The 144,179-nt window shown below is 39.0% G+C and overlaps 7 protein-coding genes across 10 annotated transcripts in view; 2 read left to right on the forward strand and 5 right to left on the reverse strand.

The window, feature by feature from the left end:
* Positions 1-14,224: 14,224 nt before the first annotated feature.
* On the forward strand, positions 14,225-25,453 carry LOC120428750 (peptidyl-alpha-hydroxyglycine alpha-amidating lyase 2). The gene is made up of 5 exons (XM_039593831.2): positions 14,225-14,457; positions 14,923-15,225; positions 23,549-23,721; positions 23,786-24,286; positions 24,350-25,453. The coding sequence occupies exons 2-5, from the start codon at positions 14,992-14,994 to the stop codon at positions 24,642-24,644; spliced, it is 1,203 nt and encodes a 400-aa protein (XP_039449765.1). The 5' UTR covers positions 14,225-14,457; positions 14,923-14,991; the 3' UTR covers positions 24,645-25,453.
* A 4,805-nt stretch (positions 25,454-30,258) lies between these two features.
* Positions 30,259-85,586, reverse strand: LOC120428758 (uncharacterized). Of its 2 annotated transcripts, XM_039593840.2 has the most exons (7): positions 85,313-85,586; positions 80,315-80,483; positions 46,041-47,429; positions 40,377-42,673; positions 32,130-33,245; positions 31,538-32,068; positions 30,259-31,481 (listed from the first exon to the last, which is right to left on the reverse strand). In XM_039593840.2, the coding sequence occupies exons 1-7, from the start codon at positions 85,346-85,348 to the stop codon at positions 31,095-31,097; spliced, it is 5,925 nt and encodes a 1,974-aa protein (XP_039449774.1). In that variant the 5' UTR covers positions 85,349-85,586; the 3' UTR covers positions 30,259-31,094. The 2 variants fall into 2 exon arrangements, with proteins under 2 accessions (XP_039449774.1, XP_039449775.1); XM_039593841.2 differs by lacking the exons at positions 80,315-80,483; positions 85,313-85,586 and adding an exon at positions 47,538-47,675.
* Positions 85,587-87,595: 2,009 nt separating this feature from the next.
* Positions 87,596-89,160, forward strand: LOC120428754 (ATPase ASNA1 homolog). The gene is made up of 2 exons (XM_039593836.2): positions 87,596-87,693; positions 87,757-89,160. Exon 2 carries the CDS (start codon positions 87,767-87,769, stop codon positions 88,811-88,813), a length of 1,047 nt encoding a protein of 348 aa, XP_039449770.1. The 5' UTR covers positions 87,596-87,693; positions 87,757-87,766; the 3' UTR covers positions 88,814-89,160.
* A 5,376-nt stretch (positions 89,161-94,536) lies between these two features.
* On the reverse strand, positions 94,537-99,604 carry LOC120428755 (2-amino-3-ketobutyrate coenzyme A ligase, mitochondrial). Its single transcript, XM_039593837.2, has 4 exons — positions 99,381-99,604; positions 95,744-95,970; positions 95,378-95,687; positions 94,537-95,303 (listed from the first exon to the last, which is right to left on the reverse strand). Exons 1-4 carry the CDS (start codon positions 99,424-99,426, stop codon positions 94,594-94,596), a joined length of 1,293 nt encoding a protein of 430 aa, XP_039449771.1. The 5' UTR covers positions 99,427-99,604; the 3' UTR covers positions 94,537-94,593.
* A 3,787-nt stretch (positions 99,605-103,391) lies between these two features.
* Positions 103,392-138,195, reverse strand: LOC120428747 (C-type lectin domain family 4 member F). 3 transcript variants are annotated; one of them, XM_039593828.2, is made up of 8 exons: positions 131,645-131,873; positions 117,570-118,099; positions 115,932-116,025; positions 115,624-115,792; positions 114,917-115,053; positions 105,651-105,848; positions 105,058-105,597; positions 103,392-104,995 (listed from the first exon to the last, which is right to left on the reverse strand). In XM_039593828.2, the coding sequence occupies exons 2-8, from the start codon at positions 117,671-117,673 to the stop codon at positions 104,777-104,779; spliced, it is 1,461 nt and encodes a 486-aa protein (XP_039449762.1). In that variant the 5' UTR covers positions 117,674-118,099; positions 131,645-131,873; the 3' UTR covers positions 103,392-104,776. The 3 variants fall into 3 exon arrangements, with proteins under 3 accessions (XP_039449762.1, XP_039449759.1, XP_039449763.1); XM_039593825.2 differs by having other exon boundaries at positions 115,624-115,795; positions 131,645-131,872; XM_039593829.2 differs by lacking the exons at positions 115,624-115,792; positions 115,932-116,025; positions 117,570-118,099; positions 131,645-131,873 and adding exons at positions 137,262-137,449; positions 137,527-138,195.
* Positions 138,196-139,881: 1,686 nt separating this feature from the next.
* Positions 139,882-144,179, reverse strand: part of LOC120428752 (nose resistant to fluoxetine protein 6-like) — a 31,199-nt gene continuing 26,901 nt past the window's right edge. The window contains exons 6-9 of the mRNA XM_039593833.2: positions 140,925-141,038; positions 140,379-140,859; positions 140,201-140,315; positions 139,882-140,139 (exon numbers count right to left, since the gene is read on the reverse strand). Of these exons, the coding sequence (XP_039449767.1) occupies positions 140,063-140,139; positions 140,201-140,315; positions 140,379-140,859; positions 140,925-141,038 (787 nt within the window). The 3' untranslated portion in view covers positions 139,882-140,062. The remainder of the gene's footprint in view (positions 140,140-140,200; positions 140,316-140,378; positions 140,860-140,924; positions 141,039-144,179) is intronic.
* LOC120428751 (polyserase-2-like) lies at positions 141,149-143,869 on the reverse strand. The gene is made up of 3 exons (XM_039593832.2): positions 143,704-143,869; positions 141,931-143,644; positions 141,149-141,872 (listed from the first exon to the last, which is right to left on the reverse strand). The coding sequence occupies exons 1-3, from the start codon at positions 143,759-143,761 to the stop codon at positions 141,191-141,193; spliced, it is 2,454 nt and encodes an 817-aa protein (XP_039449766.1). The 5' UTR covers positions 143,762-143,869; the 3' UTR covers positions 141,149-141,190.

Below are 144,179 nucleotides of genomic sequence, written 5' to 3' on the forward strand. Positions count from 1 at the left end.
TTTAGCAAATTAACATTTTCTTTAAGGTGTATAATTCTCTTTTCAAAATGTGAATTTTAAATCAAAAGTAAAAAATACTTTAATTGTAACGAAATCAAAATTTGTATACAAAATAAAAACAAAAACAATAAAAAAATAGTACTTTTTTTAACTTTCACGGGAATTATCCACCAAAATAATCAAATATCGTTAAAATTAAACAGGACTCAGATTTTTTTTTTTAAAGTTTTGAAAAGTTGATTTCAAAGCTTTCATTTTATTTTTAATAAAACAAATCATGATTCTGTCAATTCCTTTTGAAACTATACCTTTAAAATAAACTAGCAGTAAAATTGTTATTACAGCGAAAGCAAATATTACCTACTAAACTTAGTATGTTCCTAAAAACACTGGAAAATCTGAACAATTCTTCAAATGTTGCATATCAAGCTTTTCAATTGAAAACTAATAAAATTAATTTAAATAGTCTGTATAGATGAAATATTTATTTTGTTGTTATTTTGAAAACAAAAACAAACATGATTTGAGAAAATTGATAAATTTCTCGAACTTCACGCCGTTCACGAAATCGTCAAAGATCACTAACCCTATGTTAGTAATTGAACAAGGGTATTCACTCACTTAATCCTACAGTAGTTCATAAGATTATTTCATACAAACATAAAATTTCACGGGATTTCGCGGAAAAAGCCAAATTTCACGAATTTCACGCTGTCCGCGAAATCGTGAAATTTCACTAACCCTAGTTATAAGTTCACATAATTATTGTCAAAACTGTGTCATTTGATGAATTCTAACATCAACTAATTTCAAACATGATTGGACGCTGTAGCCTAAAACAATTAAATTATTAAATAAAAACATAAGTTTACCAAAACAGTGAAACATTTCACGGAAATATTTCATCGGCGTTCGAAGCACCGGGAAGACAAAGCTAAATATTTAATGTTCTGATTTCATTAAATTCTAGCAATTTTTATACAAAATATCGATTGTTTTTGATGTAAACAGCTTATTTGAAACCTAAAGAATGCCACTCACTTAAATTTCAGTCCAAATTTGTGCTATTCATAAGCAAAATCGAGTGTCCGGAATGTGAATCAAAAGTGTCCGGATTTCGAGTCCGGGATTCGAAGCACAACAAGTCATTTTAATTTTGCAATTCTTATGACAAATGGATCGGAAAGTAATTTTTCATGCATTCTTTTAAAATTGACTGTTTGAACTACATCTTGATGATATTTTTTATATTTCCAGCTTTTTACACGTTTTTTTGCCAGCTATAATAAAAACGATATGCTACTAAGTGTCCGGATTTCAGACACGTTATCATCTGCTTCCTTCTACACTGAATGACATACGAGTTAACCCGGAAATTTTTAAATTAAACTGAATCTGATTTTGAAAACATAAAAAAAATCAATATGATAAAAGAGATTTTCATTAATTTCAGTACTTTAACTAACCTGTAATGAAAATTGATCACTATTGACTTTCTACAACCCAACCCTGCCTCTTGACGGGCTTCGATCTAAAAAAAATATCAAATTCTAATGTTTATCCAATTTGGAACCATCGAAATGCATTGAAAAGTAAAACTTATGCATGTTTAGAAAATGTTTGGTTTCATGAATTGACTGGTTTCATTTAAATTTATCAGTGTTCCTGGGCAGACGGTAATAACAAAATTAATAATATTTCAATAACAAATCCTGTTCAAATAACAAAAAATGTTATTATTTTATCCTGAACTTCAACTTCAAGAGAGTTCGTTTCGCGGTGCCTGTCCGTCGGGACGCATTTTTTTTTTCGCGTTCCGTTTTCGTCGATCGTCGTCGGTGTGTATTTCGGGTGAGTTCGTGCGTGTGTGTGTGAAGGTGCGGCTAGCTCTGGTTGTCACGATGACAGCAGAGCTGAGCCAGTTCGTTTCGCGGTGCCTGTCCGTCGGGACGCATTTTTTTTCGCGTTCTGTTTTCGTCGATCGTCGTCGGTGTGTATTTCGGGTGAGTTCGTGCGTGTGTGTGTGTGTGAAGGTGCGGCTAGCTCTGGTTGTCACGATGACAGCAGAGCTGAGCCAGTTCGTTTCGCGGTGCCTGTCCGTCGGGACGCATTTTTTTCGCGTTCCGTTTTCGTCCATCGTCGTCGGTGTGTATTTCGGGTGAGTTCGTGCGTGTGTGTGTGTGTGTGTGAAGGTGCGGCTAGCTCTGGTTGTCACGATGACAGCAGAGCTGAGCCAGTTCGTTTCGCGGTGCCTGTCCGTCGGGACGCATTTTTTTTCGCGTTCCGTTTTCGTCGATCGTCGTCGGTGTGTATTTCGGGTGAGTTCGTGCGTGTGTGTGTGTGTGAAGGTGCGGCTAGCTCTGGTTGTCACGATGACAGCAGAGCTGAGCCAGTTCGTTTCGCGGTGCCTGTCCGTCGGGACGCATTTTTTTTTTCGCGTTCCGTTTTCGTCGATCGTCGTCGGTGTGTATTTCGGGTGAGTTCGTGCGTGTGTGTGTGTGTGAAGGTGCGGCTAGCTCTGGTTGTCACGATGACAGCAGAGCTGAGCCAGTTCGTTTCGCGGTGCCTGTCCGTCGGGACGCATTTTTTTTCGCGTTCCGTTTTCGTCCATCGTCGTCGGTGTGTATTTCGGGTGAGTTCGTGCGTGTGTGTGTGTGTGTGTGTGAAGGTGCGGCTAGCTCTGGTTGTCACGATGACAGCAGAGCTGAGCCAGTTCGTTTCGCGGTGCCTGTCCGTCGGGACGCATTTTTTTTTCGCGTTCCGTTTTCGTCGATCGTCGTCGGTGTGTATTTCGGGTGAGTTCGTGCGTGTGTGTGTGTGAAGGTGCGGCTAGCTCTGGTTGTCACGATGACAGCAGAGCTGAGCCAGTTCGTTTCGCGGTGCCTGTCCGTCGGGACGCATTTTTTTTTTTTCGCGTTCCGTTTTCGTCGATCGTCGTCGGTGTGTATTTCGGGTGAGTTCGTGCGTGTGTGTGTGAAGGTGCGGCTAGCTCTGGTTGTCACGATGACAGCAGAGCTGAGCCAGTTCGTTTCGCGGTGCCTGTCCGTCGGGACGCATTTTTTTTCGCGTTCCGTTTTCGTCCATCGTCGTCGGTGTGTATTTCGGGTGAGTTCGTGCGTGTGTGTGTGTGTGTGTGAAGGTGCGGCTAGCTCTGGTTGTCACGATGACAGCAGAGCTGAGCCAGTTCGTTTCGCGGTGCCTGTCCGTCGGGACGCATATTTTTTTTCGCGTTCCGTTTTCGTCCATCGTCGTCGGTGTGTATTTCGGGTGAGTTCGTGCGTGTGTGTGTGAAGGTGCGGCTAGCTCTGGTTGTCACGATGACAGCAGAGCTGAGCCAGTTCGTTTCGCGGTGCCTGTCCGTCGGGACGCATTTTTTTTCGCGTTCCGTTTTCGTCCATCGTCGTCGGTGTGTATTTCGGGTGAGTTCGTGCGTGTGTGTGTGTGTGTGTGAAGGTGCGGCTAGCTCTGGTTGTCACGATGACAGCAGAGCTGAGCCAGTTCGTTTCGCGGTGCCTGTCCGTCGGGACGCATTTTTTTCGCGTTCCGTTTTCGTCCATCGTCGTCGGTGTGTATTTCGGGTGAGTTCGTGCGTGTGTGTGTGTGTGTGTGTGAAGGTGCGGCTAGCTCTGGTTGTCACGATGACAGCAGAGCTGAGCCAGTTCGTTTCGCGGTGCCTGTCCGTCGGGACGCATTTTTTTCGCGTTCCGTTTTCGTCCATCGTCGTCGGTGTGTATTTCGGGTGAGTTCGTGCGTGTGTGTGTGTGTGTGTGAAGGTGCGGCTAGCTCTGGTTGTCACGATGACAGCAGAGCTGAGCCAGTTCGTTTCGCGGTGCCTGTCCGTCGGGACGCATTTTTTTTCGCGTTCCGTTTTCGTCGATCGTCGTCGGTGTGTATTTCGGGTGAGTTCGTGCGTGTGTGTGTGTGTGAAGGTGCGGCTAGCTCTGGTTGTCACGATGACAGCAGAGCTGAGCCAGTTCGTTTCGCGGTGCCTGTCCGTCGGGACGCATTTTTTTTTTCGCGTTCCGTTTTCGTCGATCGTCGTCGGTGTGTATTTCGGGTGAGTTCGTGCGTGTGTGTGTGTGTGAAGGTGCGGCTAGCTCTGGTTGTCACGATGACAGCAGAGCTGAGCCAGTTCGTTTCGCGGTGCCTGTCCGTCGGGACGCATTTTTTTCGCGTTCCGTTTTCGTCCATCGTCGTCGGTGTGTATTTCGGGTGAGTTCGTGCGTGTGTGTGTGTGTGTGTGTGAAGGTGCGGCTAGCTCTGGTTGTCACGATGACAGCAGAGCTGAGCCAGTTCGTTTCGCGGTGCCTGTCCGTCGGGACGCATTTTTTTTTCGCGTTCCGTTTTCGTCGATCGTCGTCGGTGTGTATTTCGGGTGAGTTCGTGCGTGTGTGTGTGAAGGTGCGGCTAGCTCTGGTTGTCACGATGACAGCAGAGCTGAGCCAGTTCGTTTCGCGGTGCCTGTCCGTCGGGACGCATTTTTTTTTTTTTTTCGCGTTCCGTTTTCGTCGATCGTCGTCGGTGTGTATTTCGGGTGAGTTCGTGCGTGTGTGTGTGAAGGTGCGGCTAGCTCTGGTTGTCACGATGACAGCAGAGCTGAGCCAGTTCGTTTCGCGGTGCCTGTCCGTCGGGACGCATTTTTTTTTTTCGCGTTCCGTTTTCGTCGATCGTCGTCGGTGTGTATTTCGGGTGAGTTCGTGCGTGTGTGTGTGTGTGAAGGTGCGGCTAGCTCTGGTTGTCACGATGACAGCAGAGCTGAGCCAGTTCGTTTCGCGGTGCCTGTCCGTCGGGACGCATTTTTTTTTTCGCGTTCCGTTTTCGTCGATCGTCGTCGGTGTGTATTTCGGGTGAGTTCGTGCGTGTGTGTGTGTGTGAAGGTGCGGCTAGCTCTGGTTGTCATGATGACAGCAGAGCTGAGCCAGTTCATTTCGAGGTGCCTGTCCGTCGGGACGCATTTTTTTCGCGTTCCGTTTTCGTCCATCGTCGTCGGTGTGTTTTTCTCGTTAGTCATGTATTTGATACACATAACAGTCGGATTTCTTTGTTCTATGATTTGCAATTGTTTCACGGGAAGATTCTTTTTAAATTGCGTCAGCAAAATATAAATTATCATTCAATTCGACCATTCGTTTCCCGCGAATCACGGCGACAAATATTGTTTCAACGCGATTGTTCAAGTCCTTCAGATAACATCATAACTCTTCAGTCATTAATTGGTCGCTCATCTTATAATAATTTAAAAGTATAAATAGTCTCAGGGCAACTCTACGTAAATATGTTACGCTGAGTTTAATATTTCACCTTTTAATCACACATAATTTTGATTCTATCTTTCCACAGCCGGCTGTCTAAGATTGAATCATTTATGTTAAACTCAACACCAAATAACCGGGAACGGTCTCATCCGCATCATCCGATTGTTTGCCTTGAGAATACATAATACATCACCCTATTCAACAAAATTCATTGATTATTGGGCCACATCATCATCCTCTATGATGAATCCTGGCCATTACCCTTCCCCACTAACAAAATCCCAAGTAGAAGTAGTTTTCCGGCACACGCGGGGGTGTGGATATCGTATAGAACCCACCCTTGGTAGCAGCCTGTGCTATCTAACATTCCCGTCCCATCCCCTCGAGATCTACAAACTGACATGGCGGGCGCCGTTGGTGGCCAACGACTGTTTCCTATTCGCACCGGCTCTAGTTTTGATGATCGTGATGTTTTATCTTTTCAGCGCATTCATGCATGCTGTTGATAAGGGAAACATCATTTGATCGTTGAAGCGTGTGACCAGTTGTGCTGATGGGATATTACGGTCTTGTTCAGCAACGGAGAAGGACAACCATGGGTGGTCTCTCATGCTCATGCTCATGCTCATGCTATCCTGAACTTCAACTTCAAGAAGAAAAAATTGTGGTGCTCACCTAAGGCGCCAACATCTTGGCGGATTGTAAAACTAAGACACACACATACACACGAGCGGCAGTCACGAACAGACTGCAGGAGTGAGAGGACGCGAGTGCAAAGGGCCGCAAGTAGCGCGCCCTGGAACCGGAATCGTGGCCAAGCAGAAGAGTCCCTGGAAACCCGAAGTAGGTTCCCACAAATGGCGACGAGGATGGGATCCTCGCATTGGTCCCGCAACCGGTAAGTCCTTTTCGTTTGTTCTCCACCGGTGCCAAGAACAGGGCGGAGAAGCAAGATAGCTTCAGCATCAGGTGGAGTGACTTAACGGACGAGGACGTGACGCAAAACGTGACGTCATCCGCAGACAAGAAGCCATGCACCGGAGAAAAAAAGTGGTGACATCGTTTTTGTTGTGGTGGTGGTTGCTAGTTTTGACAACTTTGCTTTAAAGGGGGTTCGGCCATTGAGGTCGAAACGATAAACTGCCATCACAGCGGTAAAAACTATGTCGAAACAAACCCCTCGTTCGACAAAATGTGTATTATGACGACAAACAAAAAAAACGGACGAAGGAAAAAGGTAAATCAAAAAATTATCGATGGCGATCAGCACCTGATTGGAAACGGGGTAACCCGCACCCCAAATCATCGAAGCCATGAGCCTTGAGCTCGGTATTGGGCTTCGAGCTCGGGTTGGAGCTACGAGCTCGGGATTGGGCTACGAGCCCGGGATTGAGCTTCGAGCTCGGGATTGAGCTTCGAGCTCGGGATTGGGCTACGAGCCCGGGATTGAGCTTCGAGCTCGGGATTGGGCTTCGAGCCCGGGATTGAGCTTCGAGCTCGGGAATGAGCTTCGAGCTCGGGATTGGGCTTCGAGCCCGGGATTGAGCTTCGAGCTCGGGATGGAGCTTCGAGCTCGGGATGGAGCTTCGAGCTCGTAAAACAAAACTCCGAGCTTCGAGCCTTTTAGGAGTCTGAGCTTCGAGCTCGTTAAAAAAAACAAAACTCCGAGCTTCGAACTTTTCATGAGTATGAGCTTCGAGCTCATTAAAAGAAAAACAAATCTTCGAGCTTCGAGCTCTTCAGGAGTCTGAGCTTAGAGCTCGTTAACAAAATAAAATTCCGAGCTTCGAGCTCTTCAGAGCTTGAAGCTCGTAAAAAAAAACAAAACTCCGAGCTTCGAGCTCTTTAGGAAATAGAGCTTCGAGCTCGTTAAAAAAAAACAAAACTACGAGCTTCGAGCTCTTCAATAGACTGTTCTTCAAGTTCGCTATAAAAAAAAAAAAGAAGAAATTCTGACCATCGAGCACAAACAGAACTCCGAGCTACAAGCTTCTCACGGGGCCGTTATAAAAAAAAAAAAAACGAAACAATCCTAAAAAAAAAAGCGAAACAATCCTGCCAAAGAGCAAAGACCTCATAAAAAAACTAAATAGAAAAGTTATCGACACAATAAATAAGAAAAATAGTCGAAGTTTCAGAACCTTAGAAACTAAATCAAATCAGATATCAATACAAATTAAAGGAGGATACTGCCAAGGGTAAAACCAGGTACAACCGACGGTACAACTATCTTACGTTCTTGTGCGTCACTCCATAAAACATATACCAAATACCATAGAGTAAATAACTAATGAACAAAAATACAGTAATAATATAGTAAATATATGTTTACCCAAAATACATCAACTAAGGAACCATTATTGCATCACATTTGAAAAGGACTATGTTATGTGATTATTTCTCTGACGCACGGTTCAATTCAGTTATGTCATTTAACATCGCTATTACTATTCATGTTCTGTAATTCCTAGCCAAGAGCTTTATGTTAGTTATTTAGTTTGTCGTTGTCCGCTTACAATAGGCCTTATTTAACATCTATTAGAGAAAACGAGATGTGGTGCTCACCTAAGGCGCCAACATCTTGGCGGATTGTAAAACTAAGACACACACATACACACGAGCGGCAGTCACGAACAGACTGCAGGAGTGAGAGGACGCGAGTGCAAAGGGCCGCAAGTAGCGCGCCCTGGAACCGGAATCGTGGCCAAGCAGAAGAGTCCCTGGAAACCCGAAGTAGGTTCCCACAAAAATAATAACAGTTTCTGATTAAATAACAAGATATGGTATGGAAGTGATATTAGACTGAAAATGTTTCAAAAACTCTCCTAATAACAAGATTTGTTATTCGTTTGGTATTCTGACTTAGAAATAAAATTACCACTTATCGCACAAATGGAATAGTTTTTAAGTGTCCATAACAAAATCTGTTATTTATTTTTTCTTCTGTTAAATATATTAAGTTCTTTGGTATAATTTTGTCCAATTTCGTCGGGGTCATTATTTTGGCTATGAAATGGGGTCCTTAAGCTAAAATTATTCGAAAAAGTAGAAAATTTGAAAGTTGTTTTTTTTAATCATTTGATACACCCACTAAGGGACTTTACTAAAATTGGCTAGAATGATGGAATAATTTTGACCAATTTAATCGTGGTCATTTATTTAACCATGGAATGGGGTCCTTAAACTTAAATTATTCTGATAAAATTAATTTTTGAAAGTTGTTTTTTTTTAAGTTTGATATATTCTCTAAGGGAATTGATTTATTTATTGAGAATTTTGAAATGTGAATAACACAAACTGTTATTATTATCACAGAGCGAGAAAGTTGGAGCTGACGTTGAAATTCGAGCTGGAGTGAGACCTCGGAGACGGCATCGGATTCAACTAATTTTCAGCAACTTTTTCTTGGAGTCGGAATCTGTGAAGTCGGGTATTTTTGGAGAGCTGAAGTCGGCGTTGACGTCATATCCTGCATTCAGAGTCGGAGTTGTCTCCAAAGTATGGATTCAAAGTCGCTTGAAGGAACCGGCTCTGCAGGCCTGACTACAGAAGAGTTATGGCAACTGCAAGTTTATTTGCAAATGACAAATAAACCAAAACAATTACATTTTTTGCTATGGAGACATACAAGTTCAATAACATTTTTTGTTATTATGCTGCTCCACCTCTCCGCACAAAATAACAAATCTTTTTATTCCTTCATGATTCCTTCTTTGTTATTGGTTTGTTATTGCAATAACAACATAATAACAGTTTAAGTTATTCTTGGAACAAATCTTTATTATTGATTATTGTTATTTTATCAACTAATCCGATCATCCCAATAACATATTTCGATCTTTTCACAATATCAAAAACTGACCTTCCCAAGTTATTTCCGTCTGCTCGGGTTTTAAAGAAAAACATAGTTTTATGTGATTATTATGCAGATTATTTTTTGCCAATTTGTTGAGACTTAACAGTTAATGGTTTAAGTATTTACTAAAAAAATGTATAAAATTCTTAACAAGCGAAAGACTTATTTGGAAATAATGAAAAATGAAAATAGCAGAAAAATCAAAAACTAAATATTGAAGCTGATAAACATTATAAAAATAACCTATTTTTAAAATGAGATAACATCAAACAAGAAAAGTGTACAGCAGTTCCTTAGGAAGGCTGACCTACGTTTGCCAATTTCATCGATTTTAGCAAAAACAAAGTTTTCGTTAAATAAAGGTGGCTCAAAATAACCTCCTGAACACAGAAAACGGTTAAATAACAACATATATTTGTTTTTTCAGACGAGAAAAAAGTAGTATTAGTTACAAAAAATCAAAATCTAAATTATTTGCTCTACAGCATTGCTTAGCGTTCTCGATTCCGAGATTCCTACTCGAAAATCGGTGTTCGATGGCTTGATTGTTGAGGCAATTGCAAACCTCTTTTTACACCTAAGCTTCCATCCACCCCGGGATTCGAACTGACGACCTTTGGATTGTTAGTCCAACTGCCTACCATCGAGACAGGACCCAGCGAGACGACTCCTACACCTGGACTGAGCTAACGACCTACCCTTTAGGTTATACCGGGGCCAACATTTACTTCCCTGTCGGGACATTCTGGAATCGAACCCAGGCCGACTAGGTGCGAGGCATCCAAGCTTACTCCTACACCACGGTTCCCTGAATTGTTAAATATACCCACTAAAGTAAACCTGCTTTACTTCTGAACTTTTACAAAATTAAGGCAGGATGCTTGATCAATATTTGCGATTAAATCAGCATGTTTTCATTCATCAACCGGTTTAACGGTGTGCAGCAAGGCGAAAACATTGCACTTAATTCCATCTTTCGCTTAACCCAAAATAAATTATCCCCCCACGAAGGTAAGTACAAGCTTAAATTAATATCACCCTGCTGGCTGCACTTTTAACCAGCAAAAGCCACCGCGGGCAGCACTGTCGCTCGGATCCAAAAAACCGGAAAATTAACTGGCTAATGATGTTTTGAGAGGTTTGTGTTTTTGGCAGTTTCATTTTGGACCCCGTTTTCCTGTGAGCTGCTATGTCTCTTGATTTCTCTTTTTGAATTCTGCCCAGACATGCGCAGATTGGGAAAGGATGATTTATAGGAGAGAGCTGAGACTGTTAACTCAAAGTGGAGCTTTTCTACCGCGTAGCAGGGCAGTGGCGTGCAAGAGAATTGTGCATTGTTAAAAAATCTGAAAATCAATGTATTGATTCATTGAATTGATATTAATTTGTAATTGACTATCATAACCAAACAATAATCAATTTGTTTTTAATTGATTCAAAGATTTCAAAATTTCAAGCACGGACACCCATGCATTTATCCTGATCTTTCACCGAATTGTACAGCTTTCTTTTCAAGAGACAGTATAATGTTTACGTTGTTCGTAGTGGAAAATGAATGGAAGCTCGTCATTTCATTTTTCAGGGGAGATAAGATCGTTTCAAATCATGCCATCAAACATGTAACTAAGCAGAATTCCTTAACACTTGTAGTACCAACGGGGTCAAAAAAAGTTGGAAATGCAATTTCACCGACTCTTTGAACACTTAGAAAAAAAGTTGGAAATGCCTTTTTCATTGTAACTTAGGGTGGACGCCTCTGTTTTGGATCTACCTTTTTGTAGGCGATTCTTGACATTCTTCCGGATTGAATGCAACAAGAATAATCCAAATCGGGTGAGTCTTCGCCTAGATACAGCCGGATGAAGTTGCATTTCCAACTTTTTTGACCCCGTTGGGGCTACTAGTGTTAAGTTGAGTCTATTTTTAATTTATCACTTTGTTCATAACTGAACCCAATTTTATAAACATGGCCTATGTAACAACTAAGTTAACAGAATTTGTATGTGTACCAACTATTTTTCAGTATACACCAAATTTGAGCATTTTTCAATTCTAAGTAAATGCACGAAGATAAGTTACCGTCAGTGGGGGTGACATGGAGTCCTTGGGGTGAGATTGGATTCAAGTGATTTTTGATGCTTTTTTCAAAACAAACAATGCGCCATGGGACTTTTTGAAAAATTAAACGAGAATTCTCATCAATCAAACTCTTCTGCTGCAAAAAAATCAGATAAAACGATCCTAGAGCTACACAATTTGAAATTAAATTTGAAATGACCTTAGAGTGATTCTAGTCAACTTTTAACAAAAAAATATAATTTGACGTTTGAAATACCGTTTTCACCATATCTGTATTAAAGAGCTTACGTCAAAAAAAAAATCATCGGATTGGCCGGAAAATTTCACAAAACGTACTAAAAAAAATGAAAAAAGTTGATTAACAGGATTTTGAAGAACATCTTTTTGAAAACAAACGCGCAAGGGAAAACATGTGAAAAATGGCCGTATCTTTAAAACTAAAGCAATAATCTATAATCTATATCGATTTTAATCATAAAAATCTCTTCCCCAGATCCAATATCTTCCCTACTGACGGTAAGAAATATTTCATCTTTGAACATGGTGATTTTCAATAATTTGCAGCCTGAAACTGATGAGCCTGATGAAATTTGGTGTCAAATAGACTTTTATGTAAAATTGGACGTCCGATTTGGTGGCGTACCCAAAATTCCGAAAAAAAACGTATTTTTCATCGAAAAAACACTCAACAGGTTTTAAAAACTCTACCCTTTTTCGTTTATCAACTGTAATTTTTTTTGGAATATATTTATTTGAGGGGAAATTTAATGTACTTTTCGAATCCACATTGTATAAAGTTGTAGAGCAAAAATTGTGATATGTAAACATAAGGGGTTTGTGATTTTTACGAAAAAAAAAAAAGTATTTAAAAAGTTGGTTGTCGTTGATCGTGGCCGTTCATGGTCACCCGTGACAGACACGGACGACGAAACAAAGAGAAACGCAAAAAATAGTTAGTAGTAGGGCGTAGAATTTTCCCGGGTTTTGAATTTCCCGGGAAACGGGAAAAATATTTTTCAAATCCCGGGAATTTCCGGGATCCCGGGATTTTTTTTAAACAATCATAAAATCTATGTTTTCATTAAATTTGTTATGTTTTTCAAGCTTACAATCATAGAATAAGCTTAATACTGTTAATTGGTGATAATCTTTACTTCAATCTGAAAAAGAACAGCAGTTTTTAGTAAGTTTAAAAAATATTGAAAATTGATGTTTTTTGTTCTCTGTTATGCTTTGGATTTTTAATGAATCATAATTTTTAATCCAATGCGATTCAGATTATTTCATATTAATAATCTTAAAATTCTTATTAATATATTTCATTTATATTTCTATATGAAATGACTACAAAAAATTTCTTTGAAGCTGTTAAAAAACAAAAAATGAAAACAAATAAAATGAAACCATCCAATGTAAAATTTTAGAATTTCTTGTTTTATATAAAACATATTTTACAAACTATCTTTAAGTCACTACCGCCAACTGGAGGAAATCGGGACTGCAGTCTGAATAGGTACAGGCTATTTTAGAGCAATAAGTTTTAAAATTGGTGTACTAATTGTTTTGATAATTAAAAAAATATCAGAACATTATACTGTCTTAATTCGTTACTATTGTCCTTATTTGCTCTAGATGCCGATGTCTGATAAAAAATAATGAAATATGTTTTTTTTTCAAGTTTAAAATCATCATCTAACATAAATATATAAAAAATAAATAAGATTTAATGAAAAATATTTAAAGCCCTAAGCATTTTGCGGATCCGTAAAATAAAATTTTAATTATTTTCCCTTTTAAGCCAAATTAATGTTTAATATGCCGAATACAAATTTGCTAATGCTTTAACATTGTTATCGATTACTAAGTATTCAACTGTTCATCTATTTCCACAACCAATCTGAGTTTCCAGGCCAAAAATGTTTTTTTTTTTCAATTTCGGGGATTTCCGGGACAAAATATCGAAAATCCCGGGATTCGGGAATTCCCGGTTTAGCGAAAATCCCAGGATTCTTGTCCCGGGAATTCCCGGAATGGACGCACTAGTTAGTAGGTAGTTTTCAAAACTTTTTTTCGTAAAATCGCGAAAACTCATGATGTTTATAAACAAACTCCTTACGTTTAAATATCATTTAATTGTGTATTTGTCTGCTCTACATTGCAGAAAATTATTACACTCTGAAAAATAGCCCTGCAAAGTTAGAAAAAAACACGAAATTTCAAAGTGAAAACTTTTGTTCTAAATGAAAAAATGACTCTTCTGGGTTAATGTCGATTTAAAAAGTACATTAAATTTCGTTTAAAAAGATATGTTCCAAACATTTTTACAGTTGAATAACGAAAAATCGTAGGGTTTTAAAAACTTTTTTAATGTTTATTTCGATGAAAAATTAGTTTTTTTTCGGAATTTTGAGAACGCTATCAAATTGGGTGTCCAATTTTACATAAAAGTCCCTTTGACACAAAATTTCTCTCTCATCACCGTTTCAGGCTGAAAATTATTGAAAAACATGTATTTGCAAATTGAAAAACAAATATGGAAGGGGTCGTACCGCTCTTCCGTCACGAGATATTAAAAAAACGGACCTTGGATTCGTGATCAGGGACAAAAGTTACCCCTTAGGACAAAGTATCACGCAAATCGAAGAGGGGTCGGGGCAACTTTTCCCGATTTCGTGTGAATTGGTATAGAATAACCCAAATAGGTAGTGAATCTTTAAAAAAATATAATAAAATTTACAGGTTTTTTTTACTTTTCATAGATATTGCTGTCATTCCCATAGTTTCTCACGTGAATAATTTCAATTTAAAAACGTAATAAATTGTTGTATTTTCCGATATTTATCTTTTATTTTTTTTATTATTTAAGTTTTTTTAAATATTCAAACTAATGAAAGTTTCCATCGTGACCAACTCTCCCTTACACATCCCATACCCTGTATTGCTGTATACAAACAATTCACTGTAGCAAAGCCGAGTAAAATCCCGTGTACTGGGGTAGCTTTAGTGGATCCCCCTTCGTTTGAAGCTGCCTCAGCAGCACTACAGTCGTCGTTTGCCAGTGGGAAAGGTCGGACGCTTTGTGCTGCCCTTTCGCCCATCCCCAACAGGAGTAAAAAGAAAGAGCGTGTGCGTGTGTGTGAGAGTGAAGGAAAACATGGAAAATTTGGTGGCTAAAGCTCTCGATTGATTCGGGGCGAGAACACACAACATTTTTCCCGTCGATTTTCGTTTTCCGTTTTACGTTTTTTCTTTGAGTTTTGACCTGTGGTAAGTTGAATTTAGTTTAGTCAAAAGAGATGTGAGTTTTCCTTATGTTCATGTAATGGTGGAAAATCTAAACTCGTGGCATGGCCAGCATTAAAGTGGAAATTCGATGCTTGAAACATATGTTTCTGGTGGCGACGCAGGCCAGCGAGAGGTGGTGTTTTGTCGTCGTCACCATAATTTATCGATTTATTTCACTTATGTTGCGGGAAGGCAGCTTATCGTGTACCAAATACCGCAATAGCTTGCATAATATTGGCAGCATGTTTGGGACGATAACCAGGCACCGTAATTGCGTCGTGTTACAACGAGTGACACATCCTCGTATACAAGTGGGAAACCACTCACCTGGCTAGGGTCATATATCACCTGGAATGAAAGGAAACTCGAAATGAGGAAAAGCCATTTCCCGACACTTTCTGCCCTTTGTAACAACCCCACTTTACCTCGCTTTACCTTCCTCAACAGCAAGTGTGCAGCACAGTGATAAGAAGGTTTCCGAGGGCCAGAGAGTGGAAGACCACACACATACGGAAGATGATGGCGGCAGCAGCAGCACAGAAGCAGGTTTCAATGGCGGCGGTGATCCTGATGGCGGCCCTGGTGGCCATGGTGACTGGGAGGGAAGTGCCCCAGGCGCTGCCCCAGTACGAGGCCATGGGTTCGCGATTCGCGGATAACCCGCTGCGGCTCATGAACCAGTACTACGAGCTGATGAAGGCCCGCCGTCTGGAGGATGCCATCAACGAGCTGGAGCAGGAGGAGTATCAGGTGAGGAAATGTTCACTATTGATCAAGAAATTTCATACTGATCTAATATTCTACAGTAAATACAATCACGTTTCATCTCTAAGAACTACTATTTCTTGCAACTATATATTACTTACTCATGGTGACTCAACCTCTCGAAAGATTGTTTATGTGTTGTTCTAAAAAGACTTGGTTTAAAAATAATGTATTTCTCAAACTTTAAAAAAAATCCTTGAAAAAAAACTTGTACAATCGATTGTAAACTATTGAGAATACAATTGAAAAATAATAATTTTTCATCACAAATGTAATGCCCTGAATACCTCTTACATCGAAGCTGATTTAAAAAAGTATTTTTTTAAATTTTGACAAATTAACACAAAAGCCCTGCTTGTATGATTGTTAAATCAAGTGAAAATTTGTGTTTATGAAAAATATTGCTGTTATGGAGCGATGAAGTCTTCGGAAGAGTTGATGCCAATGGAGAGGATGATCAATATCCCGACAAACTCGTCAGTCTTAACAACTTTGTCCAAGACACATAAATTTATATTAACTTACAAGGACCATGTATATTTTATGTAATGTTTAAGTATCCTACCCTCTTCATTTTTTTTTATAATCAGGGTCTAATAACTTATTTTCTGAAAATATAAAATTTTATTGAAAAAACGTTAACGAGTGCAAACTTCAAACAAATCATTGTATGACTTTTACAATTGCATTTTTATTTTTATTTTATGAAGGAGTGAAACATGAGAAAAATAAAAAAAGGCAACGGAAATTTAAAAAAAATTATACCGTAAACCGGAGTGACATTGATAGGCTTTCATTTTATTTTTGGAATATTTTTCAACTGGTAAGGTTTTTCTCAACATTATTATTTAAAAAAAAATTACTAGGGTAGGCCACACAAAGTCCACGCACTAATCTTGGAAAAAAGTTTTTTCAATAGTGTTTAAAAAAATGTTGTGTTAAAAACTCTTATTTTAATGAGTTTTGTTTTAATATCAAATTCAAGGTGTTCCAATTTTATTTTGACGGGAAATGTACCATCACGAAGGTTGCTGATATAATTTTAAAGAAAAGAAAATCAATATTTATATTTTATTAACTAGCTTTATAAGCTTTTTAACAAAATACATACACTCAACCCTCGGTGGTTGGTCACCTTTTCGTTTGACACTTTTTTAGTTTGTACCCCGTTGGTTGGTCAAAGTCAAACTAAAAAGTGACGAACTGTCACTTTTTACTCGGCACTCACGCACACTATTAAAACAAACGTTTGATAGTGTGTGTGAACTCCGTGTAAAAGGGGTGTCAAACTAAAACGTGACCCCGTTCGTTTGACAACAGTGGGTGTCAAACCATCGGGGTTTGAGTGTATAAATTTTAGGTAAAGTTGTTCAAAAGTCAGAATTTCGACTGAAATTCGTTTAAAATAGTCTTGTTTATAAGATTTTCGTATCTTTTTGCATTTTAAACTAAATTTGAAGAACGAATCAAAAGTTTTCTTAAATTTGAAGATTTTTTAAAATTATGTTTCAATAACACTTAAATTTATTATTTACAAACTTATTTTACCTAGTGGAAAATTGTCCTAAGAATGCATTCCGTTTTCCGATTCAAAATCATGTTCTTTGAGAAAATCGGTAACTGGCCGTTGTTGAACTGGACTGCTTTTTAACTGGGCGCTCGATAACTGGGCTGTAGTCCACTTAAAAAGCAGACAAACGTCAATAAACAAAAACAAACCAAAAAAAAAATAAAAAATAAAAAAATGAAATAGCAAGCCATAGATTCAACATTTGAATGCAAAAAGTGGTTTTAAATGCATTTTACACTAGTTCAGTTGATTTGCAATCATTAGTTTTCAAAAAATGTGAGATTTGACGAAAACAAAAATTTCAACAAAAAAAAACTTTTTGCGGTACTAAAGATCAAACATTTTAAAAAATTCCAAAGATTTTTAAATCAACCCAAACATGCTAAAAATAATTTTAAACGCAAGAGAATGCATTTTAAATTGATTTTAGCTGATTGCACTTTAATTTTCATTGAAATTTTTATGTTTTTAGAAAAAATATTTTTGTAGCCCCCTGATTTTTTGGGCCAACTTTGAAAAAACTTTATAAATAATGTATACCAGCCCAAGAAAATATAATGCATTAATGGTCCCCTCGGCATTTTCCGTTCAGCCCAGTTAGCGAGCAGCATTCGGTAACTGGGCTACGTTCTTAGCCCGGTTACCGAACAAGTACTGTAATGCTATTCATAAACATTTGCTTAATTCTCGCCTACTTTTTCAAAAGGTCCTATATACATAGGAAACCCATGGCGCATTGATTGTTTTGAAAAAGTAATCTAGAATTATAGTTAACTAACTTATTAAACTTTTCAAAATTATATGAAAACTTCTTTTAAAAGTAGTTTAAACACTTCTCTAGCACGGTCAGTATGATTCCATACCTTCCGTATGTATTTAATTTTTACTCTTCATTTTTGAGAAAAATCTCAAACCTTTGAAAGTCACCCTATTTTATGGTATTTTAGGCCACAAAATGCGGAACTTTTTGCCTTCAATTTTTTTAAAGCTGTGCTAGACTTGTTAATTTTTTCGATTGATTTATGGGATTTCGTCGCTCTTGTATGGGATCATCCATAAACCACGTGGATACTTTTTTGGAAATCTCAACCCCCCCCCCCCTTTTTCGTGGACAACTGTCCATACAAAAACAATCTTTTTTGTATGGAGCGTGGACAATTTTGATTCTGTGATTCTGAGGACCTCTAGTTCGCGAAACATATCCAAAAATTGTAAATATTCAAAAGCATGAGCATGAGCATGAGAGATCACCCATGGTTGCCCCTCCGTTGTTGAACAGAACCGTAATATCCTTTCAGAGCCAGATTTTCGCTAGGGGGCATGGCTTTGTTCTAGAGGTCGTATCGATGAGCTCCGATTTTGATGAAACTTTCAGCGATTTTGATGAAACTTTCAGCGTTTGTTGGTCTACACAAAAGATGAACTCATGCCAAATATGAGCCCTCTACGATGCGGGGAAGTGAGGTAAAATATCAATTTAAAATTTGGCAAAAATGTTTAAAAAAAATAGGCCGAATTTTTAAAATGCTCATAACTCAAGTTTGGCAATACGTAAACCTGCTCGCTTGGTTTCATTTGAAAGGTTTTTACATGCACTAAAACTTCGACTTTGAATGACATCTGTCGGATACTTACTAATTACTGAAAAGTCGTGATTTTTTTTAAAATTGTCGTATCTTTCTCAAAAACGTAGAAACCACCATACCCTATGTGGCGAAATTGAGGCATGGCTTGTACTCTAAGTCTACAATAAAAACTTTTTGGTACCTCCGATTATGGTAAAAAAATCAATAATTCTTTGAAAATCATTTTTTTTTAATTAAATTTTACAATTCCATCAAACCCAAAACAATGTTTCGATATGAAATTGTTCTTGTTGAGTCTCAATTTTATCACCGAATATGTTTTATACGCCGGAGATGTTAAATATGGCATAATTTGACATATCTTTCAGCTTTTATGCCAAACTTATTCCAATAACTGGACTCACAATCCAGAGGTCGCCGGTTCGAATCCCGCGGCGGGCGCTCAAAAATTCTTTTTCTAAATATGGGTATTCGGCGCCGTCGCTCCGTGCCATACTTTCATACACTTAGGAGCCCAGGGCGGCGAAGTCCTTGTAGATAAAAAGGAAGACACTAGTGGTTGGTACTAGCAATGGTGGCCGACAGCTATAAAGTCAACTTCGTTTTTTTTTTTTTTATTCCAATAACTGTATTGAAAAAATACAGAAAAATGTTTGTGAATGCAAGCTAAAACTATTTTAAAAACTTGTTACATTGAATTTAAAAACCCATTCACTTTTTGAAGATACTTTAATATAGGAGAAGGTGAGAAAATAAAAATGAGTAAAATTAAATTGAAAATGGATGTGAATGTCATTTCTCATTATGACCTCTAAGTCGCAAAGATGATCACAAAATGAAAGATGAATTAACAAATATCAAACTATCTAGACGTTTATATCCGATGCAGGATGAGATGTATAAACTTTCAGCAGACATTTTTGTTGAATCAACCATTAGCATTGACAAAATCAAGAGAAGCAGGTGACATCACAAGTTTTAATGAATCCAGTATTTTATATTATAGCAAAGTTTGGTGTATTAGTAATCGGGAAACTCAACGCTTTGACCCCAATATAAAGCAGTACATGTTGGAATTATTTAGTCTTGTGGAATTAATGGGCAAAATATTCACTGCTGCTGAAGTTTTCAAAGCAATGCGTTCGAAAAGAGATTATTGAGACATTTTTAAAAAGAATGATTGCAAATCAACTGAACGCGTGTACAATACATTTTCTAACCATTTTTTCACTGAAATTTTTAAATTTTGACTTGTAATTTCACTTTTTATATTTCTTTTAATTTTTTTGCCTCCCCTCGACCATAGCCAGAGTCAAATTGTTGGAATATCACGTCCAAAACGTTACAATTGATTGAAAGATAAAATTACGCCATTACATAAATTGTTCAGAATTCATGTCACCATTTTCAAAATATAAAAAAAAACTCTAAAATTTCAATGAAAACACAAGAACATTTAACTAAATACCTTGTTTCAAATACCTAAAACAATAAAATCAACAAAACTGATTGACAACTTTCATTTTCTGTTTTCTATTATTTTTAAATACCAAAAACTTCCAAAAAATTAACAGAAATTCAAAAAAAGATTCAAGTGGTAGATGAACTTTTTAGAATTATAAATTAAAATAACGTAATTTATTTAAAAAAAAAACAATTCTATACATTTAGCCCGTAAGCTCATTTGAGCATCAAAGTTGTCCCGGCATCCAAAAACTTTGAGCACACCCTAAAATAAAAGTTTTCTGATGAAAACTGATGTTTTGCGCAAAGTCTTGTATCAAAATATGCCATATTTAACATCTCCAGCGTATAAAACATATTCGGTGATAAAATTGAGACTCAACAAGAACAATTTAAAATCGAAACATTGTTTTGGGTTTGATGGAATTGTAAAATTTAATTAAAAAAATGATTTTCAAAGAATTATTGATTTTTTTACCATAATCGGAGGTACCAAAAAGTTTTTATTGTAGACTTAGAGTACAAGCCATGCCTCAATTTCGCCACATAGGGTATGGTGGTATCTACGTTTTTGAGAAAGATACGACAATTTAAAAAAAAATCACGACTTTTCAGTAATTAGTAAATATCTCTGGAAGTAAGTATCCGACAGATGTCATTCAAAGTCGAAGTTGTAGTGCATGTAAAAACCTTTCAAATAGAGCGTCCAATTTCCCGTCCCGGGAAAAAAATTCCCGGGAATTCCCGGGATTTCCCAAAAAAAAATATTTCCCGTTTCCCGGGAAATTTGTAAATTTCCTGGGAATTCCCGAAATTCAAGCGGAAGTAAACATTTTCTTAAATTTTTGGAACTATTTTTTGAAAATGATCTGAAAAAATAATAAATGAACAAACTCAATATGATTTTGTTAAATTAAATATATTGTTTGGTTTATATATAATTAATCAGATCATCAGAAATTATGATATCAGACTTATTTCTGATAATATTAATTGTTGAAGCAACTGGAAATAGATCTTGCTTAATGAGTCTTGAATTATAACAATTAGGTAAGCTTTTAACAGATTGATGTTATTTCATCAAAACAATATTAACTCCTTACCTCCAAATTAAAATTAAGATTTTTTTTACGTTTTTGTTAACCATGATCAAATGAGATGAAAATCGAATTTGTGCAAAAAGAATTAATTCAATTGGTTGAATACCTAGTACTAAAGAAATTACAATTTGAAGTAAAAGAATTATGGAGCACTGGTGCAACTACAGGTTTTAGAGGGTTAAATGTGAGAAAAGAAGACTTTTTGTGAAATGATGTTAATTTATCGTATAATTTCAATCATGTTCCCGGGCAGACGGTAATAACAAATTTCATGCCATTTCAATAACAAATACAGTTAAAATAACAAAAAGAGTTATGGAATATTCTTGCAAAATCCATTTTTGCATAAGAGTTTAATAACAGTTTATGTTATCATAACAAAATTTGTTATTAGTCTGATATTGTTTGGAAGCCAAAACAACTTGGGAATAACATTTATTGTTATGGAAGAATAACTCCAATTGTTATTGGGATGATCGGATTAGTTGTTAAAATAACAAAAAATAATAACAAAGATTTGTTCGAAGAATAACTTAAAATGTTATTAGTCTGTTATTACAATAACATTCCAATAACAAAAAATCATAACGTCGAATAACGAATCTTATTATAAAGAACAAAAAATGTTATTGGCCTAGTATTTTCAAATATCAAAAAATGTTATTCCCACGTTATTTCCGTTTGCTCGGGTTGCATAATAATACAAAAAAAATCATTGAAAAATTACTTTCTATTGTTTGTTTTCAAAAAATGCAAAAATAAATTCAAAGCTTGCTTCAAATATTTGAAAACATTGGGTTGTTTGGAGTAAAACCAACACTAAAAAGCTTTACCATTAGTTCAAGAGCTGAAACCAGTATTTGTCATGAAAAAAATAATTTCTGCATGTTTTTATTTCTCGTTTTATTAAACTGGTCACAGAGGCAAGTTTAAAATTTCTCATCAAAAAATACCAAAATACATTTTCTTGTAGTTGAATGATTTTTTACATGCAGTCAAGCTGTTAATTGATCTTCACACTTATTTATACCATTAATGTTTATGTTCTATACAATTTTGTTGCATAATTTTAATTTTAACCAAGATCATAACAATTTTCTATAAATTTTAAATTTCCCGGGAATTCCCGGGATTTCCCGGGAAATTGGCTGAAAATTTCCCGTTTCCCGGGAAATTTGTAACCCCGGGAAATTGGACGCTCTACTTTCAAATGAAACCAAGCGAGCAGGTTTACGTATTGCCAAACTTGAGTTATGAGCATTTAAAAAATTCGGCCTATTTTTTGAAAACATTTTTGCCAAATTTTAAATTGATATTTTACCTCACTTCCCCGCATCGTAGATGGCTCATATTTGGCATGAGTTCATCTTTTGTGTAGACCAACAAACGCTGAAAGTTTCATCAAAATCGGAGCTCATCGATACGACCTCTAGAACAAAGCCATGCCCCCTAGTGAAAATATGGCTCTTCAGCACTAAAGATCATAGGCTTCGACGATCTAGTGGTATTTCCCTTATCAACAGCATGTATGAATGCGCTGAAAAGATAAAACACCATGATTGCTAAAGCTAGATCAGTTGCGAGTAGGTAACAGTCATTGGCCACCAACGGCGCCCGCCATGTCAGTTTGTAGACCTCGATTTTAAGGGACGGGAATGTTAGTTAGCGCAGGTTGCTTACTAGGGCAGCTGATTTACTCTGTGCTTACACCCCACGAGCGCCAGGAACCTGAAAACTTGTTAGTAGGATAGGGTGTTTGGTCAGGATTCATCATAGAAGATGATGATGCGACCCAAAATCATAGTGTTTGTTGAATGATATTATGTATTATTCTCAAGGCAAGCAATCGGATGCTGCGGATGAGACATTTCCCGTTTATCTGTTGTTAAATTTCAAATAAAATGGTTTAGTCTTAGACAGCCGGCTGTGGAAAGATAGAACCAAAATCATTTGAAATGAAGAGTTGAACAGTGCAATTTTTAACTTGAGATGATTTTACGAGTTTTAAGTGATTGATGTTAAGTGAGGTACTGGTTAACGTTGCGAACGACGAGTTACAATGTTAAACGAGTTGAAAAGGTATGATAGGGTTTTGCTGTTGTTGCACATCGACAACGGACGCGAAAAATTTTGCGACCCGACGAAAAGGCATCGCAAATCGAACTGGCTAACTGTCATCGGGACAGCCCTATCCAAAAATTGTAAATATTCAAAAGTATGATTAAGGGATATTATTCTTTGAATAAAAAACAGCTATTTAAGTAGTATTTAAGTGTATTTAAATTGAACTAAAAGCGCCTCCGTCAAAGTAACTCTTTATATTATTTTACTGGAGACGCATGGTGTTTAAAGTTCGTTCGATGTACTGAATGTAAGATTTTTTGCTCCAAAATATTTTTTATTGACAATTTAATGCCTCTGTGCTCTCTTATGCTAGGTAGATAGGAAAACCAACAAACTTGCTAAAAGACCTCCCTGATTTTTTTTATAGAAAAATCATCATTATAAATGTTAAAATTCAGGATTTATGAGCACTATATTGTGTTAAAAAAATATTGCTCATAAATATGTAAACTTTTAAATTTTAGCCCGAACCGCTCAAACCCGTCGACACGTCGCACCTGGACAGCCCGCCGAAGCCCCGCGCCGTCGAGAACTGGCCCCACGAGAGTCACGAGTTTGGCCAGGTGACGGCCGTTTCGATCAACCGCGATGGCAACCCGGTCATATTCCATCGGGGCCACCGCACCTGGACCGCTGAGTGAGTCTGCTTTGCGGATTTCGTGAAATTAACATAAATTAATCGAAATTCTTGACATTTTCAGGAGCTTCAACGCGACCAACCACTATCAGCTGATTGCGGATGGACCTATTGAGGACAGTACCATCCTGACGCTGAGTGCGGCCACCGGGGCCGTAATCGACGAGAGTGGCGGCGGGATCTTCTACATGCCACATGGGATGACTATTGACCGAAATGGAAACATGTGGCTGACGGATGTGGCCCTGCACCAGGTGTTCAAGTTCATGCCGGGCCATGACTATCCGAGCATTACGGTGGGACGCCGGTTTGAGCCGGGTTCGACCCGGAACCATCTGTGCAAACCGACGGCCGTGGCGGTGGCCACCACCGGAGAGGTCTTCATCGCCGATGGGTACTGCAACAATCGGTTGTTGAAGCTGAACGCCGCTGGACGACTGATCAGGACCATTCCGCAGCCGCCGGAGTTTCTGTCGCTGCAGGTTCCTCATGGACTAACGCTGCTGGAGCATTTGGATTTGATTTGCGTGGCCGATCGCGAGAATATGCGAGTCGTTTGTCCCAAGTAAGATTTATTGCCTTTTTTTGTAAATCAAAAGATGTTCACAACTGTTTTCTCATCCACCAGGGCCGGTCTGAAAACGACCTTCGGCGAGGGCACCCAAGCGGCCACCATCCAGGAGCCCGACCTCGGACACGTGTACGATGTGGCATCCTACGGCGATCTGGTTTACGCGATCAACGGACCCACGGCCGACATGATCCCAGTTCGTGGCTTCACCATCGATCCCCGGTCGGAGACGATCATCGACCACTGGGGCAAGTTCCAGAACCCGCACTCGATCGCGTTCTGCCCGAACGGATCGGCCATGTACGTCACCGAAATTGGCCCGAACAAAATTTGGAAGTTCGAGCTGGTGTAAACTGGGTTAGAGAAAAAAAAGCACACAACCAAGAACCAAGTCAATCGAGGATTTATTCATGCTGCAGTTTAAGAACAATTCACAGAGAAAAAACAATGTAACCAGCCACAATGTTTATAGAAATAATTACAGTGCGTGGAAAATAGCAACAACAAAAATGTGTAAATCATCAAATATTCCAAGCAAACTTGTCTACTGCAAAAAAATAAAATGGTATGTAATATTCATCAAAAATAATATCCACTAAGAAGTAGAATCAAATATCCACTACAAAAAAGGGGAATGATGGCAGATGAAAAATGACCACAAAACCATCGTGGTCATCGATGAAGAACGAACAGAGAACTGTAGCTAAACAAAAAAAAACATAAATTTCCAGTCGTACTTTTATACGCTTTTTCCTTTTAAGTTTTCTGAAAACGTTTTGGGGGTCATCATTATATCTCAACAAATATATTATCAGTAAAAAGAAAATAAATAATATATATTCCGTTACTGTTTTCCGTTAGATTGCTCGGTTTATGAAACCGGCTAGTATTAAACTCACTCTTACATTCAGCGATTAATCTACACAGTAGTGTTGAACCAATTTGTATCAGTGTTAGACATGTTACTGCAAAATAAAACAAAACAAAAATGAAATGTATTTAGTCAATGTTGGCGTATCAACTCTTATATTATAAACCTGTACTGTGCACTTCTGCAAGAGAACAAAATACAAAAAAACAGAACAAACAAACAGATATCAAATGTCATTAAAAAAATGCTGCTATTATAGAGCAATGTATAATAAACATTTATACGTAGTATACAGAAAACTGGTTTCATTTGCAATAAATCACATTTCGTTGGATTTTGGACAACAATTTGTCTGCACATTTTCAATTCATGAAAAGAGAACATCGATTCAAAACCTTCTTCTAGGCTGGCACTCTGCAATGTGCCTAGTTCAGGTAGATTGCCACTCGCATTGAGAGTTGGCAAAGGTCCTCAGAACCAAGTGCAATCCGGGCCAACTTAAAAAAAACTATGTTCAGTAAAATTAAAAACATCTTAGCAAAATTATACTTAAAAAAATCATTTAAAAAAGAAACATCCATAGTTTCAATTCACACGCATTACAAAAAAAAACTATTTTAAGATTCATTTTGAAAAAATGCCTGACAAAATTGGTTATGCCTTGGTTTGCACTGTAAAAATATGGGTATGGCAATATGTTAAAAATAATTTCAGAAATAACTCAATATAAAAACCAAACATTTTGAATCATATCAATAACTTTTTTTATCACTAACCGCCTAAATTATATGACAGTTATAATTTTTGCAAACAAAGCAAAATTTCCAGATTTTTAAGCGAAGATCTTGGCGAAGATGGCGTACAAATGGTGCACGACCGAAATGTCAAAATCACGCAGTGGTACCAACATTACAAAAAAAGTGTGCCATTTCATGTAGCCACACTAACGCCATCTTTGCTTAAAAATCTGGATATCCAGGAATTGAATATTTCAAGCAAATTTTTATTTATTTTGTGGATATTTTATTTTAAAATAAAAATTAATATAGATTATTCAAGCTGAAAGTTTTTTTTTAGTAATAATTAAATGTTTTCAAAGAAATATTCGTTTTGAAAAGAATTCATACTTTACCTTTCATTTTTTTTTTAATTTTGAAGAGACAATTTCCATACAATGAATGAAGGTTCTACATCTACGAAATGGTAAGAATTGGATAACTTTTGCCCCCTCCACAGGTATAAAACTGAAACAGTTGCTTTTCTCTATACATTTTGACGATTTTTCCATACAAACTTCATGCGATTAGAGGGAGGGGTTCCCGTGGCCAGAATGAGCTCAAATTTGGAATTCAGCCTAGTGATGAGCTAATATTTAAATTCAGGGGATAGCCCCGAGGAAGCCCGGATTTGGAGCACCCCACTATACATAGAAAAGTGCTATGAAAACATTCTAAAATAAGTATCTCGATTTTCTGATCGATTCGATGTCTTCGGCTAAGTAGGTTTTTGATTAGATTAGAAACTAATAGTTACAATCTGAAAAAAAATATTTACACTTTTAAACCACTTTTATTACACAAACACCACCTTGACAAACTTTAACTTCACTTTTTTCAATTTTTTGATATTATTTAGTAGACAAAAAGTCAATTTTTTTAGCTATGACAGTATGACAGTCAAGTTCCGATTTTATGAAAAATTAGTGTTTTTTAAAGTATCGAAAATGCATAACAAAAATCAAAAAATCATTCATAGATGGACAATTGAAAGTACTTTTTCCAATATTTTGATAAAGTGTAGCCTTCCTCACTAGGGGAGAGGCAGGGTTGCCAGGTTGCCAGATAAATCCAGATTTTTTAAGTGTCAGCCAGAAGAAAGATTAACCCTTCTCTGTGCCAGATATTGTCAGATTGTGCCCGAATTTTTCACTTAATGTCCATTTTAAACATTTTTTTAATTCAAATTAACTTATTTAATTGAAAATCAATATTAAAGAATATGTTTTTTAGAAAGAAAATGTAAATTCAACATTTTTGAGGTCATAAAATCAGTTAAACCATCTAAATTCTAATTTATTTTTCAATCAATTCATATCCTCCCTCCCCCTTACCATTCAAAATTGTTAAATTTTCGTCTGCCAGATGTTTCCAGATTTTAATCGATATATATATACCTTGCCAGATTTTTTTAAATTTTGACCTGGTTACCCTGGGGAGAGGTTATAAAATCACTCAAAAATAAACTTTTTCATTTGACCTCCTAGACTCAGCTTTATTTCTACTTATCGTCTCAGAATCAAATTCTGCGCAAATGTCTTTCCGTGTGTGTGGGGATATTGGTAAAAAATAATAAATTCAAAACTGTGTTTTTCTACGATCTACCCATTTGAACCTTAATTTTCAATCGATTGATCAGATTTCCAATTTTAAACTTGGGTGAAATTTTCTATTTTTTTAGATTTTTTAAATTACGACTTACATTTGAAAAGGACTTAAATCATATTATTATCATCATAATAATTCGCAATTCGCAATTTTCAGTGTAAGAACGGGCCTTGACCGATCTTATGCACCAGGTTCCCGACGAACACGCACTGCCCTTACACCTACATCTCACCCTTGCTCTGAGTCAGTACGAGCAACACGCTAGAACACGCTTTGAGTGTTCGTGCCAGGCATGCACACCTTCTTTTCCGGTTACGCATTTTAACTCGGCCGGGGGTGGTACATTACGTAGGGTTTGATGTAAGTATAAGCACCTAACCATTTATAGTGTGCCTATCAACTTTCATTAAAGCAAAAACTGTTTTATTTTTAGTTTTAATTTAAAAACTAGTTGTTATTTTACTGTGTATTGTTTTCTCCTGAAATCTTTCCTAGTGTTGAGTCGTGTTTATATGTTGCTATTTCTTTTGTCGCGGTGTTTTGTTACAATTTTTGGTCCTAAGCATGTTATAAATGTTTACCAAAAGTACAGTAGTAATATTTGTGTTAATCCTTTAACCATTCCATAAATTGAGTAAGGGCTCAAACCTCACTTGTTTGAAAAAAAGGGTGAAGATTGAAAACAATAGACAGTAAAAGAGAATTTATTTTATAAAAATCAAGAATCAATAGTAAGAGAATGATGAGCGTATTTTAAAGAATAAAAATGAGAAGCTAGATGTAGGGGGAGGGGGGGCAGAATGGACCGCCTAAGGGAAATGCACCAAAAACCATAGAAAAACATAAAAATTTATGAATCCAGTGTAGTAGGCTTATGCTTTGGAATGTTTCCTTCAATGTTGTATACTTGGTTGATGAAAATTATTTACTTAAAACTATTTTTGAGCCACTTTAAAAAAAAAGTTTTTTCGACTAACTTTCCAGGGTGCGGGGCAGAATGGACCACCCTGCGGGGCAGAATGGGCCACCTTAGAAAACAAGCCATTTCTCCTAATACAACGTTGAAGGGTGATAAGAAATTACTTGAGGGACCTTTCCATTATAGTTTCCATAAAATTTGATCACTTTTATAAAAACAGTAACTTAAAAAAACAAAGATTTTTGAAAATAGTGTGAATATGTCGAAAAAAGACACTATTTTTACAACTAAGCGTCCAAACAACTAAAAAATCAACTTTTGTTGCATTAAACGTGATTTGTGAAGCTACCAGGAGTGAAATAATCCATTTAATCCAAATTTCATAACTTTTGATTGTTTTTATAAGGTAGGATAAGGGTGGTCCATTCTGCCCCCAAGTGGAATTTAATTTAACACATCCACCACCAAGCCTCTAAATGATTTCAAGGTTCCGTTGTTGTTTGTATACCTTGGTAGTAGCATCTAGTAACGTTATAAGCATTGAGCAAACTTTTTCAAACAATCCAACTTTTCAGAAAGCTTATTTAAGAACCTCAAAATAAACAACATTTGCGTGGTTTTTCAATAAATTTACATTTTTGCTCATAATTCGAAAAATACAATGAATTCAAACGTCGTTTTCGGTATGGTGATGCTATTTGACGTCCTTTATAAGACCCTTGTCTTACAGTTGGTCTAAATCCATTCTAAAGCCTAAATCCAAGGGTGGCCCGTTCTGCCCCCATGGTCCATTCTGCCCCCCCTGCCCCTATTAGATGTAAAATTAGACAATAGGTAATAAATAGAGATACAAAAAAAGCTTAGATTATAGTAATGATAATTTATAGGACAGATAAAGAATTATTTAAATAAATAAATTCGAAATAAAATCAAATTAGGCAAATGATAAATAGACTTGATATTACTAGTACATTAAGGAAAAGTATATTTTTAAGGAAAAAAAAAAACAAAGTTTGTTACAGCAGTATCAATTGGTAAAAAAGAGTGGAAAAGCTTTGAGAGATAAGAGAATCAAAAGTTAGTAAAATCAAAATCAAATGATGGATATTAAATAGAAGAATCAGTGAAGAATTGAGAATCAGTAGAGCAAAATAAAAATAGGAGATAGGTGGTAGCTGAGAATGAAGAGAAGAGAAACCCCGTTGTGCGATGATTCAGGTACATCCACAGCAGTTGACTCAACATACTGCGAATCAAAACAATACCGTCTACAATCACAAATTACTTCCATTTCCCACATTGTCGCGCCCCTTTCTTTTAGCCGTCTCGACTCTGACCCGCGGTGGTCAAAGGTTTACGATCCGTTTCCACAGGCCACCAGCTAGGTCATCATGAAAACCAAGCCAACGTGGAGGTAAGAAAATAGGACACTCGCAAGGAACCAGAGCTATACTGTTCTGATCAAGATAGTTCGGATGATCAAACAGAACTACGGATGTAGTTAGTTGCGCTCCTTCCAGGATGTTCCTTACGTGGACGTCAACCGAAGAGCACGCAACAAGGGCAGTGCCATTGCATGCTCTTAGGTATCAATCCTTGGCCTGCATTATCATCATACTACATAATAATAATAAATTGTGCAAATTTTGAGCGATTTCGGTTAAAGTTCAGGGTCGCTTCTGAGCGTTGAAGATTTAATTGGAAAAAATCACAAAACTTTATGAGGAAAAATATCGCTTCAGGGTTATTCATTGAATACTTTTCGGATTTAGAGTACAAAGAAGATCAGCGATTTTAACAGCAATATTTTGAATATTTGTTTTATTGAAAACATTTAATCACGAAGAGTCGAAATTTCGGTGGTCGTCACTTCAAGTTCAATTTGTTTTACCAACTAGACTTTTCTAAACTAGAGCTGCCCACTGTTTCTAGCTAATGTTTGATTTTTAGAATTCTTGCTTCCGTTACTAGCTACCAGCAATTACCTTAATCTTAAACCGAGTAAAAAAATGTCTGCTTCTTTTTTTTGCATCTTTATGGCATTCAGCGTACGCTGCCTTTTTTAAACAATTCCAATGAGATCATTTCGATTTGAGATGGATTAATTTTTTTGCTCGTGTTGTTAGTAAATTTCAAGTCTTTTGTTCGGCTACTAATTGTTATGTTTCATCAAAATCGAAACGGATCAGTGAAAAATAATTTCTTGTCTTGACAGGGAGGCACGTTTTTCTTTACAATTGGAATGTATATTTGTTAGTGTTTTTTTTTATTTTTGCTCATGTAATTCTGGTTTTGTGGAATGCATTTCTGTTTTTAAAAACTATAGAATAAAAATTACCCTATACGTCTACTAGCTATTGCCCCCGAAAAGGGTGTTACTCGTTCGGTGGTCGGACTCGGGACACGAGGAAAAGTTTGCCTTTTCCCGGTCCGATCCTGTCGAAATCTGTCGTTAGGAATGAAAGGCACTTATTGCAATTTTACTATACTATACAACAAGAAACGGCTTTGAGATTCGTTCGTTTGCTTAAAAATTCTTACGCGATGACTTAAAATCCACATTTGTTTCTGCTTGCTGGCAATTCCGTTTAAGCTATTTTATATTGCACACGCGCCGCGTTTCTAAATCTAAATTTTCCACTCTTTTAAAAATTTCACCACCCGATTGAGTTCGTTGAGCCACGCTTTGAGCTCGTTGTTCGTGTCGGCCGAGAGTAGGTAGTTCTTAGTGTTATCACATACTTGCTGATTTTGCTGCTGCTGCTGCTCTTTCTGCTGCTGATGAAGATCGTGGCTGTGGCCACTGTCGCTGCCGTTGTGGGCCTGATGGTGCTGCTGCTGCTGGTGGGCCGAATCCGAGTCCTTGTAGCTGCCGATGCCGCTGCTGCTGCAGCTGCCCGTGCCCTTGACGAACACGTCCAGCCGGAAGGTGCGCGGCCGGGAGCAGGTGGCGCGGTCGGCCGGGGTCACCTCGTCGTCCAGGCACTTGGCCAGGTCGATTTGGAGCGTTGGAAGCTGAAACGAAACGAATGTTAAATTTCAGGTTTTATTTGAAGAGTGCGCCAACTCACCTTCTCCTGGCACTCTTGCGGGTAGTTCCAAAACTCCATCACGAAACCGTTCACGCGGCACCAGCGCCGGTTCCAATCCGTGCGGCCGTTCCGGCCGTTTTCCCCCACCGTCAGGAAGCCGCTCATGTCCGAGTCGACAAAGACGATCTCGCTCTTGATGCTCATGCCGAGGCTTCCGAGCAGGTTCGAGCTGTACGCCATCGAGTCGAGCGGAAGGTATTTGAAGTCTTCGACGAGGTAGACTAGATTCTGGTCGTCCCGTCGGCGGACCATCTGCTGGAAGTTGTTGGACGCGGAGTAGTAGGGCGAGTGGCGGAACTGTTCCGCCAGCTGGTCGCTCGGCGAGGGGTGGCCCTTCGAGGGGAGCAGGCTGAACGAGGTCAGCGTGATGAAGCCTTGCGATTTGAAGCGGCTGAACTCGTTGTCGTAGTCGAAGTTCTTGGGCGAGCCGGACCGGTTGAGTGAGAGTAGCTTCGACGGACTGAGGAGCTTTGGAGGGCTCGGACAGGCGCCGAGGATGTTCTTATTTTCCTGAAATGGAGAAAAAATTGTTAGAACTTTGTTTGAGGATGATCTACAAAGACGAACTTACCTTTTTCAGGTGATACTTGCTCTCGAAGCTGTAGTTCTTGGCATTCTTCCTCAATCTCAGCACAAACACCTCCACCCGAATCTCGTAGTCGGCGTCCAGCTCCAGGAATTTGATCTCACAGTTCCGGAAGTACACGCGATCTTCGCTGCGTTCCTTCGCCAGCGTAGCCTTTACCTGGTTCTTGTACGAACACACCACCACGTAAAAGTAGTTGAACAGCATGTCGCGCACGGCGGCGTCCTTCAGCGGGAACTCAAAGTGGTTCAACGCTACTACACCAACCTTTTTCGAATCGCTCGGAACTTTCCCGTTTGCATTGTAATCGATCTTGCTGAGCTCGTTACGGGCGGCAGTTTCTTTCAGCGTCGAAAGTAGCAACAACCTTTCGGCTTCAATCAGCTCAGAAGAACATTCAAACTCCCGCGTGTTCCGGCAGATCCCCAACGCTTGCTTCAGCTGCTTCTTGGTGTCGCACTGCGTCTTAATCTGACCAATAAGTTCCGCCAGGTAAGCGTTGCTCAGCTCAACCAGCGATCCCTCGTTGCTCAGCGATTGGTAAATCTCCTCCGTCTCCGAATCCTCGGCGTACTTCCTCCCATAAGCACTCACGTCAAACCCCACCCGATCCTTTTCCTCCCCCTTCCTCGGAGTCCCCCCACCACTCTTCGTCTCAAAATAATTCTCAATCTTCCGCTGCTCGTTCTTGATAAAGTTCCGACTCTTCCGAAACGACGACCTCAACCGATCCTTAAAGCTCCGATAAATGCCACTCCCATTCACCCTGCCCTTCCCAGAGGAAGACGACGGCGACGACGCCGACGAACTCTCCACCGGCGAAACCCCAACCGAATACGCGTCCTCATCCCCATGCCCACTCATCAGCTCGGAAACGTCGTCCGTGTCGATGCTACCCCCACAAACCTCCCCATCACCATCAACCTCTTTTTCAAGCGTCATCGCGTCAACGGTGTCGATTCCGGTGGCGGTTGCGGTCACGTATGCGGCGCCGTCCGATTCCGTGTCGATGGTCCCAATCTCCGAGATGGTGATGTGCTCGTGCAGCGATACGATCAGCTCGTCCAGGCCGCGGTCTTCGTACTTCTGGAGGGATTCGGTCTAGAACGGGTTGTGAAAGCGAATGAGAAAGTGGTTATCGATGGGTTTTTGAAGTTATGGTATTTTGTGGGGGGGAGGTAGAGAGTTGGGGGTTTCACTACCTCTTAAAAGTATCTACCTTGGAGCAGATGACCGTTACAATAAAACAAAAAAGAATCTTGCAAAAGATAGGTAGATCTAGACAATATTACCCGATTTATTTCATGAAGGCAAAACTGTCCTATATGCTTAATCGTTTTTTACATCAACCCACCAACTCGAGGGGAAGCATGAACTTGGAGGTCCCCAGAAACACGTGCACTTTGAATTTTCCGAAAATATTTAGACTGGACCGGTTGGGTTTTCTCCAAAGGTTGTATGGAGAGTTAGTGCGGTTCGGTTCACCTAGGCGTCATCCATAAAGTATGTCACGCTAAAATCGGCCAAAATTAACCCCCCCCCCTCCCCCCTATGTCACACTTTGTCACGCTGGCTCCAACCCCCCTTCGAAAAGTACGTCACATTCTGTTGACTCCCCCCCTCCATATTGATTTTTTGAATAATTATTACATGATTTATAAATAGGATTATTTATAAATTCGGAGTTCAATCGAGAAAGTTTTTAATTTTTACAGGTTGTGTTTAGATTTTTATTTTTATTTTGTTGAATGTTGTAGTGATAGAAATCACCATCAACAGTTTTTTTTTGTTTGAAATTCTAATGATTTAAGCATATTAAATCTATCATCGAAAACTCTGTTTCTTAAAGCCTTGTGTCGTGTTTGATTTATGAGTAAATTTTATCAAAAAAAAACTTTTTTTTAGATATATTCTTTGACTGAATTTTCAGTATTCAGGAAATAGTCTAGCGTGACGTCACGGTCTCACGGACCCCCCCTCTCCCCCTTGTCACACTTTGTCACGCTTGCGACAACCCCCCCTCCCCCCCTAGAGCGTGACGTACTTTATGGATGACGCCCTACATATTGCATGCAATTTTTAGTTGTATGCAAGAGCGACGAACCGCCCTAATTCTCCAAACAAACTTTGGAAAAATACCCCGGCTCTGTCTAAATATTTCTGAAAAATTTAAAGTGCACGGGTTTTTGGGGACCTCCATGTTCATGCTTCCCCTCGAGTTGAGCTTGCCCGACATTTTTGTTGGTCAGTGTTATTTATTTATTCATCAAGGTGCAATTTAAAATAAATAATCCGTAATTTGTAAAATACAATACCATCCCGTTTTGGCAACACGAACATTTCAAACATGTCTGCTTGCCTATATTTTTTTTTATTATTGTGTGTTGTTTTAGATCAGGGGTGCCCAACCTTTCGGCCCTGCGGGCCAGATCTGATTTTTTTAAGCAGTGGCGGGCCGGAACTAATATTTGATAATAGTTGAAAAAGTAAACACATTTTTTTAAATTTTCTTATGATTGGGTTCTTTTAAGTAAATACATAAAAGAACTAGTGTTGCAAATATGATTCATATATCTTGAGATTAAGAATGAAAAACAAAGATAACATTCAAAAATGTTTATTTGACTTATTTTAATTATTGTTTGTTTGAAATTGTATAGATATTGTTTTGGACGATTGCAATTAAATACTTTGATATATTTTTTTTATAAAAAAAAAAACATTCAAATTTCAATGACCGTTGCAATTTTTTAAAGTTTTTGATACATTTTTTATATTTTCAAAATATTTGCAGCGATCTATTTTCAGTATGAATAATTTGATTTTTCAAGCTTTTTTTTTAAAAAAAAACTTTATCACTAATAAGTTGTTCTGGAAAAATACATTAGTTTTGCTTTCTTATTTATTTTAAAAAAGAAAATAGAAAAAAACTTCAATTCGAAGTAAACACAGTTAAAACTGAAAGAAGTTACATTTAATCTCTTTTTGTAAATTTTAAGACAACACTCCAAGTTTTTTCATAATTTTTTACGAAATGGATAATTTTGTTTTCCTGCTCAATTTTTCAGTTAAAAAATATCAATATAAAAACATGAATAATGTTCTTATGAAAACGAACGAAGTTGACGTTATAGCTGTCGGCCACCATTGCTAGTACCAACCACTAGTGTCTTCCTTTTTATCTACAAGGACTTCGCCGCCCTGGGCTCCTAAGTGTATGAAAGTATGGCACGGAGCGACGGCGCCGAATACCCATATTTACACAAAGAATTTTTAGAGCGCCCGCCGCGGGATTCGAACCGGCGACCTCTGGATTGTGAGTCCAGTGCGCGGTCCGATTGATCCACACGGGCGGGACAAAGTTATAATGTTCTTATAATATGTTAAAATTTGATCTCAAGCTTAGTTTTTTTTAATTCATACAATAATTTTATTTATTTAATACATCATGAACAGCTTTAAGGGCCGGTCATAGAACTATTTTGAAACGCCGTCGCGGGCCGGATGAAATGGATTCACGGGCCGTTTCCAGCCCACGGGCCGGACGTTGGGCAGGCCTGTTTTAGATCAACAATTTAAAAGAAAAATGAAGTTAGTCTCATCCATCAGCCAGTTTTTGACGAGAGGAAATGTGTCGAGAAGTCGTGTTGCCAAAAACGGGATGGCACTGTAATCACTAACCAATATTGGGTTATTTTGGTATTTTTTTTATAATTTTAATAATGATAATGATCATTTTGTAAATTTTAGAAATTGTAGTCATTTTGATTATTTGCGTCATTTTGGTTGTTATAGTCATTATGGTAATTTTAGTCATTCTGGTTATGTTGGTTATTTTAGTCATCTTGGTAATTTTGGAAATTATGCTCATTTTGGTCATTTTAATCATTATGATTAATTTAATCATTTTAATTATTTCGGTTAAAACCATTCATTGTGGTTAGTTTAAAACGACTAAAATAACCAAATTGACCAAAAAGACCCAAATAACAAAACTGATCGAAATGACCAAAATTACTAAAATAAACAAAATTACTATAATGAGCCAAATACAGGGTGACCACTCATATCCCATTTCTAAATTCCCGACTTTTTCAGAACCTCAAATATTAGGCAATTCTTACCTGAGCAATATTTTCGAACCAAAAACTGTTTATAAAAAAGTCATCAAACAAAATTTCTAAATAAATTAATCTAAAGAAACTTTAGCTGATTGCTAATGATAAGTGCAGTGCTTCTGGGGACGCGCAGTCCTGTTTTTTCGAGATAATTCGTCTCTTTTGTGTCGCTGTTTGTGTGCATGGGGTGATTGGTCATAATAATTGAATAATGCCTTCATAAGTGCAGTGCTTCTGGGGACGCGCAGTTTTGTTTTTTCGAGATAATTCGTCTCTTTTGTGTCGCTGTTTGTGTGCATGGGGTGATTGGTCATAATAATTGAATAATGCCTTCATAAGTGCAGTGCTTCTGGGGACGCGCAGTTTTGTTTTTTCGCGATAATTTTTGTCTCTTTTGTGTCGCTGTTTGTGTGCATGGGGTGATTGGTCATAATAATTGAATAATGCCTTCATAAGTGCAGTGCTTCTGGGGACGCGCAGTTTTGTTTTTTCGAGATAATTCGTCTCTTTTGTGTCGCTGTTTGTGTGCATGGGGTGATTGGTCATAATAATTGAATAATGCCTTCATAAGTGCAGTGCTTCTGGGGACGCGCAGTTTTGTTTTTTCGCGATAATTTTCGTCTCTTTTGTGTCGCTGTTTGTGTGCATGGGGTGATTGGTCATAATAATTGAATAATGCCTTCATAAGTGCAGTGCTTCTGGGGACGCGCAGTTTTGTTTTTTCGCGATAATTTTCGTCTCTTTTGTGTCGCTGTTTGTGTGCATGGGGTGATTGGTCATAATAATTGAATAATGCCTTCATAAGTGCAGTGCTTCTGGGGACGCGCAGTCCTGTTTTCTCGCGATAATTTTTGTCTCTTTTGTGTCGCTGTTTGTGTGCATGGGGTGATTGGTCATAATAATTGAATAATGCCTTCATAAGTGCAGTGCTTCTGGGGACGCGCAGTCCTGTTTTTTTCTCGATAATTTTCGTCTCTTTTGTGTCGCTGTTTCTGTGCAGTGCTTCTGGGGACGCGCAGTCCTGTTTTTTCGCGATAATTTTCGTCTCTTTTGTGTCGCTGTTTGTGTGCATGGGGTGATTGGTCATAATAATTGAATAATGCCTTCATAAGTGCAGTGCTTCTTGGGACGCACAGTCCGGTTTTTTCGCGATAATTTTCGTCGTAAATGATCGTAAAAAAATATTCCAACTTTCAGTTTTAGTATTAACTCATCAAACTATCGATTTTATGAAGAGTAAAGCGTCATTTATTTACTATTTTTGAAATTTGCTCGCGTTATCTAAATTGTAAAAACAGTAAAAATATACTGATAAGTCCAGCCCATAGCACTACTGCTCGGCTGGCACGCGTACGATAAAAATAAACCATTTTAAATAATCAATTATCTATCTTTCCGCAGCCGGCTGCCTAAGATTTAAAAAATTTCAACCGATAAACAAAATGCTCATGGTCACATCACTGCCACTCGTGAATCCTGACCTCATACCCATCTACTAACCCCCTCAAAACTCATGTGATACTTTGTCGGAGAAGCAGTCGATTGGGCGGTCTCTATCACTCAAGTATCGGACTAACATTCCCATCCACTTCCCCGTGACCCTACCACTGGTCGTGGCCGGCGCCGGTATTGATCAGCATGATAGGGGCCTTTGAGAAGTTGCGAAGCGAGGAAAGATAGCACCCACTCATCTTCCACGGCTCGTGGATGTAACTTCTGGAGGTCCTGGTCAATAACGGAGTAGCAACTGCGGGTGGGCACCTATGCTTATGCTTATGCTTAGAAACTTTAGCTGATTGCTAATTTCTGAAAAATTACCTCAGAAAAGGAAGCACTCATTATTTCGATTCAGACAGAAAACATAAACAATCAGTCTTCACAAAAAAGCTGATAGCTTAACAAAACAAATAATTTTTAATTTGGAAAATTGCCAAACACAAAGTTTATGTAACTCGGTTGTAACTTGAAATTAAAAAAAAAAATAATAAAAAGGGAAAGTTAAGTGTTAAAAATAACTAAATTTTGAATTTTGTTCCACATTTATTTATTTTTAAACAACGAACGTTTTAAACATAATTATTTTTTTATAATTTCAAAATAACTTGGAATTTGTTTTAAAACATGTTATACCAAGTCCCATTTTGAATTAAGTAAATTTGGATTTTTATTAAAACTGATTTAGCAAGTTGTCGTTATTTAAATGTTTTTTTCATTGAAAAATTCATTAAAAAATAAACAAAGATTTATTGATTTTTTTGCATTTTTTTTTAAATCATATATTTTACATTTTCCCGATAAATTAATAAATGAAAATTAAGCTTCATCTATAGTAATTGACCCATACTCAATTATTTTAATGAAATCAAGCAGCCTACAAGGCTAGAATGAATTTAACTTTAATTTTTTTTATTTTTCAAACAAATTTTCAAATAAACAGTATGACAAAATCAAACAGTCATAAATAGTCATAAATTAATGATTATCATTTGATTCATAAAAAAATATATGAAAATCTTTTTGAAATGGCTTCCGTCATAATCATACAATATTTTTGAGAACATACAAAATTATTCAATAGTTTGAAAATAATGTTCAAACAAGTATGGTTGAGTTTCGCGACATTTTAACAAAAAAATCTAAATTCCCGACTTTTTCCCGATTTCCCGACTTGAGTGGCCACCCTGCAAATAACAAAACTGACCAAAATGACTAAAATAAACAAAATTACCAAAATGACCATAATAGCCAAAATTACCAAACTGACTCAAATGACGAAAATTATCAAAATGACTGAAAAACGAGAATGACAAAAAAAAATCCAAAATAACTGAAATATTCATAGTTACCAGGATAACTAAAATTATCAAAATTACTAAAATAACCAAAATGATCAAAGTGAATAGAATAAGCAAAATTACCAGAATGACTCAAATAACCAAATTTAAATTTCAGTAATTTTGGTTAATCTGGTCATTTTAGTAATTTTGGTCAATTTAATCACTTTAGTAATTTTGATCATTTTTGACATTTTGGTAATTGTGGTGATTTGGGTTATTTTAGTCATTTTGATCATTTTGGTAATTTAAATATTTTTGATAATTTTTGGTATTTTTAATCATATTGGTAATTTTGGTCATTCTGGTCATTTTGGTAAATTTGATTATTGTGGTAATTTTGGCCATTGTGGTGTTCAGTTAGTCATTTTGGAATTCCTCAAAAATCCAAAAATAAATATTCAAACAGCAGTTTCATATGAAAGAAAAAAAATGAAATGCTTCGATTTGGCTTCGAATTTTCGTAATTGAAATACGCAACTTGGTACCCAAAAAAGTTTGGGTCATCGCAGAAATTTTCGAGTTATCGCAGCCTTAGTGAAAAAGTTGATATTTCCTGTTTTCGTCATTTTTCCGTTTCTCCGCGAGGGCCCGTGCAAAAACCCAGATTTTATTTTCAAAAAATCATACTTTGGAATCCTTTTAATGAACCTCGCCCATTTTTTGATATGTTACGTAAAATTTCCCAATGAATTCAATAAAAATATTTCAAAACGGCAATTTTTGGGACCACCCTAACACGGCACCCTAATGGCAAAATAAAAAATACGGGTCTAATTATTTCGGAACCCCTTCTCCAATTTTGAACCAAATCGAAGCACTTTTTTTTACTTTAACTTTCATTTGGAACTGCTGCCAAAAAAAGAAAAAGAACCAATAGAAGTTATCGAGAGTTTCATCGAAGTTTTCATCGGCGGTGTTATAAATTCTGTAAAATTCTTTATAGTTGACGCATCTTTTCATACTTTTCGGCAAAGTTGTTCCCTGGAACACGGACTATGAGCTCATGAGGTTTTTGTAAAATGCAAAAAATCCTTAAGGGGCTCAAAACTGACAAAAACCAAAATGCACCGATTTTACGGATTAAATCCCATTTAAAATTCAAAGTCAAAGCGCCAGGTTCTATCACAACCAATCAAGCTCATATTTGGGATCCGGGTTTAGTACACCTAGGAGATCATGCCCTGAAATGCCCGCAAAATTGACCCGTTTTGTTACATCCTAATACCCACCGATTATATTGTAATCCCAAATTTTGATTCTATCTTTCACAAACTCACCTCATCATCGGTATCGATGAACCCGAGTGGCGCCCTCCCGATGGCCTCCTCCACCAGACCCGTCTTCCTCAGCACATCCTCCACGTACGCCAGCGTCGCATCCTTCTTCGCCGCCGCCGTCAACTCCCGTCCACCAAAGTCGTCTTCGCCTTCTCCCGGCTGAATATCACTACTAAACTTCCGGTACCCTTCGTCCTCCTCCTCCTCCGTCTCCTCCACAATTCTACTCCGCCCAGCACCCTCCACCCGCGCAACGCACTTCTTTACGACGACCTCCTCCACCACCTCCGCCCTTCGCCGTGGCCTCCTCCGCTGTCCGGGATTCGCTGCGTCAGTATCTCGGTCGCCAGCGTCGTCCTGCAAAACCAAGATATCATCATTGTCACAGCGTTGCTCCGGCGAACCCGGCGAGGGACCATCGTTCGAACCACTGCCAGCCGCTACGTCAAACAGCGATCGTCGGGTGTTGTGGTGTCCTGGGGGCGACGTCGACGTCGACGGTGATGGTTCGGCGTTGATTTTTTTCAACGTGCTAACTTGGAGGAGATTGTCTTGTGAGTTGTTGAGCGATTTGGGCTTGATCTGTGTTTTGGCGGTTTTGTTAACGGTTGTGTAGAGGGCGTTGTTGTTGACCATGGTCCGTTCGGGAGATTCTCCGCTGATGAACTCGTTGATGAGGGTTTTGTTGTTCTTGGGAGAGATTTCCTGGTAGATTGGTTCCCGGTGCAGGTCGGCGCAGACTTCGACTTGCCGATGGTGGTCGAGAAATTCGCTGCTGGTGGACACGGCGCGTGGTCGTCGGCGTGGCGTCGAGCTGGTTGCTTTGACGTACCGTTCAGCGCAGAACCGGTTCACGGAGCGATCGTGGTCATCGGTTTCGACTGCTTGGCGAACGTTGTTCAGGAAGTCTCCCATTTGGGCGACATTATCCAGGTTGAGGTCGTCATACGATTGGAAATTCCCGTACTGCCGAGGAGAGGATGAAGTTCCTGGTTGAGAATGCTTGGGAGTTTCTTCCTGGGACGGCTTGAACAGCTTCTTCGGAGAAATCTTCAGGTTCTTTAGCGTCTTCAAGAACTTCATCTCGTGCGGTTTCTGCTGCTTAGCGCGATCATCGTCGGTTTCCGTGGTGCTGGAAAAGTTCAACACGGTCCGTGCCGGGAGTTGCGGCTTGCCACTTATCCTACCCGGAGCGGATTTCGTCAGAACCATGTTGTTCTTCACCATCTTCTCCTCCTTCGCCGGAGGCGTAAATCCCAAATGTTTGTGCACCTGCTTCTGGACGGAACTTTCCGCCGAGTTGAGATTCGTTCCCAGCTGGTACTTTTTAGGCGTCTCGTACAGATTCCGCTCCTTTGCGTTTTTCTGCAACAGCCCCGGCAGCAAAATCTTCTTCTTAGACGCCTCGAAAAACGACTTCGTCCTGCGAACTGCCGCCTTCCTGAACGAACTTTTCTCCTTCTCGTTGTTACACTTGCTGCACACCTTCGAGGACTGTTCCATCTCGTAGTCGTGGTCACTACGCCGGCCATCGCCTAAAAAATGAGCCGATCGCTCGTGGTCCAAAAAGTCTCCCACCGTCCTTCGCCGATCCACCTTCTTCTCACTACGCTCCGTCGTTCTTCGCACAACCTCCGCCGGTTGTGACCTTCGCTCCTGTTGCTTCCGCTGACCTCGCTCCGCCTCCAGAAACTGTTCCGTCCGCTTCGTCGTCAGTGCCGTCGGTGCCGACCTGCGCGGAGTACTCTTGATCCTCGAGTTTTCCACAAACCTTTCAAACTCCGAGTTGGAGAACCGCTTCCTCCTCGAACTCTCCATCGGAAAGTCAACGGTGTCAATGTCCAGCTTGTGACCCAACAATTCCTCCCGGTGGTGACAGCAGGAGGTCGTCGACGATTGTGGGGCCGCCCGCGAGTGGGACGTCTTGATCAGCCGACGCTGAGTTTCGTCCTCCGAGTAGTGCAGCATGTTGTAGATGTGCGGCGGAATTCCGTCCTCGTTCTTGCGCTCCTTCGCCACATCCCAACCGATTTCGTGAGATTTTTCCTGCTTCAGCTGCTCCTTCTTCTTCTTAGTCGTGTCAAACTTCCAGCCCATCAGATCCGGGTCCGAGTCCAGATCTTCCAGCTTGGGACAGCTGGGCCGTTCTGAGTCTGTTTTCGTGGTGCGAGACTTGGATGAAACGACCCGGTCAACCCAGCCGACCTTGGGGTGTTGCTTTTTAACGGTGGACGCAAACGTCCGCGGGGGCTTCTTAGGGCCGTTGGCGTAGTTTGACGTGGACGAGTCGGAATGACCTGTGGGAGAGAAGAGAAAGTATTTTATTTTAATGGTGATTGGATTCTTTCTAAGGACCTCTCCTTCTCTGAGCACGTGATTTGTGGATGGTCCCTAATAAAAAATAAAAAAGGCATATTTCCAAAAAAAAAAAGTTTTAATTCTACAATTTAAAAATAAGGGCGTGTTCATACATTTTGCTTTATTTTTTTTTAAATTTGTATGGAAATTTTGTTACGAAGGGGAAGGGGGTTCAAATTTTTGCGTTACGTAACAAAAAAACACTCCCTTACATATTTTGCGTTTGCAAAATAATGATTGCAAAACAACTGGGAGGTGTAAAATGCATTTTAAAATACTTTTTTAATTTTTTTTTTTTTTTTTGGGAGGGTGATCCAGCCGCGTCTTGTCGTACATTACAACTAGAATCAGATCTGCCAATGAATTAGTACACTTCGACCAAATAAACACTGACGCTGTATGGATCTGACTCTAGAATAAATGCACAGTTGTGTGTTATTCATAAGTCCAAAATGTTCAATTATTCATATAAGTCCAAATTTTCATTTGCGGATAACTACCTAACTTGAATTGAATACAAGATTTAAAGCAAGCTATCCGAAAGCTACTCTTATCTCAAATCCCCGACATTTTAATTAATAGCCAAAAAAACGTTTCTTGTAAAACCTGTCTGGCTTCTTTAAAAAAAAAAAAAAAACAAAAAAAAAATGAATAACAGTTTATATTTTACAAGTCGTTACGACCATTTGATTCCAATTCCAGTAGATCCTCGATTCGCAACAATGGTCGATACAATCATAATCCGACAACCGTTAGTTCAACAGATCAACGAATTTAGTCCGATAACATTTCACTATTGATTGATCGAGACTCTACGGAAATTTTGACAAATCATAATGGTTTTTATGCTACTTGAATCAAAATCACCGATTCTGATAGAATTACTAAATTCACTGTTACTAATTTTGTCCCTAAATAACTAAAGGCAAAGTATTAAAGGTTGATAATTATAGTTAAAATCCTAAATTCTACAAAAACTAAATTTTTAAAAACCCGCATCCTAACCTGAAACCCACATTAAGATAGGGAAAAATCACATATGTAGCGGTTCATTGTACAAATGTGATATTTTCACTATCGGAGAACCTCCTTGTCTCGATGACAGCTTACCGGTCATCGATTAAGCCCTGAGACTGCGCCAAAGTGGGTTCTCGCAGCATGAAGTGGTGTCCATGTGTAAAAATGGAAGCTTCAGCAATATACTGAACACTTCGATTTTAATTCCACATCGAATCAAATCATACTCTTTGCCAAACAAGCATCAAACCTATGACACTCATTATGACAAAGCCCAGGGAACCTTCAAAAAATATTTGCAGCGGGTAAAAAACTAAATTTGAAAAAAATCTAAAATAAAAAAGAGTTTTAAAAATTCAGCAATTTTAAAATTGCAAGAAATTAATCTGAAATTTAAAAATATAAGGTTCTGAAATTCAAAAATATTTAAGAAAAATCAAGGTAATTCAAAAATGGTTAAATTTCAACAGCAATTTGGAAATATTAAAACACAACTTAAAAACACAAAACAAGAAAATTAAAATCCAAAAATATGAAATTAAAAATATCAAAGCCACACTAAACAAAAAATGTTTATAAAACAAAAGTTCAAATGCTCAAAAATTCTACTTTTTCAGAAATTTTGAAATCTAAAAATTTTAAATTGCAAAAATTAAGTGTCTTGTCATTCGAAAGAGTTAAATTATGACAATAAATCTTCAATCTTATATCTATTAATAAAAAAAAAATTAGCATAAAAAAATATGTTCAAACTCAAACTTGATAAATAGTTTTTAAATAAGCAAAATCCTTATATTTTAATTTTAAAAATTAATTTGGAAAAACATGGTTACTGATAGAAGTTGTTGTTGTTTGGTTATTTTTCAATAAAATTTCCAGTTATATTTTAAGTGAGAACTAAAATCCCGAAAATTCAAAAACAAAACGAAAATTAGAAATTTCAAAAAATAAAAAAATTAAATAGAAATTACAGCTCAAATCAGGAATTGATGTCACGATTTCTTTTCGTTCAAATTTTTTGAGGAAATAGCCTAAGATGTTACAAAAAGACTTACGAAAAATGCAGGATGGTATGTCTCTTCTAAAAAAACACAAAAATCATTTACTATCATTGTTTTTTTCAAGTGGTCTAAACGTCAAAATTTTCAAAAAAAGATGGGAATCGATTTTTCAGAAAATTTTACATAAAAGTTTGACCTAAGTCCAATCCTTGTTAAGATACAGGGGTTTTAAAAATAAAAATGGTGAAAAAAATAGTTTTTTTTTGTGTTTTTTTGGCAATTTCTATATGACAGACTTGATTTGTCAGTCTCGAAAATATTTTCACTGGAAAGCGCGTCCAATTTCCTTTGTGTTTACATTTGACAGCTTTTCTATTTGACTCGATTGAATATTTACGTGAGCTTATTTACTATCCAGGTTTCTACCACACTGAAAAAACATTCATTTTCAGTTATGAGCAATGTAATTAGGCTTATATCTGTAACCTCATACATCAAATTGAAACGCTGTCAAAGGCAAACTTATGGAAAATTGGACGAGCTTTCCGGTAAAAATATTTTCGAGACTGAAAAACCAAGTCTGTCATATAGAAATTGCCAAAAACCACAAAAAAACCTATTTTTTCACCATTTTTATTTTTTAAACCGCTGTATCTTAACAAGCATTGGAAACAGGACAATGGTCAATATGGAGACTTATAGGTAAAATTGTCTGGAGAATCGATTCCCACTATCGTGACTGCACCTTAAAAATTAAAGCTTATAAATATAAAAATCTCATAGAAATGGCGTGTATTTTTCGTTCAGTGTACTTTTTTTCAGAAAGCTCGTCCAATTTTCTACAAGTTTGTCTATGACCACTTTTTGATACGATGATATAAAATACAAAAATATTTAAATAACTTGCGCCGTTCTCAAATGTCATGTTTGAGTACAATTGGCTCCATATACACAAACATGGCTTTAAAAGGCCTAGGATAACATGTCTACAAAGTTTCATTGAAATCGGAGAGGGTCGGTTCAAAAGTACCAGAAAAATTACTGATTGCTCTAAAATAAAAACTGAAGCAAAAAATAATAATTTTGAATTTTGAAAATTCAGAAGTTTTAAAATATTAAAACACAACTTGAAAACTACAGCGACACAACAAAAAAAACCCGAATCTAAGTGAGAGCAAAAATCTAATGAAAATTGTAGCAGTGTTAACACAGAGTGGTGTGGTTTTAATTTTTTTTAATTTAAAAATTAAAACAAAGCAAAAAAAAAAAAATAAAAAACCAAACTCACCTTCCGACCTGCACTGCACCTCCCTCCTCTCATCCTTTCCACCCGTTTGCCGCTCGATCTTCTTCAGCCGCCGCGCCATCAGCTTTCCCATCGGCCGGCCCGAATACCGCGGCTGTCCCTCCAGCTTCCCAAAGGACACGGTCGAGTCGAACGATTCCTCCCCCACGGACGAGGGCGGACTCTGCAGCGCCGAATCGCTCAGCACTTCCGTCGGTTGCTGCCTTCGCCTCTCAACTAGTGCCGCCGAGTTGCTTTTGCGCGTAATTCCGTACAACCGATCGAAGTGAATCGTCGAGTCGAGGATCTCGTTACAAAAGTTGTCGTCGATGATCTTCTGCCGGCTGAGGTGCGAGTTGTCGAGCTTCTTCTTTTCGCGTTTTTGCTGTTGAAGCTGTTGCTGCTGCTGTTTTTCGGCACGAACTTTGCGGTGCTGCTTGAGCTTGGCCTTGTTCACGATGACCTTGGAGGTGAGTTGCAAATCTGCGGTCAGCTCTTGGACGATGTTGATCATGTGGTCTTCGGAGTCGATGTCGGATTGCTGGTGGTGGTGCGGCTCGTGGATGAGGACTTCGTGTTGCTGATTGACGGCGTCAACGCAGTCAATGTCCTCGACGGAACTGTCGTCGTAGCAGGAGTTGGACGAGCTTGACGCTGGGCGTTCCTGGAGTTCGAGAAAGTCCTGACTCTGAGCCGTGTAAAACAGCTGACTCTCTTCGACGACTTGATCGTTCTCCTCCTCATCCAGACCACCCTCGTCCGAGGTAAACTCCGGAATCTGCGTCTGCACAGCCTTCTTCTCCGGCGTGGACGTCGCTGTTGACGCCGTCTTTGCCGGTTTATCACAATCGTCGCACTCAGTCTTGCTAATAATGTTGATCGTGATGGTGGCCCCGCCGGCCGTCACCACGTGACTTTCGCCCTTGCCCACAATCTCCGGCTCTTCACGACCCTCGACACTGGTCGCCCCATCCCGACTTCCCTCATCACTGAATACGGAACTGGTCCGAACACTTCCCCCCGTCGTTCCACTGTAGCTGCTAATGCTGGCCGTTTCAAAGTCACTGGTTTCGGTTTCGTCCACCCGCGCCGATCCGGACGGAATCTTGCCGCCGCCGCCCGACTCGTACTTGGCCACCATCATCATGACGCGGCTTGCGGGCGTTTCGTTGTTATTCTGATCGCGACGGTACTTTACGAGCTCCGCGAAGCCGTCCTGGGCCGTTTTCCCGTCCAGATGTTCCCTGAACTGCGCCGGAGTCAGCGTCGAATCTTCCTCCTCTTCCGTTGCGGACGACGGCCGCCAGTGGTACTGATGGTGGTCCTCGTCGTCGTCGTCGTCTTCGTAACAAGTGCCACTTCCACTCATGCTGCTGCCGTTTGCGTTACCATCTGCAATTGAAGAGAAGAGAAGGGGGTACAAATGAGAAACCATATGAGTTTTGTGTGGATTAATCGGCCCCGAAAATTAAGTGCCCCCCTCAATTGAAGCGGAATTACTGTAATTTTCCCGGGGCTCTTGAGCAGCGTGTGCCATCTCTCAACGAAAAAATAACACTCAAAATTTCAAAATCTGCTGCTGCGCAATTCGAAACCGCGAAACCGCAATTCCCGCACCAACGCCAGAAACGTGCCAATATTTTGCCGCAGCAGAGGCGGAATCTGCTACCCACCCGAGTTTGGCCAAGAGCTGAGTGAAGCTGGATAAGGAGAGACCGTAGAGAAAATGTGTTGGATATGGCCTGCGCGTTCAAGTCTAACAAATCGGGCATGGACGAGATTTGCCAGAGCGCGCAGAGCGGCCAGCCTTCGCAGTTTTTCCTACACGTTTTTCCATAATAAAAATAAGAATTGCACGCTGCGTGGAGCGGTGCAATGACGACGGCCGGCAGGTGTTGCCAGAAGTCTGGATTTTGTTAAATTATTTAATTATTATTTTTATGGTTTTCTGAGATGAACTTGTTGACACATGACGATTCTTCAGCACAAATATAAACCGATTTAGTCAAGGCATTGATGAGATATGACCGAGCCACGTAGCCCAGTGGTAACGCTTCCGCCTAGTGAGCGGTAGATCGAGGTTCAAATCCCGGCTCGGACCAACACAGCTGGTAATCTTTTCTGGATTCGATTGCTTTGTAAAGGGAATGTCACAAACTGGACCTTATCAAGACACCTTAGGAAGACAACCTTTGGAATGTTAACATCAACCTTAACTTGTTAACATTAAGTTGAATAATAAACTGTCACTGAATCCGCTTTGTAAATGCCGGCCCCGATTATCGTATCATACTCTTCAACCTTTTTTTATAATCTGTAACTTTAAAATTAGCAAATTTAAATTTTGAGCAGTTGAAAATGTATATTTTGATAAGGTAGATGTATCACTTTTGGGCCTTTTAAAATTAGCATACTTTTTATTTGATGTATTCTCTAAGGCTGCTATACAGAGCGGATTCGTTAATTCGAATTTCGATACTTCGAATGTCCGCTAATTCGAACGTATTCGAATTAAAAAGCACTCAACCGTCAAAACCAGTTGTCAATCTGATGTTTACGTTTCAACACCATTGTTCGACAATTTCCCAACACGTGCTTTCAAGCTTTTGATAGCTGTCAGTCGATCCAATTAGCGAATTTGGATTCACTCATTCGAATCAGCGAATCCACTCTGTACACAGCCATGTTTATTTTACATGATTATGTAGGTTTGCTCAAATTTGTACATTATTTATTATTTGATAAAATTACAATTCTTGTTCTTTGAGTGGGCTGAGAACATGGCCGCAGCCCTATTGAACAACTTCAAGTTACCGAACAAGTACTGTACCTTATATCGCTGTAACAACCCGAAAAACTGAAACATGGTTTGGATCAATGTTGAATATATTGCTCCGACCCTCAATGCACCCAAATTCGACCCACCTTCTGATTGGTTAAAACAGGGGTGCCCAACCTTCTGTTTCAAAAACAGATCTGTTTTTTCTGAAACAGTAGCGGGCCAGATTAGGATAAAAGTTGAAATGCAAAAACCGAAATTCACAACATTATTTTTATTAGATCATTTTGAAATAAACAAATAAAAAAACTAGTGTTGCAAATGAGATTTATATATCTGGATTATAAAAAAGAAAAACAAAGATAACTTTCAAAAATGTTTTTTTTATTTTGGTTTGTTTTGTTTAAAATTGTATTGCTATTGTTTTGTCGATTGAATTTTAATACAAATGGTCGTAGCTAGTTTTTCAAAGTGAGTCAATGAGGCACCTTAAAATTTAGTGAAACGAAATTTGGATTCCAATTTTCTTTAACAAAATACACTTTATGCGTTATTGTGCACTTTTATTCATACATCTTATTATAAAATGATTTGAAATACACACAAAATTTTGAATTTAAAAAGTTATTCTTCGAGTTTCTTCAAACTATTGAATTTTATTTATATTTTTTTTGAAATTGTTTGACTCATTTTGAGACATTTTTAAATTTTTCAAAAATATTTGCAGCGAACTTTGTTATCTGTATAATTAATTTGCTTTTTTATGATTTTTCCTAACAAAATTTATTACAAAAAAAGTTTTCCAAAAACTTCATCACTATTTGCGTACTCGTTTATTAAAACATCAATTTGAATAAAATGCATCAAAACAAAAAAACTAAAATTTGAAGTAAATACATTCAAAACTGAGAGAAATTCAATATTAGAATTATTCTGTACAACAATCCAAGTTTTTTGTATATTTCGTATATTTCACAATTTTACGAAATAACTCGATTCTGGAAACATCAAAATAGAAATGATAAAAAATAAATTCAAACATAAAGAATGTTTCAATTTCAAACAAAAACACTAGACTCTAAATTTATTTATCGAATATTTCATTATCAGCCTTAAAAAACAAAAGAACAGCCTTAAGGGCCAGTCATAGAAATATCGAAGCACGCTGTTTGACGTACAGTTCAACCCCAAAAAGTATGGTCGACAAACAGGCATCATTGTGATGCCCTTCCAACTACCAAATTGGACAAACTGTGCAAGAAGATTCAGCTGAATTAACCGAAATGTCAAGGTCTAATAAGCGTTTATCCTTACCACTTACCATTATGCAAATGTCTGATAGCCGAGCGGACTAAGGCACAGTTCTAGAGTATTTTTTGAAATAGTCCTATAAACATATTAAACACAATAGCATATAGGACCTTAAAAAACTCTAGAATTTTATAAAATAGGTTGTTAAAATATATAAAAAACAACTGATAATGTGGAGTAAGGAGCCAGTGCTCAACCTGCTAAACAAGAATTTCCCCTAAATAAACTTAATCCACCAAGTTTTACATCTCTTGACATTTTTTTGATAAGGTCCTATAAACAAATGTAAACATTGAGTGTATCCCTTTCACACCATACGTCAATGCCCATCGGAGTAAGCGGGATACACTCAATGTTTACATTTGTTTAAAGGACCTAATCAAAAAAAGTCTAGATCTTATACTTACAATCATCTCAAGGCTTTACTTGCTCAACTATGCAAGATTCATTCCTCCTCCTAATTGGAAAACAAGTCACCACCGTCGCCTAATCAAGCACAAATTAACCGCAATTTGAGGACCGGTTAGCCCGCATCAACTCGCTCCCTCCCCGCTCCGCCGATCCGATGTCAATCTGTTACAAACCAGCAGCCAACAGCATCCCAACATCTATCCATCGGCAGAGCAGCAACGTGATGCGATGATAACGTCAAAGCACAAAAACCACTCAAGTGCAGCCAGCCAGTTCAGTTCAGTTCAGCGGTATCATCTTCCAGAACCGGCTTCTCCGGCACGAAGCATCTCCAGATCTTCCAGTGTTGCAGAGTCAACAAAACCTGATACGATGAAAGAGCGAGCCGCAGCGCAAATAACCATCAATCAATAATACCTACAACAATACGCCCGAGTTACTTGTGCACAATTGTTCCACACTGAAAACATCAGAGATCTTCAGCAAGATCTTCAGAGATGGAGAATGAAAGGTTCCGGCTCCGGGGGTCTACCCCTTTCGGAAGGAGAGATGCAATTCAACCACAAAATTGGTCTCATTATCGCATTAGCGAAGCGCTTCTTTTGGCCAATAATACCCACCACCTGACTGACTGGCCGTCCGTCAGTCCAGCATTATGAGAAAACGGCCAGCGCAACTCGTGTTAGTTTCGCTTTCTTCGCAGGTATTCTGCAAAGTGCTGAAAGGAGCGATCTCTTCACCACTGTGATGAGGTGTTTATGTTCTGGAAGAATTGGTGAATGCACAATTGCGCAGCACGAAAAGAGGAATTGTTTGAAATTGCTTTATTTGTACAAGTGCGTGTTCAACAAGTGGAATATCTAACGCCATATGGCGCGCCGAACGCAACCCCCGCCTGGAGCGGTTCTTCAAGCAGTTCTCCGGAACTAGCACCGCAGACTCTCAAGTGCACCACTTCGATGGACCCCTCTCGGTCCCATTAGCCTCCTCAGACGTTGAAATTGCTGTTGAATATCAATGGATATTGCTACACATTGGTATTGCTTCAATCTCCGAAAAACCTCGGATGGCGCGGGATTCAATTAGAGAAGGAGGCAATCTGCTACGATCAATTAAAAATGGTGCTCTCGAAACGCCACAACCGCTGCTGGTGCTGAATTGAATTGATATACGAGGCAACGAATTGCAGCAGAGCACAGATTGCGTGGAGGATCTTGCTTGAATTATACGGAGGTTTGCAATCGCTGCGAGAGGAGAAGAAGTGTGGATGTTGTTTGTGCCGAAACAGTGCGGAGGCTGACTGCAGTTGAGCAGCAGGGTTGCCGAATTGGTGGTTTCTTATGAAATGCAGTTTACACTAAGTTGATATCTTAAGTTTTTAAGTCCAAACTAAATCAAATTAAATGGAACATTTAACAAAATAAAACAAGCAAAATTCATTCTTTCATACCTCCGGAAGGAAACACCGTTGAGGCTTATCTAGGCCGGCATCAACAAAAAGGATTCAGTGATTTTTACTTAACTAATGCTAAAATTTTTTATGTTAAGGTGATACGGGAAGACAGCGCCATATTGAATCTCGGTTCGTGTTTTTAGAAGCACCTTTAAGTAAAACTCCGTAACTGAAACAAGTTCTGTCTTTTGCCGACGATAAATATAAAGATAGCAAGCAATCTGTCGAGTTCAGAAATTGATTTGAATTGAACAGATGTTGTCCAAGAACTGTCGTCCCGTTTCACCTGAATGTTGAACATCAGCTGTTTTCAACCTTTTCTTGTCTAGGTACCCGTTTTAAATTGTCTTTGGCTGATGGTAACATTTAAGAGCGAGTCCACGAATAGGGCATACCCCTTTGTATGGGACCTCACCAATCTGCATGAAATGTTTAAAGGTTCAAAAACTTCAAAAATCCTAAAAATTCCTTATTTCAAAACTCAAAATGCATCTGAAAGGACTTAAAAAATGCAACAAAATGCAGGGAGAAGCATCCCAATTGGTTAAATCTAAAGGGACTAACAATCCAAAGGTCGTCAGTCGTAGCATAATTTTCAAACTCAAATAAAAAAGTGGTCCATCCAGATATCAACTCGGTTTGACCTGCAGCTTGTAGGGGACATCTAGGACTACCATCTGAGACTGAGAACGCTTTGGGTAAGGTAGTTTAACATATTAAATAGACACTTTTACTTTTAGTGATTTTTTTAATTGTAAATTTTTGCTCGGGGACCCCTTAGATCCCATTTCCTTGTGATAATTTTATCATATTCGTGTTCCTGAGACAATTTCACAATAGAAACATGCACAAAAATCAAAAAATCAAATTATTCGCTCTACAGCTTTGCCTTGGCGTTTTCGATTACGAGATTCCTACTCGAAACTAGGTGTCCGAAGGCTTGATTGTTGAGGCAATTGCAAACCTCTTTTTACACCTTAGCTTCCATCCACCCCGGGATTCGAACTGACGACCTTTGGATTGTTAGTCCAACTGCCTACCAGCGACTCCACCGAGGCAGGACCCAGGGAGACGACTCCTACACCTGGACTGAGCTAACGACCTAACCTTTTAGGTTAGTCCGGGGCCAACATTTACTTCCCGTCCGACGGAAGGCGTGATCAGACAAATCTCGTCTCGAAAAATGCCACCGGGACCTTCTGGGATCGAACCCAGGCCGACTGGGTGAGAGGCAACCACGCTTACCCCTACACCAAGGTCCCGGCAAAACATGCACAAAAATGTTTATTTTCATCCATTTTAACCCTTTAAAAAATGAAAGTTAAAAAAAACTTAGATTCACATTTATTGAAAATCAAGTTAGTTTCCAAGGATACTAGATGACACCAGAAAAAAAGCAGCTTCTTAATTATTTTTAAATTTCTTTTTTTTTAAGGGCTTGAGTTTTGAAATTAAATTGAATTTTGTCAAAGTTATAACCATTTTAAGATTTTTGACGTTTTTGAACCTTCAAACTTTGTGTCCCGATTTGCCCCACTTCCTGTTGACCTAGAGTGCTCGTATTTTGACCAGATGCTAGTTTTATATGTACAAACAACCCCTGAAAATTTCAGGCAGATTGGTGAGGTCGATGCGAGATGGGTATGCTTTGCTCGTGGACTAGCTCTTAAAAGATTTTTTTTAACACTCTAGATTCATTAAAAAAATAATTTAAAAAATTGTTTCATTGTCATTAGCTTCACCCCGCAAACTTGTTATTTGTTTTACTGGATTTGATGAGCGAAAAATCAATAGTATTTGACATCGCCATGATATTTTGAAAAAGAGATTTACAAAGCCTATTTTGATTTCAGATGTAAAATTCCCGTTGGACCCACTCGTATCTCCTCGAGAAAATCGCGTCACCAGTTTGTCGATATTGTGGAGTCTCCTTTGGAACGATCCATAAACCACGCGGACACTTTTTTGAAATCTCTCAGTTTGAGTTATTCAGTGATTCTTATGTAAATTTGTCCGGGGAACACGATGGCGGTCGAATAAAAAATTAGGGAATGGGTCAAAATCACATTTTAAAACATGAAATGCAAAGAAACAATATTGGGAGGCATTTTAGGGTTAATATTTTGTTTCAAATTAATTACTTAGACATTTTCTAATATAATGCAACCAGAAGAAGTTATTTTGGTCTAATAGGTGGAAAGCCACGGGTAAAAAAAATGTTTTCTATATCAACGTCAAAAAAGAGGGCGGTTCCAAAAATAGAGGGATGGTCCAATCGGCATTATACTTGGGATTTATGTTAACTATCGATACATGAATGTTGTGTCCAAATCGGTAAAGGTCGAGTGCAAAAGTGTACTCAGTTGACTTGGAATGAACCATATAGTAATATATACGAATCGATCGACCGATTACAATATTTGCTGCTTCCAGCGAAGAATAAAGCGACAGTTAAAAAATAGTCCCGTATTGCGACCAACTTTTCATTCCAAAGATTATGTCTAACGATATTTAAATAAATAGATAATACAGAATTCTGAGCAGCTTGTTTGTTTTGGTTTGGCTTTGTGTCTTCACTTGTACAAACACAGCTCGCCAAGTTTCGCGCATTGAACAGCATTTTAACGGAAAAGCGTCACGTTCCAACAAGCTTCTCCGGTTGCATCCTTATCTGATTGAAAACCAAACACCCTCCATTCGCGTTGGTACATCTATTTGCGTCTTATTTGAACAAGGTTGAAGAATTTCAACGGTTTTTTTTTGCAAAACATCTTGTAAACTTGAGGAATTTAGTCCTAATCGTGGAATAATGAAGCAATCAAATAGAGTTTGAACATTCAAATCACATTAGACTACCATGACACGCGGGTAATAAATTTAATTCCCACCATCATCGCAGCAGCAGTGCGATGATTAAATTGCTATTCAAACCTTGATTTGACACGCCACCAACGAGGCCCACAATGCCCACGGAAAAGCCAATAAAACCCAATTCCCAAGTCTAGCCAGCAGAGCTTAGGAGCTGGTAGAGCCTTCCCATCCAGATCGCCCCATGGGAAAGAAATCAAGCGTTTCAATTCATCGATTCGTATTAGCTCCACCAGTTGAGCTAACAAAGTAAGTTGTTGCGTATGGTTTGGCGGAGATCTGTATGGTTGGGCATGGTGTTGACTCAATGTTAAATTCAAGCTTATTGACTTTTTTCCTTTGAAAACAAGACTAACACGATTAAACCTCTACTCGACACCATGTCCAAGTCTGCAGCCTAGTATTTGATCAGTTGGAGTTCTCCTCCTCAATGCTGTCGGATCGGCGTCTGGTCTTCATTGCCCCATGATCATTAGCCTACCGCTACCGCTGTGCCAGATCCATCCAACTCAACTCGCTGGATTTATGCTTCTCATCAGCATCAACATCTTCATAAAAGTCACTTTATGCCACTACGCACGAGCTGAAAGACGGAAACAAACATAACAAATACACATGTTCCACCAGCGTGCGAGAAAGCACTTACAACTCTTGGGAGTTGTAAAGAGGTGCAGGCCACGTGTTCGAGGTCGTTGAGCAAAAGCAGAACATTGCCTTCTCGCTCGGTACTCAAACATTCAAATTGCTCGCGTAACGTTGAGCTCCCCCGAAAAAAAAAACCTACTTCGAATGCCAAGTGCCTGACGAATGTACGTTTGTTTTTTTCGGTACATGTCAGCACTTTTTAGCTTGAGTTGAGTTTTTTTTTGGGTGCTACCGAATATGATGGTTTATATAAAACATGCCACGGTTTGGTTTGGCTGCGAACTCCGAACCTCGTCATGACCGGAAGAAGGAGTAATTTCCCTTGTAAATTATACTTCCTTGCGTAAGGTCGATCAATCGGAGCTACGCGCTTCATCACGTTTTTTTTTGTGTGCCTATGTTTCATCATGCAAATGGGTTGAAAGTGCGTGCTGAGGAGGGTTTTGAAATGGGCGTAAATGTATTTTATAAGAATATCACATTTGGGTAATTTTCTTGATATTCCAAAATGTTGACAGCAACTGCACTTTTGATATAAAATGTCCAAATATTAAACTTTAATAAACTTTTCTTCTAATATTTTTTAAATCCTGGCAATCCAGGTAATTTCTTACCGATTTCAATAAAATATAGTCCATTTTGACAGATAGTTTACCAATATAAACATTACAACTTGTCATTTCAACTATCAAAAACATCCAAGTACCTAGTCTACACATATGTTCTTTGAAAAAATATAACATTTCTAGAGTTTTTCTTGAATATGTCCAAAAAGCCATTGTGTTTCATATGTTTATAAGACCTTTTAAATAAAACTCTAGCCGGGAACCGTGGTGTAGGGGTAAGCGTGATTGCTGATAAGTTGGCAACCACCGCACTCTGTTCGCCCCTACGACGCTCAAGCCCACTGGGCACACGCGGGCTGCTGCTGTTTGACAGCTGCACTTCCGCTACCAGTCTGTGACAAAAACCAAACGAGAATACACGCTTTATTTTTCTTTTCGCTAAGTTAACCGCGTGTTTTATTCCGGCCTCCCCGAAACCTCTTTAGGTTGTGGGCCCAAGTCGCGTTTCGGTCTAACGGAAAAGTGCGCGGAATCGTCGGGCGTCATGACGGACGCGAAACCCGCTCCGGTGCAGGTGCCGATGTTGGACGAGTCCAACTTCAACCCGTGGCGTCTCCGCATGCTAGCATTCCTGGAGGAGCACGAGCTCTTGGAGTGTGTGCGGACGAGTGTGGGTGACGTGGCGGAACTGAATGAGAAACCGGGAGAAAAGCCGGAGGAAAAGACGGCCCGGATGAAGCTGCTGGACAAGCGCATCAGGAAGGACCGTCACTGCCGTTCGCAGTTGATGGCGCGAATCAGCGATGCGCAGATGGACCACCTGGAGGAGGACATGTCCCCGAAGGACATCTGGGACAAGCTGCACAACATCCACGCGCGGAAGAGCGTCGCGAGCCGGATGCGGATCCAACGGCAGATCGTGACGATGCGCTACGATGGGGGAAAGCTGCAGCAGCACTTTTTGCAGTTCGAAAAGTTGATCCGGGAGTATCGGTCCGCCGGCGCGAAGCTGGAGGAGATCGACGTGATTTGCCACCTGTTCATCTCGTTGGGATCGGCGTACTCCGGTGCTGTGACGGCGCTGGAAACCATGTCGCAGGAGGACCTCAAGCTCGATTTCGTCAAGAACCGGCTCTTGGACGAAGAGACGAAGAAGGGCATCGAATCGCCCACCCCGTCCCAGAGCGATGCTGCGTTTCACGGGGCGAAGCCGCAGAAGAAGCAAAAGTGTTTCGGCTGCAACAAGGAGGGCCACCGGGTGGCCGACTGTCCCGAGAAGAAGAAGCCGCAGCAGAGCAAGAGGAAGCAGAAGTCGAAGGCGAACGTGGCGGATTCCGGCAGCAACCGGAAGGAAGTTTGCTTCGTGAGCGAGGCGAACCCCCAGCAGACGCGGACGCGCTGGTTCATTGATTCCGGTGCGACGGACCACCTCGTGCGGGACAAGGAGCTGTTCTGTGAGCTGCATCGTCTGAAGAAGCCCATCGAGATTGCGGTGGCCAAGGACGGCGAAACGATCCAGGCGGAGCACTCCGGCACGGTAAAGGTGGTTGCTGTCGTGAACGGTAAGAGAGTGAACTGTACGATTCAAGACGCGTTGTACGTGCCGAAGTTGCGCTGCAATTTGTTTTCGGTGCTGCGCGTTGAACAAGCCGGGATGCGCGTCGTGTTCGAAGACGGGAAAGCGACAGTGTACAGTGGTTCCGAAATCGTCGCGTGTGCTACTGTGCAGAACAAGCTGTACGAAATGAACTTTCTGGCTCGGCACGGTACGGACGATTCTTCGCTGTTGACGTGCGGTCGCGTGCGGAAAGGGTTCGTTCTCTGGCACCGTCGTTTTGGACATTTGAACGAGCAAAGCCTCAAGTGTCTGGTGCAGAAGGAGATGGTATCCGGACTCGACCTCAGTACCGCCGGGACTGACGATACCGTCGTGTGTGAATCGTGCGTTGTCGGCAAGCAAACGCGGAAGCCTCACCCGCCGCGTGAAGGTCGTCGATCGTCGCGAGTGCTCGAATTGGTACACACCGACGTGTGTGGTCCCGTGTCGCCGGAGGGACTCGACGGGATGAAATATTTTGTGACGTTCATCGACGACTGGACCCATTTCGTGATGGTGTACCTGATTCGCTCGAAGGACGAGGTCATGGAGTGTTTCGAGGAGTACGAGGCCTTGGTGACGGCGAAGTTCGAGCGGCCGATCTCTCGGCTGAAGTGCGACAACGGCGGCGAGTACCGGAACAAGCGCTTCGAGGGGTTCTGCAAGCAGAAGGGGATACGGATGGAGCCTACTGTCCCCTACACGCCGGAGATGAACCCGTTGAGCGAGCGCATGAACCGGACGCTAGTCGAGAAGGCGCGGGCGATGCTTGCTGATGCTGGCGTCGACAAGAAGTTCTGGGGGGAAGCCATGCTGACGGCGGCCTACCTGACGAACCGAAGCCCGACCGCTGCTCTCGAGATGAAGAAAACGCCGTACGAGTTGTGGGAGTCCAAGAAGCCGGACGTGTCGAACATTCGTGTTTTTGGCAGCGATGTGTTCGTCCACGTCCCGAAGGAGTTGCGCAGAAAGCTGGACGACAAGGCGTGGAAAGGAACGCTCGTCGGGTACTCACACAACGGGTATCGAGTCTGGGACCCCAAGAAACGGACGGTCGTCACGGCGCGCGACGTGGACTTCGTGGAGTCTGTCGCGGTGCAGCAGCAGGTCGCGCAACCCGACTCGCAGTTTGTGCCACTTGAATCCGATGAAGAGAGCTGCGTCGATGACGCGAGCTGTGCCGACGATGGCGACGAGACTTCGGAAGACGAGTTCAGCAGTGCTGCCGATGAACCCGAAGCTGAGGAAGCTGATGGCAGCGGCCGACCTCAAAGACCGAAGAACCCTCCCGCTTGGCACAAGGATTTCGAGGTTGAGTACGCCAGTTTTGCACTCAACGCGATGAACTTCATCGAGGACATCCCGAGTTCGGTCCCTGAGCTGAAAAAGCGGGACGATTGGCACGAGTGGAGAGCTGCGATGCAAGACGAGATGAACTCCATGAAGCGCAACAACGCCTGGACGCTGGTGAAGTTGCCTGCAGGACGCAAAGCCGTTACCTGCAAGTGGGTGTTCAAGATAAAGCGGGGCGACGCTGAGAAACCGGACCGGTTCAAGGCGAGACTGGTCGCCAGAGGCTTCACGCAGAAGCCCGGGTTCGACTACACCGAGACCTACTCTCCGGTGGCGAAGTTGGACACGCTGCGGGCGGTGTTGGCGCTGGCCAACGAGAATCGGATGTTCGTGCACCAGATGGACGTGAAAACCGCGTTCCTGAACGGTGAGTTAGCTGAAGAGATCTACATGACCCAGCCGGAAGAGTTTCAGCAGGGGAATGGCCTGGTCTGCAAGCTGAACCGTTCCATCTACGGGTTGAAGCAAGCGTCCCGGGCGTGGAACGACCGATTCCATGGCGTCATCAGCCAACTCGGATTCGTCCGGAGCGCCAACGACATGTGTCTCTACACCCGAGGAGCTGGAGACAAGAAGCTGATCCTGGTACTGTACGTAGACGACATCCTCCTGGCCGGAACGTCGTTGAAAGTGCTGGAAGCGGTCAAGCAGAAGCTAACCGAGGAGTTCGAGATGTACGGTCGGCTGGCTAACGAGGAAGCAACAGACGGTTTCTCTGTCGTCGACGGAGGCGGAGCTCGCGGCACTCTGCACGGCGGCGTGCCACACTATGTGGATGATACGCGTGCTGGACGATCTGGGCAAGCCAGTGGACGGTCCCGTACCTATGTTCGAGGACAACCAGTCCACGATCAGGATTGCCGAGGATTCCCGAGATTGCAAGCGCCTGAAGCACGTGGACACCAAGTTCCACTTCCTGCGGGAGCTGGTGCAGCAGAGGACGATCGAGATCAAGTTCGTGCGCTCGGCGGAGCAACAAGCGGACATCATGACCAAAGGTCTACCGGCAGCTGTCTTCAAGGATCTTCGCGCCAAGCTGGGATTGGAGGAGACGTGCTGTGATTGAGCAGGGGTGATAAGTTGGCAACCACCGCACTCTGTTCGCCCCTACGACGCTCAAGCCCACTGGGCACACGCGGGCTGCTGCTGTTTGACAGCTGCACTTCCGCTACCAGTCTGTGACAAAAACCAAACGAGAATACACGCTTTATTTTTCTTTTCGCTAAGTTAACCGCGTGTTTCATTCCGGCCTCCCCGAAACCTCTTTTATTGCCTCTCACCCAGTCGGCCTGGGTTCGATCCCAGACGGTCCCGGTGGCATTTTTCGAGACGAGATTTGCCTGATCACGCCTTCCGTCGGGCGGGAAGTAAATGTTGGCCCCGGACTAACCTAAAAAGGTTAGGTCGTTAGCTCAGTCCAGGTGTAGGAGTCGTCTCCCTGGGTCCTGTCTCGGTGGAGTCGCTGGTTGGCAGTTGGACTAACAATCCGAAGGTCGTCAGTTCGAATCCCGGGGTGGATGGAAGCTAAGGTGTAAAAAGAGGTTTGCAATTGCCTCAACAATCAAGCCTTCGAACACCCAGTTTCGAGTAGGAATCGTAGAGCGTAAAATTTGATTTTTTGAAATAAAACTCTAAATTTGAAAATCGGAACATCTCTTCAAAGCAGGTATGGAATAATCGCAAAAAAAATCTTTTTCGCTTGCGAACCTTCTTCACCCGAGAAAGAGAGAAAGGAGAAACACGCAAAAGAAAATCGAGCTTCTCGAAAAAAACTCAATCAGTTATAGATTTTTTTGTGAATTTCCTTGTTAGCACCATTTATTTTTTTTTTGTTTCGTTTTGTTCATACACAGTGTCCATACACAAAAGTGACAGGTCATTTTTCGACGTGTGACGTTACACCTGCAAGTATAGCAGTGAAAAAGATGTTTCGTCGAAAAATCAAGATGATGATTTTTTTTAGATTCCCTTTACGGATCTTTCGTGCGCGAGAAAGGAGAGCCATCATGTCCCTTGCGATTTTTTCTCTTGATGAGCGTCAAAAGATTTTCTTTTTGTGATGGTGCATCCATCGCTACTTAAAAGTGTTATTTTAACAGTGATTGGCACCCAAGCTCCATTTTCGAATTTCTGATTTTTTCCGAATTTTTAAAACTTCAAATATTTTAAACATTTTTAAATTAAAATAAGGACGTAAATCTAGAATTTTGTTTGAACAGGATTTTTTTTTGCTAAATAAATTTTAGCATTATTGTTGAGCATTTAAGACTCGAATTATTGGCTTAATTATATGGATTTGATTTGCTTAAAGTTATACAATCATTTGAAATTATCATTGACCAAAATTAGAATAATTTCCAATATTCATTGCATTTGATTTTAGCTTATGCCTAAGATATACATATATTCCTATCATCATCCTATCAAAGAAGCAAATATAAATACTCAATATACTGTGACATTGCAGGTAAAACATGACTAAATTTAGGAAAAAATCTAGAAAGAGAAAATTTGGATCAGTTCAGACCTAATAATATATTTAAAACAAGGCAAAAAATCTTCAAATTTTGAATTTTAATAATATATGAATCAATCTTCAACCAATCTGTTTACCAACAATTTCAAAATTTCATGTTGACAAAATTGTTTCCTTCTCATTTAAAATTAAAAGTTTCATATCGATAATATCGAATGATTGGCGAAAAAAATTAAGCAAAATATTACCCTTTCAATAATGACGGAAATATAAAAAAATGTGTAGACTTAACAAATGTAATTGGAATTGTTAGGCTTAAGGAGTTACATACATGTAAATCTTCAAAAATGTCAGAGGTTGGTATTAGCAAACATTAATTTTTTTTCCAAATCTTTTTGCAGGGCATTAAAATATATATTATCTTCATCATATTTCTCTGGCTGTCGATCTTCTCGATATCAATATTGCTCCGGCTGTCAATTAATTTTCCCTTTGATTTTTCGTTCTATAATTTTATAACACCCACACTCGACGGTCTCTTCAATATCGAGAACGAGAGAGTCCACTGTATTAACAAAACAAATTTGAAGACATTTGGTTGTATCGTTGCCGAGACATAGCTATTTGAAGTTAGCAGTTTCAAAAAAACGGGTGCCACGATATCTCAACACTGCTTTGACCAAATCGGCTCAAAATTTTGGTAAAGACTCGTTAAACCGGTCCTGTGTGCATGACGAAGGCCGATTTGATTTTTGTATTATTATTTTTTTAATAGCTACATCTTAAAATCGGGCTTTTCATGCACACGGGATATGTCTTGGAAGTCTCCACCCAAAATGTTAGCCAATTTGATCCATCCCATCTCAAAATATCGTGGCCCCCGTAAATCAACTCGGTGTTTAAAGAAAACCGCTCACAAAGTTTGACAGTTCGCTTTGCGCATGTCAAAATTTTGAGCTTAAGTCGTCACTTACTCAGTTTAATCGTGTAATATTTTCATGAAACTTTCAGGAGTGATTGAAAATCATCTTTTAGTGGAGTTAATGAATTTTCTGTAATATGATTATTTACATGTATGTAATCACTTAACAAATGTAATTTTTTTTGTTTTTTTTTCTTGCTTAAAAAGCGCAGAAGTTCAACTCATATCAATTGTTAGCTCAAATAAATAGTAATTTTGAGGATCAGGGTCAAATTCAATGGCCTTATAATTATTTAAAATTTTAATGATTGTAATCTGGAAGGAATTCTATGTTTTTCCAGTTTTTAAGAATTATTATTTGCTCATATTGGCGTTTATTTGTGTCCATATCAATTCTAATATTTCATTCACAAAATTACATTTTGCCTTACAACAGCGATTCTCAACCTTCTTCTAGCCTGGTACCCCCTGCCGTGTAAATCAAGTAAACCCGGTACCCCCGTTGAGAATCGCTGCCTTACAACATGGCATGTGGTTAGCCAAATTTGATCAAATTTGGGCAGTCGATAGGATAAATTCAGCTTAAACACTTGCAACAAAAAGCATGTCAAAAATTGTCACAAATTCGGGGAAAACTGAGCTCAAACTTTAAATGCTTAGGGGACGTAGGGGCACTTTTTTTGGAAATCTCGATGTATCGTTTGAATCTCAGCGTGTCTGAATAAATTATGTAATCACAAGCGGATACTTTTAAAATAACATCTAAACATTGAGGATGTAAACAGCGCATCATATCAAATGGAGCCCAAGAGCACCCATTTCAGATATGATAACTTCAAGTACCCGAATATCTGCCCTCTTTAAAAGTTAACCCTTGTTTTAATTGCCCGACCCTCAGATAGCAATTAACCATTCACCTCAGCGCCGAACTTTCATCCTATCCTTCCACCCGAATAACCGTATAACCAGCACACCCAATCCTGCATCTCTCTCTCCACGCACATTATACACGCATTCAGCAGCAGTTGCGTTATTGGAACAGACACTTTATGAAGACCGTCCGGGTCCGGGTCAGCCGAATGCGTAAAATGAGTGGAAGGTTGGAAAAAACGAACAGATAAAATTCAACACCAAAAGAAACTTCGAGGAATTACACCCCGAAAACAGGCATTAGTGGAAGAGTTCAAGATTTTTACTGTTTTTTTTTGACTCTTCCCCAGGGACTGTCCAAGTCCTTTGGGATGCAACCCTGTATTACGTAACGCTTTTAGGTAAAATATTGCTAAAAGCATAACTGTAAAGTTCGGCAATTGAAGAAGATAATTCCAAACGTTACGTAATGAACGAACGCTCCCCCGCTCAGAACTTCTTTAACGATGCAGCAGTGATTTCAACTTCCTTCTGTTTGCTCCTGCTTCTTCGCTGCGGCGCTCCACCAGCGGTTCCTTGTACAGAGTGGACCTTTCGAGACCCCGTCCGAAACCACGTGGTGACCGTTTGAACTGAAAAACAAAGCAAAAAACTTGAAGACACAAAAAGTGAACCAACATTTCGTCGGTGCTTTTCTGCATAGTAATTAGAGGGGGGAGGCCGCGAAAGAAGACCCCCGAGGGCACGCTAAAGATTTCATCCGGCCAACTCGGGGTCAGAAAAAGAGAGGGTTTGTGTTTGTTGTTTTTTTTGTGTGTTTTTTCTTGAGGGAGAGATCAAGGATTGTGTCAAGTCATGGCGTAGGATGATGATGGAATACACCTTCGACGGAGTTGATGTCCGTAACAAGGATTCTCAGTTTGATGGGAGCGTAAAGGTATAACACAATTTCGGTCCTTTTGCTGGGTTGAGAAAAGGAAAGGCAACCAGAACTGATACCATCAATTTCTGAGAAGTGCAGGGTCAATAGAACATTCTGGAAGTGACTTCATTATCATCTGATTTAAAAGTTAACAAACCCTTGATCTCCCAGATGTAAAATCTCGGTAACCCTGGATGCAAGGAATCTCGTACGGAACCCAACTTTGGTCATCTCAAACCGGACAGGTTGCAAAAAACAACGGTTCTTCGATCACCGTAAAACCGCACGAGCCTCCTTTTCCGTAAAAGGAGACCAACAGCCGTTTGACGAGTCCGTAACGGTCGTTGGCTCGATTAGCTGCAACAGGTTCGCGTGGGATGCACCTCGGTAGCGAGTCAAGATCACGGCGACGGAATAAATATCACCTCCGTTGGTTTGCTGAAACTCAACATTGCTAGATCGCCCACGGATTCCCGACCGGACGGAATTTGCTGGGCTAGACAGCACGGCGCGCGCGTTGATAGCCTACGGCGAACCTCCACGTGGGACGTAACGAGCCACTACCGGATATGTGTCGCCCGAAGATACAAACACGCGACCGCGTGGTCACCACTTGTACGATAATGCTAGCGATAATGGGTCTTCAACGCATGCGGTGCCACGTTGACGCGGGAAGGTCGTCGGGAGATTGATGGATGGTTTCGTTTGCTTAATTCAGCGTGGCGTTTAATGGGCTATTAAGCCTGTATCGCCTACCAACATATCAGCAGACCCCAGCGGAGATGGCCAATTCATTTGGGAGATTGCGGTTCCGGCGCGCCACGGAACATCGACATTCGATGGTGTCAAGTGATCACGCCGCTATCGCGCACCATCGAATCTTGATACCAGCATTGGAAAAACGAGAGATGTAGAGTAGAGCACGAGCATGAACCGTTTCGGCGAGTGGTTTCACAGCAAACGCCCCGAAAAAAAATTATAGACGAGGAGTTATCTTATCATGTTTCATTGGAGGACTGGCCGGTGCGCAGCATAATCCGGAACGTCTGGTTCAGCAACGAAATCCACTATCGGTGCTGGCCTCAATTTCTCTTTGAGCATGGCAATATGCCACTTGAGGGGCTTGTCGAGATGGAGTTGTATAGAATTTTTTGGACAATACCATCACAACCGCTGGGAACCTCAAAATTTTAGTCTTAAATGGAAGCACCCTTCAAAACTAGTGATTGACCAAATAAAACATATAAACGGACTAATGGGTGCAAAATGAAGACTTCATTTGACAAAGGAAGATCACGAGGATTACAATTAGCGGTCTAGATTCTTTGAAGTTGATCAAAAGACCGGATGCATCAAAGTTGTGAATGAGATGAGATTATTATTTTTCCATACCTCACCTGATACTCATGGGAACTTGCAAAATTTAAGAAGGTATTAGTTTTTAGAATCATTGGGTCATAGTCATAGGTCAATAGGTCATTGGGAAAATTTCTCCAAAAAAGTGAGAAATATCTGGAGGAACTGAAAAAAAATCAAACATCTACTAGGGGAAATTCTCGTATGTTTGGCAGGTTAAGCCCTCGCTCCTAACTCCATCCAATTAGCTGATTTTCACTATTCAAACAACTAATTTTGCAAAACTTTTGATAGAAACTTGCTTGCTCACTTCTTATTGAGGTATTTATCACTCGAGTTCAGTTGAAAACGCTGTTAATTAGCTTTAATTGAATGTCAAAGTTCTGACCTGCCAACATTAGAGGCACGCTGGAATTAGATACTGTTCCCCTAATTCGAAACACCCTGTATCAACCGAAATATATAAACAAGAAATAAAGCACACGAGGATTTGATAACGCAGCCACCTCGCAGTGACAACCGGCCCGCATATGGAATTACCATAATTAGCTGGAGCGCCTTCAAGGCGGTTAGTAAATAAGCCACTGATCGAGCATGATTATAAACGCGCGTTTTAAATACCGAAGAAAAAAACGGCGGCCAATAGCCACTATTGCTGATGGCGACAAGTTTCTCTCCGGCGGGTCGTCGATAAAGCTTTGAACAGGTTGTTGGTGTGATGCTCTGTTGGCCCATTTGGCCGAGCTCATCAAGCTGATTAGTGCAATAATAATCATAGCAATACAATCACTGCAGAAGGTTGAGAGCGAAACGCTCACGGTTGGGATCGAGAGGAGTATCTCTCAAACACAGAGGAATATTCTCCCAAATGCTTCAAAAGTAGTAACATGACGTTGATCGTAGCAATTGAGCCAAGAGACCATCTCACCAACTAAGTATATAACGGGGAGGACAACGATTTCCAACTGGTCGTCTGGTAATATGTCAACAACTCCTTAATACACACGCAAGCTCGAGCGATGCAAATTGTGTGTTTGTGTTGGCAGCAGCGCAGTGACGATCGCTTAACTGCTGATAGTGTCGTTGGGTTTTTGTAGGTACGTGTGCCATGTTTTGTTGTTGTTGTTTGCTGAATACCTACTTGTCTCACAAGTATAAGGTTTACGACGTTTCTTTTTAATGCGCTTAAAACACGTCTCGACACGATCGGGATGGTACTTATTTTGCGACTCGCGCGTAACCAGTCATTTGTCAATCGCTTGTATTGAGGACAACGACGGTCAGCGTGGCGAGCAAGACGTCATCTGGTGGAGAAATTTTTGCAACGTCTGCGTCGTTGACAGTTGGCTAGCGGTGAGAATCTTAACTTAAGTTCGTTGGAATTTAATTCTATATATTTTGTTTTTTGAACTTTGTTGATACGACTTTCAGTTGCTGAGACATTTCCATGCAAAGATTTAAAAACAGAAAAATCCATGTTTTCTAAGTCTCGCCCAAACTACCCACCTTTTTTTGCAATTAATGGTCTGATTTTCAATGTTAAAATATAAGCATTCGTGAAATTGTCCGATCTTTTCGAAAACAGTATTTTGAAAAACATGAATCAAGACTAACATTTCAAAAGGGCGTAATACTGAATGTGAGGCCCTTTTGAAATGTTAGTCTTGATTTAAAAAAATCAAAATATTGTTTTCACGAATGTTTCATATTTCAACATTAAAAATTTCCTGTTTTTAAATCTTTACGTGGCAATATCTCTGCAACTAAAGGTCATATCAACAAAGTTCAATAAAGCAAAATATAGAGAATATTCTCAGCATCTCAAAATTTTTTTTTTTTCAAAGGTGGGCAAACATGGGCACTAATTTAAAAAAATAATAACTGCGGCTATTTTTAAAAAAGTTACCTAAAAATAACTATAACTTGAAAACGGTGCACTTTATAAGCATTCGTGAAATTGTCCGATCTTTTCGAAAACAGTATTTTGAAAAACATGAATCAAGACTAACATTTCAAAAGGGCGTAATACTGAATGTGAGGCCCTTTTGAAATGTTAGTCTTGATTTAAAAAAATCAAAATATTGTTTTCACGAATGTTTCATATTTCAACATTAAAAATTTCCTGTTTTTAAATCTTTGCAACTAAAGGTCATATCAACAAAGTTCAATATAGCAAAATATAGAGAATATTCTCAGCATTTCGAAATTATTTTTTTTTTCAAAAGTTGGCAAACATGGGCACTAATTTAAAAAAATAATAACTGCGGCTATTTTTAAAAAAGTTACCTAAAAATAACTATAACTTGAAAACGGTGCACTTTATCAAAATATCACTAAAGTACTTTTTTATTGCAAATTCGACTTTACATCGAAAAATCACGTTGAAAAATTTTTGCGCCCAATATTGAGATTTATTTGTTTAAATCTGTATTGATTCAAAAGTTCATAACTCATTAAAGATTTTTTGCACATTCTGGAAATTTCTGAAAAGTTGGCATTTGATGTCCCTTAAAACATATCAGAAAATTAAAAAAATAAATAAACATATTGTTTTTTGCAAATCAAGTTTTAGTGGCAAAAAGTTAAATTAAAAATCACCAACAAATTTTTTACCGTGTATCATTTTTTTCTGTGTATTCCTTAGCCATACCCTCAACTTTGCCGAAGACACGAAATCGATCAATAAATTCCTTCAAAAGATACAGTATTTTGAATTTTCATATTCAGTCCAAACTCGACTATATAGATCGGAGCGTTTGGTACGGTATGTCCACGCATCCTTCCTTTCCTGTATATTCTGTGAAACGTGATCCGCTCTCAGAATCCTCTCTGCGGCAAACACAACGCAGTAGGGATGGCCACTTTAATTTTTGTAATGCATTTTCGGGTGTTCTCGGATGTACTACTATTATTAATACTGTCAAGAAAAGTGCTTGGGGTGTAGTCTAATCACAAGACTTTCCAGCATGCTTTCATCGGACTGGCTACGTTTGTGTTAGGTTGGATTGGATTGGATACAGTTCAGACTCGATTAAAAGGCCTCGGAAAAATTTCACTTCGGATAATCGAATCACGAAAAACAAATTTGTTTCGTTGTCTTGTTTTTGATTGTTGAGTTTTAGTATGACCCTTAAACTACTCTAAAGTGATTTATAACTTTTAAATCCAAGATGGCGGCCAAAATAGCGTGAAAGATTGAAAAATTGCATTTTTTTAACTTAACAGGCCATGCAACCATTCAAATTTGACTAAAATGGGGTAGCAGAACTCGAATACGATGTTTAAAAAAAGAAAACAAAATTTTTGGTTCGTGATTCGAATATCCGAAGTCCCATACAAAACTTCGGATAATCGAACTTTGGATAATCGAGCCTTCGGATAATCGACCCTGGACTGTACAATTTTTGTATGGACAGCTACCAAATTTGTATGGAAAATTATATGGACAAACTTATGATGCAAAATGGCTTCTTTGGGCATACCGAAGGCACCAAAAAAGTTTCAGCCGGATAAAAAATACAAAAATTAAAATTAAAAAAAAGACCAACCTCGTAGAGAATTGCTCTCCTAAAAAAGATATATGAAGACGTAAATCTAACACTGCCATTTTGCACTGAAAAAAATTATATCAGTAATTGCGCAAATATGAGTGAAAGGTTTGGTTTCTATACAAAGAATACAATCAACCCAATAGATGATTCACTTATACTGAGATTCGAACAACAGCACTTTGAATAAGAGTCTTTGTTTAAATATCCATTATTAAAGCTGTATTGGTGACAAAGATCTCGGCATTGGTTTGCATAAAAACTGAAAACAGATGTCAGTGGCTTGGTCATCACTTAATATCAGTGGGGTTTGGTTTGTGTGTAGAAATTGTATGTTTTTATTTACTGCACCTGACCAAAAATATGCAAAAAATATACACATTTCTTGGCGAAAGGCACGTGCTCGCGAAAAGTGGAGAACAAAAGTAAATTTCGAAGAAAGTCCTACCCCATCGAGGTGGAACTCATTAGAAACACTTTGTACTAAACTGACCACATCAGTGTGAACAATACAAAAGCTCCCTCTCTACGGGACGCAAATATATTCCGCTCGCAAATCGAATTGATTTTCAATGCAAAATTCAGACCAGCTACTGCGATCGCCTGCTGCCTAGTTTCAAGCAATAAAATTCGCAGTTTGTTCATTATGCTTTCAAAGTATGGGCAGCAGGCATCGAACAGACTCGAGCAAGACTCGAGTACTCAAAGTTTGAAATGTGGCGGCCACATTTTGATTTGCGCCATGTCACGCTGCGATACAGCAAAAAAAACCTTTAAAGACGGAACAGTACCGAACATGGAGATCCGCGTGCTACCGTCGAGGAGGCGATTATTGGCCACTTAAGATTTTATTTTTTCTCAAAAAGCTAAATGGAAATCGGTTTTGCATTTCCCTCGACCGATCGAACCAATTGTCTTTCGAAAACTAATCGATGATTACCTTACTTTTTTTCTGTTTCTTCGTGGGCTGGCCAGATGGTACGCCGGTCAACGGCGGTTGAGGACCTCCAAAAACGGTCAAATAGACGAAAATGGAGGCTGAACATGCGGCATCGAGGGAGTCTGCATCAAGGAGGCGAAGTTTGACACACGACACGATTTTTGACCGGTCTCGCTTCTCCCACTTCCCTCTTTCCAGATCCTCACTGGGGCAACGTGTTCGCTGCTGCCTTTCATAGACTGTCTGTGAGGCTCGCGTAGACACGCGTCATTTCGCGAAGGTCAGCCCGGACCTCCGCTCATGGGCATCAGCGCCACGCGATTAAGACGCGCGATTGCGCACCAGATGAAGTGGCAGTTTTGACTATTTTAGGGGAGTATTCGAGCGAAACGTGACGTGATTGCAAAGCCGTTAGACGGAGTCTGCTCGGTTTTTTTGTGGGTGCCCCAGACAAGGAACGCCCCGAAATTTGTACGAATCACCGACTTTATGTTGTGGGATTCATGCGAGTTTCTAGGAAACACTTTCATTGAGTTTGAAGATTCATAAGCTAAAAAAATCCGTGTATTACTCAAAACATATTTGAGAAAGACAAATCACTTCTCAACAAAGTCAAGGAATTTCCCATTCCCTCGGAAAACAGGTCCAACCTCTAATCGCATTGTCACACACACGAGGTTCAACGCTTCTGTTTGTCTAATCTGTTAGTCCGCACGTCGAAGGGAACGAAACTGTAACAACCGGAGCAAACTGACCGGTTCGGCGGTGTCGTTCTCCCTTTTTTGGCCTTCTTCCCCGTCTAGGCGCGGTTAAGGTGTTGTTTGTGTGTCCATTTTTTCGAGTTTTTTTTTCCCAGCTAAATATATATGGTTATTTGCTCAATTTGTTAGCCCGGCTGCTGCTGGTGCTGGTGAGGACGACGGTTAAACTATCTATTTACCCAATTGATACTGATGTAAAGCGGGACATAAACCAGAGCATATCGCGCTGGAAGGGTGATAATAGACGGCCAGAGGAGTGGAGTAAATCATTCTCACTTTGGGGTGCTGAACTCTATGTTGTGGATGTATTTCTGGATTTAAATGCTGGGTAGGAAAGCGATGGGAGCTGGATTTTGAGATAACAATTTTAGAGTCGGTGCAAAGAGTCAAACCGACCTATTTTTGTTAACAATTATTTATTGGTATCTGGAATTTCCTGATTTACTGCGACATTTTCTTTTAGGTTTCTTCGATATATGATTTTTGTTATGTTGTTTTTTAAGTCCTACCTTCACGTATATCTATTACAAAATGTCGACTCAGAATAAAAATAAAATTAAGGGTTTATTCGCAGTACTATTCCATAAGCAATACCATTCATAATTTAATTTCATTAACACTTAAGAAAAAAATTCGCAATTCGCAATTCGCAATTTTCAGTGTAAGAACGGGCCTTGACCGATCTTATGCACCAGGTTCCCGACGAACACGCACTGCCCTTACACCTACATCTCACCCTTGCTCTGAGTCAGTACGAGCAGCACGCTAGAACACGCTTTGAGTGTTCGTGCCAGGCATGCACACCTTCTTTTCCGGTTACGCATTTTAACTCGGCCGGGGGTGGTACATTACGTAGGGTTTGATGTAAGTATAAGCGCCTAACCATTTATAGTGTGCCTATCAATTTTCATTAAAGCAAGTACTGTTTTATTTTTAGTTTGAATTCAAAAACTAATTGTTATTTACTGTGTATTGTTTTCTCCTGAAATCTCCCCTATTGTTGAGTCGTGTTTATCTGTTGCTATTTCTTTTGTCGCGGTGTTGTGTTACAATATTTTGGTCCTAAGCATTTTAGAAAAGTTTTTCAAAAGTACAATAGTAATATTTGTGTTAATCCATTAACCATTCCATAAATTGAGTAAGGGCTCAAACCTCACTTGTTTGAAAAAAGGGTGAAGATTGTAAACAATAGACAGTTAAAGAGAATATATTTTATAAAAAAATCAAGAATCAATAGTAAGAGAATGTTGATTTTATTTTAAAGAATAAAAATGAGAAGCTGTATGTAGTAGATATAAAATTAGACAATAGTTAATAAATAGAGATAAAAAACAAGCGTAGATTAAAGTAATGATAACTTATAGGATAGATAAAGAATTATTTAAATAAATAAATTCGCAATAAAATCAAAAGAGAAAAGACTAATGATAAATAGACTTGATATTAATAGTACATTGAGGAAAAGTATTTTTTAAGGAAAAACACAAAGTTTGTTAAAGCAGTATCAATTGGTAAAAAAGAGTGGAAAAGCTTTGAGAGACAAGAGAATCAAAAGTAAGTAAAATCAAAATCAAATGATGGATATTAAATAGAAGAATCAATAAAGAAGTGAGAATCAGTAGAGCAAAATAAAAATAGGAGATAGGTGGTAGCTGAGAATGAAGAGAAGAGAAACCTCTTTGTGCGATGTTTCAGGTACATCCACAGCAGTTGACTCAACATACTGCGAATCAAAACAATACCGTCTACAATCACAAATTACTTCCCTTTCCCACATTGTTGCGCCCTTTTCTTCTAGCCGTCTCGACTCTGACCCGCGGTGGTCAAAGGTTTACGATCCGTTTCCACAGGCCACCAGCTAGGTCATCATGAAAACCAAGCCAACGTGGAGGTAAGAAAATAGGACACTCGCAAGGAACCAGAGCTATACTGTTCTGATCAAGATAATTCGGATGATCTAACAGAACTACGGATGTAGTTAGTTGCGCTCCTTCCAGGTATTCCTTACGTGGACGTCAACCGAAGAGCACGCAACAAGGTCAGTGCCATTGCATGCTCTTAGGCATCAATCCTTGGCCTGCAACACTTAAGAAAAAAATTATTACAATAATAAACTATATAAAAATAATTATTCAAACTATTTTTCAACTTCAAGATATCAGCCAATAATCTTTTACTTTTTCTGGTGAATAAATTCACCGCTCTTTTTAGAAGCCGCTCATTTTCGTTCGCTCATTAAAAAGAGCGGTTCTTTTGAACGGCTCTTTCACTCTATTTCAAAATGTTAATTTAACGGCTATTTTTAAGAATGGTGTGATTTTTTAAAGTTTTTTTTTCTGGACTTTTATGAATTATTTAAAAAAGAAACGAAAACGCGAAGATGCGCTTGAAACCCATATGTTTGGCGGTCTCTATGTCAAGATTTCTACTCGAACCTAAATGTTCGAAAAATTGAATTGCATTCATAAGCCTAGATTTAAGAGTTAATTGCTATTAGTTTTACGAAATTGTGTTTGTTTCTTCCTATTTAGTGGATTTTTGGTAAAATTTTCCAAGTTAAGCAATTTGAAATGCTCAAATTTGTATTCGGGTAATACTGTAATGTACGATCAGTTGTACAATGAAAAGTTTTTTTTTATTTTGTTTAGAAAGTCATTCACTTTTGAAAACTAGGATAGGTACTGAAAACATGAGTTTGAAATCTATTGAAGGGTGTTAAAATATTGGCATCAATGTTGTTTATTTTTATTTATAGATGAGAAAATTGCAATTTACCCCTCAACGAAATAAGACGATTCAGCTATCAAATGGTCGGGAAATAGCCCATCCTTAGCCTGTCGTTTTTATCCTTAAGTCTTTGAAAAAGTATACCGTGAGACAATTTTGGCATTAATTTTTTATAAGCATTGCAATATTTAAAATTAAATTTTCAATCATCCAAAACCAATTTAATACTGCAATTTGTTGAATAAATCATATTTTTAAACATAAAAATAGACACTAGTTTTAAAATCATTCCATGTTGGAATGGTTCTTTCAAAAGACCTTTGTGCGGCTCGCTCTTTTTTGCCCACCTCTAATTTAAAAAAAAATAATGATGTTGACTCGATTATCCGAAGGACTTTGGAAAATTTCACTTCTGATAATCGAAGCGTATTTTTTAAGCGTTTTCTTATTTTTGATTGTTTAGCTACAGTCTGGAGCAGTAAGTGAAAAAGGCGGTGATGAAATACTGAGAAAATGCATTTGGTAATGTACCAGGCAAGCAACTACTCAAATTTTACTAAAATTGGGTCGCTGAACTCAAATTGGACGTTTTATAAAGGGACGTTTATAAAGGAAAAAAAAACACTGTTTTATGTTTTGCCTTTGATTATATTATTTGAAGTTCTTCTAGAGAATATTGATTTATTATATCTCTGCGTCGATCGGATATACGTCTTCAAAACACTCAAGAAAGTATCATCGTCAACGTGTCCCATAAAATCGTTTCTGATTCGAATATCAATTCCGTTCAACAAGCCGAGGCGAAATTTGAAATTCGATAAACAAATTTAAAAGTCTACCAAGCGAAGCTTAACAAACCAGTGCAACAACCCCCTCCCCATAGCCGGGTCAAGCCTCATTCAAAGGCTAATTTCCATACAAAATAAACATTCGCGCCTGTATCTAAATACAGTCATCTAACTGTCCAACCGCGCGCTCGATCTGGTATTTATGCAAATCAATTTTCGCTGTCTTGCTGGGTCTCCCGCGACCACATCAGAACCAAACAACATTAAACGTTGATCCTCCATCACACCGCACTAATGCTCTGCTGCGTCACTCATAATACGCACAACAGGTTCTTCTCGTAAAATCTCTCGATGCGCAGGTGCTGCTTCCTAATACGATCACCAAAGCTGTATTGATTTATTCTCGTTTTGGTAGATTTACTATGACCAGTTTTGAACTGGGTTGGACCGCGCAACAGAAGGTGTAAAATTTTATCAACTTTCTTCCCTGGGTCACAAAGTCGACGGATAGCTGTGGCGATACCTTGTCGGCCACGTTGTCTAAAGTAGAATGTTACCCTGTAATGTCCGAATTAATTCTTATACTTGAAATCTGTTGATTGATGGCAAGTTGTCAAACTGCTGATTGAAAGAATTGAACTTACTTTTTCATATTTAAACTATAAAAAGATCAAATTTACTTTGGGCCTGCAAGGGTTAAGGGGGAATGCCAACAAAACCGAAAAAAGACCCCTCTCGTATCGTCATCATTAAATCTCGACACGCGTGAACAGGTGAAACGCCGCGCTCGAGGATCCAGCTCCGAAATACCAGGGCAAAGGAGAAGCATTCAAACTTCAAGGCATTTTTTTTTTTCGAAAGCAAAACGTGTTTGGAGCGCATAATCAAGCGGAGAGTAGTGTCCCTTGGCCGGCGAGAAGTTTCAGGCGAATCTTGACCTGGCTTGAGTGGATCGAAACGCGCGGAACGATTGGGAGAGTTGCAAAGAAGAAAAAAAAAGCTTAGACAATCAATAAAGCAAAATGATTGAAACACTTAAGGTGGGAATAAGCGCTTGAAATATGTTTCGAAGAAAAATATTTAAAATTTGCTTTTTAAAAATATGATTTTGTCCAATCTTTGTTATGTTAAATTCTCGACTTTTTTTTTATTAGGTCCTATAAACATATGAAAGACAATAGTTTATTGGTCCTTTTCAAAAAAAAATTCTGGCATTGTCCTTTTTTCAATCGTTCATATGACCGATTATCCGTATATCCAATCGTCCGTTTAATCGTTCTTATGTCCAATCAGCCGTTCATATGTCTAATTGTTATTCTGTCCAATCAGCTTTTTATTCAATCGTCCCTATTTCCAATCGACCGTATATCCAATGTCAAATCATTCGTATGTCCAATAGTCCTTATGTCCAATCGTCCTTATATCCAATGTCACATTGTCCGTATGTCCAATGTCCAATCATCCTTATGTCCAATCGTTCTTATGTTTAATTGTCCATGTCCAATATTCAATTGTCCGTATGTCCAATCTTCTTTATGTCCAATTGTCCGTACGTCCAATCGTCTTATGTCTAATGTCCAATCATCCATATGACCAATCGTCCTTATGTCCAATGTCCAATCGTCCTTATGTCCAATCGTTCTTATGTCCAATAGTCCATATCAAATGTCCAATTGTCCGTATGTCCAATCTTCTCTATGTCCAATGTCGTCCTTATGTCCAATTGTCCGTATGTTCAATCGTCTATATGTCTAATGTCCAATCATCCAAATGACCAATCGTTCTTATTTCCAATCGTCTTTATGTCCATTGTCCGTATGTCCAATGTCCAATCATCCTTATGTCCAATCGTTCTTATGTTTAATTGTCCATGTCCAATATTCAATTGTCCGTATGTCCAATCTTCTTTATGTCCAATTGTCCGTACGTCCAATCGTCTTATGTCTAATGTCCAATCATCCATATGACCAATCGTCCTTATGTCCAATGTCCAATCGTCCTTATGTCCAATCGTTCTTATGTCCAATAGTCCATATCAAATGTCCAATTGTCCGTATGTCCAATCTTCTCTATGTCCAATGTCGTCCTTATGTCCAATTGTCCGTATGTTCAATCGTCTATATGTCTAATGTCCAATCATCCAAATGACCAATCGTTCTTATGTCCAATCGTCTTTATGTCCATTATCCGTATGTCCAATCGTCTCTATGTTCAATGTCCAATCATCCAAATGACCAATCGTCCTTATGTCCAATTGTCCAATTGTTCCTTTATCCAATCGTCTTTATGTCTATTGTCCAATCATCCGAATGGATGGTCCCTTATCCCTTATGTTCAATGTCAAATTATCCGAATGTCCAATCGTCCTTATGTCCACTGCCAATTGTTCTTTTGTCCAATCGTCTTTTTGTCCAATGTTCAATCATCCGAATGACCAATCGTCTTTATGTCCAATCGTCTTTTTATCCAATGTCCAATTGTCCGTATGTCCAATGTCCAATCGTCTTTATGTCCAATTGTCCATGTCCAATAACTCATGGTCCGTATGTCCAATCTTCTATATGTCCAATGTCAAATCATCCGAATGTCCAAGCGTCCTTATGGCCAATGTCCAATTGTTCGTATATCCAATCGTCTTTATGTCTAATGTCCAATCATCCGAATGACCAATCGCCCTCATGTCCAATCGTGTTTATGTCCAATCCTCCTTATGTCCAATCGTCCTTATATCCAATGTCCAATTGTCCGTATGTCTAATGTCCCATCGTCCTAATGTCCAATCGTCCTTATGTCCAATGTCCAATCGTCCTTATGTCCAATGTCCAGTTGTCCGTATGTTTTTTGAAAAATATTTCTTTTGCCCTTCGATTTTTCGGACCGATTTTGAAAGAGGGGTACAAAAACATTTAAAAATATTTGTATTAGCTTTGGGTAATCCTCTACCAACTCACACGAAATCGGGCAAAGATGCCCCGACCCCTCTTCGATTTGCGTGAAACTTTGTCCTAAGGGGTAACTTTTGTCCCTGATCACGAATCCGAGGTCCGTTTTTTGATATCTCGTGACGGAGGGGCGGTACGACCCCTTCCATTTTTGAACATGCGAAAAAAGAGGTGTTTTTCAATAATATGCAGCCTGAAACGATGATGAGATAGAAATTTGGTGTCAAAGGGACTTTTATGTAAAATTAGTCGCCCGGTTTGATGGCGTACTCAGAATTCCGAAAAAAACGTATTTTTCATCGAAAAAAACACTAAAAAAGTTTTAAAAATTCTCCCATTTTCCGTTACTCGACTGTCAATTTTTTTGGAACATGTCATTTTATGGGAAATTTAATGTACTTTTTGAATCTACATTGACCCAGAATTGTCCGTATGTCTAATGTCCCATCGTCCTAATGTCCAATCGTCCTTATGTCCAATGTCCAGTTGTCCGTATGTTTTTTTTTGGAACATGTCATTTTATGGGAAATTTAATGTACTTTTTGAATCTACATTGACCCAGAAGGGTCATTTTTTCATTTAGAACCAAATTTTTCATTTTAAAATTTCGTGTTTTTTCTTACTTTGCAGGGTTATTTTTTAGAGTGTAATAATGTTCTACAAAGTTGTAGAGCAGACAATTACAAAAATTTTGATATGTAGACATAAGGGGTTTGCTTATAAACATCACGAGTTATCACGATTTTACGAAAAAAAAGTTTTGAAAAAGTTACTTTTTGCGTTTCTCTTTGTTTCGTCGTCCGTGTCTGTCGCGGGTGACCATGAACGGCCATGATCGAAGACGACCAACTTTTTCAAAACTTTTTTCGTAAAATTGCGATAACTCGTGATGTTTATAAGCAAACCCCTTATGTCTATATATCAAAATTTTTGTAATTGTTTGCTCTACAACTTTGTAGAACATTGTTACACTCTAAAAAATAACCCTGCAAAGTAAGAAAAAACACGAAATTTTAAAATGAAAAATTTGGTTCTAAATGAAAAAATTACCCTTCTGGGTCAATGTAGATTCGAAAAGTACATTAAATTTCCCATAAAATGACATGTTCCAAAAAATTTTACAGTCGAGTAACGGAAAATGGAAGAATTTTTAAAACTTTTTTAGTGTTTTTTTCGATGAAAAATACGTTTTTTCGGAATTCTGAGTACGCCATCAAATCGGGCGTCTAATTTTACATAAAAGTCCCTTTGACACCAAATTTCTATTTCATCACTGTTTCAGGCTGCAAATTATTGAAAAACACCTCTTTTTTCGCATGTTCAAAAATGGAAGGGGTCGAACAGCCCCTCCGTCACGAGATATCAAAAAACGGACCTCGGATTCGTGATCAGGGACAAAAGTTACCCCTTAGGACAAAGTTTCACGCAAATCGAAGAGGGGTCGGGGCAACTGCTGTGTGAGTTGGCGGAGAATTACCCCTTTAGTAAATATGAATAATAACTCATTCTAAATTTAGAAACAATCCTGCAACTTTTCAGTTTGCAAGAACAGCAACGAAACCGGCGTTGACGATGCATTAAACTGCCAAGCTGTGCGCAAAGGTGTGCTAATGCAGCCCAGAAGGAACGACGCGACGTGAGCTTCGTGTTGACGATCTATGACCGAGGGCTTACTACCACCGTCGCTTCGTGGGGCCGTGTCAATCGAGTCAAGTTCAAGGCAGTGGGTTTTCCTGTTTAGAAGAACGCCGCGCGTCCTAGACATAGCCCGATCGATTTGTTGAGGTTGTAGTAGAGTGGGGGTTGTTCACAGACATCTGGACAATACCGTAGTGGGTGCAATAACCGCTTGAAATCTTTCAAGCTGGCCACGTCGCATCCAAGTAGAGTCACTTTTCTCCTTCGGGATTTTCTCGGGAGTTGCAAAACCAGAAATACCTCTCTCCTTTCTTGCCAAAAATAGCCCGGCGAAACGGCACATACATAAACAAGCACACACACTTTTATCGTCGCACAGACACATTAAACTGCGCTGAAAAAGAGTCCATAAAACCAGAATATCTGCAAGATAAATAATACCCCGCAGACGAGACGCGACGCGACGTGTTTTGCAAACGTGGAGCGAGAAATTATGCTTTTGCATGCTCCGAAGCCGGCAACAGTCGGTGTCGGGGTGGTTCCGGGTATGGTGGCAGGAGAGAGGACACGGGACAGGACAACACCTCCGCGGAATTCACTGGATGAAAAGAAACTGAACGAACAACGGCAGATTGTAAATTGACTTTAGCAATATCTACTGAATAGGTGTATGTGCACTTAGCCGGCGACTCGCCGGCGAGGCTCGGAATTCAACGGGGAGGTTAATTGGATGGACTATGGGTGGACAATCGGAGAATTGATTGCGCTGGAGGTGGAACTTCATGTTTGAAGGTTTCTAGTTTTTAAATATGAGTTTTTTGCTGATTATCTTCTTAATTTTAAGGACAAGCTTGTTTTAAACTTTTGAAATCCTTAAATATGAAAATGTAGATCATCACGGAAATTCAATCATCTCTATTCAAAAACGAATACTTTCATAACGCATAAACCTTCCCTGATCACATGCGAACAACGTCAAAAAGGTAAAACAACTCATAAAAAAACATGAAAACTTCGCATCTTATCCACTTGTTTTCGCAACGTCACCGAAAAGAAACAAGCAACAATCAAAAAATCAATTCCGCAGCTCCGAGTTAACAGTTAAAGCTCGCCTCAACCAGACATAAAAAATAACCTTAACCAACAGCAGCAACAGCGCCATTAAATGAGTCTTTTTGCGGCTTTGCAAAAATTTACAACAAATTACACCGCTCCTGACCCGTTCCCAGTTCCCCGTTCCTCGTGACTTCAATTAACGCACACCTCTCCCGACTGAAACCGCTGGTCAAGCCAACAGCAACGGAATCGACCTTTTCTTTATGAAAGTCATCGGCAAAAGGTTGATGATAAACCTTAATATGGAAATATCTTAAAAGAGCTTGGAGAAAACTCCGAAGAACTTACCTTGGCGGTGGCCATCGAACTGGAGGTTCTTGAGCAGCAACGACCGATGCAGCGAGTCCAGCGCCAACAGAATTGACGGATTTCTTCCTAGACCAGCATCGGCAGCCTTCCCAGCTTGCTGCTCATCCTCGACCTGGTCGTCGTCGTCTTCGTTGCTGTTGTTGATGGCCTTTTAAGGGTCCCCCCCGAATGGGACAAGAGATGCGCCGTGAAAATCGTCGTCGTCGTTGGAGCAAGCAGCCCCGGAGAGAACCGGTAAGTAAAGTACGAAAAAGAAGAGCCGAATAAGAAGTTGCGGCAAAACCGGAATCGTTTGCGAATTCTTCTTGACTTGCGGGGCAATTTTTAAAGGTTTATTGGTAACAGGGTGTCGACTTGAATTGAAGTATTTTTTAATGGATTTATTTATATTGTTTCTGATTATATCTTATAATTTTCATTTGTAAAGAATCTGTAAACAGTTTTGGAGTTGCTTTCAACTATATTTTTTTATATTGTTTAGCAATGGATAATAACGTCACAATTAAAAATCCGGACACATTGTAGCATATCGTTTTTGTATCTGGGAACGTACTATCAACAGTAAATTTTAAGAAAATGCATGCATTTCTTTTATCAAAACTTCAAAATTACAATGACTTGTAATGATTTAAATCCCTGACACTGATAAGGCTGATTCGACACTCGTTTTAGCTTAAGAATCGCTCAAAATTAGACTAAAATTTTAGTAAACGGCATTTCTTTGGCCTCAAACAAGCTGTTAACAGCAAACCAATCAATATTTTGCATAACAATTTTCTAGGATTTAAAAAGTTCAGAACCATATTTTTTTGCTTAGCTTCCCCGTTTTTTGGGACGACAAATTTAGTGAAATGTTTCACATTTTAAGCACACTCATTTTATTTTAATTCAAACAAAATTGGCATCGCCTAGAGCCTCCGAATAAATGAAAGCTGATTTGAAAATGGACCACGTAACACAGTTTAGATAATTTTTATGTGAAGTAAAATGTCCAAATAATTGATGAAGCAAGATGAGGTGTACGGATTTCGAAGATTCCGGGAATTCGAACCATGACGTTATTAGATCAAAGAAGGAAAAAATATTTTAAACAACGTTTAAAATTTTACATAGAAATGGATCTGAAAATTACTAACGTTTAAATAATTGTTATTTCTATGTAAAAATATTGATAATTCAGAGCTGCCTCATAAGGCATAAGCCGTTTTGTTTTTTTGCTCAGAATGAAGAGGAAAGCCATACATATTATCATTACATTCCATGTAATATACTACCTCTGTGCTAAGGGTTTCCTATGCAGATAGCACCTTTTGAAAATTTAATCCAGAAATATGAAAAAAAAAATCTGAAATGCAAAATTAGAAAAAAATTAATAAAATCCAAGGATTAAATCCATGGATTAACAAAGTAAAAAAATAAAAAAATCAAGACTCAAAAAAAAATAAGAATACAAATATTAAACCATTCAACAATTCAAAAAAAGTTTAAAATAAAAAATAGATTCAGAAATTTCAAAACAGCTAGAAATTAAACAATTCAAAATTCAAAAACTCTAAAAGTCAATTATAAGAATTATTTGTACCTACTTTCACGTTTTTCAAGATTTTTTTCAAAATTTAAAAAGATTGTAAAATGTAAAAATTTTAGAGTTTTAAAAATTTAAAAAGAATTCGAAACCTTAAAACTCTAAAATTTTCAAACCTTAAAACAGGCCTGCCCAACGTCCGGCCCTTTAGGCTGTTCATGAAATATTAAATAAATAAATTAAATGTCTGAATTGAAAAAATAATCTTGAGATCAAATTTTAACATATTAAAGCAACATTCGTTTGAATTAAATTCTTGGATTGTTGTCTTAAAACGTACAAAAAGACACTAAATTTAAATTTCTTTCAATTTTAACTGTGTTTACTTCAAATTGAAGTTTTTTTTTCTATTTTCTATTTTTTTAAATAAATAAGTAAGAAAAAACTATTTTTATTTTTCCAGAACAACTTTTCAGTGATAAAGTTTTTTTTTTCTAAATAGAGCTTAAAATAGCATATTATTCATATTGAGAATATATCGCTACAAATATTTTAAAAATATTTAAAAATGTCTCAAAGTGAGTCAAGAAATTAGGGAGCAAAAATATATTTTTTCATAAACTTTGAATTTTGAAGAATAACGAATTCAAAACGATTTTATATATATTTTAATAACACTTTTTAAATTAAGTGAGTGTTTGAAATCGTTTGAAAAAAATATGTCTCATTAGTTTTTTTTACATCGTAGTGTTGAGGATATTAAACTATAATTAAACAACGACCATTGAAATTTGAATGTTTTTTTTTAATAAAAAAATAATATCAAGGTATTTAAGTGCAATCTTCGAAAACAATAACCATACAATTTTAAACAAACCAAAATTAAAACAAGTTTTAACACATTTTGAATGCTATCTTTGTTTTTCATTCTTTAAATCAAGATTTATGAATCTTTTTTGCAACACTTGTTCTTCTATTTACTATTTTAAAAGAACTCAATCATAAAGAAAATATAAAAAGTGTTTCATTTTTCAACATATTAGTTCCGGCCCGCCACTGCTTCAGAAAAATCAGATCTGGCCCGCAGGGCCAAAAGGTTGGGCACCCCTGCCTTAAAATTTTAAAATTCATGAATTTTGGATTTACGAATACTCAACAATTCAAAAATTGAAATATTTTAAAATGTTAGTGTTTTAAAATATTCAGAGTTTTTTTTACAAGGTCCTATAAACATATGAAAGACAATAGCTTATAGGCCTTTTTCAAAAAGACTCTAGGTATGTATTGTGTTTTATTGTATTTTAAAAATCTAAGATTTCTTGGAATTTTGAAATTGTTATGAATTATACAAATTTTATAAATTTTAAGAATTTGTTTCAGAAATTTAATTTTTTTTAAGAATTTAAAGGATTCTAAGAATTTAAGAAGCAGGTCCTAATACACGGAGAAAAATGAGTTCCCAAAAACGTGAACAAGCGTTCATGAAAATGGGAACCTAGAACAAAGTGTTCAAATTCCATGGTACGATTTTGAAAAACGTACCATGAAATTTGAACACTTTGTTCGTGGTTCCCATTTTCATGAACGCTTGTTCACGATTTTGGGAACTCTTTTTTCTCCGTGTATCAAGCTCAAACAGCTAATATTTTTATTTACAACGAAAAAGCTTAGGCTGGTACAAATATTTTTAAAAGTTTTTGTCACCCCCCCCCCCCCCCTTCAAAATTGGCCCGAAAAATCAGGGGGCAAAAAAAATATTTTTACAATAAACTTCAAAATTTCAATGAAAATTCAAGTGCAACCAGCTGAAATCAAATTAAAATACATTCTTCTGCGTTTAAAATCATTTTTAGCATGTTTGGGTTTATTAAAAAATCTTAAGATTTTTTGAAAATTTTCGATGCAAAACCTTTTTTTTCGATACAATTTTTGTTTTTGTCAGATCTTAGATTTTTTGAAAACTAATGATTGCAAAACAACTGAACTAGTGTAAAATGCATTTTAAAACACTTTTTTCATTAAAATGTGAAGACTATGGCTTGTTATTTAAATTTTTATATTTTTTTATTTTTTTGCCCCCCCCCCCTTGACCTCGGCCAGGGCCGAGGGACAAAAACTTTTTTTAATATTTGCATCGGCCTTATTTTTTATTTGCACAACGACACTTTGTACGACGACAAAAAGTATTAAATTAATTAAAAAAAACACACAGATTTTTTAAATAGTAAAAAATAAGTTTTAAATTTTGAATTTTTGTTTTTTTTTAGTTTTTTCAAATAATTATTTTTTGTTTTTTGAGTTTGAGATTTGAATTTTCAATTAGGCCGTTGCAAACATTTCAATGAGCAAAGTGTTTTAAAATGCATCATACACCTGTCTAGTTGTTTTGCAATCATTGATTTCCAAAATTTCTAAGTACTGACAAAAATGTTATTTTTGCGAAAAAAAAAAGTTTTTGTGATGCTGTGCATTGTAATTTTTTAAAAGTTCAAAGTTTTTGTCCCTCGGCCCTGGCCGAGGTCAAGGGGGGCAAGAAAATTAAAAAAATATAAAAAATTAAATAACAGGTCATAATCTTCACATTTAAATGAAAAAAGTGTTTTAAAATGCATTTTACACTAGTCCAGTTGTTTTGCAATCATTAGTTTTCAAAAAATCTAAGATCTGACAAAAACAAAAATTGTATCGAAAAAAAAGATTTTGCATCGAAAATTTTCAAAAAATCTTAAGATTTTTTAATAAACCCAAACATGCTAAAAATGATTTAAAACGCAGGAGAATGTATTTTAATTTGATTTCAGCTGGTTGCACTTGAATTTTCATTGAAATTTTGAAGTTTATTGTAAAAAAATTTTTTTTGCCCCCTGATTTTTCGGGCCAATTTTGAAGGGGGGGGGGGGGGGGGGGTGACAAAAACTTTTAAAGATATTTGTACCAGCCTTAACATATGAAACACAATAGCTTATAGGACCTTTAAAAAAACTCTAGATATGTTTATAGGACCTTTTCAAATAAAACGCTAAATATGTCTAATTTAATAAAAACAAAATGTTTTGCAGACTTTATGGATAACGAAGAATGATTTTTTAAGCAGAAATGAAAAATAACAAAAAATAATTTAAAAAAATAAATAAATTAAAAATGCGGCAGTCGACACCATGTTACCATTTTTGTAGTTATTCCTTGTGTATCGTTAAAGTCCAGCGCTGCGAGTCCTTGCAGCGAGTTGCGTTGAATCGCTTTGGCCCTTTCACCCTGGAGGGGCCATTCAATTTTGCGTCTCTTCGTTCAAACTTCTTTTGCACAACCTTCCTTGCATCTGACTTTTTTCTGGCCGGTTCAAAATCCGTTGATGTTCTAACCTCACTTTATTGATTGGTCTTCTTGTTTATGTTTTCTTATTGCACTGCACCGACTCTTATCAAAAATCATTCACAGAAAAAAATACTTACAATTGCTGAATGCTTCTTCCCAAAAGTTGCATCCATTAATTCACCACAGATTTTTTTAAAACTCGGAACCACCACTTAAAAACCGTTTCACCAAAAAAAGCCACCGCTCAGCACTAAAACACGGTGTTTACGTCCGCGAATAAGAAGACAACGGCAGCGAAAAAGTCCTTGAGACGGAGCAGCATAAACTCGCGACGATCGAAGGAGGCACACGGCGAATGAAGAAAAAAAAAACTCGAAAACTTGTTGATGAAATCGATCAGCAGCAACGTGTGAGCGCGAAAAAGCCACCGACTTGAGCAGATGCGTGTTTACTCGACCGACGATCGGATTTGAATGAACCGCGAACATGAACGGAGAGAAGCCGAAGAGAGAGAAAACGATCAACCATCAACGTACGAAAACGTCAAAATTTGTTTGTGCCGGTTGCGTGTGTGGTGGTGCGTTCCGGTATTTATACCAGATGGAAATGTCTGCAGGACGGTGGTACAAAAGTCTGTGGCTAGGCTACAGCGGACCATGAAAAAAATTGCCAAAACTTAAAATTTTATAGAGTGGATTCAGTTTATTGACAAATTTAAAGCGCAACATAAAGTTAAACCAGTGGTTAAACTTTCTGTCAAACTTCTGTTAAGTTTTCGACGACAGCTGGGAAAGTTTCGCTTTTTGTAACCAGCTCACATCTCTCTTTTTAATTTCTCGATAGATAAATTAAGCTAAACTATTTAAAAAAAAAAGTTTTGAAGAAAAATCAAATATTTTTAATTGGCTTTTTGAATGCGTCTGAAAATTACAAAAAGTTCAAATAATATTGTAATTCGTTATATTAAAAATTCAGAAGCATCATAACACCTAAACTCCCAGGCTCAAGAAAAAGGGAAAATTTCCATACAAATTCCCCCTTTTTCTCGAGCTTGGGAGTTTAGGTGATACGAACGCACGCGCACCTCATCTCAAAATGCAAAATCTAGAAATTGTAATGAAAGATTTAGTTTTTTGCTCAAAATAAAGTAAATCAGATGAAAAAGCCTAATAATTATTAAAAATCAATAAATATCCGGCAAAAAAAAAAATAATAATAAAAGATAAATTTTGTTACTCAAAATACAAAAACTTTAAGATTAAATCGACGACATTAAATAATAATTATTATTTCAAACAGAACAGAATTAAAAAAATAGTTTTGAAATATTTATTTAATAAATTTTAAATTTTTAATTTCAGAAAAACAAAAATATATTTCCAAATATAAAAGTTTAAAATTTCAAATATTTAATAATTTGAAAATTTAAATATTCAATAACTCACAAATTCAAATCCTTGAAAATTCAATAATGTAAAGGTAAGAATTTCTAATATTCTCAAATTTAAAAAAAGTTGTAAACAAAAATTAAAATATTCAATAATCAAAATTTAAAATTTCAAAATATCATTGATTATATGTTTCATAATTCTACAAATAAAAAATTATAAAATTTCAAAAATTAAGATTAAAATGAGAAAAAATGAATAAATCAAAACATTTAAAACTTCAAAAATTGAAAAATATAGTGATTTCAAAAATTAAAAACAAATCATACTCATTCAATCAACAAATCAAGTGCTTGTCAACTTTTCTATCCGGATAATCGAATCTCAACTTTTTTATTCTTTCTAAAAATTTTAGTTCTGAGCCTAAAATTAAACTCCAAAATAAATTCAAAGTTGTTTAATTTCAAGCATGTTGCGATGTTGAAGGATTTCTAAAATTTAATTATTTGAGAATTTAAGAATTTAAGAATTTAAGAATTTAAGAATTTAAGAATTTAAGAATTTAAGAATTTAAGAATTTAAGAATTTAAGAATTTAAGAATTTAAGAATTTAAGAATTTAAGAATTTAAGAATTTAAGAATTTAAGAATTTAAGAATTTAAGAATTTAAGAATTTAAGAATTTAAGAATTTAAGAATTTAAGAATTTAAGAATTTAAGAATTTAAGAATTTAAGAATTTAAGAATTTAAGAATTTAAGAATTTAAGAATTTAAGAATTTAAGAATTTAAGAATTTAAGAATTTAAGAATTTAAGAATTTAAGAATTTAAGAATTTAAGAATTTAAGAATTTAAGAATTTAAGAATTTAAGAATTTAAGAATTTAAGAATTTAAGAATTTAAGAATTTAAGAATTTAAGAATTTAAGAATTTAAGAATTTAAGAATTTAATTTAACCAATGTCTGTAACGCATCTATTTTATACAACTTGCACAACTTGTCTAATCAACAGCCACCAATCCCCCGAGTTTCATTTCAATCTGTCAAACTGTTTTTGTCAAAATATTTCAGCTGCTGACGAGACGATTGGAAATAAAAAGTTGCTGCTGCTCCGTTCCAGAATAAAAAACCGTAATTTCAATCAAAATAACTCCTGATTTCGGTTAATATCTTGTAAATTACAATAATCCTCAGGCACGCGGAAATGGAAGCCGACTTTGAGCCGCTAGAGCCATCACTCCGGAACATCATCGACCAGAAAAGCTTAAAATGGATCTTCGTCGGTGGCAAAGGCGGAGTAGGAAAGACCACATGCAGCTGCAGCTTAGCGGTCCAGCTGGCCAAGGACCGGGAATCGGTGCTGATCATCTCGACCGATCCGGCGCACAACATTAGCGACGCCTTCGACCAGAAGTTCACCAAAGTCCCGAGCAAGGTGAACGGGTTCGACAATTTGTTCGCGATGGAAATTGATCCGAACGTCGGTTTGAACGAACTTCCCGATGAGTACTTTGAGGGTGAGAACTCGGCGATGAAGCTGAGCAAGGGCGTCTTCCAGGAGATTATCGGTGCGCTGCCCGGAATCGACGAGGCGATGAGTTACGCCGAGGTCATGAAGCTGGTCAAGGCGATGAACTTTTCGACGGTGGTGTTCGATACGGCTCCGACCGGGCACACGCTGCGGCTGCTTTCGTTCCCGCAGGTCGTGGAGAAGGGACTGGGCAAGCTGTTGCGGCTGAAGATGAAGCTGGCGCCATTCATCTCGCAGATGGGGTCGCTGTTCGGGATGCAGGATTTCAACGCGGACACGCTGACAGGCAAGCTCGAGGAAATGCTCACCATCATCCGGCAGGTGAACGAACAGTTCCGCAACCCGGACCAAACCACCTTCGTGTGCGTGTGCATCGCCGAGTTCCTCTCGCTGTACGAAACCGAGCGGCTCGTCCAGGAGCTGACCAAGTGCGGCATCGACACGCACAACATCATCGTGAACCAGCTACTCTTTCGGCGCGAAGGCCAGGCCCCGTGCGCCATGTGTTCGGCCCGGTACAAGGTGCAGGGCAAGTACCTGGACCAGATTGCCGATTTGTACGAGGATTTCCACGTGGTGAAGCTGCCCCTGCTGGACAAGGAGGTGCGCGGCGCGGAAAAGGTTAAAAAGTTTTCGGTGAACCTGATCGAACCGTACTCGCCGGAAAAGGCGGCGGCGGAGGCGGTGGCGGAGGAGGAAGAGGAGGGAACTTCGAAGTAAATTGAGTCTTTGTGGGAAATTTGGTTAGGATTGTCGAGCTTGGGACACAAATAATACATATATTTTGTAACATTTCATCGTGGTTAGATCTAGAGGCTCGCTTGGGACAGAGATCTTCATTTTTTGTTCGAGGAATTTTGCAGACTGATCGTCTTTGAAGTTTTTCGACAGGTGAGAAGCAGTTTATTTACCTAGGTAGACGTTATTGAAGAACATTACATTGTTTGGTTGGTTTTAAGAATGTTTTGATTCCGATAGCTAAGTTAACTTTTATTTCTTATGGAATGTAGCATCTCTGTCACATGATCGAGAGAATGAAATAAATCTTGTCTATCAAAAAATATATACCTTGTTGCAGGCCAAGGATTGATACCTAAGAGCATGCAATGGCACTGACCTTGTTGCGTGCTCTTCGGTTGACGTCCACGTAAGGAACATCCTGGAAGGAGCGTAACTAACTACATCCGTAGTTCTGTTAGATCATCCGAATTATCTTGATCAGAACAGTATAGCTCTGGTTCCTTGCGAGTGTCCTATTTTCTTACCTCCACGTTGGCTTGGTTTTCATGATGACCTAGCTGGTGGCCTGTGGAAACGGATCGTAAACCTTTGACCACCGCGGGTCAGAGTCGAGACGGCTAAAAGAAAGGGGCGCAACAATGTGGGAAAGGGAAGTAATTTGTGATTGTAGACGGTATTGTTTTGATTCGCAGTATGTTGAGTCAACTGCTGTGGATGTACCTGAAACATCGCACAACGGGGTTTCTCTTCTCTTCATTCTCAGCTACCACCTATCTCCTATTTTTATTTTGCTCTTCTGATTCCCAATTCTTCACTGATTTAATATCCAACATTTGATTTTAATTTTATTAACTTTTGATTCTCTTATCTCTCAAAGATTTTCCACTCTTTTCTATCAATTGATACTGCTGTAACAAACTTTGTTTTGTTCTGTTTTTTTTTTTTTTTTTTTTTCCTTAAAAATATACTTTTCCTTAATGCACTAGTAATATCAAGTCTATTTATCATTCGCCTAATCTTTTTTGATTTTATTGCGAATTTATTTATTTGAATAATTCTTTATCTTTCCTATAAATTATCATTACTATAATCTAAGCTTGTTTTGTATCTCTTTTTATTAACTATTGTCTTATTTTACATCTAATACATCTAGCTTCTCATTTTTATTCTTCAAAATACGCTCATCATTCTCTTACTATTGATACTGTTTTCAATCTTCACCCTTTTTTTTCAAACAAGTGAGGTTTGAGCCCTTACTCAATTTATGGAATGGTTAAAGGATTAACACAAATATTACTATTGTATTTTTGGTAAACTTTTATAACATGCTTAGGACCAAAAATTGTAACAAAACACCGCGACAAAAGAAATAGCAACAGATAAACAGACTCAACAATAGGGAAGATTTCAGGAGAAAACAATACACAGTCAATAACAATAAGTTTTTGAATTCAAACTAAAAATAAAACAGTTTTTGCTTTAATGAAAGTTGTTAGGCACACTATAAATGGTTAGGCGCTTATACTTACATCAAACCCTACGTAATGTACCACCCCCGGCCGAGTTAAAATGCGTAACCGGAAAAGAAGGTGTGCATGCCTGGCACGAACACTCAAAGCGTGTTCTAGCGTGCTGCTCGTACTGACTCAGAGCAAGGGTGAGATGTAGGTGTAAGGGCAGTGCGTGTTCGTCGGGAACCTAGTGCATAAGATCGGTCAAGGCCCGTTCTTACACTGAAAATTGCGAATTGCGGTCTATCAAAAAATATATACCTTGTTGTTTTAATATTTGAAGCAGAAGTGACAATAGCTGCCGTGATCGGGGACTTTCTTTTATAATAAAAACACAGATATTTTGCAATTAACAAACAACACGTCTTATTGCACACAAATTAACCACAAAACTGATTTGACAATCTTCATTCTCTCTTTCGCCTGCCGCGCGCATCTCTTGTTTTCTCGCAATCTGTCTGCTAACAAGGCAGTATTCATGAAGGTGCGCACTTTTTGTTGCGCTCTTAAATGTTTTTTATGAATTATTTTTATCTTATAATAAATACTCATTTAATAATTTATTACATATTCAATCCTGCAACCCATAATCGCTACAGCTATAAACGCCAAAACTCATGTATTTTGCTAACGTTCATAGATTCGGTTCGTGAAACCCTTGGATCCACCGTGCGACGACTTCTGAAAACTGTTCAATGGTTGGCCTTTTATACCCATCATGAAATATAACATGCTTACTTAATGTAATCAAACTGATGAGCAATGTTAATCTTAGAATACAATGTAAAAGTTTTCAAGTAATGTTGTCCAGAAGTTGTCCGGAGATTGCGAGTTGGCGCGAGCGAATGAACACCGCGAAAAAAGATTCAGGGGTGCATTGGGGTTAAATGATTATTTCGTTATTCGATTTAATTAGAAAATAATTATTTTTTCGTAAATATCGCTACTTTGATGCGATGTAATTAATTTTTACAGTAAATTAGGCATTGTTACATAAAATTTGACCTTTCAAACGCACTAGAATGGCCAAATTTTAAAACAACAATGTTTGCCAATTTGACCATTTTACACCCAATTCCCCTTGTAGAACAAAAGAAAAGTTCATCCGCGAACTGTCAGCAGCGCGCTGTTTTGTTTGCTAGATCAACATTTGGAAATGTCGAACGTTGAAGGAAACCGCTCAAAAAATGGAAATTAACCGATTTCAAATGTTTTGGCCGCAAATGAAAGGTAAGGGTGGCTAATTTTTGATTCCGATCTCTGGAGTTTTTTTTTTTGAAAAGGTCCAATAAACCAAATTTCCAGTTTTTGCTTTTTGGGTGTTTTTAGAACCGCCTTGAGTCAGGGGTATTAAAAACACCCAAAAAGCAAAAATTGAAAATTTGGTTTATTGGTCCTTTTCAAAAAAAAACTCCAGATCTGTAAAACTTGTTCTGGCGAGGGTTTTGGGCACTGCGGCAATCGATTTTAACGGCGGGTTGCTTCCGGTTGCATTTGATTTGCGGAGAAGGTTTTTCAATCCATCAGGGGCTTATTGGGGGCAACAGTTTCGGTAATCCGGAACTTCTGGTAAGTTTGATATTTGCAAAAACAAACTTAGACTAACCACTTTTTTCGAAAAATCATAACTTCTCGCCATTTTAACCGATTTCAATTGAGCAGCTCTCTACGAAATCGGCCGATTTCGAAGTGTTTTTTGCACTTGCAGTAGTATTTTTTAGGATTAGACAAATAGTTATTCAGAAGATCATACTTACAACTTTGCCGAAGACACCAAATCGATTAAAAAAATCCTTCAAAACATATTTACAGATTTTTTGAATTTTCAAAAAGTTTTGTTTAGATACTCCGCGCCATTTCAACCAAACAAAGCTCTTTAGGGCGCAAATAAAAAGCGATTGATTGAGCTATTAGAGAAAATTGGTTTGGAGTTTCAAAAATCATGCCTTTATTTGCCTATATCTGAACATATTTTTATCGGATTTCTCGGACAATTTTTTTTTGTATTTATTTAGGACCTTTTAACTATGAGTCTTTCGGGTCCTGTCGGACAATTTCACAAAATTGTGAAGTTTCATTAATAGGATTCCGAGATGTTTTTGCCTTCCTCACCTTACTGAGGAAAGGCTATAAAATCACTCGAAAAATGAACTTCTTAATTCGACCTCGTAGACCCCCCTTCACGTATACATATCGACTCAGAAACATGTTCTGAGCAAATGTCTGTGTGGATGTGTGTAGGTGGGTGGACAAAAAAATTGTCACTCGATTATCTCCGGACTGGATGAACGGATTTTGACCATATTAGTCTCGTTCGATCCATCTTGGGGTCCCATAGGTCTCTATTTAAAATCAGCAAGTTTAGTTAAGTACTTCAAAAGTTATGCTAAAAAAACGATTTTGGCGTATGTCCGGAAGATTGTAAAAAGGGTGGTTTTTGCAAGAAACCCTATCATGTTATACATTTTCAGAAAGGTATTAAAAAGACCTTTCCAATGAGCCCAAAACATTGAACCCCCCAAATCTGACAACCCCTTCAAAAGTTATTAGTTATTTTTTTTTTATTTGTACACTTTTTGGAGGCCGGATCTCAGATATTTCAGTTAAAATTTTGTCCGGGTCCATCATGCGACCCATCGTTAGTTAGATTATTGAAAGACTTTTCAAATGAGCCTAAAACATCAAGGATCTGATAACCCTCTCAAAAGTTATTAGCACTTAAGTATTATTTATACACTTTTTGGAGGCCGGATCTCAGATATTTCAGTAAAAATTATGTCCGGGTCCATCATGCGACCCATCGTTAGTTAGATAATTAAAAGTCCTTTCAAATGAGCCTAAAACATCAAGGATCTAACAATTCTATCAAAAGTTATTGTCACTTAAGTGTTATTTATATACTTTCTGAAGGCCGGATCTGAGATATTGTGATAAAAATATTGTCTGAATCTTCCATGTGAACTTTCGTTGGATAGATTTTTTTTTATCAGACCTTGCCGATGAGCCAGAAAAATTGAAGGTCTGTGAACCCTATCAAAAGAAATCAGTAATAAAATTGATTTGTTAAACATGTTAAGGGAATGTTGCTATTTTTACTGAATGTATTGACTTTATGAATGTGAGGAAGGCACCAACCACCTTAAGGTGGATTAAATATCGTGCTGTAACTAAGATTACGTTAATTATTTCGTGATTTTAAAAGCCCTTCCTATATCGTCATTGATCCGAAGGCACGGCGTCTGGTGAGTTCTGCATTAATTTTTTGAACAATGTGTAAAATGTTCACGGTGAAAGTCATTTCTATTGAATTGTTTATCGAAAGACATGCTGACATTTTGGAGTCCTTCCCATAGCATCGTAGCTCGGGAGGCATCGAAAACCAATACCTTATCCGGTTAACAGAAAAGAAAGAAAACCGAAAGGCACGTTGATGGTCGTTGTTGGTCGGGTTTGTCACGTTACAACATTATTTTGATTCAGCAAGAACGTTGCGTGGTGCGCGAGTGTTTTTGTGTTGAAAAAGACCTTCCCATAGCTTCGTAGCTCGGAGGGCTCGACGTCGGGTGAATATGTGTTAAGTCCTCCCCATAGCATCGTAGCTCGGGAGGCATCGAAAAGCCAAAATTTTATCCTACTAACCCAAAAAATATTAATCCTGTGATGCCTGAAGGAAATTCTGTCAATTCAACCGTCTCATGCGGTGTCAACAGGTATATAGCGAAAAGCTGTATGCTTGATGAGTCTGCAACTTCAACTATCGGACGAACATTCTTCCCTTTTGTTGAATTGCAGGCTTCTTGGGAGGGCGCCGGTATTGACTAATGAAGTCGGGATCTTCAGAACTTAAACAGTGAACGAATGGTTGGCTCCCACTGATCATTTTTGATTCATTGTTTAACTTCAGCAGATCTGTCAATAACGGAGTAGCAGCTCTTTGGCAGTTGAGCATGGTTGACTCAAAATTTAACTTTTTGGGTACCACAAGTTTGTCTTTCAAATACAAAAATGTCATCTTTTTTTTTTAAACATTTAATTTTCCATAAACCTTTACACAAACTATTTCAGAATTGGTTTTATATTTTATGTTTATTCAATTATCCGCTTCAGATTTCAAAATTGTCAAAAATGCAAAAGGATTACCCCTGTAATAAAGATTTTCGAACTTTCAATCAAATCAAACAATCAAACATCAATCAAACAGATGATTTGTCTTTTATTTGCCTCCTTACACACCCCCGCTATACTTCTTCAAGCCACCACTCTCAGCTGCTTCCCCACCTCGACGAACGCAGCCACAGCCCGGTCAATCTCCTCCTCGGTGTGCGCCGCCGACAGCTGAACCCGAATCCGAGCCTTTCCCTTGGGAACCACAGGATAGCTGAACCCAATAACGTAGATGCCACGCTTCAACATTTCATCTGCGAAAACCGACGCAAGCTTCGCGTCTCCCAGCATGACCGGACTGATCGGATGATCCATGCCGGCGATCTTGAAGCCGGCCTTGGTCATGGCAATTCGGAAGCGTTTCGTGTTGCTCTGGACACGGGCCGTCAGCTGGTTGGAGCTCATGAGCATATCGATGACCTTGGCGGCGCTGGCCACCACTGGCGGCGGCAGAGAGTTGGAAAACAGGTAGGGACGGGATTTTTGTCTGAGGAGGTCAATGAGTTCCCGGGGTCCCGTGGTGTAGCCACCGGCCGCGCCTCCGAGGGCTTTTCCCAGAGTTGAGTTGATGATGTCGCAACGACCCAGCATCCCGTAAAACTCTTCCGTGCCACGACCCGTCGGTCCGAAGAAGCCCGTCGCGTGACAATCGTCAACGAACGTGAGAGCGTTATACTTGTCTGCCAGCCCGAAGATTTCCGGAAGCGGTGCCACATTGCCGTCCATCGAGAACACACCGTCGGTCACGATCATTTTGACGCGAGCATCCGTCGATGCGAGCTTCTCCTCCAAATCTGGAAGAAATACAGATATTGGTAGATTGCCTACTTGCAGGCGCATTCCCCGTAACAACGCCATCTCTCGTTACCTTTCATATCCCGATGCAGATAGCGTGCCTTCTTGGCCTTGCACAGCCTGATTCCGTCGATGATCGATGCATGGTTCAGTTCATCCGAAAACACGGCGTCCTCCGGAGTCAGAGCGGCCTCGAAGATCCCGGCATTGGCATCGAAACAGGACGCGTACAGAATGGTGTCCTCGCGCTGGTGAAACTCGGACAGCTTCCGCTCCAGCTGTTTGTGGATGTCCTGCGTTCCGCAGATGAACCGAACCGAACTCAACCCGGCCCCGTACTCGTCGAGGGCGTTCTTGCTAAACTTGACCACCTCTTCGTTGGACTTTGAAAAAAGACAAAATTAAAAATTTGCCTTAAAATTAGAAGAATTAAACTTACAGCCAATCCCAGGTAATTGTTGGCGCAAAAATTTAAAATCTTGCCCTGGGAGCCCTCCACGTTGATGGCCGTTGCCTGCGGGGACACGATCACGCGCTCCTTCTTGTACGTGCCGGCCTGCTGGATGTCGTCCAGCTGGGTTTGGATGATCTGGCGGAAGGCTCTGTTGGCGGGAGTTGAAGGCGCTGCCGCGCTGGCGAAGCACGCAATCGGCGTGTAAAGGTTGGCTGGGATTGAAACGAATTGAATACTTGTGATTATTGCAATTAGAAGAAATTAAATCTCGTAAAAATGATCAAATTTTTAAAAAGTCTTCAGTTTAGAATATTATCAGAAGCTTATTTCTTTATTTTGAACGTTTTAAATTTTCTCTCTCATGTCAAGCGCTTCTTGGCGTGATGGAAGCGTGTTTGATCAATATCCAAGAAGTTGATGGTTTAATCCTCGTGCCGTCAAGATTTTTTTCTCAGCATTACAATCAAACAACAGTTGCTAATGCCATTTTTGCAGCAAAATTAGTCGACCACTATCTGTTTTTTTTGTTCTTGACTTATTTTTATTAGGTCCTTTTAGGTGCTGTGACCAGGTAAGGACCGAGGATCGGTTAAAACTAACATATAATAATAAAACTCCTTAAACTCCACACTTGGAGATCATGTAACTGATAAGGGATACTTGGTCCAAGCGGGTCTTGCAGGTTTTGAACCTGGCGATGTACTCGGAGAATATGCCCCACAACTCAGTCGAACTGTGGAGCACCCTTCTCCGTAGCTCCACCGTCTCGGGAGCCACTGCTTCCTGCGGGTCGAGGGCGATCCTTCGATTTTCCGTCCGGGACTTCGCCCGGCAGTGGAGGGAACTCCGCCGGCGTGAACGCCGGAACTGCTGGACTCTGCTTCTCCGCCTTCCTTCTGGCGGTTTCGGTTTCGACGCCTGCTGGCGCCTCCGGATGAAATCCGCACGCTTGGGGCAGTTGCTTTGTGGGGCAGTTGGCACACCGCTTCGTCTGGGCTTCCTGGACTTCGCACTCGTCCACCTTATGGGGACCCCCACAGTTGGTGCACCTCCCCTTGAGGTGACAGTTCCTGGTTTAATGACCCAGCTGCAAGCAGTTCCTGCACTGAATCACGTTCGGCCGCTTGTTCCGGTAGGCCTCCCACCGGATGTGAAGTGCTTTCAAGAGCTTGATTTCACTCAGCTTCTTGTGGTTGGTGTACCCCTTGGGGAACGTAACAATGTACGGGGTTTCCGCTGATGAGGCGAACTCTCCTTTTCTCTTGATGGCATGCACCTCGACAGCGTCCAGGATGTGCGATTCCTTGAGTTTCTTCTTGACGAATTCAGGTGAAGCCGGTGGAAGTCCTCTGACGACGACGCGGAGTTGCCGCTCGCTTCGTTTCTCGTGGGTATAGAACTCCACTTTGTTCGCAATCAAGTGGGCCCGCGCGGTTTCGAAACGCTCCTCGGAGATACACAGCAATTTGATCCCAAACGGAGTCAGCTTGTAACTTGGCTTGGTTGTGCACGACAACATTACACTCCTCAGCTTGCCGAAGCTCATATTCTTTACCACCAGAGGAGGTGGTTTCTTGGCTACTGGAACCGGCGAGACGCTTCCTTTCTCGGCTGGGTTACCATTGTTATTGTTGTTGTTCTCCACCAGCGTGCTGAACTTGTTGTTGTTGAGGTGCTGTTCCTCGTTGCCATTTCCGACGTCGGCTCCGTCGTCACTTGTCTTCTTTCGCTTCCGCGTTCCGACAACGGGAAGAAACTCGTCGTCGGAGGAATCTTCCACCTCCATCCACAAGCACTTTGCGCGCAGCAACAACAGAGGAAAAACGCGTCCTCCACGTCGAGCTGTCAAACGGGTTCTAACCGTTTGGGTTTACCAATTCAAAATTTACTGGACTTTTTTTTAACTTCGTAAGTTAGTGTTTTGTTTATATATGTTGAACTTATTTTTATTTTATTCATATAAAGCAATTACAAAAAATAATACAACTTATTTTAAGATCATCGTTGTCCATAGAAGTGCCAATAGATGTAGAAGGCAAGAAAACCGAACATCAGCAACGAAAGAAGCAAAAACGGCATCAACGCTCCCCGATACTTGTGCTCCTGTGCCAATTCGTCCTTGTGATTGACGTGTGGCATTGTGGCAATTTGGTTCTGTTTGGTTTATTTTGGTCTGCAAGAAGCTCTAATGAATATCTTTGTCTATCATTATTAGTATCTTTTTGTACATTACCAATATTTGACTGGATTCCAGTTTGTTTTGAACCACTCAACTTATAGATTATGATTTTTATGTTTCTAATACTCTTTTCGACTAAATTTAACTAGAATTGTGACAAAATGACACGCTCCAATTGCCAGAGTAAAGTCAATAAGTCCACACTTTGTTTTCACATTCGAGTCACTTTGGCGCAGAATCCGTATGGTTCATGCGTAGCGCCATTACGCACCAACATGAACAACATCGGCGTCAACACGTGTTGAGTCGGCGCAGAAAACTTCCAGAGATGTTTATTTTAGGATGTATGTTTACGAATTTAGTGTATGAACAATCAAAAAAGTTTTAATTCGATTGAAGCACGTTTGCCAAATCGCCAGAAGGTATGCAATGAGTAACAAGTTAAAATAAAGCATTATGATTTAATACTCCTTAATGTAGGGTTATCACAACGATGTTTGATCTTATATATTTTTCAAAATTTGAGCAACAAAATCTCAATGTTGGAAAGTGTGCACACAGAAAGTGCAAAAAAGCCAAGTGACGATGGGAGATGCCGATGACCTATTGACGCACAACGGCCGCGGCCTTGAAACTGTCCATCAGTCTGACACGCTCTCTCCCATCCCGTCCCGTGGGGGTGTGGTTCGAGTGTAGGCAATTGTATCCAATTTGTGAGGGGACAATTTCAGCATTATGTTGATTTTACTATTTTTGGTCTTTTTCTGTGTTTGGAAAATCAGACAAATATCTCTAGTAGGGGAAATTCTCGTATGTTTGGCAGGTTAAACACTCGCTCCTAACTCCATCCAATTTGGAGATTTTCACTATTTAAACAACTAATTTTTCAAAACTTTTGATAGAAACTTCCTTGCTCACTTCTTATTGAGCTATTTATCACTCGATTTCAGTTGAAAACGCTTTTAATTAGCTTTAATTGAATGTCAAAGTTCTGACCTGCCAACATTAGAGGCACGCTGGAATTAGATGCTGTTCCCCTAGTTACTTTGTTTTCTATTTTCAATTTCTTTAATCTTAGCGCGAATTGCATAATTTTTTTTTCATGATTAATGACATCAATATTGCCGGAAGGGTGTATTCCAAAATTACCGAATTGCCGAATTAAAGACATCAATATTCAACTAAATGTGGTATTTTTCAGACACAAACAACTATTTATTGATCTAACGAAAAGTTCTTCACGACGCCACTCTCAATATCATAAAATATGTCTTTAACCCAATTCCAAGCTGGTTCCACTTTGCAAATCTTGCAATTTTCATCCAACTTCTTTTTTCCCCACTCACACTTTTGACTGAACCGGTTCTATTCTGGCGTTCTGTTTCTAAGCCGGTTCGTTCGTTGCAACCGGCTTTTCTTCATTTTAATAAAATTGCAAATTACCTCTCGCCGATGCACTTTTGCAAATCAACTGCTTGGAAAGCAACATCTTCTTTTGCCGATCACTGAAACCTAAAGAACTCTTAAACTTCAACCTCGCGGATGGCACACACTAGTATAATTGATTAACTCGGCGAAATTGGATCAATTTATGTTGTTTATCAGATCGCTGGTTTCTAAGCGGGGACTTTTTCAGTTGTTACCAAGGACTACCGACTGCTCTCGCTCAGCAGCGTGGAATAAGTGTGGGACTAACTCTGCGAAATGCATGCACGAAAGTTGGAACGACTAACTTTGTGCTCTCCGGAGAGTTTTGCGAGACGGTTGGTTAGGGAGAGTGACTAGTTAGTTTTTATCTAGATAAACATTATTAAACTGTGGCAGCGATGGAATAATCATCATCAAAAGAAAATCTTTTGACGTTCATCAAGAGAAAACATCCGAAGAGAGCATGCTCTCCTCTCTCGCGCACGAAAGATCGGTAAAAGAAATCGAAAAAAATCATCATCTTGATTATTCAGCGGAACATCATTTTTACTACTACACATGCAAGTGTAACGTCACACGTCGAAAAATGACCTGTCACTATTTGTAGATGGGCAATATGTGTAAACAAAGTGAAATAAATATTATTGAGTGGTGCTGACAAGGAAATTAAAAAAAATTAACAGCAGATTGATTTTCTTGAAGAATTTCGGGAGTGATTTTCTTTTGCGTGATTTTCCTCCTCTCTCTTTCGCGGGTGAAAAAAGTTCGCAAGCGAAAATGATTTTTTTGCGATTATTCCATCCCTGAACTGTGGTTTGTTTTATGTCAATAAATCATGTAAATTAATTGTATTTCTTAAATATTTTCTAAGTTAAAGGAACGATAGCATTCTAAATTTCGATTCGCTTCACTAGGAGACGGTGATCGGTAATTTCAGCGGATTGCAGTCTGGATTTCGCCATGTTAAGTGATGATTGTTTAAGTCCAAGGTGCCTAGGAATCGAATAATGGGAATAGAACCAATTCTACCAGAACCAGATTCTAATAACCATGACAGCCGTCCATTGTAGACCGCTCCTATCTCCACCACGGACAAGGAAAGAGATTCGGAGGACGGGAAGTGATGATGCTTCACTTTTTTAGGGGATAAGGGAAAATCTCCTCGGTATCCCCAAGTATGTTCCGCTTGGACTATGCGTCCCCACAGGCAGCGCAATAAACAAACAATAACATTCTAAATTTCGACACAAACTTTGAAAAATTATGGTAGAAAATATTCGATATGTTTTTAGTTGTGCCTTCCGCACTGAGGCTTTTTACATAAAGCTCATAGACCCACCTATCGAAATCGAAAGAATCGAAAACAGAACAAATGTCTGTCGATAAGTAGTTCAAAAGTTGTGTAGACAAATGTGTTTTCGCAAATATTCGAATGTTAGATAAGTGAACATAAATTTTGCCTAATATCATCATACACTCAAACCCCGATGGTTTGACACCAACAGTTGTCAAACGAACGGGGTCATTTTTAGTTTGACACCCCTTTTACACGGAGTTCACTAACACAATCAAACGTTTGTTTTGATAGTGTGCGTGAGTGCCGTGTAAAAAGTGACACTTTTTAGTTTGATTTTGACCAACCAACGGGGTACAAACGAACAAAAGTGTCAAACGAAAAAGTGACCAACCACCGGGGGTTGAGTGTATTATATATCGTTGGACCATTCTAAAGAGTCCAAAATATCAAAGTTCTAGCAACCCGGTCTCAAGTTATGGCCACCTAAGTGATATTTTTGTACTTTTCTGGAGTCAGATCTCACTCGTCCATCGTTCAATCCCGCATTGGTTAGGTAATCGAAAAATCTTACTTAACGACTCCAACACATTGAAGACCTGGCAACCCTGTCTTAAGCTATGACCACATAAGCGATATTTATGTACTTTTTTGAGGCCGGATCTCACTTGAATGACCCATCGTTGGTTATTATTTATGGTAACTGAAAACCTTTCAAACGTGTATAAAAGTTTAAAGATCTAGTGACCCTTTCTCGTGTAATGACCACTTAGTGATATTTGTGTACTTTTTGTTCCGAATTAGTTTTTAATTTTAAGTTTTAAGTTTTAAGTTTTAAGTTTTAAGTTTTAAGTTTTATGTTTTAAGTTTTAAGTTTTAAGTTTTAAGTTTTAAGTTTTAAGTTTTAAGTTTTAAGTTTTAAGTTTTAAGTTTTAAGTTTTAAGTTTTAAGTTTTAAGTTTTAAGTTTTAAGTTTTAAGTTTTAAGTTTTAAGTTTTAAGTTTTAAGTTTTAAGTTTTAAGTTTTAAGTTTTAAGTTTTAAGTTTTAAGTTTTAAGTTTTAAGTTTTAAGTTTTAAGTTTTAAGTTTTAAGTTTTAAGTTTTAAGTTTTAAGTTTTAAGTTTTAAGTTTTAAGTTTTAAGTTTTTAGTTTTTAGTTTTTAGTTTTTAGTTTTTAGTTTTTAGTTTTTAGTTTTTAGTTTTTAGTTTTTAGTTTTTAGTTTTTAGTTTTTAGTTTTTAGTTTTTAGTTTTTAGTTTTTAGTTTTTAGTTTTTAGTTTTTAGTTTTTAGTTTTTAGTTTTTTGTTTTTAGTTTTTAGTTTTTAGTTTTTAGTTTTTAGTTTTTAGTTTTTAGTTTTTAGTTTTTAGTTTTTAGTTTTTAGTTTTTAGTTTTTAGTTTTTAGTTTTTAGTTTTTAGTTTTTAGTTTTTAGTTTTTAGTTTTTAGTTTTTAGTTTTTAGTTTTTAGTTTTTAGTTTTTAGTTTTTAGTTTTTAGTTTTTAGTTTTTAGTTTTTAGTTTTTAGTTTTTAGTTTTTAGTTTTTAGTTTTTAGTTTTTAGTTTTTAGTTTTTAGTTTTTAGTTTTTAGTTTTTAGTTTTTAGTTTTTAGTTTTTAGTTTTTAGTTTTTAGTTTTTAGTTTTTAGTTTTTAGTTTTTAGTTTTAGTTTTTAGTTTTTAGTTTTTAGTTTTTTAGTTTTTAGTTTTTAGTTTTTAGTTTTTAGTTTTTAGTTTTTAGTTTTTAGTTTTTAGTTTTTAGTTTTTAGTTTTTAGTTTTTAGTTTTTAGTTTTTAGTTTTTAGTTTTTAGTTTTTAGTTTTTAGTTTTTAGTTTTTAGTTTTTAGTTTGTAGTTTTTAGTTTTTAGTTTTTAGTTTTTAGTTTTTAGTTTTTATTTTTTAGTTTTTAGTTTTTAGTTTTTTTTTTGTAGTTTTTAGTTTTTAGTTTTTAGTTTTAGTTTTTAGTTTTTAGTTTTTAGTTTTTAGTTTTTAGTTTTTAGTTTTTAGTTTTTAGTTTTTAGTTTTTAGTTTTTAGTTTTTAGTTTTTAGTTTTTTAGTTTTTAGTTTTTAGTTTTTAGTTTTTAGTTTTTAGTTTTTAGTTTTTAGTTTTTAGTTTTTAGTTTTTAGTTTTTAGTTTTTAGTTTTTAGTTTTTAGTTTTTAGTTTTTAGTTTTTAGTTTTTAGTTTTTAGTTTTTAGTTTTTAGTTTTTAGTTTTTAGTTTTTAGTTTTTAGTTTTTAGTTTTTAGTTTTTAGTTTTTAGTTTTTAGTTTTTAGTTTTTAGTTTTAAGATTTGGAGCCGCAATTCAAATTTACATAAATACTTTTTCAAATGCGCGAGCATTTTTAAAATCTTACAAAATGCGTTTTACAGCCTTGGAACAAACAAATCAAATTTTATACACAACCTAAAATTAAGTAACGGGAAAACCAACAAGATATTCACTTAAAAATTGAATATTTGTTAACGGCCACTGGAGTGGTCTGAGCTAATCTAAGGGTTTAATTATTTAGTCTTAGTATCCTCCTGACCAATTGCTTGACATTTTATTAGATAGATTTTATTAGATATTTATTTAAAAAAATATATATTCCTCTTTAATACTTCGTTTTTCCTCGTTTTGAAATGTTGTGGTATGTCAATTATTTTAAGTGAATTTAAGAAAGTCCTTTTTTTATTTCAATTTTGATTTCTCACATATTTATGGAAATGTGATATTTCACCACCTGAGGCTGACAAACACCAGTGTTGCTCATGTGAATTTGTTGTTTATTTCATAGGTTTGCTCGCATAGTCCAACAACGGATTTGTTTCTTTTCTCTCTTTTACTGTTTTGGTTTGCACGTAGTTTTTTTTTCTCACGTTCCGGGAAAAGGTATCTACATCAGAATGCAAATCGTTTTTTTGGGTCTTTTTTTTTTCTATTGTGTTTTGTTTTATTTTTGTTTTGCTCGAAATATATACGCATTTTTCTTTATTTTTTTTTTACAACAAGACGCCACTCGAGGAGGAGGAGAAACTAAGTACAAAAGTTGGCGGTTTTACCTTTTAAAAAATGGTGTTATCAAATAATTCGACCTTTTTGCTTTCTCAACACAATCAAAAACGTGCGCGTACTCAAAAGTGCATGGAAACGTTCATCCTTCGTGTTCATTCAGGTTTGCTTCACAAATTGTGTGTGTGTGTTTTCTTTTAATTTCTAGTTGCAAAACTTATCATACGTATTGTTGTGTCGGTAATTGCTAGTGTAGCTTGCCAAAAGCTGCTTTCTATGTAATGTTTGCACCGGAGAAACGGCGGATAACTCGAAATGCTAGCGGACAAAATGGAGTAGATGTCTTCTTCTATCACTAATAAAATCATCGTTTAAATTTGCGATATTTTTTTGCTTTTGCTGGCGCATGTTTAAAGGTACTTGTACTGTTTTCCCTTCCATCTTCTTCGTTTGATTGAGTTTTTTTTTCAACTTCACTGCGCTAATTTTCTAACTCTCCCTCTCAGTTGTTTTAATTCTTTCACTTTCCTATTAGAAGATTTGATTAAATAGATTTCGATGTTGCTAAAAATGGATGTTCACTAACTTTTTTGGGGGAAAATCGAAATACTGCACTCGTTTTATCTAAATAGTTTTTAAAGGTTCAATCTCTTTCTCTTGCTTATTTCGTGAGTTTTGTTGACTGTGTTATTTCTTTAAGTTTGATTCTGTTTGACTTTGTTGTTTTGCTGTTTCACCTATTTATTTCTTTAAAGTTTTCGAACTAGAACTCTACAATGAAACTAACTTCCACAACTAAAAGGAAAGACTTTCAACCTTAAAACTGATGACCCTAGGTATGTTTCACGTGTATTGGTGTGTGCTAGTGTAGAGTTTATATCATTCTGGTTTTTGTTTAATTTATCAATCATACGTATGAAAATTACACCTAAAAACACAACTTTGGTTCGTGTGTAACACTAAAACTTAATTTAACAGGTTGTTTTGCATGTTTTTGCATTGACATTTTCATAAATGTTTTTTTCTTCAGGGATTCCCAAAAAATCGCTCTGAGCGCTTTTCATCTAAAAATACATCTTGTGGGGTGTGTTTTTGGAAAGAGTGCATAGAATTGGCAAAAATGGCTCAACTGACTGACTTACATTCCGCTTGCAACGGCTGCGGCGGCGGCGGCGCTGGCATTACTGGACGTGGCCGTTGGGGAAGTGTTGCCAGCTGCCGGTAACGATGGCGTGGCCGTTGATGTCGTTGCGGACGCGGGTTGCTTCTGTGCGTCGACCGCGGATGGCGTTGGTTGACTGTTGTTGTTGAAAAGCTGGTTGAGCTTGTTCGGGATAGGGTCCTTGGGAGGTGGTTGCTGAAAAGGGATGGCAACACTTGTTAGAATATTGTTCCGTTGCGTGCACTTACCTAACCCACCTCAGTAACATTCACCGTTGCCGCCGTCGCCGGGGGAACAACCTCCTTTTGCTCAACCTTCTCTAGCCGCAACTTGAGCACCCCCAATTCCCCATTGATGGTGTCCGACTGGCCGTGGTACCTTTCACACTCGTCCCGTACCGACCCAATGCTGACCTTCATCGCGTTGGTCACGTTCTGCAGACCCTCCAGCTGGTCTCCGATGGCCTTCGAGCCACCCTCCAGCGTGCTCAGGTTGGCCTTCATCTCGACCCAGATGTTCTCCACGGATTTGACGTGCGAAGAAATGTTGGCCGAGTTCTCGATCAACTCGTCGATACTGGCCTTGTTCTTGACCAGGTCGGTTCTGAGCCACGTGCTCTTCTGCCTGAGACTCTCCAGCTCACCGGTGAAGTTCTTCGACAGGTTCTCGATCTGGGCCGTCAGCTCGCGCTGGATGTTGGCAATGTTCTGCTCCGTTACGTTGTTGGCCGCGGCCGCAGCGCTGCCGTCCAGCGATGTCGCCAGCGATGACGCGTTCCGGATTTGGGCGAACAGGGTCTGCCATAAAAAAATCAATTATATGACCTCAAAATATTCAAATTAATACCGACCTGAAGATCTTCGACGCTCTTGGTGAGGGTTTTCTGTTCGCTCTCCGATTTGACCCGGTGTTCCTCGAGAACCTGTATCCGCGTGATGGCATCGTTGAGGCTCGAGCCCAGCTTGGCCACGTTCGACTGGAGGGTGTTGAGCTGGGTTTCCTGCGAGTTTTCGTTCTTCTTCTCTATCGTGTCGCGGAGCTGTTTGAGCTGGAAGGTTTATATTTCGATAAACATATTTTTATATTATCATTTTTTTCCGAATATCTTAAATCTTGTAATTCCAAAATGAAGTATACGCCTTGGGGTTAGAGGAGAGGTTTTTTTGATTGATTTGTTTTTACTGCTTGAAAATATTTGAAATATATGTATTTTCAACTCAAGAAGCAATTCAACATGTCTCTACACGCTGGAAATTTGGTTTATTGGACCTTTTCAAAAAAAAAAAAAAAAAAACTCCAGATATTTACTATACACACATAGATTTTTCTACCGAATTCGGTAAAGTTTTCTTAATTTTCAACTGCTGAACAGTTCGATAAACTGAAAATAACCGAATTCGGTAAAAACTTACCGAAATTCGGAAATGAGGTTCATTATCCAAGCAAAACATTGCAATAGGGCCGAAGCCGAAGTGTAAACAAAGAGTCTATCCTGCTCACGTCAGTTGATGTTTACATCAGGAACGAGCAGGATAGACTCTTTGTTTACACCTATGCTTCGGCTCGCTTACAATGTTTGGCTAGTATTTTTCATCGTACAACCAAAATCCGGTAAAATTTGGTTCATTTTGACAGATCTTAACTTTACCGATTTTTCAACTACCGAATTTGGTAAAAAATCTAAGTGTGATACGCTAGTTAAGTTGTGTTGCAATGATTGTTTTTCTCAATTTCCAAGTATGGACCAATTTTTTTCAACTTTTTGCGGCACTGTACATCTGAAATTCACAAACGTTTTTCATATTTTTGAAACGATCTCGTTGGATATAAAATGTAGGAAAATTTAAGTAAGATTAGTTTAAGCTCAGAAGACTTATTCTGTCATGCATTTTTAGAAGTTTTTTGAAAACATTAAAATAGGTTTGCCCCTTTTTTTCGGGCTGACTATGAAGGGGCCATAGCAGGGGTGCCCAAAAGTATTGAATGGCTAAATTTGAAACCCCACCCAAAAGTTAAAAGATTAAAAAAAAACATAAACTCAAACATTATTTCATTCCCAAATTATCTTGAATTACTTGTATTTTCATGATAAATTGGTTGAATTAATATTGTTTTTTTTTTTTCATTTTTTCTACAGTTTTATTCAACTGATTCAAATTTATTAAAAAACATATTTGCTGAAAATGTGAACTTTTGAATGCTGAGAAGTAGATTCTGGGGATGAAATACAATCAGTCGGTAGTTTCACAACGGAATTGCAAAAACAAGTTTTGAAATTAAAATATTTGAACACTGATAATACACAAAAAAAAAAAAACAAATCAAGGAACATTGCAACTGATGACAGTACATCATAAGTGTTAGAGCGACCAAATAAGTTCATCGATTACCAATTTTGAAGCTTTTTCAAATGCTCTAGACACTGCATTACCGATTCAGACCTATTTCGCATATTCGAAACTATATGGCAAAAAACGCCGACAGTTTCCAAAATTCTAGAAATTTCTCACTTAGAACAATCGATTTGAAAATGTCCAAAAATCCATTTTCAACCAATTTTTGATCGTTAAAATGCATTGGACAGAAGAACTCTTAAAATTTTACAAAATTTTAGGGTTAGAACTTTGACTTGTTTTATGTGACTTTGCCAATGTTTTTGAAAATGTATTTTTTTAGGGGTCAATTTTGGCTGTGTTTTTTGCTAACGTTTGCTATATTTTACGTAAAAAGAAGTATGCAACATTTTTTGTAGTGCCCCAGACTATGCCTCTACGCATTTTTTACAATGGAGCACCTGCAGTCGAGCAGTTTTTGACAGTTCGCTCAATAAGAAATACATTGTAGAAAAAAGCAAAAACTGCTCGAATGGAAGTGCTCCATTCAAATGAAAATGGTGCCATTCTATAGCAGAAAATCGTCACCGTCGTGCTAACTTGTTGTACGTGCATTTTGGGCTAAATTGGGTTTAGAACGCCATTATGTGCAACTCACAATGCCTCACCTTATGACCTTCACAGATCCCCAAAATTATATTTCAATCATGAGATATTCCATAAAAAGTCCGTGCATTTTTGTCACTTTTCATATGAAAGAAGTTTCAATCTTGTCGTGCTATCTTGACACAGCATAAAAATTTATGTAAGTGCGACAAATGACCAAAGGGATTTCAGGTTAGAACGCGTTTGACACAGGTACGAGCTCGAATACCGTAAACATTTTCCGGCAACCAAATTTAACCAAACTTTGGGGCAATGCACAGAATGGTCAACTAAACAAAACGTGTTTGTTATTGTTTACATTGCGTGCTCTCGTTTTTGTTTATTCAAGGTCAAACATTCACGCACAAAAATTGTGTAAGTTTGAATGAACAAAACAGTTTATTAAAAACAACTATCACGGTTTGTAGACACCACAAACACATTTTATAATTTCAATAATCAACGTTTTTCGGTTTGACCAACATTTTGCTGTCTGGACAAACATGTTTGTTGTCTGAACATAAACCCCTTTTAACGTGTAAGAAAAATAAACAGTGTATGTTTTCACTTCAACTTCAACAACAAGATGGCCGAAGTGAAAAATGTCGAATTCTGGGGATGTTTGCGAAATAGCAAAGTATGTATTTTATTTGATATTTAATTTATAAACAAATTGTTGTTCCAGTGATATACAACTAGGCTGGTGGAATCCTGTGGAAACTAGGTAAAAGGTATGTAATTTAATTATTACGAGGAATTTGATTTTTTCAGAAGTTCCTTTTTCAGAAAACATGGTGCAACTCCAGCAGCTGATTTTCCTATTCAGCGTCCCGCGAAAATGACTATCAAATAAGCTTGGCCGGAACTCTCCATAATGTGTTGTAATTTTGAGTGAAAAAAGTTAAATAAACCTCATCGAAAAACCTAGCTTTTGTTTACCTATATTAGGAAGACAAAGAAGAAGAAGAAAAGCCTCCCCAGATTTTTTTTATTCTAATAAAAATGATCTTTGAATCAACAATCATGTTTGTTAAATCATCCCAAATGATTATTATATTTACAAACATGCTGGGCCGTGGCAATGACAAACATGTTAGTTGAAACCACAAACATGTTAGTTTGAATTTGGCAAACATGTTTACTCACTCAAAATAATCCACACGTTGATGCTACGTTTTTTTTTTTTTTTTTTTTTTTTGAATTAAATATACTTTATTGAATCTTTCTTATAATAATTACATTTGGTTTACATAATAAGTGGTCAGCTGTGGCTCTTCAGCTTTAGTTTGCTTTTCGTGATTTAAACACTGTTCATTTTCTTAACTTTAAAAGTATATGATTTATCATTTTTGTAACACTAGGTACAATGAGAAAAAAAAAAATTAAGAAAACATAACCTAACCTAAAACTAACTTAATCTTACAATAAACTAAACCAATCCTTGAATCAAGGGGTATTCAGATATAGCACATTTTTCCCTGAATTTCAAACATTTTTCTTGAATCTTCTGATCCAACATTTTTACTTCTGCTAATTCATGAACCTCACTTGATCTTGTCCAGCCAGGAACATTCAAAACCATTTTGAGTACCTTGTTTTGGACACGCTGGAGCTTCAATTTATGAGTTCTAGCGCAACACTCCCAAACAGGTACTGCATACTCAATAACGGGGTAAATTATTTGTTTGAAAACGGCTAGCTTATTTTTCAAAGATAGCTTTGATTTTCTGTTAATTAAAGGATACAAACACCTGATGAGAATGCTGCACTTGTTCAATATTTTATCTACATGCTGCCGAAACAATAGTTTCGAGTCAAGTATGAGACCTAAATAGACAACATCCTTTGACCAGGGTATTGAAACATCATTCATTTTAATCAAAACATCATCCTTTGGGACAAATCTGGCCGATTTGGAAAGTGGAAAAATGATGGTTTGAGTTTTGGCTGCATTTATGCGAATTTTCCAGTCGCCAAAGTATTCGGAAAGAACGTCAAGACCCTTCTGAAGACGGCCAACTAAATATCTGGTTATTTTACCCTTATAAATAACGGCAGTGTCATCAGCAAAAAGTGACAACACACCATTACCAGGAAGAGTAGGCAAATCAGATGTAAAAATATTGTACAGAAGTGGGCCAAGAATACTTCCTTGGGGAACCCCAGCATCAATGTTGAATAATCCAGAAGCAATCCCATTCAGAAAAACCTTGAACGATCTCTCCGAAAGATAGTGCTGGATAATTTTGATAAGATACATTGGAAAACCGTATAAATACAGTTTATGTATCAAACCATCATGCCAAACATTGTCAAAAGCCTTCTCAACATCCAACAAAGCCATAGCAGTTGATTTAGACTCAAGCTTGTTCTGCTTGATGATTTTAGTTACTCTCGTAAGCTGATGAGCAGTATTATGCCCCTTTCGGAAGCCAAACTGCTCATTCAAAATTATATTATTATCGTTGGTAAAATCCAAAAGCCTTGAATAGATGACCTTCTCAAAGAGTTTGGACAGACTACTCAAAAGACTAATGGGACGATAACTTGTTGGCGATGTTGGATCTTTTTGAGGCTTCAAAATTGGTATGACTTTGCCCAGTTTCCAATTGGTGGGGAAGTAACCAAGTTGCAAACATTTATTGAAAATATTGGCTAGATGTTGAAAGAACTGATCACTCTGTTTTTTCAACACTAGATTAAAAATGTTATCAAAGCCTGGAGCTTTCATATTTTTCATTTGTTTAACTGCAACTTTGACTTCCTCACCAGAAACATGGGAATCTGCAGAAAATTCAAAGGTAGAGTCATTGATTGTTGAAATACTATTGGCAACTGATGTTTCTTTACGGCTGGTCATGGAAGCACCAAGATTATGTGAACTAACAAAATGAAGCCCAAGTGCATTTGCCTTTTCCTCGGATGTAATCAAAGGAGAATCCTCAACAATAAGAGGAGGAATAGGCTTTGGTTTGTTTTTAAGAACTTTTGAAAGTTTCCAAAATGGTTTTGAATAATTCCCAAGCTGGCTTACATGTTTTGAAAATTCTTGATTTCTGATATTGTCAAGTCGGTCTTGTATGATTTTGTTCAAATTGTTAACTGAAATCTTTTTGTCATAGTCCCCAGTCCGTTGATATTGTCTCCTATAAACATTCCTAAGTCTAATCAAGTGTTTAGTATCTACGTCAATATCAGTTACCTTAAAATTAACAGGAACCTCCCGAACGTTGGCAGCCTCTGCTTGGTTGATAGCCTGCTGGATCACCTCCAGCGAACGATCAATATCAGCAGAAGTTTCCGGGTGTTGATCATAGTCGATGTTGCTGTCTACCACTTGCTGAAACTGCTGCCAGTCAACGTTGTGGTAATCTTTCCGAGTTGGTTGCCGCTGCGGAGAAACGGAAGCTCCAACCTCCACAACCACCGGATAGTGATCAGAACTCAACTCTTCAAACACCTCAGGATGAGCCACGTTCTCAGCCATATTGGTAATGAAGAAGTCGATGATTGAGTGATTCCCAGACCGAGCCACCCTCGTTGGACGATCCGGACTCACAACGTTGTAGTATCCGTTTTGCAGATCGTTGTGTAGAATCACTCCGTTCCGATTCCTCCTGCTGTTGCCCCAAACTTCATGCTTCGCGTTGAGGTCACCAGCGATGATGTACTTTGCGCTCCGCCGTGTCAGCTTCTGGATATCGCTCTTCAGTTTTGCTGCTAAACCATCTCTGGCATTCACCTGACGTGGGCAGTATGCAGCAATGAAGAGTACTGGGCCAACCGAAGTGGGAATTTCCACCCCAACAGCCTCGATGATGTCCAGCTTGAAGTGTGGCAGCCGGCGTGGCTTGAGATCACGATGAACAGCGACAAGTACACCTCCTCCTCCAGAGGTGGTCCTGTCGAGCTGCGTCGCGATCTTGTAGTTTTGCAGATAAACTTTTTCACCGGGCTTCAGATGAGTTTCCGTGATGGCAGCTACGTCGATCTCCTTCTCGCGAAGAAAATCCACCAGCTCTAAATTCTTCCTCCTAATGGAGCAAGCGTTCCAATTCAGCAGCTTGAGGGACCTACGATCCATACTGGATGACGAACGAGGTCAGCACTTCAATCTGCTGGGTCTTGGTTTTGCATCCACGCAGTGCAGCGGACATCTGTTTGAAAATATTGAGGAGTTCGGTTGAGGTGTAAAGATCATTACCATTTTCCTCAACTGCTGGTTCTTGGGTTGGTCTTGGCTCCTGGCTGAAGCCCGGTGGTGGCGGTCTCGGCTCCTGGCTAGAACCCGGCCGTGGATGATTCATCTCAGCTCTCTTCCTGGGATCCAACGGCAACGGTGCCAAGTTCGGGACCTGGCGTCGCGGTTGAAGAGGTGGGAAATTTTGCTCCACCAGGGCTGGAGGAGTTCTACGACGCTGAGGCTGATTCTTCGTCGATGCTTGCTGCCGAATTTTCACGAACTCAGCTCTCTTGGGGCACTTTCGGTCGGTTGACGAGTGCTCACCGTTGCAGTTGAGGCACTTCACCAGCGAATCTTGGATGCACTGGGATGTGATGTGCGCATCGGTACCACATTTGGCGCAACGACGCTTCAGGTGGCAGTTCTTACCTCCGTGCCCGAAGCCCAGGCAGTTGAAGCATTGTGTGACGTCACGATGCACTGGTCGGTATCGCTCCCACGACACGATAATGTTGAAAACCGCTCGAATTGCCTTCAGCTCAGGAAGCGTCGTCGATCCCTTAGCCAAATGCAGCAGGTAGAGCTGGTCACGGTACTTGATGTCTTTGTTGCGTCGGCTCATTTTGTGCACGGCCAACACATCCAGTTTCAAAACTTTTAGCTCGGCAGCTAATTCCTCCACTGGCATGTCGTACAGACCTCTGACGACGATTTTGTACGGCTTATCCATGACGACATCATGTGTAAAGTATTCCGCCTCGTTTTCGGTCAAGTAATCCTTGACCAGTTGATAGTGCTGCCTGGATTGCACCAGCACCTTAAATCCGTCCTGACACAGACGAATGTTGCCTTGGACTTTCCCAGACTTGATGAGTTCAACCAGCCCCGCTCGAAAGTCGATCGTTGCTGCTGATTGCCTCACATAAAAAGGAGGCAGTTTCTCCTTTCGCTGTTTCACTTCATTCTCCTTTGCTTCCGCTACCTGGTCCTCGTCAGGCAGTCCAGCGAACTTGTTGTTCTTCAAAAGCTGCTCCTCGTGCGATGAAGAGTTCTCCTCCTCCTCATCCATCGGTACAGTACCGTCGCTCTTTTTCGTCTTTTTGCTGTTCGATGTCACTTCCAAAAGCACCTTCCTTTTGGAAATTCCCGGTTTTTGGCCATCAGTTGAGGCCTCAACCTTCCTTTTGGAAATTCCCACTTTTTTGCCTGCTTGAGCCGCAGGTAGGGCAATATTGCCGGCGTTTTGCGCCGGGACGCGACGAGTCATGTTGATTCAGACAACCTTCACCAACGAATGCTCGGATAACAAATGAGTTGATGCTACGTGAAAAATCGCGTAACCCCAATTTTACCCTCGATAGACCCGTTTTACGTGACAAACGTAAAAATAATGTGAAAGCGTTCTGGCAAAAACAAAATTTCACGTTGAAGTTACGTGAAAACCCTTATGGTATTTTTCCACTAGGTTCTTTCATGTAGCTTTTATGTGTTTTGAAATGTAACTTCAACGAGACTCGAGTGCGCCATTCTGTCAAATTTCTACGTGAATATTTTAGTATGAAAATTGATGGCGAACGGTGAAGTCTGCTGCTGAAGTTATGCTCGCCAAATATAATTTAAAATGGAACAGACGGTAAATTAAGTTTGATTTATTTTAGCTATAGTTTATATTTATTTTTTTTGCAGAATGTGACTCCTGGAAACAAGCATTTTCTTTCTCGGCGGTCACCGGATTTCATTCTAACCTTAGCGGCCGGTGTTACCGTGGTGCTTAAATCCACCAAAAATTGCACGGAGTTCTTGGGCATCCAGCTGGTGGTCAGATCGTCTACGCCAAATGCGTTGCGGCTGTCGATCCGTCGGTCGTCCCCAGAAGGTCAGGCTTCCGGTGGTGATTCTGCGCGTGGCCAAGAGACTCGACCATTCGCAGATTCGTCGGGAGGTCATAATCAAGCACATCACCGAGGTGCCGAGGATCATTGAACACAACTATAGCAGCGGGACTATTGTTGGGACTGGTGAACAAAAAGTCTTTTGCGTGTTACCGGTTTGTTACCGGCGAGAGGCATGACATTTCGGCCAGAATGAGCACCATAACCAGTCAAACCCGCGGTCAGTTCAGCAGCTGACTCCACCGGCCAATCACGTTGCGATCAACTTCGGTTCAAACTGGTGGCTCAACTTCGGCACGGAACATCGTGAAATCGTGAATTGGAATTATTTATTAAATATTAATAAAAGAAGAATTCAATAAAGCATTGATTTGAAATTAAAAACTAATGTAATGCATTTTTCATTTTAACTACAGAGAAAAAGCTCTTAACCTCATTAGTACTAGAAGACTCTTATAACGATTACTTAAACGTTCATTTAAGAATTCACCAGCTTATACATTTAGCATTTACGTGTTAAACACGTAGAATCAATGTGAAATGATCTGGCCAAGCAAATTCCGTTTCTACTAGGGCCACTTCGTAGAAGTTACGTGAAAAGACTAGTGGGAAAAAGCACATAGTTTTTCACGTAACTTCAACGTGTGGATTTTTTTGAGTGGCTGGCCTCGAGATGACAATCGTGTTTAGTAGCTGTGCCCAACATTTTGCCACGTTCACAATCAGATTTTTCTGCGTGTTAAAACGCGTTTTTCTCGGAACGTCAACAAGCAACGTACGACAAGTTAGCACGACATCGAAATGTGAAAAACAAGCAAAACATTGAAAAAGTGACTTAAAAAACATGAAAAAATAGATAGGCAAAATGTAATGATAAGAGGTGGAAGAAAAGGCCAAATACTACCAAAAACAAACATAAACTAAACAAGATGAATGCAAATTAAAATACTAAAAATAGAACAAGAGAAGAAAAGTTTTTCGTAGAACAGGAGAAAAATAAAAATCATCGAAAAAAAAATGGGCAGTAGAGGGTTAAGATTTCCTTCCACTTCGCCAATCTTACCTCCGTGGAAAAGTTGCCCATCGCTTGCTGGATGTCGCGCAGCTTCCCGTTCAGGGCCGTTTGGTTCTGCTCGAGATTTTTCGACGTTTCGTGCCATTTCTGTAAGGCTTCCGGCACGTTTTGACTAGTGGCTGATACTAAAAGACAGAGACGACAAAACGAGCCATGAAACGAAATTAAAAGGATCACATTAGTGTCGAGGGTAGTTAGAGGGGGCTGTAATTACACGTGATGAAAGCAGATTATTGCGATTATTTAGCACGGTTTTGTGTGGATAAAATTGCGAAGTATATTGCTACTTGAGTAAAATATTGACTTTGTGACAACAGCTTGTTTCGTTGTGGTATGATTAATGTATTTAGACCTGTTTTAACTCTTCAAAATTAATTGCTTCTTTCTTCTTTTAACGACAAAAGTTTTTCGTGAGATTCATAACACCAACGCGCTTGAGTGCCACGTGCTCGAGGAAATATGAAAATTCTTGGCAATTTTTCACATAACCTCACATGCAAACAAAGACGTACAAAGAAGGGTACTTTTAGATCTCGCGTTGAGATGAAACGATTAATTTGGCCGCCATAAACGAGGACGACTTAATTGTCTTTCCTGTTTCCCTTTACACCGTCCTTAACATATGCCAGATTCCGTCATACCCGTAAAATTTTATGTATCCTGACGAAGACGGTTTGCGGTTATGTGCGTTATACCTTGCTCGATGCGAATCCGGTACTCGGAGACCTGCTGCCTGATGTCAAAGTACAGCCAGTACATGAAACCCAGGGACAGGAAGATGCAGGACACGAGGACGAGGGGACCGCAGGTGCGGACACAGGAGAACCGCTTCCTCCGGCACCGGCTCTGGGCGCGTACCTTGGGCTGCTGAAATTTTAACGATTAGCGTTACGGTCCAAATCCGGAAAGGTAGCAGCAAAAAAAGGGGCACAAATTAGCCGAGATAATAATAGTAAGTGTGGAGGGTGGGGGTTCTAATATGACAAATGAAGCCAACACTAACCCAAGAGTAGTCTTCCTGTTCGTCGGTCGAGTTGGACAGCAGCTGGTCGTGGGAGGCAATTCCGTTTCCGGCAATGTGGCGATGTTTTCCTGAGCTGGAGGTGGAGGTCAGTTTGTTAATTTGTTATGAGCTACTTTCAGAGTTCCATTCCTCAGAATAAGTGATGAGGGTAATAAGGGGATATGAAAAATTGAGACATTAATGCGAGTTACCTTTAACTGGTATGAATAGAGACACATGATGTGAATGTGAACGAAGTTCCAGTTCTATAAATAGTAGGGTGGGTACGTTTTTCAAAAAGTTCTCGGATCAAGTTTTAGTATGGTTCCCCTTGTAGGGCATGCCCATAGGGACTTTCATGCCAAATATCAGCTCATTTGGTTGTAAACTGGCTGCGCGCATCAGGGTTAAAGTTTAAATGGGAATTACTATGGGAAATTGGAACTTTTTGTTCAAACGCTCCTACAGGTCTGGGAAAATCACGCGCCAACTTCTGGTATGGTCAGGCCTATGGGGAATGGTCTGGAGAACACTTTTCCCGAAGAGAGCATATGGATTCGTTGTCCCTAGACCTGGCGCATCGGCAAACAATCCGATGTATCCGGAATCAACGGTTTTCCCTCAAAAAGCATCAAATTTTCCTTAGCATGCTATGAAAGCTTGATGAACACCGCGACGCCATACGTCAGGTAGCTAACAGCTTCAAAGCTTCAAAGCTAACCGATTTGACCGATTTGAGTTCTACAGCCTACTACATTCAAACACCAACTGTTGTCAAATGAACGGGGTCACTTTTTAGTTTGACACCCCTGTTACACGGAGTTCACACACACTATCAAACTTTTGTTTTGATAGTGTGTGTGAGCGCCGTGTGAAAAATGACAGATCGTCACTTTTTAGTTTGACTTTGTCAAACCAACGGGGTACAAACACGGACGAACGGACATGACACGGGGTTTCAAAAAGTGAAGAAGGTTTTCTTTTACTTCTTCTTGGCGAAAACCTGCGCAAGCGAGATCGCTTATGTCAAAATATTCGCGCCACGTGGTTTAAAACGTAAACAAAGCCAGCTGATGATGCAAATTCATGGGCACTTTTTGAAATGGTCGTATGAATTTATATTAGAAACACAATTTCTATCAATTTTTCGGCAATTTTAGTATCCATGATAAATTACATAGAATCATAAGGACAAACCTAATGTCAAAATATATGTTACTAACACCATACCAATGCTAAATGTTTTAATTAATTATTGTATAAGTCATTTTGAGAAATCATGCGTAATCGCCGTAATCGCGCGATGCTACCTCGACAACTTGATTGTGGATGGCGTAAATGATAGTTTGCTTCAGAAATTTGAAGAAAATTTGTTCCTGGTGTCATGTCCGTTCGTCCGTGGTACAAACTAAAAAAGTGTAAAACGAAAAAGTGACCAACCATTGAGTGTATCCATATTCAGACTACAGTCCCAAACCGACCTAGTTGACGGTAATTGAAAAATTGTAAACTTGTATCGAATGTCGGTTCCAAACGGGTAAGTTCTTAGAATCTAAGGCCGCCGATGTCTCTATCAAACAATTTTCTGAGGAATGGTATTCTGATGATTTCACAAACTGTCCGTAAATCCGACGTTACCTTTTGGCCAGCGAGTGCGCCACCAGGGCATCGAGTTCGCGCCGTTTGCGCATCTTTTTGCCGCCGACACGCAGCGGAACCGTCACGTGGCCTACGGATTCCATCTCGAGCAGCTGGGCCTCGTCAAAGGTCACCTTCGGGGAGCAGCAACGGTGGTACTGGTACGGGTACTGGTGGTGGATGTGGTGCAGCTGGGAGGAGCGATTCTGGTGCAGGTGTTCCGACGAAGGGTGACCCGTGGTCCAGTCCAGGCTTGTGTCCCACGTGTTGACGCGTGCCACGTGGTTTTCGAGTTGAAAGCGTGTTAGATGTAGCGGCGATGTTGGCTTTTGAGACTTTTTGCAGAGTTTCACTGATCACATTTTGGTTGGTTTGGTTTTTCTTAACCTTTGTTGAACATGACTTGATTTTTTCTCTCTTTTTTTGCTAATATCACTGGTTTTGTTGCATTATTTTGTTTATCACTTGGAAAGCTATTCGTTCGTTGTACAAGTCCGCTTAGGTCACATTAATCCCAACTTCTGATGGTTCTGAAATCGATCGTATCAACAGGTTATCACCTGCGGAAGAGGTTCATTAAGTGCCACCACAAATTCCCACGGAGGGTTCAAAATCTCGACACGAAAATCCCATTCCCCAACGATACCGACAGGGATTTCTTTTATGTGTGGGATACAGCAAAAAAAAGTGATTTTTCATTACCCCACCCATACACCTTCATGCGGGTTTTTCACTTCATACAGGCTGATCATACAACAGGTAAGTGGAGCCAGCGCCAGGAATAGAGCGATTTGAAAGTAATCGTCAAGTTACCACCCAATAACGCATCTGTTTAGATAAATTTATTAAGATTTTGTTGTAAACATTTCTTAAACTAACTTTTTAAAGAACAATATCTAAAAATGATTTTTATAAAATATTCTTCAAATCCCTTATAATGATGAAATAAAATAAAACAAATCTGTGCAACAATTGCTAAACATCTCCTCCGCTTCGTTTTGAGTTTCCATCACCGGTAGGATATAGCAACATTGTGGATGATTAATTCGTATGTTTCTAATTCCATTTCCTCGACAATGACGACGTTGCTGTAGCACAAAAAGAGAACCAGAAGCTTCTCGTGGTAGGAGCAAATATCCCCCCAAGCAGCCGGAAGAAGCTTTATCGGCTCGCTTAAAGTTCATGTGGTGGAAACTTCCTCACCCCCTCCCTCCCAGTCGAGCTGTCAAGCTTTATCGTTTTAGGTTACATATGGACGGTGTTGAAGGATGTGGAGTAGGCAGCAGGTCGTACCTCAGTAATTTATTTTAGTCGCTTTTGGCCGGGCACGGTCTTTTGTCCTAACTGGAAATGCTTCCCCACTCCTTTTCTACCGGAATAATGGCACCGACGGCGTAAGGACACTTTCGCCGGGTCTCGAACCGAAGTTCTATGGCGTTGGTCGTTCGGGAACTATATAGCGGTTTGAAGGGTCGTTTTGATAGCATGTCGTAATAGAATCAAGACAAAAGATGTGCACTTTGTTACACGCGGAACCTTTTGACATGGTTAGTCAAGGGGCTTGGTAAACAGTTCAGACTTGATTATACGGATATTTGTCATAATTCCTAATTTGAATTATTTTTAAAGTGTTTTTTTAGGTTACTTTGGTACATAATTATAAGGCCATAGCAAATTTTTGGGTCCTCCCCCCAAACTTCCCCAAAAAATCAGGGGGCAAACATCAAATCATTGCTGAAAACTCAAATTTTCTTCGAAAAAACTTTGTTGATTGTAAACTATTTCAAATACTGAATTTTTTTGTATTTTTTGTATTTGAACGCATTTTTTTGTATTTTTAATCAAATATGACAGTTTAAGACTTTTTGCTGATTTTTTAAAATAAATTTTGGGTCCACAAACCGGAAAAATGTATAAAACTTCGGTAATTTTAAACCAGAGAACACACAGTGGTCAAGACCGCAAAATTAAGTGGAAAATGGATTTTCTGAAAAATTGTGTCTTCAGAAGAGATAATTTTACATAGTTACCCAAAATATGACCAAAAATCGATTTTCTGACACTTTGGCTCAATTCTGAGGGCTGATTTAGATTCAGTGGGCAAAATTACATGAAAAAACATATAGTTGGACAATTTTTGAATTTCGTTTGGGTGGTCAAGTTATCTTGAGTTTAAAGAAAAATACCCCTGGGATCTTTTCAGCATTAAAAGTGCTAGAGCTCCTCTTTTAAATGCAACCTAGCGCTTTTAAAATTTGGAAACAATTCTGCGTGTATCCTCCAGAGCAAGCAGCAGTGAAGTGCTCAGAGCTCTAAAAGTTTTTTAGAATTTTCCGCCGCAATCGACCGTGATTACCCGCGAGTTTGCTTCACCAGCATGCCGAAGGCCGGCCGTGGCCGTGGCAGTTCGAGTGCGGCCTCGAAAAACCCGCGAAGTTCGTCTACCGGCCGAGTGCAAAAAGGTAAACAAAACAACGCCGCCGCGTCGTCCGCCATCGCGCAGGGGAGCGTGTGCGCTGATGGATTCAATCCGGAGTTATTACACGCTAATTACCGTGTCCAGGATCGCAGCCCTATAAGAAGCAGACTCCGTTCAGGTACTTCCGGCAATCTGTCCACCGGTGGCGCATCAACATCTGCCAACATTCCCACCAGTAACAAGTTCGCGAGACTGAGTGACGAGGAAAGCTACAACAACACCGACGGTAGCAGCACTACCGATGACGACGACGACGACGGACGTGCACGCAAAAAAGGTAGTACGACAAAAAAAGTTAATTCTCCGAAGGAACGGCGACCACCTCCAATTTTTGTTTTGGATACGTTGGCGGACGATGTTGACGAGTTGCTGGAAGGCCTCCAATATAGTCTGAAAATTGGCAAATCGAAAGTTCAAGTGATTACTTTCACCAAAAAGAATTTCGATCTGGTGGTGAAAGAACTGAAGCGTAGCAACTTCAAGTTCTACACATTCGATCCAGTTGAGAAGACCGCTGTTAAGGTAGTCCTGCAGGGCTACCAAGACCGCCCAATCGCCGACCTAAAGGGACACCTCTTGGGTGCCGGAATAACGCCACGGGAGATAAAAGTGCTCTCGCGCAAGACAACAGTCACAGGTACGCACACTCTGTACCTGTTGTACTTCGACCGCGGCACCGTCAAAATCCAAGACCTGCGTCGGACTAAGGCGTTGGACGGTTTTTGGGTAAACTGGCGGTTTTACTCCAAAAACCCAATGGACGTAGCACAATGCCACCGTTGCCAGAAGTTCGGCCACGGCTCGCGGAACTGCAACCTCCCGCCCCGCTGCGTGAAGTGCGGTGAAACACACCTCTCGGAGAAGTGTGCACTGCCGTGCAAGGCGGACTTGGGGGACAAGGCAGAGCAAACCAAGGCGCGCATTAAGTGCGCCAACTGTGACGGCAACCATACCGGTAATTACCGCGGATGCGTCGCGCGCAAGGCCTACCTCGAGGAGCAGAAAAAGAGGAAGAAGAAAGCAGCAGCATCCCACCCTTCTCAGCGGAACGAGTTCTACCGTTCCTGCAGCTGGACAGCGTACGGTTCCAGCGGACAACCCAGCGTTCCCTCCTGGATGGGGGCGATCGTTCGCCAGCGTGGTCGCTGCCGGTAGCGGCGATGCGGCCCAGCAAGAAGTAACCGGAGAAGATCTCTTCACCTTGCCGGAGTTCTTTGCTCTAGCGGGTGAGATGATGACGCGGTTTCGGACCTGAGCTAATGATTAAGCACATCTACAATATATAAAAAAAACTGTGATCTAGTTTAAGTTTTTTCTATTTCTATCCCCTTTCCTTTGCAATTTCAGTAAGTTTTTTCTAAATTTTTTCTTACTCTTGGTAATCTCTAAGTGATAAGCAATAATCGTGCCAAAATGGATTGAGATTTAACACACAGCTGAAAGGAACTCCAAAACTCTGTTATGTACTGCGAATGAACTGATTGTTACATGATTATTCACTAATAAAACCGAATTGAATTGAATTGAAAAATTTGGAAAGCGTCTTTTTGAGATATTTGAGTTTTAAGTTTACATCTTTTTTACCCTAAAATAGCTGTAACTTACGACCCTTAAGTCCAAATTGACTTGTCAAAAAAAATGTTCGAATTTTTATGTACTAAAAGTGCCTTGAACATCACTTTTCTCTAAAACTTAACCATGAATTTCTACGTCCAAAAAACTGATTTTTGAAGGTTTGCTCAGATGCTTTATATCAATTTGTTCATAGAAGGCGTATATTACGAGATAACACAGAAAAATTATGGTAATATTACATCAGAAAATGATGATTTGCATAAATTTTTGGTGAATAATCATCAAGTTCACATTTTTACACATTTTTTAGGTAATATTAGTTAAAAAAGAGGTAATATTCAACCTACCAAATTTTAAACATTCCAATATTCAACTTTTTTTTGCTGTGAAATGTTTGGTGTCTTCGACAAAGTTGCTTGGATTGGCAAAGCCAACAACTTTCTAGAAGACAAAAAAGTTCCCAAAAATATTCCTGAAAAGTTAGTTTTTCAAAATCACCCTAATCGTGAACCACCCTGAACCACCCTGAATTTATCTGTATTGATTCAAAAAATTCATAACTCGGTCAAAGATTTTTTGCACAACCTGGAAATTTCTGAAAAGTTGGCATTTGATGTCCTCTAAAACATATCAAAAAATAAAAATAAAAATAGTGTTTTTTTTGCAAATCAAGTTTATTGACAAAAAGTTGAATAAAAAACCACCAAAAATTTGTTCACCGTGTATCATTTTATTTCAGTGTAGTCCTTATCCATACTTATAACTTTGCCGAAGACACCAAATCGATCAAATAATTCCTTCAAAAGATACAGATTTTTAATTATCATAAATCATTTTTGTATGGACAGCTGCCAAATTTGTATGGAAAATATTATGACCAAATAAGTATGCTAAATGGCTTCCAAAGGCACCAAAAAAGTTTCAGTCGGATTAAAAAATAAAAAAAATAAAATTCAAAAAAAAAAAGATCGATTTCGTAGTGAACTGCTCAATCGTCAACTTGAAATTATGTAATAACTGAATGTTTAAGTAATCAACTAAGCATGGTATCTAGGGATTTTGAGTAATTACTAAATAAATTTATTCCAGTTAGTGGGAATCTTCAAAGAAAAAAAGACACGACATTACTTGTAAACTTTATTGTAAGACCCTAACCGCCCACTTCTGACCCAAGAAGTTCTGGTGCCGTGATGGAACTCAATAAGCATAAGATATCACTGGATAGTAGATATTGAATATTGCATTAAAAAAAACAAAGCAGAGCCTGTTTTTTTTGTTATCTCGGAATTTTAAAAACAAACCTGCAGAAAAATGTAGGCAGATTTTTCCATCATACTCAATAGTATGTGAATTTGGTTATGCTTAATCAAAAAATATTTTTATTGATGGCACAATTGATAACCTTTAAAATAAAATAATAAACTTTGAGGTTTGATTACCTTACTCAGTTTGACTGAAAATTGATAGGATGAAATCAAACTCGACACAATCTGAACAAATTTGACAACACCATGATAGTCATTCAATACAATAAAGGTTGAAGAATTATGAGATAGGGAAATGTTTATGTAAAACTCACTTTAAGAAAATATCTAGTAACTTCACTCTGTTCTCTCCAAGCTTACTATGCATACACATTTTACGACTAACTGTGCATCAAGTGCAAATTTTGACGTTATCATTTCTACACATGAATCCCGGATATGAGATAAGATTCCGTATCGTATTGATCGTGCTATCTTATCGGTCGCTGATTAACAATATCTTAAGCCCCCAATGTAAATAATAACAAAAATGTTTTGTTAAGCTGACCATTTTGTGCATAAATACTGACATTCAGTCTAATTTGGTTTCGATAGTCATAAGTATCAAGTATCAAAAATGATGACAGTGAGAGAATACAATTAGTGTGACAACATATCAAAATGCAAGTGCGACAACATAGCATAAACACAACGATGCAGAGAGGTCCAGCAAAGCTGAAATTGTCTGGCCCACTCTAAAAAAATTTAAGCATCAGCAAGGCAAACGAAAAAGAAAACAACACGAAACGGACCCGAGGAGAGGCGAAGTCACGAATTGAGTGTGAAACGTGTGTGCCAGAGTGGTGGAACCTGAACTCACTATCCTCGACTGACTGCCCAAAAGTTCAAGGTTATTTGAACATAAATTTTCCCTCCAGTTTTTCCCGACACTAACGGGTGTGCGCTCGCTTTCCTTCGTCTCCCAAGTTGTTGTTTTTTTTTGTCCTTGTAAGGATCAAAGTTTTAGGGTAAAGCGTCTTATAACGGGTACTATATAGAAGGAAACTGAAAAATATTCAAACATATTTCTATTTAGATTTGTTTAAGTCATGCTCAAATTGCTTATTTTGTTCATTTCATTTGGTTTGAGCTTAAATATTTAAAAATGATTTAGAAATTTTGACCCAATTGGTTGAAAACGTGAGCAGCTCCTCAGAGTCAGAGCTAACCAAACAAGTTCACTTTCGAACCTCGCACTGTGTTTGAATTTTGATTGCGATTCAACATTCATCCTTCCTGTGGCAGGACGAAAAGTCCCGCTACGTGCGCCTGCTTGGTATTCATTGAGGCTTTATCTTCAGCAGAGGTGAGCACTCAATCAGATAAGGCTTAATTGTGGGTTACGATTGCGATGGGTTATTATATTCAGCATTAATGAATGGATTTAAGTGTTACAATTGTTGTTCATTTTAAATTAAAAAAAAATAACTGAGGAAATGCTTCTGAAACAATTAGAAAGTAAAATTTTCTACAACATTTGTTATTCCACAAAACATGAAAAGCTACTTCCTCCCAATTAGTTGGGCAGAAGCTTCTCGTCTTTTATGCCAGCTAGCTGCTAGCTGTGAAAAGGAAAACCCTTAGAATCCGCTAGTTACGAGATAAGGTTGATGGTTCGACCCTCAATTTATGTTCGTTGGTTCATTATAAATTAAAGCGAATTACCACCATTAAGTCTCAGAAGTGTACGCCATCGCAATAAATTTTGAGAGCGACGCTGGTGATTTCCTCGCACTTGTGTCAGGTTCACTGAGAATGAACTCATTTCATTAGATGAGCAAAAAGCTTACCAACACTATGGTTCTTCATTCAAGCCACATAACCCTCTACAACCTAACCCCGCCTTTAGACGGGGTTCGATCTAAAAAATCGCCAAAAAACAATTTTCCATTGGAAAGAAGAACTCTTAAAATTTTAGAAAATTTCAGGTTTGGAAGTTTAACTTGTTTTATGTGACTTTGCCGATGTTTTTAAAAATGTCATTTTTTAGGGGCCAACTTTGGCTGCCTCTACGCATTTTTTTGCAATTTATATGATGATGGTGCGATTCTATAGAGCAGTTCTCTACGGAATCGGTCTTTTTTCTTTAATTTTAATTTTTGTATTTTTTAATCCAGCTGAAACTTTTTTGGTGCCTTCGGTATGCCCAAAGAAGCCATTTTGCATCATTAGTTTGTCCATATAATTTTCCATACAAATTTGGCAGCTGTTCATACAAAAATTCAAATTTTCATGTATTTTGTCAATAAATCGTTTAAATCAAAAAAATGTTGAAAAGTGTTACTTTTCGAAACAAGTGCTGAAAAGTTCAACTTTTCAGCACCCATTTGAGTGCTGAAAAGTAGAAATTTTCAGCATTTATTTTGAAAGTGTTGCTATTCGATTCTGTTATTTTTGGTACAGAAAAGTAGGCTATTTCGTCGTTCAAGAATGACAGGAAAAGTAAGTAGTTTCACGACGGAATTGCAAAAAGTACTTTTTGATTGCAAATTCGATTTTACATCGAAAAATGAAGTTGAAAAATTTTTGCGACCAATATTTCGATTTTTTGAAAAAAACAGTATTGATTCAAAAAATCATAACACGGTCAAAGATTTTTTGCCTATTCTGGAAATTTTTGAAAAGTTGGCATTTTATGTCCTCTAAAACATATCAAAAAATTAAAAAAAATTAAAAATAGTTTTTTTTACAAATCAAGTTTTAGTGACAAAAAGTTAAATAAAAAATCACCAATTTTTTTTTTACCGTGTATCATTTTTTTCAGTGTAGTCCATATCCATACCTACAACTTTGTCGAAGACACCAACTCGATCACAAAATTCCTTCAAAAGATTCAGATTTTTGTATTTTTACATATCATTTTTGTATGGACAGCTGTCAAATTTGTATGGAAAATTATATGGACAAACTAATGTTGCAAAATGGCTTCTTTGGGCATACCGAAGGCACCAAAAAAGTTTCAGCCGGATTAAAAAATACAAAAAAAATCGATTGACCGAAAACTCAGAGAATTGCTCTATAGCAGAAAATGTGAAAAACATGCAAAAAAATTGAAAAAGTGACTGTAAAAACGTGAAAAAATTAGATAGGCGAAATGTAATTATATTAGGTGGTAGAGTAGGCCAAATACTACCAAGAACAAACATAAACAAAACAAGACAAATGCTAATTAAAATACTAAATATGAAACAAGAAAAACATAAAACAAGAGAAGTAAAGTTTTTCGTAGAACAAAAGTTGCTCAAAATGACCTCCTAAACACGGCGAAAATAAATATTTTCGAAAAAAAAATTTGGGCAGTAGAGGGTTAAGGGATCACTAGTCATTGCACGAGATGTTTTGAGGACGTGACGTGATGGATGTTTTGATGGAATCTCTTTCTGAGATGTTTATATTTTTAAAATGGAGTGAGAAATGTTTTGTGAGTTTGGATAGGATGTAATTTGTAAGCATAAGTGGCAAAACAAATTATGTTGATTGCATTATGAATGAACCAGAAAATTTTCCTAGGAAATTGTTATTCCCATTACTTCAGCTCAGCACGACTCTGCCAAAAATAAACCCCAACTCCGTTTGCGGTTCACCAACTTTCCTCGTTAACAATTCACCTGTCCTGAGCCTGTCTGTCTTATATTTCATGCCTTATCAAACACGAAATTTTGGCATCATAAGTTTACTTGTGTGTGTGCGAGAGTGTCGGTAGACACATATGAGAATCTCTACATAATGGGAAATACCATATTCACATAAAGTGGAAGTTTTCTTCTACAGAAAGCTCTACAGATGTACATGTGTACATAAATATGGAGCCACATGAATAATTCACACGTGTCTTCGGGTTGTGACACTTGAATAATCTTCACCCATCAGAAAAGTACACACATTGGGAGCAAGTTTTTAATCACCAGATGTTGCACGTCTTTTGACGTAGACAAAATTATATTTATCCTCCCGACATGGGTTGAAAACTGTTTCAAAATGCTTCATAAATGTTTAAACAAGTATCAAACCCCAGAAATTAAACTGCCAAATAGCGGAGGGCCTTCGTCCAAATCGATACCGGCCGCGGTCCATCGAAACCAGAAAGGATTATATCGCCATTATACTTTCATGAGGCAAAGGGTTCTTTCACGTTCATGTATAAATACAACCCATCCCGGAAAGTATCCGCAGTCAGTTTAACTTTGACCCCCCAAAACCAACTTGGCGGGTCTCGTAGGGTAACGTAATCGAGTTTGGACAATCTTCTATCCACGAATATTGAAAAACGGTTGAACTTTGGCCGTGGGCCAAGAAGTGACACGAAAACTGGGCTGCCATTGACCTTTGGGCGAAAAAGAAAAAAAAACGTTGCGTTCGTTAAAGGTTTTATTTTCGTTTTCTGAGCGGAATAGCGTGTCCTCTAGACTGTTTTGTTGTGGACGATGGAAAAATTGTGAACACGCAATAAATCATATCTGGTCGCATTTTATGGAAATGCTCGTGGATTTGTTCCTTTTCGCGTGCAGAGTGTTGAATTATGTATTTACTAGAGTGTGATTAAACTTGGGAATATGTGATAAAGCCACTTTTCTTCGTAAAAAAATTATGAAAACAACGGAACGAAATCAATTATATGATAAATGTTTTCGAAACATCTACAAACTTAAATAAGAATTAGTTTTTACCAGTACAGAAAAAAAATTTTTTTGACTGTTAAATTTTGCCTTTTCAATTTCTAATTTCATTAATTGAAATATAAGAGCTAAAGTGCATTGACCAGTATTGTAACTGAATGATAGAAAAAACAATCATTTGATGATATTTGCACCAAAATATCAGAAGGTATAGCGACCGTCTCTATAGCATATGAGTTCTCTTCTTTTATTTCGTGATTGCCAGCAAGAGAATTCTTTTAACACCTAAACTACCAAGCTCAAGAAAAAGGTGAAATTTGTATGGAAATTCCCCCTTTTTTCGAGCTTGGGAGTTTAGGTGTTAATATCATTCCTTCTGTTTTCCTTGTTCACGGAGACTCGCCGAAGATTCTTTTGTTTTCTCCAAAATTCGCGATGAAAGAATACAAAAGGTGGATTGCACTATGGACGGTTTTCATACAAGCAGGTGGCCAAAAATCCAAATAGTTATTTTTAGTGATAAATGTATAAGTTTCAACTCGTAGATGGATCAGGAGCCGTTTTTGTGTTCCAAATGTTTTAGCCTTCGCCCTACAGCCACCCCACATTTCCTGTTTTGTATGGTTATCAGAGTTTTCTTTTCTTGATATAGGTTTGAATGTTTCTCTTCCTTGCAGCCAATCAAAAAAATCACCTTTTCACTCTCTTTTATGGCTTTTATAACGTGTCTCTCGGAAACAATAGCACCTACAGCTTTGAAATTTGGAATTTTTCTTAGTTTAAATGTTTACTATCCACTCACATCGGCGAAAAAAAATACTCAAAAATGTAATATTTTGTATTTTTGGCCCCCTGCTAACCCATAGTGGATTGTAAACCGACCACGCACTACATCCTGCTTAAGGGGATACATACATGTAAATCGGCAAAAATGTCAGAGGTTGGTTTGAGCACAAACTTAAACTGTTTTCAGGACATTAAAATATACATTTTCAACTTTCATCAAAATAAATTTGAAGACATTTGGTTGTATCATTGCCGAGATACAGCTGTATGTAGTTAGCATTTCTAAAAAATGACCAAATCGGCTCAAAATTTTGATGAAGACCCTCTAAACCGGTCCCGTGTGCATGACGAAGGCCGATTTTTAAAAAGTTTATTTTTTAAAAAGTTAAAAATATTTTTTTGCTATTCTGTCGTGAAACTACTCACTTTTCCTGTCATTCTTGAACGACGAAATAGCCTACTTTTCTGTACCAAAAATAACAGAATCGAATAGCAACACTTTTCAAAATAAATGCTGAAAAGTTCTACTTTTCAGCACTCGAATGGGTGCTGAAAAGTTGAACTTTTCGAAAAAATGCCAAACTTTGAAGGTCTGTACCGAGCTCCAGGGTGCTCCAAACTTCAATGTTATATGTACCAAAACATGCGCAAGGATCTGGCCTACACGCCAGTGATGTTTTTGGTAAACGCATTGGTGGCCAAAGTGCCTCAAAAATAGACATTTTTGAAAAAAAAAGTATTTTTATGGATTAAATCCCATTTAGCAATTGAAGGGCGGAGCGCCAGCTCCTGTTCCGTCCAATCAAGCTCATATTTGGGATTTGGGCTCAGTATGCCCACCGGAACAAACCCCTGAATGCCCGCCAAAAAGTCATTTTTGTTACATCCTAATGTAACCCCTTAACTGCGTTTAAATTTTTTGTTTTGTGGCGACTATTGTGGCTGTGTTGAAGGGGCACGGCGTGTTTTGTAAAACAAACTTTATAGGAAAATATAGTTCTTTCAAAACTTTCTAATAGAAAATTTTTCTCAGTTTCCCAATGTTTCAATGTTTCTTAGAGAAATTTCTGGAATATCTGTTGTTTTAAGTATTTCGTTTTATGTTCCTTTATTTATAAAATTCGTCAAATCGTCGCCATCGTGCTAACTTGTCGTACGTGCATTTTGGGCCAAATTGAGTTAAGAACGCCATTTTGTGCAACTCACAATGCCTCACCTTTTGACCTTCACAGATCCCCAAAATTCGATTTCAGTCCTGAGATATTCCATAAAACCGAAAATACTTCGTGCATTTGTGTCACGTTTCATATGAAAGAAGTTTAAATCTTGTCGTGCAATCTTGACACAGCCTGAAAATTGATGCAAGTGCGACGATTGGCCAGAGGGATTTCATGTCAGAACGCGTTTGACACACGTACATGCCCGACTACTGAACATTTTTAATTATATTTGCGGCAACTCCGGCAACCAAAATCAATCAAACTTCGGGGCAAAACACAGAATGGTCAACCAAACAAAACGTGTTTGTTATTGTTTACATTGCGTGCTCTCGTTTTTGAATATTCAAGGTCAAACATTAAAACGCGTTTTTCTCGGAACGTCAAAATGGCGGGTGCGACAAGATAGCACGACGACGTCGAAATGCAGTATTATTTGCGTCAATAGCTCATACAAATTAGCAAAATAAAACAAGAAACAACTTTGCAGAAGGTTGCAAACAGTTACATAATTATTTCAGAAATGAAAATCATTAATCCGTGTTAAAACCTAATTTGAACATAAATAAATAGATTGATACGTATGTTTTGTGTACAAATATCACCTGCGGCCATTAATTTAGATGATAAATTAGAAATATTTACAAGTTTTTATTTGTCAATGGTTTTGTCATTATAGATTATAGAAACACGAGATAAAAATCGAAGGGGGGTAAAATTAATTAAAAATGTTTATTAATAGGAAAAAAAAAACAGCATAAAGAATGATCAAACAAACTTTGTTTTTCAAATGAAACTTATAGATTACTTTGTTATTTGAGACCAAATTAGTGATAATAATTGATAGTTTAATGAGTTTTTTCAGCAAATGGTATATTGTATTTGCTTTTAACCTCACATTAGTACGCATTTTGTTCAATGTTCCAAAAATTGAAATTTGATTTTTTGTTTCGCTATTTTAAGCAATTTCACGTTATTAATGGAATTTGCCAATTTTAAATCTGAAATTTTTGAGCAACATGTTTTTGAACAAAAGCATTTACAATATGTATGACGTCGGTAATCAATTCAACAAACCACCCTTATTACAATTTTCCAGACTCTGACTATTAGCCCAATAGTCATTATAAAGTTTGGAATAAACCAGCAAATAAATTTGAAATTTTAAGATTCAAACAATATTTTAACGTCGATCCATATTCAAATCCTCTTTTCTTCCACCTTCGAACTAAGCTTTTCTTCCTGCTCCAAGCTCAAACACAGAAATCTACTCGTTACAAAACACTTATCCCATCCTTTGGCAAATCATCAGACGACACGGTTGTAGTTGTCGTCTGTGTTTGAGCAGTTCCCGCAGCATAACATGCACTTAAACCAGTCGAGGGAAAACCACTTTTATTCGCATTTTGGCCTGGAAGACGAAAAAAAAAACACTCCCATCAAGGATATTCCTCGCTCACAACCCACTGCCAGTGGTCCTGTGAGAATCCTTTTAAAATAATTCTTCTTCTTTTTTGTTTTGCTGGTAAATGCTATGGCTCTGGATTGCGTGGGTGGTCGCCACCAGAAAGCATCCTTGCAGTTTCCACAAACTGATGTTTAGAAGTTTTCCTCTCTCTCAAGCGCGTGTCCTCTCACTTGCTCTTTGAATTTTCTTTGTGTGTTTTCCCATCTTTACACACAATCTTTTGTACTGTTGTTTCGTTTTTTTCCTTCTTGCATAAAAAGCTGGGATGTTGTAGCTTTTATTGGTGCACACATTTTCTGGAGTTTTCCCTAGTTTGCGTCGCTCTCTTTCAGGTGCACAAAAAAACACAACAACAGCAACACTTTATGCTGCGACCTTGCTCGTTCTAATCCAATTTTCCGAGCAAGCAGCTACAAACTTTTCACCTTTCGCACTCTCAACTCGAAACTTTCCTTTCTGAAAGAGATCGAACCTTTATCCTCGCCAGAGGCATTGAAAACCATTCTCATTTGGCCGACGGCCAGCTTTTCCTGGGGAAAACGGCAATAACCTCGTCGGAACACATGTAATTTCCGGGGGAGCAAATGTCCTTGCGGTCGTAATCGGAGCAAAAACACTGAAAATAACTACCTTCTCCACTGGGAAATGAATCGCTATCGTTATCTTTGTTGAAAAATGCTCACACTTATACAGAAAAAAGGGGGAAAACTTGCAATGGAAAACAATGAAAAGTCCTCCCTTTTCCCCCCTAAAATCCTTCACAATGATTCCTTTGAAGGATGACAAACTTCTTTTTTTTCTCTCCTTTTCAAGAAGGAGGGAATCCCGAAAGGATGCGCGTTGGACCGATTGCGAGGGAGAACTGATCCGAACAACGACGCGGAAAAGCGACTTTTCCCTGGTTTGCTTGCACAATTTTGTTTTTCCTTCAGGATAAGATAGAAAGAGAGAGAGAGCGCGCGCGTGCTGGGAGAGTGCGTGTGCTTGGGCGGGAGAGAATGAGAGAGCGATAAGAGGATAAAGAGAGCTTTTCACATGGTGTGCGTGCTCACTTTGTGGTTGAAGGGAGCTTTTATCAGAATGATTGATGGATTGCACTGAGAAGTTTTTGATATGGAATGAAAGAATAAGGTTGAGCATCAGAATTTACCCGTTTTATTTTTGATGATCTTGAAATTTTGTTCATCATGATTGAATGATGTTCTTTCTGTTGCAAATGCTTTCTTATAACGAATTTTAGCATTAAGCAAACTATTAAATCGAGTCCACCTATTAAACCAAAGTTTTTTAACAGTCTCATTGTAGACGCACTTTATGATAAACTAAACTGATATTTGATACCATGAAACAAGGGTTCTTTCCAGACATTTTGCGGGGTGAATCGAAATATTTCGGTGGAGGACCTAACTTTTCTTTAATTTTTTTTCGATTTTATAGGAAATTTATTCAGAAAAGTACCGGAAAATCGATGTATACATGAACTTCTTCATAATTTTTTTTATGAATATGTCTTGAGTTACTCTAAATAACATATTTTACCGCCAATAAACAATTCCCGGACCAAATATAGCTGAGCAATTCTCTACGAAATCGGTCTTTTTCTTAAATTTTAATTTTTGTATTTTGACAAAGAACTTTGTCCTAAGGTTTCTATACGTGGTGTCAATCCAAAATTTTCGCGAAGCGAAAACGTTACGTGACGAATTCCCCTCTCGGCAAATTTCCCCCCTTTTTGGTTCACGCTGGTTGGATGAACGAACGTTTCCCAATCAGTCAATCGAGAGACGTGAGATTGATGTATCTAAAATCACCCCCACTCCACCTCATAATTTTCGGATCGTCGACGAGCCAACAAAACTCGGCTCGGTCGGTCCTAAAAATTCATTCTATTGCTGGACGTCGACGAGAACACATCAGAAGCAGATGGCCTGGTGGCCCGGTAGCAGACGGCCTGGAGGTCTGGGAGCAGATGGCTTGGAGGCAAGGACCAGCTAAGACATGGTAGTCGCGGGAGTCGATCATTGGAACTGGCCACCACCTGGACTGGAGTGGCCGGAGGCCCCAGGGATGTTCCGATGGGGGGACATTTTCCGGACCGTAAGAGTTGGGGCAATATGGGTATCAAACTTTATGGTTTTTGCTACTGGACATGAAATTTGACATTTCGGCAGTAGTGGCCACAATCCGGAGTGGCCGGAGGCCCCGCGGATGTTCCGGTAGGGGGACATTTGCCGGGCCGTAAGAGTTGGGGCAATATGGGTATCAAACTTTATGGTTTTTGCTACTGGACATGAAATTTGACATTTCGGCAGTAGTGGCCACAATCCGGAGTGGCCGGAGGCCCCGCGGATGTTCCGATGGGGGGACATTTGCCGGACCGTAAGAGTTGGGGCAATATGGGTATCAAACTTTATGGTTTTTGATAATGGACATGAAATTTGACATTTCGGCAGTAGTGGCCACAATCCGGAGTGGCCGGAGGCCCCGCGGATGTTCCGATGGGGGGACATTTGCCGGACTATAAGAGTTGGGGTAATATGGGTATCAAACTTTATGGTTTTTGATACTGGATATGAAATTTGACATTTCGGCAGTAGTGGCCACAATCCGGAGTGGCCGGAGGCCCCGCGGATGTTCCGATGGGAGGACATTTGCCGAACCATAAGAGTAGGGGCAATATGGGTATCAAACTTTATGGTTTTTGATACTGGATATGAAATTTGACATTTCGGCAGTAGTGACCACAATCCGGAGTGGCCGGAGGCCCCTCGGATGTTCCGATGGGGGGACATTTTCCGGACCGTAAGAGTTGGGGCAATATGGGTGTCAAACTTTATGGTTTTTGATACTGGATATGAAATTTGACATTTCGGCAGTAGTGGTCACAATCCGGAGTGGCCGGAGGCCCCGGGGATGTTCCGATGGGGGGACATTTGCCGAACCATAAGAGTAGAGGCAATATGGGTATCAAACTTTATGGTTTTTGATACTGGATATGAAATTTTACATTTCGGCAGTAGTGGCCACAATCCGGAGTGGCCGGAGGCCCGGAGATGTTCCGAGGGGCGGGGGTACATTTGCCGAACCATAAAAGTAGGGGCAATATGGGTATCAAACTTTATGGTTTTTGCTACTGGACATGAAATTTGACATTTCGGCAGTAGTGGCCACAATCCGGAGTGGCCGGAGGCCCCGCGGATGTTCCGATGGGGGGACATTTGCCGGACCGTAAGAGTTGGGGCAATATGGGTATCAAACTTTATGGTTTTTGATAATGGACATGAAATTTGACACTTCGGCAGTAGTGGCCACAATCCGGAGTGGCCGGAGGCCCCGCGGATGTTCCGATGGGGGGACATTTGCCGGACTATAAGAGTTGGGGTAATATGGGTATCAAACTTTATGGTTTTTGATACTGGATATGAAATTTGACATTTCGGCAGTAGTGACCACAATCCGGAGTGGCCGGAGGCCCCTCGGATGTTCCGATGGGGGGACATTTTCCGGACCGTAAGAGTTGGGGCAATATGGGTGTCAAACTTTATGGTTTTTGATACTGGATATGAAATTTGACATTTCGGCAGTAGTGGTCACAATCCGGAGTGGCCGGAGGCCCCGGGGATGTTCCGATGGGGGGACATTTGCCGAACCATAAGAGTAGAGGCAATATGGGTATCAAACCTTATGGTTTTTGATAATGGATATGAAATTTTACATTTCGGCAGTAGTGGCCACAATCCGGAGTGGCCGGAGGCCCGGAGATGTTCCGAGGGGCGGGGGTACATTTGCCGAACCATAAAAGTAGGGGCAATATGGGTATCAAACTTTATGATTTTTGATACTGGATATGAAATTTGACATTTCAACAGCAGTGGCCACAAACCGAAGTGGCCGGAGGCCCCGGGATGTTCCGATGGGAGGACATTTGCCGAACCATAAGAGTTGGGGCAATATGAGTATCAAACTTTATGGTAATTATGAATCTAGTGAATCTTGGGAAATTTGGACCAGACAATGTAATCGAAAATTTCAACAACCATCTTGCAAAGTTCTTTGTCATACTGGTCATGTGTAACATAACCACCTGCACCTTTTTTTAATCCGACTGAAACTTTTTTGGTGCCTTCGGTATGCCCAAAGAAGCTATTTTGCATCATTAGTTTGTCAATATAATTTTCCATACAAATTTGGCAGCTGGCCATACAAAAATGATGTATGAAAATTCAAAAATCTGTATCTTTTGAAGGAATTTTTTGATCAATTTGGTGTCTTGGGCAAAGTTGTAGGTATGGATATGGACTACACTGGAAAAAAATGATACACGGTAAAACATTTTTTGGTGATTTTTTATTTAACTTTTTGTCACTAAAACTTGATTTGCAAAAAAAAACACTATTTCTATTTTTTTTTTATTTTTTGATATGTTTTAGAAGACATCAAATGCCAACTTTTCAGAAATTTCCAGGTTGTGCAAAAAATCTTTGAGCGAGTTATAAATTTTTGAATCAATACTGATTTTTTTCAAAAAATCGAAAAATTGGTCGCAAAAATTTTTCAACTTCATTTTTCGATGTAAAATCAAATTTAAAATCAAAAAGTACTCTAGTCAAATTTTGATAAAGTGCACCGTTTTCAAGTTATATCCATTTTTAGGTGACTTTCCTCTTAAGCGAGGAAAGATAGCACCCACTCATCTTCCACGGCTCGTGGATGTAACTTCTGGAGGTCCTGGTCAATAACGGAGTAGCAACTGCGGGTGGGCACCTATGCTTATGCTTATGCTTATGCTTATATCCATTTTTAGGTGACTTTTTTGAAAATAGCCGCAGTTTTTCATTTATTAAAATTAGTGCACATGTTTGCCCTCTTTTGAAAAAATATTTTTGAAAAGCTGAGAAAATTCTCAATATTTAGCATTTTTGAATTTTGTTGATACGACCCTTAGTTGCTGAGATATTGCCATGCAAAGGTTTTAAAAACAGGAAAATTGATGTTTTCTAAGTCCCACCCAAACAACACACCATTTTCTAATGTCGATATCTCAGCAACTAAACTAAAATGAAACTAAATCGGTATTATTAAATATTTCAATTAGAATTGTGCAAGAAGAATTATCTGAAAACGTTTTATAGTGTTCAAGAAATGACAGTTTAATGTAAAAAAAATCATAGAGCACTGGTGTTAGTATAATTGTAAGAGGGTTAAATAAGAAAAAAAAAAGATTTGTTGTGGAATGCATCGTATAATTTAAATCACCTTTTTGTACTATGCTGAAAATCATTTCCGAAAAAGTGTCTACGTGGTTTATGGATGGTCCTTTTTTGATTCTTTTTTGAACCGTCACATTGTGGAAAACAGTTCTCAGAACAACTTCCGTAATAACGTATCAGTTTTGGTTCAGGATTAGCAGAGATATGACTTATTTCTTAAAATAAAAAGTGTCTTTTTACATGCGTTTTTTGGATAACGGTATTTGGGAATCAACCCCGGACAGTTCCAAAAAAATTCCTGGTACCGGTAGTGATTTAGCCCAAACTTTTTAAATGACCTGAACAAGTGTATTAAAATTTGTTTTTTGATGTTTTTTGAACTTTAAAAATTTAACCAATAGTTTCCGAGGTATCGTCATTTGAAAAAAATGGGTTCTGATTGGGTGACACTGAAAAAACTAAATTTGATCAAATTTAAACATTAAAACGATGTTTCTTTGTAACCAGTTTGTTGCGAATGGTCAAAGTGAAAACACCGTTTTAATAGCAGCTGGAAATTGAGCAGCTTTACAGCTGTCGTTTATTATGATTAGTTAGTGGAATTTTATATTGGGTTTTATACTACTCACAATTTCAGTATTCTCAATACACAAGTTGAACCTTAATCGCAACAAATGATCGCCCAATTCGATGGGCTTCGACACCAGAGCTGGTTGTTAACTTATACGCGAGTTTGCTGAACTTTACTCTACGAATAATGAGATGGATCGATCTGACACTTATTTCAACTTCTCAGAGTATCATATCGAGGGATCAGCTGGTGCTAAACAAAACGCAAAAGTCGCACAGTCGGTGCGGCAACACAGTTTGTCCAAACAAATTTTATGTTTTCAATAAATCTAGAAGCGTCAAAATTTCATTTTTTTATTTTTACAAAGCTTAAAAAAAATGTTTATGTATACTTATAAAAATCGCAATTTATCCAAACAAAACGGTGAAACACGCAAAGCCACACTTTTTAGATGTGTTGTACTCACCTTTCTGGATCGCAATCTCCAGCCGGCGGTTCTCGTTGTGCACCACGGACGTTATGTAGGAAATTATAAATAGCCACAGTATCGTCATCAGGATCGCCAACCACAGACCAAAGTTCTTGCAGTCGATGTGTGACCCGCTCCGATCGTCGTCCCCATGCCGGATGGAGGTCGTCCTTGGACGCGTTTTTCTAAAATAATGATTCAAAGCAGAAACGTGAGAAATGGGGGGTGTTGTTCTGACCTGACTTTCTATTATTAGACCCACCTTCGAACCTTGCGCTTCCGCTGGTTGATGATCTCTGGGAGTTCCAGGTCGGACAGACTTTTGCTGTCGTCCGAGAGCTGCAGAAGTTGGAAGGATTCGTTTTTACCGTCAACGCCGTTCATATTGCTTGCTTTGCCCTGGTATAGTTCTAGCCTAATATCACTAGTTTTAGTTATGTACAAATTCTATTCCAGCTCCTCTCGAAGCCGCCGAGACTGTTCGTACCTTACAAGCTAAGAAATCACAGCACTGTTGAACCCATTGATCCCATTAGCACGAGACCAAGTTCTTCTGCTACTCGTACGTCGTCACAACTCGTAACAACTCATAATTCTCGAGGATAACTTTAGCTAGATTCAGACGTCCGTGAGCTTTTTTCTTGGACGTCTTGACCACGGCATTTCAGAGGGCATTTTTGCGGTAAGTTTCGGCAGCTGACGGCCCTAGTAGATAAGCTCGATGGAAACACCTTCCTCACCCGCAGGCTTATCGCTTCAATAAATTTTAAATAAAAAATAAAGCACTTGTTCGAAGCCTAAGATACGCGTTCACCAAGTATCAGCTCATTGACGTGACGATAATAACAAACTCGAGCATTTCGTAGGACTATACGCACATAGAGGACGGTATATCGTCTAATGTTATTGAAGAAGAGAAAAGGCAAACTGAACCAGCAGAAGCAGTAACATCGGGGGTATGCGGTAATACCATATGAGAGGCAGCTAGGGAATGAAGGAGAAACTGTCAAATGCAAAGAAACATGGAATCGAAGGGGAGAAACAACTCAGTGAGCAATATTTTCAATATTGACGAGCTGTGGTGAGTTTGCGCCGTTTGAAATAACGGTTTAGAGTGAGGTCAACACGCAGTGAAAATTTGAGAAGTTGAGGCAGGACTGAAAAAAATAGATTTTTTGGTGCCTTCGGTATGCTCAAAGAAGCCATTTTGCATCATTAGTTTGTCCATATAATTTTCCATACAAATTTGGCAGCTGTCCATGCAAAAATGATATATGAAAATTCAAAAATCTGTATCTATTGAAGGAATTTTTTGATCGATTTGGTGTCTTGGGCAAAGTTGTAGGTGTGGATAAGGACTACACTGAAAAAAATGATACACGGTAAAAAAAAATTGGTGATTTTTAGTTTAACTTTTTGTCACTAAAACTTGATTTGCAAAAAAAAAAAAACACTAACTTTTCAGAAATTTCCAAATTGTGCCAAAAATCTTTGACCGAGTTATGAATTTTCGAATCAACATTATTTTTTTCAAAACATCGAAATATTGGTCGCAAAAATTTTTCACATATCAAAAAATAAAAAAAATTAAAAATATTGTTTTTTTTTTGCAAATCAAGTTTTAGTGAAAGTTAAATTAAAAATAACCAATTTTTTTACCGTGTATCATTTGCTGTGAATTGCTCAGTTGAAAGAAACTCCAAAACTCTATTAGATTGTGATACATGGCGGCATGAAAGTATATCAGATTCTGCATGAAATCTGTCCTTCTGCATTTTTTGCGATATTGGGGTATGACATTTTTGCCCGTTACCGACAATTATCGACATTTCCGACGGCTGAATGATTGTATTGGAGAAAAAAATCTTAACAGAACGAGGATTGAACCATCAACTTCTCAGTCATTGGTCTGACACGCTACCACTGCGCCATGGACGCTTGATTAATTGTGAGGTACAGAGCACCAACATAATGTTCTCTCTGGAGTGTTGCTCGGGGACGCGCCAGCGTTATATGTGTTGGTGAAAACTGCAGATCGCAGACATGTTTACACGCGGGCAAAAATGAGCTGTGAGCTTGCTACAAAAAATGTTAGAAAATATAACATTTTCTGCAGCAAATCCACTGTTGCAGTTTTTGAGATATATTTTTCCTTTGGGTGTAAGAAATACGGAATTGTAAATTGATTATTTACTAATAAAATAAATTGAATTGAATTGAAAATCACTGTAACGTGATTCAATTATCCATAGTTTCGGTTATCCGAAGTGAAATTTTTTCCGAGGCCTTCGGATAATCGAGTCTGGACTGTAGTTGATTGCCTATTAAATTACAAAATGACTTTGTCAATATTTCATCACCGACATTGTGACCGCCATCTTGGATTTAAAAATTATAAAGCACTTTATCGTACTTTAGAGCATACTTAAGCACGACAATAAAAAAAACTTGGATCTGATGTTGCTAAGAAACCTTCAATTAATCGATCCTCAGATAAACGAAACTTCTGTTAAACGAGGGGGAGCCCAAAAGTCTAAAAGGTTTAAATGTGATATAACGAGTAAATAGATGATAATTTGTGTGATCAAAATATCCAGAAAAGAAACAATTTAATATAATTTAACCCATTTTAAATGTACTTTATTTAATTATCATTTAAACTATCATATGGCGATGATCACTGTGTACACATATCTGATTAGGTGGGTGACTTCGTAAAGATAGATTGTCTACTCTCTATATCCTTATAGCTAGTCACAAACGCAGTCTGTAATTTCAGCCATCCAGCAGCTATGACTTCACGCACTCGGCGACGAAGCATTGCCATCGTTGGAAGGGATCACCGGGTTCACTTTGGGCTGAATTGTTGCACTCTCTGAAATCATTCAAGTCATATTAGATTTGATCAATTGGGGGTCTTATTTGATTGAACTTACCTAGCTTTTTCGCAAACAAGTGCTTTTGAATCGCGGTTGCCGGGAATTCCAACAGCAGAGCCAATATCAATCCCATGAAGTAGGAAAACACCAGCACGGTGATCACTTTGGATAACTGCAAGATAAAATCATTGACATGAGCAGTTTATTTTTGCATAAAATTCCCATTTGATCATACCAGCGAAACCTTACTGAAGTAACCGACTTCCCGCGTTCCGAAAAAGACGTTTTTCAGCATGAATACGTGGCAAACGTACGCGCAGTACGTCAGCCGGCCCAGCGGTACGAAGATTGAAAAGTTCAGGAAGCCCTTGATGACCTTGCTGTACTCGTAAATCACGCCGTAGATCATGATGGCACCCAGGAAAATCCACATGTGCTTCATGGTCGGGTAGAAGATGGCCATCCAGATCGATGGTTTTTCAAAATTGTACTGGTAGAAGATCATGTTGCTCATCAGGCACAGGAAGCCGATGGGGACGGTGAGGTACCAGATCAGCTGGAGATACCAGGCCCGGTTTCCGGTGTGATAGTTCTTGCGCTGTTTGTAGTAAATCAAGCCCATGATGATGCCACCCAGGTAGCAACCCATGTTCGTGTGGAATGGTATGTACACAAGGTGGTACATTTTCTCGTACCAATAAATGAAGCGTTCGTCCCTGCGGATGATAAATAGGGTAAGTTTGGTAAGACATTGAACATTAGAACTGGCAGTGTCACTTACTGTAGCCTATTGATGTAGGAACCGTCGAATTCACCAAAGTAGATGATCAGAGCTGGGACTATGTACGAAATGCCGATAGCGGCAGCGAATATATGCGTTCGGAACTTACGATATCTGGAAGAACATTGAATGGATTTCATCGGTTAATTGGTTTTCAACATTAAAACGATATTTAATGCAAAAAAAAGTCATGGGATAGTTTATTTTACAAATAAAATCAACACTTCTGCACTGATCCTTGTTTATTTTTAATCCAAATAGACTTGTTAAACAATGACTCTCGGCGTAGTTCTGTCCAGTTGCAAAACATGCCGATTCCTTGTTGGCATGACCGTAACTGGATCTTCTATGATTCTCCAACTTCTTCGTGGAATGTTGTCCCCAACCCTATTATGATCGTCCCCAGCGGCCACTTCCGCAATCCATTCGGCGTAATGCATAACGTCGAGAAACACTTCCGGTGCGCCTCGAAGGTTGCAGTGATCATGCTTGGGAATGTCCAGCAGGCCGCGCAAATAGGTTGCCCCATCTTGGCTGTTCCGGTAGAACAATGGCATTCCGGCTTGCTTGTTATCGCAGGGAGGTTGCCGCTCCGGATCCAGTGACATGTGGCCGCACATGTGGACACCCTTGGTGTTTACTACCGTGTTTTCCCGGGCCCAATCTCGGGCACAGTAGTGCACATTAGAGAGGGTTAGGTTGACCGGTTCAAACTCGAACTCCATGAATACTCCGGTGTAGTGAGGTTCGGTCCCTCCCAAGAACATGGTTTGAAAGTTGAGTTTGGAGAGTTTTTCGTTGGTTTTCGGGAGGCAGATTGGCTCGACGGCTACCGGTTGGGACAGCTGGACGATTGCGATGTTGTTGGTAAGAAGCTGACTGTCGTGATTAGGGTGCACGTGAACCGCACTGATGCTGGAGGATACGTCACTGTTTACATAAATGTTCCTGAAAGATGTTGGATAGATGGATGCTTTTCTGTTGTATTCCAGAATATTATACTTACAAATCTCTCAAATCGATTCCGTTAACACAATCCGCTATGGTTAGGGCAAGTGAAGGAGACACAAGAGCGGCTAGACACTTCTCTTGGCCACGATAGTGTATCGAACTCATCCAAGCATGTGGTCCTGGACAAGACTCAAGACCAAATATGTTGTTCGATGAAACAACGGCATTTTTATCGACCCAATCTGTGTACTGTGTCATGTTGAGCAAAACTGTGTAATAACCTGTTTTGAAGAGTTTGTCGGGCTCTGGCCAGTACGTAGCAAATGGAGTCACGTTGAAAGTGATCCCTCGGAGAAACCACAAGCCTTTGTAGCTTTGGTACAGCAAGTCTGGAACAACGCCACGGAATTGAGCCGGAAGTTCGTGACAAAAGAACTGCTCTGAAGTGTCGAACTGTTGTCCACAGGTTTTGTCACCATTTAAAATAGCGTTTCCGAGGTCTCCGTGGATGCCCACAAAGAAGTTTGAAAATAGTCCAATAGGTTCATCAAAATGCATGCATATGGGACGCAATCTCTCTGTGAATCTTAAGGGTACTTTTAATTCTATCAACGCAATATTGTTCCATCTGGTTCTTGGATCAAACTTTTCGTGGCGAATTATTCTTCCAACCTTCTGGTTGTGGAACTTTTTATTCCTTCCATTTTCAAAAGAAAAGAATGCTACTTCTAGTTGTGTTGGGTTCTCTACGATTGCATCACTAAAAGCATCTGCTGGAGCAACCAGAAAATTTTCATCAATGATAGCTGCCTCACATAAAGCATTTTCTAAATCTCCAACCTTGAAGACGTCTCCCTTCCAAGGCCACGGTCTTTCTTCGAGGTAGCCGCGACGCATTGATTTAGGATCGGGTTTCTTTCCACAAACCGCAAAGTTTTCCCCTGGCGACTCCAATATATCAGCTGCATCTTTCCCATCGAGCTTCAAATCGATCCACATTCTGTAATAAGCAACATCTGTAAACACCACGTAGTTCTTGGTGTCTATAATTGTAGCATGATCCGCCTTTCCATTGCTGACAATTCCACGCAGGGTCCACTTTCCACCAATCTCCAAAAATAGTCCTCCCCCGCTGTCGCCTGGTCCGGCGGAAGTTCCGTTTCGGAAGCCCGCACACAGTGTCTTCCGGTCGTACAAATATCTCGTATAGTAGTTCGGATCACTTTCCTGGCAGGCCTCCCGAGACACAATCGGCATAACCGCCGACTTTAGCTCGTCAGAAAGCTCGTTCTTCTCGTCACGTCCCCACCCGGCGATGTAACCGTTCTTCCCGACAACTAGCTCTTCCGCGTCACCCCCCGTCCAGAAGCAGACCGGCTTTACGTAATCGGTTTGCGCAATCTCTCCGACCAACTTCAATAGCGCGATATCGTTCTCCAGCGTACCCGTGTTGAACCCCTCGTGCCGTATAATGTCTCGAATGGCAATCTGCTGCAGCGAGGGTTCCAGCTTGACCAGACTCGCGATACCCGCGCGGACAAACAGCTCCGTAATCTTGAGCGGTCGAACCTTGTTTCGCGGGTAGGTACAGTGAGCTGCGGTGACAACGTACGCGTTGCTCACCAGCGTTCCTCCGCAGGCGTAAGCCGGGGACGCTCGATTCGACTGGTGGAACACGGCCACGTGCCATGGCCACTCGCCCAGGTTCGATGGAGTGCCGTGGTGGACGTACTCGCGAGCAACAACCGACCGTTCACCGCATTCCTCGGCTGATAGATAGAAGAGTTGAAGTAATATTTGAGCATCTTCGGGGATTTACCATTCTCACTTGAACCAGTCAGCTTTATTACAAGCAAAAGTACTACTGTGCAACTGATCCTTGTCATCGTTTAGAACGCCAAAGTGATACTGACGACTCGTAGAGAGGGGTTGAAGTGATTCAGAGATTGAACGTTAATCATATTTTCAAAGGTCGCACCGACATATCGACGTGACGTCTTGTCCCATTGTTGATTAAGGGCATCTCCACCGCAGAGATCTAATTGCGTGGCAAACCTATCGGTTGGATCCCCAGTTTTAGCTTTGCTCCGTAGCTAATACACGTTTTCGCACCGCTGGGAGCTAATTTGGCTACCGAATCAAGCCCACCGCGGGGATCTAATTTATTCATTTTCAAATTTTAGCCGTTTTGTTGATCAAAATCAATAAAACTACATTCTAGCATGATAGAACATGCTTCCAATTGCATTATATGTCCAAATTGTTTGCTTACATCAATAAAATATCATTTTCGAAATTTTAAAA

The sequence above is a fragment of the Culex pipiens genome, chromosome 3, assembly GCF_016801865.2.
Source record: "Culex pipiens pallens isolate TS chromosome 3, TS_CPP_V2, whole genome shotgun sequence".
Lineage (NCBI taxonomy): Eukaryota > Metazoa > Arthropoda > Insecta > Diptera > Culicidae > Culex > Culex pipiens.

Bases quoted from the DNA above. Each gene is read 5' to 3' on its own strand.
- LOC120428750 (XM_039593831.2), top strand. From the start codon at position 14,992: ATGATGGCGGCAGCAGCAGCACAGAAGCAGGTTTCAATGGCGGCGGTG. The intron at 23,722-23,785 runs GTGAGTCTGCTT...TGACATTTTCAG, and splicing joins CACCGCACCTGGACCGCTGA to GAGCTTCAACGCGACCAACC. The intron at 24,287-24,349 runs GTAAGATTTATT...CTCATCCACCAG, and splicing joins ATGCGAGTCGTTTGTCCCAA to GGCCGGTCTGAAAACGACCT.
- LOC120428758 (XM_039593840.2), bottom strand. From the start codon at position 85,348: ATGGATGCAACTTTTGGGAAGAAGCATTCAGCAATT. The intron at 80,484-85,312 runs GTAAGTATTTTT...GACCCTTAAAAG, and splicing joins GGAAGAAGCATTCAGCAATT to GCCATCAACAACAGCAACGA. The intron at 32,069-32,129 runs GTAAGTTCGTCT...TCTCCATTTCAG, and splicing joins GCAAGTATCACCTGAAAAAG to GAAAATAAGAACATCCTCGG.
- LOC120428754 (XM_039593836.2), top strand. From the start codon at position 87,767: ATGGAAGCCGACTTTGAGCCGCTAGAGCCATCACTCCGGAACATCATC.
- LOC120428755 (XM_039593837.2), bottom strand. From the start codon at position 99,426: ATGTTGCTTTCCAAGCAGTTGATTTGCAAAAGTGCATCGGCGAGAG. The intron at 95,688-95,743 runs GTAAGTTTAATT...CTTTTTTCAAAG, and splicing joins ACAATTACCTGGGATTGGCT to TCCAACGAAGAGGTGGTCAA. The intron at 95,304-95,377 runs GTAACGAGAGAT...TATTTCTTCCAG, and splicing joins TCTGCATCGGGATATGAAAG to ATTTGGAGGAGAAGCTCGCA.
- LOC120428747 (XM_039593825.2), bottom strand. From the start codon at position 117,673: ATGGAATCCGTAGGCCACGTGACGGTTCCGCTGCGTGTCGGCGGCAAA. The intron at 116,026-117,569 runs GTAACGTCGGAT...CTCCACCTCCAG, and splicing joins GCGCACTCGCTGGCCAAAAG to CTCAGGAAAACATCGCCACA. The intron at 115,054-115,623 runs GTATAACGCACA...TCTGTCTTTTAG, and splicing joins CCGGATTCGCATCGAGCAAG to TATCAGCCACTAGTCAAAAC.
- LOC120428751 (XM_039593832.2), bottom strand. From the start codon at position 143,761: ATGACAAGGATCAGTTGCACAGTAGTACTTTTGCTTGTAATAAAGCTG. The intron at 143,645-143,703 runs GTGAGAATGGTA...TCTATCTATCAG, and splicing joins AATAAAGCTGACTGGTTCAA to CCGAGGAATGCGGTGAACGG. The intron at 141,873-141,930 runs GTAAGTATAATA...AACATCTTTCAG, and splicing joins GGAATCGATTTGAGAGATTT to GAACATTTATGTAAACAGTG.